At 36.8% G+C, this 139,672-nt stretch overlaps 18 protein-coding genes across 24 annotated transcripts in view; 8 read left to right on the top strand and 10 right to left on the bottom strand.

The window, feature by feature from the left end:
* Positions 1 to 619, bottom strand: part of LOC6647252 (telomerase-binding protein EST1A) — a 3,931-nt gene extending 3,312 nt beyond the window's left edge. For both annotated transcript variants that reach the window (XM_023178532.2, XM_002070412.4), the window contains exons 1-2: positions 346 to 619; positions 1 to 281 (exon numbers count right to left, since the gene is read on the bottom strand). The exon at positions 1 to 281 is cut by the window's left edge and continues 132 nt beyond it. In XM_023178532.2, the coding sequence (XP_023034300.1) occupies positions 1 to 281; positions 346 to 487 (423 nt within the window). In that variant the 5' untranslated portion in view covers positions 488 to 619. The remainder of the gene's footprint in view (positions 282 to 345) is intronic.
* Positions 620 to 899: 280 nt separating this feature from the next.
* On the top strand, positions 900 to 2,373 carry LOC6647253 (WD repeat-containing protein 91). Its single transcript, XM_002070413.4, has 3 exons — positions 900 to 1,231; positions 1,296 to 1,436; positions 1,498 to 2,373. The coding sequence occupies exons 1-3, from the start codon at positions 988 to 990 to the stop codon at positions 2,085 to 2,087; spliced, it is 975 nt and encodes a 324-aa protein (XP_002070449.1). The 5' UTR covers positions 900 to 987; the 3' UTR covers positions 2,088 to 2,373.
* A 210-nt stretch (positions 2,374 to 2,583) lies between these two features.
* On the bottom strand, positions 2,584 to 46,506 carry LOC6646912 (pneumococcal serine-rich repeat protein). Of its 2 annotated transcripts, XM_023178530.2 has the most exons (6): positions 45,073 to 46,492; positions 16,387 to 16,751; positions 13,383 to 13,714; positions 12,424 to 12,708; positions 7,014 to 9,829; positions 2,584 to 4,075 (listed from the first exon to the last, which is right to left on the bottom strand). In XM_023178530.2, the coding sequence occupies exons 1-6, from the start codon at positions 45,746 to 45,748 to the stop codon at positions 2,970 to 2,972; spliced, it is 5,580 nt and encodes a 1,859-aa protein (XP_023034298.1). In that variant the 5' UTR covers positions 45,749 to 46,492; the 3' UTR covers positions 2,584 to 2,969. The 2 variants fall into 2 exon arrangements, with proteins under 2 accessions (XP_023034298.1, XP_023034299.1); XM_023178531.2 differs by lacking the exon at positions 7,014 to 9,829 and having other exon boundaries at positions 3,991 to 4,075; positions 45,073 to 46,506.
* Positions 46,507 to 47,265: 759 nt separating this feature from the next.
* LOC6646913 (G-protein coupled receptor Mth) lies at positions 47,266 to 49,146 on the top strand. The gene is made up of 6 exons (XM_023178240.2): positions 47,266 to 47,912; positions 47,972 to 48,157; positions 48,229 to 48,486; positions 48,553 to 48,724; positions 48,799 to 48,993; positions 49,050 to 49,146. Exons 1-6 carry the CDS (start codon positions 47,303 to 47,305, stop codon positions 49,144 to 49,146), a joined length of 1,518 nt encoding a protein of 505 aa, XP_023034008.2. The 5' UTR covers positions 47,266 to 47,302.
* Positions 49,147 to 49,607: 461 nt separating this feature from the next.
* LOC6646914 lies at positions 49,608 to 51,684 on the bottom strand. 3 transcript variants are annotated; one of them, XR_006955385.1, is made up of 3 exons: positions 50,841 to 51,684; positions 50,670 to 50,781; positions 49,608 to 50,620 (listed from the first exon to the last, which is right to left on the bottom strand). XR_006955385.1 is itself a non-coding variant. In XM_023178622.2 (3 exons), exon 3 carries the CDS (start codon positions 50,512 to 50,514, stop codon positions 49,798 to 49,800), a length of 717 nt encoding a protein of 238 aa, XP_023034390.2. In that variant the 5' UTR covers positions 50,515 to 50,620; positions 50,670 to 50,781; positions 50,841 to 51,681; the 3' UTR covers positions 49,608 to 49,797. The 3 variants fall into 3 exon arrangements, 2 of the variants coding, with proteins under 2 accessions (XP_023034390.2, XP_046869486.1); XM_023178622.2 differs by having other exon boundaries at positions 50,841 to 51,681; XM_047013530.1 differs by lacking the exon at positions 49,608 to 50,620 and having other exon boundaries at positions 50,667 to 50,781.
* Positions 51,685 to 52,968: 1,284 nt separating this feature from the next.
* On the top strand, positions 52,969 to 65,141 carry LOC6646915 (protein pygopus). Its single transcript, XM_002070417.4, has 3 exons — positions 52,969 to 54,667; positions 63,688 to 64,574; positions 64,642 to 65,141. Exons 1-3 carry the CDS (start codon positions 53,872 to 53,874, stop codon positions 64,960 to 64,962), a joined length of 2,004 nt encoding a protein of 667 aa, XP_002070453.1. The 5' UTR covers positions 52,969 to 53,871; the 3' UTR covers positions 64,963 to 65,141.
* A 4,320-nt stretch (positions 65,142 to 69,461) lies between these two features.
* On the bottom strand, positions 69,462 to 69,998 carry LOC6646916 (drosulfakinins). The gene has a single exon (XM_002070418.4). It carries the CDS (start codon positions 69,987 to 69,989, stop codon positions 69,564 to 69,566), a length of 426 nt encoding a protein of 141 aa, XP_002070454.3. The 5' UTR covers positions 69,990 to 69,998; the 3' UTR covers positions 69,462 to 69,563.
* Positions 69,999 to 72,397: 2,399 nt separating this feature from the next.
* LOC6646917 (beta-mannosidase) lies at positions 72,398 to 75,650 on the top strand. Its single transcript, XM_023178241.2, has 10 exons — positions 72,398 to 72,419; positions 72,486 to 72,629; positions 72,692 to 73,199; positions 73,256 to 73,343; positions 73,404 to 73,578; positions 73,637 to 73,747; positions 73,810 to 74,295; positions 74,362 to 74,999; positions 75,062 to 75,244; positions 75,308 to 75,650. Exons 1-10 carry the CDS (start codon positions 72,398 to 72,400, stop codon positions 75,578 to 75,580), a joined length of 2,628 nt encoding a protein of 875 aa, XP_023034009.1. The 3' UTR covers positions 75,581 to 75,650.
* Positions 75,651 to 76,361: 711 nt separating this feature from the next.
* LOC6646918 (beta-mannosidase) lies at positions 76,362 to 82,526 on the top strand. The gene is made up of 9 exons (XM_002070420.4): positions 76,362 to 76,714; positions 77,009 to 77,143; positions 77,206 to 77,722; positions 77,795 to 77,891; positions 77,975 to 78,260; positions 80,780 to 81,259; positions 81,323 to 81,744; positions 81,805 to 82,185; positions 82,251 to 82,526. Exons 1-9 carry the CDS (start codon positions 76,546 to 76,548, stop codon positions 82,509 to 82,511), a joined length of 2,748 nt encoding a protein of 915 aa, XP_002070456.1. The 5' UTR covers positions 76,362 to 76,545; the 3' UTR covers positions 82,512 to 82,526.
* Positions 79,014 to 80,466, bottom strand: LOC111519160 (ficolin-2-like). Its single transcript, XM_023178347.2, has 3 exons — positions 80,330 to 80,466; positions 79,378 to 80,267; positions 79,014 to 79,302 (listed from the first exon to the last, which is right to left on the bottom strand). Exons 1-3 carry the CDS (start codon positions 80,426 to 80,428, stop codon positions 79,182 to 79,184), a joined length of 1,110 nt encoding a protein of 369 aa, XP_023034115.2. The 5' UTR covers positions 80,429 to 80,466; the 3' UTR covers positions 79,014 to 79,181.
* LOC6646919 lies at positions 82,518 to 89,585 on the bottom strand. Its single transcript, XM_002070421.3, has 2 exons — positions 89,395 to 89,585; positions 82,518 to 83,906 (listed from the first exon to the last, which is right to left on the bottom strand). Exon 2 carries the CDS (start codon positions 83,889 to 83,891, stop codon positions 82,707 to 82,709), a length of 1,185 nt encoding a protein of 394 aa, XP_002070457.1. The 5' UTR covers positions 83,892 to 83,906; positions 89,395 to 89,585; the 3' UTR covers positions 82,518 to 82,706.
* Positions 89,586 to 92,356: 2,771 nt separating this feature from the next.
* On the bottom strand, positions 92,357 to 93,417 carry LOC6647154. The gene has a single exon (XM_002070422.3). It carries the CDS (start codon positions 93,253 to 93,255, stop codon positions 92,425 to 92,427), a length of 831 nt encoding a protein of 276 aa, XP_002070458.1. The 5' UTR covers positions 93,256 to 93,417; the 3' UTR covers positions 92,357 to 92,424.
* A 1,947-nt stretch (positions 93,418 to 95,364) lies between these two features.
* Positions 95,365 to 101,016, top strand: LOC6647155 (cyclin-G-associated kinase). Its single transcript, XM_023178840.2, has 9 exons — positions 95,365 to 95,714; positions 96,244 to 96,474; positions 96,534 to 96,673; positions 96,731 to 97,717; positions 97,777 to 98,186; positions 98,252 to 98,634; positions 98,700 to 99,667; positions 99,727 to 99,888; positions 99,953 to 101,016. The coding sequence occupies exons 1-9, from the start codon at positions 95,531 to 95,533 to the stop codon at positions 100,061 to 100,063; spliced, it is 3,576 nt and encodes a 1,191-aa protein (XP_023034608.1). The 5' UTR covers positions 95,365 to 95,530; the 3' UTR covers positions 100,064 to 101,016.
* Positions 100,834 to 102,870, bottom strand: LOC6647156 (guanine deaminase). The gene is made up of 5 exons (XM_002070424.4): positions 102,644 to 102,870; positions 102,321 to 102,581; positions 101,964 to 102,118; positions 101,639 to 101,912; positions 100,834 to 101,584 (listed from the first exon to the last, which is right to left on the bottom strand). Exons 1-5 carry the CDS (start codon positions 102,737 to 102,739, stop codon positions 101,033 to 101,035), a joined length of 1,338 nt encoding a protein of 445 aa, XP_002070460.1. The 5' UTR covers positions 102,740 to 102,870; the 3' UTR covers positions 100,834 to 101,032.
* A 1,095-nt stretch (positions 102,871 to 103,965) lies between these two features.
* LOC6647157 (pre-mRNA-splicing factor RBM22) lies at positions 103,966 to 105,560 on the bottom strand. Its single transcript, XM_002070425.3, has one exon. The coding sequence runs from the start codon at positions 105,472 to 105,474 to the stop codon at positions 104,215 to 104,217; it is 1,260 nt and encodes a 419-aa protein (XP_002070461.1). The 5' UTR covers positions 105,475 to 105,560; the 3' UTR covers positions 103,966 to 104,214.
* A 583-nt stretch (positions 105,561 to 106,143) lies between these two features.
* On the top strand, positions 106,144 to 117,357 carry LOC6647158 (anoctamin-1). Of its 2 annotated transcripts, XM_023178841.2 has the most exons (15): positions 106,144 to 106,930; positions 111,406 to 111,838; positions 111,906 to 111,974; positions 112,078 to 112,149; positions 112,356 to 112,516; positions 112,584 to 112,752; positions 112,822 to 112,942; positions 113,004 to 113,115; positions 113,178 to 113,736; positions 113,794 to 113,997; positions 114,059 to 114,520; positions 114,578 to 114,753; positions 114,824 to 114,929; positions 116,358 to 116,496; positions 116,556 to 117,357. In XM_023178841.2, exons 1-15 carry the CDS (start codon positions 106,611 to 106,613, stop codon positions 116,750 to 116,752), a joined length of 3,300 nt encoding a protein of 1,099 aa, XP_023034609.1. In that variant the 5' UTR covers positions 106,144 to 106,610; the 3' UTR covers positions 116,753 to 117,357. The 2 variants fall into 2 exon arrangements, with proteins under 2 accessions (XP_023034609.1, XP_023034610.1); XM_023178842.2 differs by lacking the exon at positions 112,078 to 112,149 and having other exon boundaries at positions 106,145 to 106,930.
* LOC26529424 lies at positions 114,947 to 116,088 on the bottom strand. The gene is made up of 4 exons (XM_015177486.3): positions 115,664 to 116,088; positions 115,488 to 115,609; positions 115,280 to 115,436; positions 114,947 to 115,219 (listed from the first exon to the last, which is right to left on the bottom strand). Exons 1-4 carry the CDS (start codon positions 115,851 to 115,853, stop codon positions 115,089 to 115,091), a joined length of 600 nt encoding a protein of 199 aa, XP_015032972.1. The 5' UTR covers positions 115,854 to 116,088; the 3' UTR covers positions 114,947 to 115,088.
* Positions 117,358 to 117,794: 437 nt separating the features above from the next.
* On the top strand, positions 117,795 to 138,535 carry LOC6647159 (organic cation transporter protein). 2 transcript variants are annotated; one of them, XM_002070427.4, is made up of 6 exons: positions 117,795 to 117,959; positions 135,788 to 136,163; positions 136,227 to 136,454; positions 136,518 to 136,776; positions 136,840 to 137,257; positions 137,318 to 138,535. In XM_002070427.4, the coding sequence occupies exons 2-6, from the start codon at positions 136,065 to 136,067 to the stop codon at positions 138,063 to 138,065; spliced, it is 1,752 nt and encodes a 583-aa protein (XP_002070463.1). In that variant the 5' UTR covers positions 117,795 to 117,959; positions 135,788 to 136,064; the 3' UTR covers positions 138,066 to 138,535. The 2 variants fall into 2 exon arrangements, with proteins under 2 accessions (XP_002070463.1, XP_023034612.1); XM_023178844.2 differs by lacking the exon at positions 117,795 to 117,959 and adding an exon at positions 133,456 to 133,478.
* The last annotated feature ends 1,137 nt before the right edge of the window (positions 138,536 to 139,672 follow it).

Raw genomic sequence — 139,672 nt, 5'->3', positions numbered from 1 at the left:
TGGTGACATTGGTTTCTGCTCTTTGTCCTTGCCCACATGATGCTGGCGACGACGTCGACGTCCGGAATGAGCAACTGCAGCGGAGGCCGCAGAGGGAGCGGTAACACGAAGAATTCCTGGTATGCAATTGGATGAGCCAACACATCGAATGGCTACATCCTTGTCCCTAGGCTTATTTCCTTGCTCGCTCACCTGTAGGATGGGTACTTTGACCAAAGGTTTTGCCTGATCACCAACAGATGATGTCGATGTTAATAACGATGACTTAGTCAATATGGTTACTGCGGAAATAGGAAATTGTTATTATTACGCATTCGCATTAAATTTGTAGTTCCCACAACTTACTTGGCCTTGAAGTCGTCGTCATCGATGGTGTTGTGGCTGTGGTTCCCTCAGCATTTTCAGCGATTTTTCTCTGCAGCCGTTTCGGTAGAGTTCCAATGATTCGCGAAATATCATTTTGATCTTGTGTTGCCCTTCGACTCATATTTTAAACGATGCTTTTGCACTTGCATTTATCTAAGTTGATTAGCCTTTGTTTAATAAAACTGTCGAATTTATAAAAAAAGTAATGTGTTGCGGAAGCTAAATCGACCTGGCAGCGCTTGATGCTCAATGTAAAATGTTCTCAGGTGGCAACGCTAAACTTATGCCGTTATGAGGTGGAGGAAAATAAATAATTTAAATCGAATATTAGTTATTCTATAACCTTTTGGATCACCATTAACGCTTTTTAATACCTTCAATTTAATCTGCTTTACTGTATAATACTTGTACTTTTTTTATATTAAAAATCACACTTAAATACCAAAAACAATGCAGTGTTGCAACTAGTGTAGTGTCATGCGATGCGAAGCCATAGACTGGCGCCACTGAGCACCACTTAAAGTGTTATCAATAATCGAAACTGGCAAAAAAAAACAACATATTTTGTGTTTTTGCTAAACTACAAAGAAATCTAGATATTTTAAATCTAAAAAGGTTAAAATGGCACAAGTTGCCTTTTTGGATACTTTGCTACGGGAATACCTGGTCTTCCGAGGCTTTTCCAGTACACTGAAAGCCTTAGACTTGGAGCAGCGCACAGAAAAAGATCAGCACTTCCGCGCTGAGAGAATTTTGGAACAATTCACGTTAGCAATACAGAGTTATGATTTGCAGGCACTTCGAAGCTTATGGATTCACTTGGACAACAATCTCTTTAGCAAACTGGAGCACACATATGCTCAAGGTTGAATATTACTTACCCAGTCTCTTTACCGACTTTCATTATTTACTTTGTGTGTTCGTTTCAGCTGTCAAGAAGCTAGAAAATAGCCTGCTTAAATACTACCTGGTGACGGCATACAGTAACAATAAATTGGATAAGATATCGGAATTCTTTACAAAGCTAGCGGGTGAATTGCAACAGCAGAGCGAGTGGAAGGATTGGTTTTGTATGTAGCACAAATTTTAACTCCATTTCAAATGAGTTGTTAACTAACTATTACTTTACAGATTTTCCGTTTTGCAAGAATGCGGAAGAATCGCCAACATTTGCCTTGTTTTTTACGAGGCATTGGCAAGACACATTACTGCTGTCATTGCGCAACTTCCTCACCACTGTGTATCAGTGCCTGCCGCAGCCGACATTTGTCCGGGCAGAGCAAGAGGCCACTCATATGCATCGGCTGAACGAGGACAATGTGGGATTAAGAAGCCGTCTACTGCATATGCAGCAGGAATTGCATCAACAACAACAGCAACCACAGCAGCAGTCAGTTAGTGGAAGTGCACAGAATCTAAGCGGTGGAGAGGCCAGCACTCGGCGGCGTAGCGCATATCGTCATCAACAAAGCCTAAACGATATCTTGCCCTTTGACATAAGTCCTCCAGGTCATATAGTCGATGACTTTTGTATTATTGCTTCCGAAGCCAACAGTATTAGTCAAGCCAGTGATGCCCAGGCTCGTGGCCTGAAATTACTCATACGCAACATTGGTTCCGGCAACTCACCGGTGTTGGGTCGCAAGGACAATCAAGGTGGCGGCAATGGCGGTGGATCTTCCAAACGGCGTTCGGGCAGCGTGGGACGCAGTTGGATATAATTCAATTTTTACACATTCCACATATAAAATATCCTAGAAAAGCAATATCTAATGCTGCCTAACTTACAATCGTCTAAACATCAACTATATAATCAAGAGATTTCCAAATCTAAATTGGATTAGACAGGAAATTGATTTAAACCAAAAGATTACGAATTTCGTATCCCAAAACTATAAATTATAAATAGATTGCAAATCTTGCCGCTATTGTTTAAGTCGTGAATATGATTTAAGACAAATGTTTCCATCGAATTATACCAAAATATAATTATAGTTTTTAACCAGATATTGTTTACTTGAAATTAATACACATTTTAGTACGTTAGATGTTTATTATTATTTTTTCTTTATGTTTTATTTATTTTGCGCTTCTCCTTAAATTCAAAAATAGACGTACAAAACAAAGACAATGATGATGCATGTAAGGTAATATATGTATATATATATATATATATATAATTGCAATAAATAACGTAAAATTACAAAATAAATATAATTGTATAGACGATTCTCATATTTATGTGTATAAAATATCTCCGATTTATACAAGCAGCACAATTTAAAAAATACAAAATACATTTTAGGTTTTATTGTATATAATTGATGCGTACATACATATATATATGTATATATTATGTATGAAATATTTTTGTATATATCTCGTGTAGAGCTTTAGCTTCGATTTTGACTCGATCGTTCGATAAATGCAGGTTCAGCGTCGCTAGGTAGTGAGTGGATTAATGGATTCAGTGAAGCCAAAAATGGTTTGAAATTGCTTATGTCGATTATGCGATTGTTACTTATGGAATATGTTTACATATGTATGTATGTCGGTCGGGTTAGACCCGCTAACAACGCCTCGCGCCTCATGAAGTTTGGTATCTACAGCGCCGTTTCAAACGATGGCAGTGCTTGGGCGGCAGATGATGCCACAGGGGGAGTAGGAGCAGCATTGACAACCTTATTGCTCTCCGTGTTGGCGGCACCGCCATTAGAAGAAGAATGGTTATTGCCTCTGGCAAAATTGGCTTTAAGCTCGCCCCTCATGAAATTATTCTCCTCAGTTTGCAGGAAGAAATTGCGTTTCAAATCAAAGCTGGATTGACGTGCCGCTGCTTCGCTTATCTCGGAGCTGGCTCTAGATCCCCCACTGGTCGAGTGATCCTCTTCGCTATTGGCCTCTGGTATGGTGGTTGACATAATATCAGTTCGCGGTGCTGCAGCCACAGCGGCCACAACACTGCCCGGAGCTCGCATCTTTGGGACAAAAGTCTTAGAGGGCGAACCGAATTGGCCCTGGCGCAGCATTCTGCGATTGGCAAACGTTTTTGGCGATCCGCTTAAATCAAGTAATTTCATGCTGGAGTTGAGCGTTGGCTTTGATGCAGTTACTCCGCCAGTTGATGATGTGGTACTTGTTGCTGGGATTGCCATTGGCGCTGATGTCTTTTTCAGCATCTCAACGGCAGAGACTTTACGTTGCACGGGACTCGTCTTGGCCGATTTGGCCAGTAGAAGTTTCTTAAAGTCCAGGAGAGTTGTTTTACTTTGGCCAATGCGATCGGCACAGGTATTAAGACGCTCTGGCGAATTATCAGTCCAATTGCGGGATGGTTGCTTCATGGGCGCTGTCACATCTCTGTCGGTCTCCCCTCGTGTGGGTGTTGAGGTGAGAAAAACTCCATCACGATTCCTTGGCACTATTGGCGATATGTTGCTCTTGCCATCTGATGGTCCAGCTGATCCGTTGGCAGCGGTTGCCCGTGCCAAGCGATCTGCACGTCGTATGGGCGTGGCATATAGATCATCCCGGCATATTACATTGCCACTGGCCTGCGGTTTTGGCTGGCTACGACGACTCTGCAGTGTCCAATAAATGGGTGCGTTCCGCTGAAATGCAGACGTGGCAATATCATCTGTGTTGGCCTGTATGTCGGATGTTGGTCCTACTTGCACCTGCTCATAGATGTTAGAGAAACGTTGATACCCTGAGAAAGAAAAGGCGAGAAAATAAAATTTCAATTAGTTTGTTCAAGCAATACTTTTGCCACAAGTCAATTTTAATTTCGATTCAGTGTTCAATTCGACATGCAAAGTATAAGCTAACTCAATTCGTGAGGCATTCAAAAAGCAAGCAATTCCATACGTACCTGGATATACGTCTAATAATGGGAATAATGGGGATCCATCGGAATGATATTGTGATCAATATTTGTGGGTGGATGGAATTTATGTACAAATGGTGCAGATGCATATTTTGGGGTGCAGTTGGAATGGATTATTTATGGAGGGGGATTTACCATGACCTCAGAGCACCATCAGCCGATTTTCCATATATGCATATGAATACTTATGGTATGATAATGCCAATATGATGTGAAATAGTGAATTTCTTTTGGTTTTCTTTTATACATTTTTATTTTGCATAGCCTTACTTACGATCGGTGGAGATTTATGATTTAATGGAATGTGATTGAACTTAGATATTTAGTTACTTAATTTGTTCATCGAATACCAAATTGCTAATTTTTCAAACTATTCAAAATTCTGTTCAATTAGATTTTAGTAGAAAGAAACATTAAGGTGCAAAAAACTACTACTACTACAGCGGAATTATATTCAATTTAAGAAACAAAACAAACACAAAAACACACACTTAAATGTATATCAAATAAATTATGCAATAGAAGTTTTTTGCACGCTTCATAATTTTAAAACAAATGAAATTTGAAAATCTGAAAAATTAGCAACTTGGTTCAACTTGTGTTAAAACATAAAACTTAATTACAAATTGTGATAAGAGTTTTAAATTTTTTGTTGTGTTGTACAATTAAAAACAGTTAGCGAAAAAAAAAGGATTAAATAAAATAAACATTAAACGGTGCAATAAACTTTACATAATTTACAAATACACATGTGGTCTTTGTTTTTTTTTTTTTGTTAAATTTAAAATTATTATAATTTTAGTTACAGTTAAATATTTATTAGCATATAAGGTAGTTGGGTGGGTTTTTGTTGGGGTGGGTGAAGAAAAAACATTCACTTAATATTTGCTAAGGTTAAAAACAATTAAACAAACACATACACACATTTTAAAATATAGTTAAATGTTTAGTCTAAAAAAACGAGCAACGACAAGCGGATGGGCAGCATTGACTGTCGTTTAACGGTAGAGTAGAAGAAAGCAACCGTTAAATTTAATTTCCATCAGCAGCATATCAAGTGTAAACAGGGGCGGACTTACTTAGAACCATCTGAGTTAATATGTGTAAAAATTAGGAAAGGTTTTTAATTTATTCTACTAATTTCTAACTTCTATTCATCTTCTGCTATCCCCTTTCTTTTGAAAATCCAAGAGTATACAAAGAAAGGGTTAAACAAGACCTGAGACTGGACATTGAACCCAAGCAAAGTCTGTAAATCTTCTACAAAAGGTTTCCTCTAGCCAATTTAGCACGTACGACTTGGCCAAGTGCAGAGCTGGCAACTTAAAGATGCTGTGCTTACAACATAGTCAATTACTTTAGTCGGTCCATTGTCCTCTCCCTCCTCTCATGTGTTGTTTACTCAAGAGAACCGCCTACCCGCCCACTTGAAGTAAAAGGGTTACGACTACTACTACTACTACTACTTTCTTGTGTGCTTTGTGTGGGTACAAAAGGTCAGACCTATTGCTTGAAGAGACAAGTTAATGAGCTGTCCGATTTGTGAGTGTTTACCAGATTTCCGTCACCTCAAACTTTTGCAAAATGCGTTGACGTCGTCCCCCGTTATCTTCGTTGGGCAATATGATTTTAAAGGGTCGCAGTAAAATATTCTCCACAAATGATTTTTGATATTTTATGGCCATGGGTGGTTTTCTCGTAGTCATTTCAGAGTCATCGTCCGAGTCAGAGTCGGTGTCGGAACCGGACTTTGTTTCCTGTTCGTCCGCTACGGTGGCTAGGGCAGGTGAATCATCAAAGTTCTCTAATGATTTGTTCTTTAAATACGAAGAATCATTGCCAGTTGTCAGGGACAGGGAAAACTCATCGACTAGACGTTCAAAGGATTTGGCTATGCGACGTTCCCCGCCACTCCCACTCCCACATACACTCGCATTACCGTTCCCACTTCCATTAGGTGTTGCCACATTATGGCGATGGCTTAGCTTGAGAGAACCTGTTGCATATTGCATGATGGGGGGCAATGCACTTTGATTCGGATCTAACGTATACGAAGTATTGTTGTTGTTGTTGTTATTCTCTTTATTCATTTCCAGCTTCAAGTCATCATTGGCCAAGCGGTAGCTGTTATTGCGCTTAAGAGCAGAGCGCGACTTGCTGGGAAACTGCAATGCAATTGGGTCAATCGATAAACTAACAACTGGCAAAGAGGGTGCTGCTGCTGCTGCTGGGGGCGGTGTTGGGGTTGGGATTGGGAATGTTGGTATGGGGGATGATATTGCCATTGCATGGCCATTTACTACTTTCCCCCTCGGTGGCAGCGGTGGCGGCTGAGTTGGCGGCCCCAACTCTCCACCAACCCCCTCCCCTAACTCAAGCTCTGGGGGGTAAGTTTCCATTTCAACAACCCTCACTTTCGACTCGTTATTTTTGGGTTTCGGCTCCTTCTCTACACTTGATATGCTGCTCATTGATGCGAATTTTGTGTTGCTATTCTTATTGTTGTTGTTGTTAATAGTACACATAGTAGATGATGTTGTTGCTTCTGTTGTTGTTTTTGTTGTTGTATTGTGTGTAGTGGCAGTGTTGCAAAGTAGCGTGTTATTTACATTAGCAGGGATACAAGGGGGACAATTGGGAGATTTGGAGGATTTGGGCAAGGAACAAGCAAAATTGCAATTGGCATTAAAATTATCTTTTTGCATCTTCTCTTTCTCCTCCTCCTCCTCTTCTTCATTTTCATCTTGCTGCTGCTGCTTACCTTCTTCCCCAGAATTTCCAGATGATGATGAATTGGTGGCCGTCGAGCCAGTCGATGAATTCGATTTACCCGATGGCGATGGCATCATATTTGATGGTGTTGCTATTGTCTCATAGAATGGATTCGTATGATTTGCCAGCATTTGTTTCTGCTCCTGATAATTGCCACTGTAGACAGACATTCCGCTTGTATTCGGACTTTTACTTAACGGTGACTTCGAGACAATGGGACGAACATTGGCCACCTTACGTGTACCAGGAACAGCACCGCCGCCGTTTAATAGCAATAATTTGGCACTCTTTGTGGCAGATGCGGTAGTAGATGACAGTCCTGTTGATGGCGGTGATGATGATGCACTTTCTCCGGTCACTTCTCGCGTTGCACTGAGCAGAGCACTTTCAGTTTCCTTCACATAGGGCCCAGGTGCGAATGTCGTATGTGCACCCTTACGTCGTTTCAGGCTATCGGAATCGTAAATGATTTTACCCTCGGCATTCGTGCGTACACGTCGCTGTTGTGTACCTCCGTTGCCGCCGCTCGTTGCCGACGAGATGAGCGATTTCTCTTCGCGTAGTTCGCTAATTTCTGCATACATGGGTACACCACAACTCTCACTGCCCGACCGATGGGCTGAGGGTGGTGATGTGGCGACAGCTGCTTTCTCTCCCAATCCAGATGGCAGCTGTGCGCAATCTCCGCTCTCTTTCGGGGGGTGGTTTGGGTTACTAACAACTGCATGCCGACGCAAATGCTGTGGCAACTCATTGAGTGACACATACTCGGCAATGGAGGTGGAGTTAGCAGTGGCGGAGGCTGAGCCGGAGCCGGATGACTGTTCGGCTTTCACCTGGCGAACTATGTCATTGGAATAATAGATGCCTAGACTGGAGCTAGCTGCCGAAGATGCATGCATTTTGCCACGATTGTGAAGGGGGTGGTTCTTGTTGTTATTGTTGCTGATGTCGGCAATGGTCACATACTCGCCAGCCATGTCGTAAAGCTCATCATCGTTAACGGCACTCGATGAGGCCGGCTTTGGTGGTGAAATTTTGTTACCCGACACAAGCTTTACCTTTAGCTTTTCAAACATTCCGCTCAGAGCTTTTGTTGGTGTCTGCTTAAGCTCATTAAGGTTGTAATCCTTACTGGACGCATTTGTTGGTGTCAGTTGCTCTGCTTCCTCTACTTCCTGCTCATCGTGTTCAACTTCCACCGAGAGATTGGTTAAGGTGCGATCATGATGCTCATCATCATCACTGGTAGTTGGCGTAATAATGCACATCGAGGGAATTCTCTTTGAGGTGATGGCCGTCTTCTGTTTAATGCGCTCAATACGCTCCACGCCCTCCAGATCAGAACTCTCCGAATACTCCAGTTCGCCGGCACAGACACTTGGCAGTGGCATGGCCGAACGTTCGCCATGTTGCTGCTGATGGTCCAGCTGTGAGGATGAATCCTCCGACTGGGCGGTAAGTTTTACATTCCTCTTAATGGTTCCTGTACGCTCTAGAGTGCTTCCTATGGTACTGCTACTGTAACTACGCTCAAGTGTGCTATTACTGGCACTATTACTCTGACTCCGACTGCTGCTATGTTTGCCCAACGAACTGGTTCTCTCCGGCACATCTGGGCCCGTAATGGCAGCCGCATTCAACAGAGTCGTACACACTGTGCCCGCCGAGCTAGTGGTGGTCGAGGTCGAACCCCGACCATACAATTCATATTCATTCTCTGCATTCAGCACTGTCTGATTGGATTGGCTGCCAAAGGAATAGCTACTTGTATGCAGACTCTGCTGCAATGGGGTCATGGGCGGCTCCTCTTCCTTGAGTGTACGCAATCCACTGTCCATGTGGAAAGAAGTATAGTAGCCTTCGGTATCGCAGCTGTAAGCGGAACTTGTCTCATCGTCCAGGTGATTGGGATAGGTACCAGCACAGCCATCCGACTGGAGTTCCGGGGTGGCTGTACCCTCGCTGGTCACACTACTGGAGGCGGAAGTGTTAAGGAAACGACGTCGACTCAACATGGATGAGGGTGGACCACTGCTGCCACATGGCTGGAAACTGGACACATTCAACGAGGTGTTCGATGCACTTGACTTTGGATGCGTCATGGTTATCTCGCTGCCAATGGAGGCTCTGCCCGATTCCGAACTGGCGCTCCAATTGCCACTCGAGGAGTGTGGCTGCTCATCTTTACCGGCCAGGCCGTGCAGTCCATTGCGTCGTTGTCTATTCAAAGTGGCTGTCTCTCGCATCTTAACGTGTGCCGCTGCCAGCTGAAGTTTACCTCTCAATTGGCCACTGCTCGAGACGGTCATGCTCTTCTCGGAGGAGGAATACGAGGGTTTTCGTTCGTGCGAAAACCGAGATTCACTCTTCTGGGTAATCAGATCATGGACCACACATTCATCATCAATGTTCCGGGATTGTTTGCTGCCTGGCTGCAATGGAGCGATCATTCCTGATCCGCCACCTGTATTGATACTGCTCTCTGGCTTCTCGGCGGAACTGTTCTGAGAACTGCAGCCGCTGGTGTCCAATTGGCTGCTCTCCCCAAAGCCATTCATCTCGCCGTTCCTCTGCATGAACTTGAAACGATTCCGGCCCCATTGTTTCAGCGAATTGAGACGGGTCAGTGTGCTCTTGCCCTTGTCGTATGGCAAGGCAACAGATTCCTTTTTTAAGATATCGCTAGACTTGCTGCGTCCGAATTTCTTGGACTTTTTGGAGCCATCGGTGGCGGAAACGGATGCCGAAGTTGCTGGCGCTGGTGAGGTGGCACTCGACGATGCATTCTTCGACTCTCTATGGCTGTGTTTTCATGTTTAAAATTTAAGAATTTTCATGGTATTGATAAAAATTCATTTATTTTTTTGGTTTGGGGGAAAGAGAAAATATGTTTGGTATTTGGTTAGCATATTTGTAAGGATGATGAAGATGTGTTTTGGAATGTATTTCTGGAGTTTTCCTTTGGAGGGGAAATGATAGAGTGAGTGTGAGTAAGTGAGTGAGTGAGTGAGTGAGTCAGTGTGAGTGACAGAGGATAAAGAGATAGCAAGGAAAGGAAAAGGTAATTGTTTTATATCATTTTATTTGCCTTCCTATGACAATTATTGTGAGAGTCAAGTATTTCAATCATAAATTTTTGGTGTTTCTGGTTAATTTCACTCATATTAAGGCGCGTACAACACACACAGACAGCTGAGGGAGTAGTAGAGGGTGAGGCAGGAGGCAAATACAAAATCTCAATTTAATTAATGGCACAGTTCAAAGTTTAATTTCCGGGAATACATTTATATTTTCTATTTTCTGTTTTCAATTTTCTCATCAGCCTCTCTATCTCTCTCTCTGTTCTTGATTATAAAAGGCGATTACAACATCTAAACAGAATGTTTTCGAGTGCTTTAGGAAAATCTTGTGTATCTCCTCATAGGAAGAAACGCCAGCTGTTTGACATGCACTTGGTTAAACAGACACAGAAAGACAGAGAACGAGCTAATGATTAGACAGAGAGAATGAGAGAGAAGTACTACACACACAAATACATACAAGACACTAATAAGTATTCGTTAAAATACAAAAAAAAAATTGAAAATCTCCTAAAGCGATCAATCAATATGAGAAGACGAGATGACTAGAGCGCATCTGAAATAAATCAAACTACCCTATATTATATATAACAAAATATTGTGTATGAACTTTAAAATAATGAAATCTTGAATAACAACATTTTATTTTTACTCCTCCACAACACCTTCTAAAAATTTATCACTTCTCCACAAAGGTTTAAGTAGAAAAATACTCAACAAAAAATTTACTCGATCTATCTAAAAGGAAATTCAGTGAATTGATGATCCTATTAAAAAGATTATTGAGACAAATCTATGAACATGTTTTCTAATGATTAATTGTAGCGTCTCATAGATATTGATTACAGAGAGTCACAGAATTGAGCATCACTAATAGAAAATTGCACTTACAGTTTGACAAGCACTTCAATATTGGCTTAGCTAGACACTTTTTTTTGGAGTGCTGATCTAGTTCAGATATGGCGAGACATAACGAACAACAACAACAACAAAACAAATGCATATATAGATGTGTGTATAGAGATTGTATGTTGTATGTAGTAACTGAAGTTCTGTAGGTTTCATGTTTCATATGTGAAAGAGAGGCAGTCAAATGGAATGACGTTGTCTCCTTTTTGGATTCCTGACTCTTTTTGTTGTAGTTGTTGCTGTTGTTGTTGTTGCTGTTTGTGGGCAGACGCCAACAGAGAAACAAAAATAAGATTTATGAAACTTTTAGCGTAAAGCCAAAAGCCGTCGTGTGTGCCATTTAAAAAAGTCCCAGACTCCAGGAGCGCTACGGGTGAAAAGGGGTAAACCAAGTAAAATAATTTCTATATGGTTTGTTTTGCCTTTTGCCTTATTCTGAATCTCTCTTCGCAAATCCCACAGAGGAGAATGCTCCTAGCCTGATTTATACTGATGATGATGATGATGACGTTGCCTGGGCAAAGATTTACAGTGGGTGGAAGGCTGCGGTCGCTAACTATCTCTGTGTAGGAGGTTCTTTGGGCATGATGATGATAGGTATGTATGTATGGTAGGTATGCTTGTGTGTGTGTGTGTATGTGGGTATATTCGTGTGTATATATGTGTTCGTGCATTTGTGTATAAATCATTTATAATTTTCCGATTAATTTGCTAAGCTGTTTCTTTATTCAATTTGAGATTTTCATCAATAAAATAGAATTTTCTTCTCTCTAACTGCCAAATTGCTGAAATAATGAATTCTTGTTTGTTTTTGCTTGCATTTTGTTTCTAATTAATTACATACAATATTTAGTTTTAGACTAATTAAGATAATTTGAATATAATTTAAACATTTTATATACACATTTCGCATTTGTACAACATTCAAATTGGTTTTTGTTTTAGAATAAATTTAGAGACATTTAGAGCCATGCATTTTGTGCTGCTAATTTTGGCAAAAATTAAAAAAAAAACATTAAAAGTTAATAACAAAATTAAGAAATTTGTATGTAAATCAATAATAAAAACAATGCGAATTGAAACTAAACAGCATAACATATATTCAGCTAATTGTTGCTGATCGCACAATAATTTCATAAGATGCAAATATGATCCACAATGGGATACACAGTATATACACAATATATGTACATATATAGGATATGTATATAAGTTGGTTTTAGTAGGGGGGAAGATTGATTCTTTTATTATTTTATGTACAGATTTGGAATAGGAAAGAATAGGATATGGGGAGAGAGAGAGAGATAGGTGAAAAGGAAAAGTTTTGTGTTAAATAAAGAGTTTTTCTAGTTCTAAATAGATAGATACATATAGATAGATAGATATATATATTCATTGTCTACATACCCATTGGCTGCATCTTGTATCTCCTTTTGATCAATGCCAGCTATGGTATTCCTCCGCTTGCCACGCACCTTGCGTGATCGTGATCGTCGACTCACGGTCTGCAGATTGTCATCCAGATTATTGGCATCTGTTTGATTATTCTCCGGACTGGCACTGCTCGATGAGCTAGGGGCATTGGTGCCATTCTGGCCGCCAGCATAGCAACCCGTTGTTGATTTTCGAGCCGCACACATTCGCTGGAAATGCTTGCCAGAGGTGTTGACCGAAATCACTTCGGCGGGATATCTATCAGATAGACAGGGAGAGAGAGAGAGAGAGGGATTTGAAGGGGTATTTGATCACAGAGGGCTCTCTCTTACAGTTTAAAGTGCATTTTGTGGTTTTCAACCCGAGCAATTTGTTTATACTTTAAATCAACAGAGCGTAAACAATGCCGCTGCCGTCTCCGCCGCCGCCGATGCCGCCGCTCCAATTTTGGGGCCAGTTGTGGCGCATCAAACAAATGAGCCATGGCCGCCACAAATTGGGCGTGGCTGGTCTGCGGCAAAGGGCTGGGCGACACTTGCATAATAATTGTGCGGTCGCATTGTAAATACTCCAAATGTAATTGAATTAATTTATTTAATCTCACAATATTGCGTAACAAAAAAAGACAACAAAAACAAACATCAAACAATTGAATGTTTGCTTTGTGTTATTGTTATTTGCCGCTCGAGCAAATGGAACAAAACAACAAAACAACAATTTTTGTATAGCAATTTGCATAAAAAAGTCATAAAAATTGAGTTTTCATAGGAAATTAGCATATGGACAAATGTTTAAAAAGTTAAAGGTGGGTATAACAGTATCCTTAAAACTGTACACAGTGAACATAAAACTGTCAATAATAAAACGCTTTTGAATCTCAATACAGAGTTTAAACAAGGTAGTTTGGAATTTTTAACTTGGTTTATACTCACTTTAAGGCAATCAGTTTAGTTTGTTCCTCGGGTGAAGGCAATCGATGATTCAAAGGCACATCTTTATTGATATCGTTCGGCAGTAGAGGCTGATGATTTGGCTGATGATGGCCACTGTCCACCGGTTGGCTAAGATTTTGCCCATAGAGGGCATCGACAGCATCGGCAGACAGTACGGACGGTGAAAGGGCGGGCGTTAGGACGCCATTATCCCCGATTACCATCGATGTGCTAATCGAGGTGTCCACATGATGCATGCAATCGGGCGTAACGGTGACATCACCCAGAGCCTCGCTGGATGTCCATTTGCGTAGATCCTCAATGGCAGCGGGCTGCAAAAACGAGACGAAAGAAGGAAGCACAAATTTAATTACCATTTGGTCAAAATGTGGCATGCAAAATATATTTTTGCGCTGCCTTTATATATACGTAAATGTCCTTTATGAGGCACAAAGGAACCGCAAAGAACTCGTCACGAATCCCATGTATCCCTTTGCCGCATATTATATGTATATGTTGAAAAATGAGTTTTAGCTTTTAACTTTTCTTTTTTTTGTGTTTGGGCAAACATTTGCTCTGGTTACTGCCAACAAATTTCACCTAGTCACGCGATTTTTCTTTTTCGAAATCAACCCAAAACAAGGAAAACACGAGTTTTTCAATGTGTTCATATTTTTCTCAAACAAAAAACCAGAAAAAAAACTGTATTCCTCCATCGAAATTCAATCAATCTAATTAAAAACAATAAAAACAAATGGTTTAATGGAAAGAGAGCATACCGAATTGTAGTTGCCCTTGCTAGAAAAAAAAGTTTTTGCTCTGGAGTTGAATTTCGTTTAATGGCTAAACTTATTTTGATGCTCCACGCTTTGATCTCTTCCCTTAGTAGCTATTATACCTCACTCTAGGAAAGTGTAATTGTATAACTTTTTTTTTAGAAATTGTTTTTCTGTCTTTAAGTGAATTAATCGTAATAAAGCAAAAAGCGCAATGGTTTCATTTGATTGTCGGACGGTTGTTAAAATCAATTGTAACAATTGAAAATCAACTTTTAGTGGTTTCTTTTTTTTTTTTGTGGGGGGATATGTGGAAGGGGCAATGGTTTCCCTCCCTTCTTCAGAGCGCGTCAATCAGCACCCACACAAACAAGAAAATCTACATAAAAACACACTTGAGCTAGATTTCTACTATGAAACTAAGGCAAATCTTTGCCCATAAAGAAAGCCAATTGAAGAAATAACCATGCCCAGGGCCTTTTGTCTGCGTTCTGGCTCTGGAAATGTGTCTGAGAGTCTGTGTTTGTGTCTGTGTCTGGGGCCTGACAATTTGGTTTCTTCTTCTTTAATTTTGGAGCTTATATTTACGGTTCGGCAAGTAAGTTTTAACGATAAAATATTTGCACATAAATATTGTAGCGCATATATAATGCTATAATGTAATTTAAGTGCCGCCAAACAACACAACGAACAACGAACAACAACAACAAAAAGAACATGCAGTATCCATCCTTCTTTCATTGAATGGTCGCTGCCGTAACCAATAAACCGCATTCAGACCATGCTAATGGTGCTGGACCTCTCCGATGTGGGTCTTTGGCTCTTTGGGTGTAGCCAAGTGGAACTTTGTGGCCAACTAACGTCAAACGCAATGCGAAAAGGATTAAAAGTCGTTTTATTAAGAAGCAGACAACTGCAAAAAGCCAAGAGGAGGCAGAAGAGAACATTTGTAAGAGGAGAGGAGAGATGTCTTCCATGGCGACATGACGACGACAATGACTGGGATTGACAACTGGCTTTGGTTGTTTTTGCCAAACAAGTTTGGCAAGCTATTGAACAAGGAGACGCCGACAATTCAAGACGTAGTCGTTGTCGTCGTCGTCGTAGTCGTTGCCATTGGCATCGTCGTCTATTGGCCCGTTGTGTTGGCTGTTTGTCTTGCGGAGCTTATCTAATGGCGTGGCTAAAAGATAAACAAGAGACGGGCCAAGAGACACAAAGACGAGACGAGACTAGCGAATGCTGTAAACGAAAATTGAACTAGCTGCAAAAGCGCGTTAGCTCAAATTAACTGCAATTTTCTGATATCCTCGCGCAATGCAATGTGACGGGATGTCAGACCAAGAATTGATGAAAATTGCTAAGAAAATGATATCAGCCACAAAGAAAATTGAGATTATTTAAAAGGGTTAAGACTTTTTGGCTTTAACTATTAAGTTAAATAGAAGAACTAAAACAAAGAACAAAGAACTATAGAAACTCTGTTATTCTGGAATTTAATTTCTTCTTATCTTACCAAAAATCGTACATAAGTTGAAATAGATGCCAACTTTTAAGACCTTGTCCTCTATGATTATGAATTAATGTTAAGAATCTGTTGGTGTTATCTTGAGACTAGCCTTTATAGTCATATATAAAGTTACATAACTATCGATAACAATGTGATATTTCAACATCTCTAAAAATTTGTTGTGCCAATTGAAATAATTTTTGCCAACTCAGCTGGCAATTTGAGCATGATGTGAGATGGACAACGTCATGTCACATCAGCAATTAAGACAAGTCAACGGAGATGATTTGCTCTACCCTCTTCTCATCTCTGTCTGGCTACATTTTCATATTCATCTCTGCTCTATATACATACATAGTACGTGTGTGTGTGGTCTTTGTTTCTTTTATGCATTAACTTTTTGGCCATACTTTGCTTCTGCAGTGTGAGTAGACACAGCTGGCCATAGAGCAGGAAGCAGCAGCTTTAACATTAGACGCAAGACCACACACATGAGGTCTCTGTTTTGGTCTAGTGTCCATAGCCTTTAGCCATTGCCGTGTCTTCGGGGGGGTCTGTAATGTTGCGTGTTGTGGCCACTAAACATATTATTTATGCATGTGGCAAGTCAACTTTAGTCTGGTCCAGTCTGTACAAAGTACAATTTACTACATGCCACATAACTGCACTAACGATTGACCGTTATTGCAGTTGCTCTACCACTTCTTTAACCACTTACCAAACGTATCTCGATCTCGGCATCGATACGCGTGCGCAATCTTCGATTGGCATTGCCAAAATCGGATATGCATAACAGATGCTCTTCATCTGCAGCTCCATTTGCGGCGGAACCATTTAGTAGGACATCATGATCATTAAGCAATAGATCACCATTCAATGAAATGGAACGTGGTGGCGTTATGGCCGTCGAGTGTGCCGCCGATGAGCCGCTGACCGTTATTGGCAGTAATTCCTTGCCAGCCTCCGTGTAGAGTTGCTTAACACTATGCGGTCTTGTGTCGCTGGTGAAGAGCTCCTTTTGGAATGACTTGTCCGTTTCATAATGTTGCTTGCGTTGTGCAAAGGTGAGCAGGTCGCTTTCAGCTAAAAGAGAAAGAGTTAAATAAATTATTTAATTAAAAAACAAAGATATAATCTATGTAAGTCACTCAAGATCTTTCTGATCAATTAATCATTCGTATCGAAATCTAATTGATACATCATATTCACATACAATGGACAATTTGCATTGCTATACACTGAGAAACACAAGATATGTATGTGTGGGTTTTTCCTTTGATTGCGGCTTTGCTGTATTTGTTTATAGCAAAGATGATTTATGCATAAACAAAGAGCAGCTGCTTGCCCCAACAACAAATAAATCAACGCTCAAATTAATAGAGTGGAAAAATTGCGAAAAAGACCAAGGACACAATCATAATAATATTCATCCGAGTTTTTTTTTTTTTTCTCTGCTGTGCCACGCATGCAATGAAAAATGTAATTAACTTTAATAACCCGGCCACATGCCATTGCCATAAGCGAGTGAGTCCGGTCCAGTACGGACTATTACTACCACTACTACTACAACTAGTGGGCCTAGTAGTCCAATGGAAAACTCCTTGGGGCAGCGCGGCACTTCCATATTTAATTCACATGCCACACAGAGAAAAAGAGAGAGATGGAGATCGAGAGAAAGGGGCATAACAGTTTGTCTTTCTGGCTGTCTGCACATTTTGCATTTAATAGGCCGCCATGTGGACACGATGGTAATGAAAACAAAGCCCGAGGAGTATCAGCAAGTACCAGGAAAATGCCAACAACAACGAGAACAACAAGGAAAACAACAAGAACTCAGTAGCAGAGATGTAGAACTAGAAGCAGAAGCAGCCACTCGTAGATTAACAAGGCAAAAGCAAAGACACTCAATGCTATCCAAAAGCTGGACCGCTGCCAGGCACCAGACAGACACAGTAGCAGAAGAGACAGTCATCCCATTCCACCTTCATTTTTGCCATTTCGATTGCCATCCATCCTCCAATGGTGAAAACCTAGCGCTAAATTCAGGCAATTTTATGGCAGCCAAGTAACGTTTTGACGTTGGATGCTCCGCCACTGGAAGATACATGAGTCTGAGCACTGTTTTTCTGTTTTTTATTTTGGGGTCGGGGACATCATCATCTACAACTAAAGATACTCCAAGGCTTTTTCTCCCCATTTAAGCCATTTCAAGTGCACAGACACCAGATAAGAGGAATGACGTACACAACGATCTCCTTCTGATCTCCCAACCAAATAAAAAAAAAAAAAAAAAAACAAAATGCAAATTTAAATTCGACGAAATTCAATTAAGGCGCCTTCCCTTCCTCGTTCAGGTGCTTTTTGCCACGTTGCTTCTGCAAGCGGAAGTCGGAAATGGTAAATTAACTTTTTGGCAAATATGATTTTTAACACAGAGACGAGAAGGGCTCCATCAAGTCTGGGCAATGGCCATGAATCGGATGTTCCATCAGCAAGTGCTATTGCGCTTAGCTTTGCAGTTAATAATTTCTTATATAAATCATGAGTCAGAACTTGCTTGCTGTTGTCGTAGCAAATTGCAGTCAGTCCAATGGGCAATGGAATGGAAGGCAACTTATGTATGAATATATTTTTCCTCATCTTTTGTCTGGCTATTGCATTAATTTATGCAATTCAACATTGCAATATATATACAAAGCGGCACAACAAGACACAACCATATCAGTATCTCTCTATAAAGAACACTTCACTCAATAAGACAAATTTGAAAAGAGAGTGAAGTAGAAGCAGCAGCAGCAGCATAAAAGTTACTTTATACTACTTGAGCCAATAAATTAAATATTCCATTATCGTAAAGTCTTACTCATGGACAGAAAACGAATTACTTATTTATCCATAGATACAAATATGTATGAATTATTTTTTAAGTGAAAAATAACATGTTAACATTCAATAAAGTGTCTACAAATTATGACCATGGATGTCAATGAAATATCAAATTAAGCTATAAACAATTTAATTTTGGTAATAAGGAAATGGTAGTTGTAATTTTCATAATCAGAAATGGAAGTTAACACAATACATAAAGGGCAACAATAGTTAATGTTGATAACTCTTCAATATGTTAAATTTCAATGAATAAATTTTTAGAAACTTAATTTGGAACTATTTAAATGCACTCATGTAATCGGGGGGTTTTTCTCTCTCTTGAGTAATGGAAATTTTTAAATGGAAAACTCAGTATTTTCATCTAGTCTTTGTGGTAATAGGCAAGTTTAATGAAAAGTGAAACATACCCTGAGCGAATTCGAGAACACAGTAAAACACCAATAAGTATAATTTAAACATTGATACCAACCAGAGAGAACTGCGATTTGTTTACTAAGTTCTTTTTTATCGTTATTTTACTGTATTAGCATATCATATTACAAATCTTTGATTTGTAAGTTTGCGCCTTCTGTTGACATCTCTCAATTGTCATGTCAAATGACAATGAAATTTATAGTAGTACCGCAAATCAAATAACCTCAGACATGACGATGATGATGCCAGTCAGTCAGCCAGACCGAGCGACCGACAGTCAGTATGAAACCAATAACCCCAGAGCCAATATATTGAAAATGCAGTTGCCACGTCTCCTTCTATATATGTATGTCTATCTGTATCTGTGTGAGTGGTTTCATATGATATAAATGAGATTTGCACAAGATGTTGGCCGAAACCAAATTCGTACGAGATCTAAAGCCAAAGCCGAAGTACTTTTTTTTAAGAGAATTTGTTCTGGCCATAAATTGACACCGAATGACTGCAAGTAGGCGATGCGATAAGGGGTAGAAAGTGGCAAGGAGGGTGTATTTGGTTGGTCTGTAGTACGTGATATGGTCACAAATGCAGCATGAAAGCTAGACAAGCACGTAGTCGACATTCACATCGGCTCTGGCGTATCAAACAGATACAATCTGTCATAGGCTGCCTAGACTAGCCTCGTTTGGAAGCATATTTTCTACACAAAAGGAACTAAAAGAACTGGTAAGGGGCAAGGAAATGGATTCTGCAAAGAAGTGAATGATTTATAAGAAAATCAAAGAGCGATTGCAACTGCTGCTGTTTTGCCTTAATTATGCTCGATTGCAGAGGTTCAATGGCCCTCTGTGGTCCTCCAAAGACAAAGTCTTTTTTTTTTTTGTTTTATGAAAAAAATCACTCTCTAGCCAAAAACTTAATTGCATCGAGTGCCAGACAACGAGCGGGCTACAGCTTGTTGGCTGTTGGCTGGCTGGCTGAATGGCTGGCTCCTCCAATCAGTTGACTGTCCATTTTTAATTTAATTATTTAAAGCGAAAACAATTGCAGGCAAAGTACAGGGATCCAAGGCAGTCAAATACAATCTGTCAGTGGCCCTGCTCTTGTCGCTTGGCTGGCGGCCAGATCGTCAACCTTCTGCCTCCCCATACCCATCGCCATTCCAGGCTGTGCCCCATCTATGTATATTCCCGCTGTGCGTAAGTGTCATAATAGCATTTAAAGCAATTACGGGTCACATTTCGGTCTGGACAAATCCCCATCCCCAAGCATTAAGGGAAATGAAAGTCCTGTGGACATCCGTTGCGATAAAAATGAAAGCCAAGTGATAAATTAATAACACCAAGAGCCAACAAAAAGGCAACACAAAAAAAAAAATATATAAATGAAGCATAAAGTTGTAAACTTCAAGACAAAATGATTTATATTCCCATAGAATAAAGCCGCATACACAGATACTCTATGCTATTTATATCTTCACATGCAAAATGAATGATAATAATGTTACCGAGTCTCTGTTAATTTATCAAACAAAATCCAAACACTTGTTATAAATGATGGGAGAAGAACGTTGCAGGTATGTATAGATAGTGATATGTGGACAACCTGAACAACCTGGCGCTTATCAACCAGACAATGTCTGCTTTTCACACGGCCAACTGATGATTTATGAGTCCAAAGATTTTTTTTAAAGCGAAAAAAGAACTGCTGAATACCCAATTGCCATAGGCGTTGGTATTCAAAAGAGTATTAAATGGGATTCACCCAATAAAAAAAATTGATCAATCGAAAATCGAAGTCTTTAAGCTTTTTTCAAATTAATCATTTAATTTTAATTAGAAGATAGAGCATTGACAAAATTTTAAATTGAAAATCTCATACTTTGCTTGATTTTATGCTGCTTTTTTAATTAGTTTATAAAGTTTGGATCAACTGTATTTTCTATATTTTTATTTGAGAGAAAACTTTGAGTTTTGCCACATAGTTAATCATTTCTTAGCGAAAGTTTTAGTCTAATCATTAATTATGTTAAGGTCAGCAGTCGGAAAAGTTTTATATTTGAACTCAGATGGAATTTTACACATTAATGAGAGAGGGAAAATATAAAACTACACAAAGTTTTCCAACAGAATGTATTCCAAGAGAAATAGAAATAGCCTGAGATTAATTAAGGATTTCTAAACAAAGTTTTTTCAACTTTAGTTTATTTAAAGTTTTCAAAGAAAATTTCTTCGGAGAGTATTTTAAGAGAAATACGAATAGCATGAAATTAATTGGGGAATTCTCTAACTTTAATTTATTTACAGTTTTTCAATTAAATAATTATAATCTGCAATAAATATTTAGTATTAATAGATAGATCACATTACTTGAAATCAAAAAGTAAATTTAGCAATAATTCCAACTAAAAACTTTGACTGATTCTCTTGAGGAAATATGATTCAGAAACTAAAAGTTTAGATTTCTCACTATAAACTTTTTTAATAATGTTTACTTGAAGTTGTAAACTTGTTTTTTTTTGTTAAGAACTTTTGGGGCTACGCCCATGACGGGTGTGTGTCAGGCTTAAACTTTAAGCGGCAAATTTGTAACGCCAAAATGAATACATATACCTATATATAGAGATATATGTATGTAGTTATATATATTCGCACATTCATGCCCATGGGAAACATTACACAGACAATGAGAGTGTGTTTGTGTATGTACTGGTAGTCACATGTGCTTTATGGCCAAGTTTTTCATTTTGCTGCTGCTGCTGGTTTGGGGTGACTGGTTGGCTGCTATTTTAACAAATTTTCACCAAACACCCATTTTAAATGAGCAGAGGTGAAGGAGGGATGGGAATAGCGCAGTAGCAGCAGCAGTGACACAAACAACAACATTTTGGGGCGCCAGTCGCATAAATTGTAAAACCAAACAACAACAACTAGACAAATTTATGCAATGCCACAGAGAGACCAGGGGAGAGACTGAGAGACCAAAAGAGAATCCGCAAATGTTGCACATAATGCGACAGTAAAAACGCAAAAAAAAATATATATATGTACCATAAGAAGGAACTTGACAACGAACTCAAAAAACCGCAGAGAAATTGTCATTTTGCTGTTTCACAAAAATCTCATTAAATGCTTTAGCTTATCCTGCCACTTATTGTTAGTTTGCCTGCAATCTGCAGTTTGGGGCATTAAAAGCAATTTTGACTTTGCCAGCTGCGCTATTAAAACTGATTTATGTCAGTCATATATACACCCGCACACACACACACACACGCACACCCAAACACACACAACACCCACGCAAAACGCATTGCCAAAAAAGGAGAAGGAAAAAGAAATGGGCAAGTCACGTGATTCCGATTTACCAAGCCCAAGCCCATAAAAGGTCAATGCGATGACATTTTACAAGGGTAAAAGTAATCCCCTCGACATCCTGTCATGGCTCTAATCATGTGACTTATGGAATATCTTTTGTGCACGCCTTTATATACGATAACCACAACAGAAGCACATCCAAGGTTAAGCTAAACTGCCAAAATTTGTGGAGTCAATCTCTTAACATAAGTAAATTTTCTAAATACCTCAAAATCCACTACATTCATAGGGTTTTATTAACTTGCTGAAGGGTATCTATAAGTCAACGTTTTTTTGGACTTGTGGGACTCGTGTTTTTTTTACTGTCCTTTTTGGAAATATCTTATGATGGCAGATAACGCACGAAAGTCTATTGTGTGTGACCTGAATTGATTCCATTAACCCTAAAACTTTTAGGCTGTATGGTTTTGATTTTCTTTTTAGGGATTATAAACTTATGGGATAGGAGTGAAATCAGGAAAAAAAAGATACGTTTCGAATTATGAGTCATGACATGTATTAACGAATCAAAAAATATCTCAAATAGGTGAACGAAACAGTGACTTAATGGCTAAGATTGGCAATAGTAGGGAAGGACACTTAAAGAGGACGCAACTAAGGATTTGTTTACATCTTAAAAACGATATTAAGTCTTTTATTGAATTTTTTTTTACTAAGATACTTTATAAGCTATTTGAACTTTGAACTTCCTATTCATCATAATAAATTTCGCCCTCTACGATGTTTCGCAACTGATCAAAATGATAGTTTTCTGTTGGCTTTTGAAAGTATTCTTCTTACAAATTGCCAATTCTTTTTCTCAAAAAAGTTCTTTAGTCTTAATTAGTTTTTCTTTTCAGTTTTTTGTAGGTCATTTTATGGCCTGACAATTTGCCTTTTATTTAAATTAATTAACCTCAGGCACTTGTCGTGATAGCAATTAGTGGTATTTTTCTTCTCATAATTTGCTCTTCACTGTTTGGTCCAATTAATATACATTGAGTTGAGGCTTTATGTTGATTAAGTAAGACAACATCCGACAAGGTTTAATAATAGTTTATGTTATGGAAGAAGGGGAGAAAGAAGAGGAGTTGGCGTTTTTCATGACTTAACGGTCATGTAAACTAATTAAAAGCCAACGTAAAATTTACTGCTAAACATTTGAGTATTGCCGACGCCTTTGTTGCCCCCTTTTTGTTATCCCCTGCTGCAATGTAGTGTCAGCGCCCCCGCAGCTCAGCTTCTGTTCAATTTCAATCATGAACTATGTCTATCAATCGATTTTACAGTCTTCTCTGTTTCCCCGATGAACATAAAAATGCAACAAACTGAAAATTGAATGAAAAATGCATTTCAAACAGAAAATGCCAAAGGCAGCCACAGAGTAAAGTTTTTATTGGCTGTTGTCTGTTTTGTGCCTGTTGGTCGTGGTTGTTGCTGCTTGGTGCCTAGTGCCTGGTGCTGTTGCGGCCAATAAATTTAAGTGACATGCATTTTTCAGCGAGTACCCGCGGGATAAGTTTACTTAACATTCCAATAGCTACGGGCACGATCAGCGCGACTGATATCATTAAAAGCAACACAACATCCTCTGCCTGAGTCTCTTCTCTGTTTCTCCAAGGGTTCGTTACCGTCCCATTCCATCGTTGCACCCTCTGCGGAAGTGTTTTTCTGCGGGGTGTATATAGCTGTTTGAGGAACAACAATGACGACAACCATACCATTTTATTGAGTTTTTGTTTCTAAAATTAACCAAAAAATGCCCAAAAACAAGAAGAGACGAGCCTCGAGGCTCGACAATTTTTCACGTCTCCTCTCTCTCTTTCCTTTTTTCCTATGTGCCATATGTGCCGCCTAGTGGTCGTGTGAAGATTTTCCGGCAACCACTTTTGACTCCCTCGCGAGTCAATTTCCCTAATGTCTCCCTTCTATTTTACTGCAGCCAATGAAGCGACATTTCCCGGCTTTCCTTTGTCAATAGACGCACGCCCGCGATTTCTCTTTGAACAAAAATTTTAACAGCTCATTTGCTTTGCACCTATTTTTTTTTTTTTGTTTTGGGTTTCTGTGTGTTATATTTAGAAATATTTGAAATTGCCTTTTGTGTGGTTTTATTTAAATATTAAGAAGAGCATAAAAAATGATGCAGCTGACAGAAAAAAAGATTATGGCAAATGTTTGATTTGAACTTGAAAATGCATCGAGCAAGAAGAGCAGGGGAAATGAAGTCAATGGAGGGTGACCTAGGAGAGGAAGTGAAAGTAAAGCGATATCCGGCTTAGATCCTGCTTTTTTTTTCTTTATATCTCTAAAATTCCCATGGACAGCCTAATGGCCCAAATGGTTATTAAGTCGTTTTTTGCTGTTTGTGTGTGTGTGCATGTGTATCTTCTCTTTTGTTTTCTATCTTCTATGGGGCAGCAGCAGCCGTAGCATCAGCAGCTCACTTAAAGCTGCCTCAAAATGACAGGCAGATCTACAAATCGAGTTCAACAAATTGCCCTCGCCTTCTTCTATCTCCCACTCTAAATAAAAGTGCTTCAATTGAGTAAGAGTAAGTGTCTGTGGCTGAGACGTGCCTGGCATGGTTTTTGTCGTGGTATGGAAATGGGCAGCAGCAGCAGCAGTTAGCCCTAGGCCAAAACAATTGAGTTAGCATTGAATACAATTGAGAAATACTCGACATGGGACGACGACGACTTGGACTTTTGGTTTGCTGAGACCTAAAACTTGTTTTTCTTTTTGGGCAGTTCGTGGAAATAACTTGAGTGGCTCGTAAGTACCGCCCGCTGTGGCATATGTTACGAGTTTGTAACTTTATACATCTACATTCATCTATCAATAGATTGAATTGGGAATACATGCCAACTACTATTGATGATGCTTAGCCAAAAATGTGTACATACTTAATGTATAGTTTGGGTAAATTCACTTGGAAACACTTCAAAGACAACCTTGAACTGTGACTACCCATAAATTGGTCTCTTCTTGAGAAGTAAGCAGTTAATGGAGAATAGAATTACATATTATTCTTTGTAATAAGAGAGAACTTTCAGAGAATTTTAGCCTATTTCAGCATAACTTACGCATCTCCACTTACAAGATTACGTAAGTTGTTAACCATAGTTAATGGATATTAAAACTCATACCTTGAAATTCGTTCAGCTTAACGCTTTAAGCTTTTGTGGTTAGCCAGTAGCAAAATGATTAACAACAACTCGGCCTAATGGCTAAATGAATATGACCTTAAGTATTACAGCAAACAAAACAAATGCTCAAACTAATTGGCATAAAAACTAAAGTGAGACAGACAGAGACTGCCAATTGAACTCTGAGTCGTCATTCACTTAGACAGCTAATAATATTAGGTTTTTGTCTAGAATTAAGCCTCACTTTGCATTTAGATTTATGCAAGCTGCACCTCTCTCTATAAGTACATACTAATTAAATGCTTAGTCAGCGTGCTCATATCATGTGGCAAATCCTGGGAAAGCCTGCTGCCAAGGCACTCCCCTCTAGTAGCCAGTGTCTGGGCCTAGGTCGGGTCGCAATATAAAACATGGCCAGAGTTCAAGCAGCCGCGTCGTAATGCATTTTACATTAACGTTTCTTTCTCTCTTTTTTTCTACATCGGCGCTAAGAACAATGGTGAAGGGGCCTACAGGGACACTTTAGGCTTTGCCAGTCCAGAAAGTCTGAAGAGGGCTAAAAGAGAGTACAGGGTGACGGCAACTGCAACTGGGTATTAAATTCACTCAGGGCTTCTTTTATTCGGTTTATTTATTTTTTTTTTTTTTGACACGTGCTAAAAGTTAAAAGAAGAAACTTTTAGACAACAGGAAATGCTGCAAAAACATTTGGCAACACTTTGCCTGATGAATAACCCGGATCCCTCCTGGTCCTTTGGTTCTATCTCGTGATACTGGGCGAGGGGAAGTATATAATAGACTCTCTGGGATGGTGAGAGTATAAAAATATATAAAAACTCAGGCAACCAAAAACACAACAACAACAACAAACAACAGAATACAAAAATTCCCCTCAAAACACAAAACAAAAGAGAATACAAAGTGCCAGCGAAATATTTCCCAGGCAGGTACACGACAGGACGAAGGAACAGCAAGCATGCAAGGAAGCAAGTCCTAGGAGGGTAAATATACACACACATATACAACCCTTAGTTCCTTTTTGTCTCTGCTTGGCTCCAGTGGCTGTTCCTGCGCCTGGGAATAACAGCGACTACAACTCGCATTCCTGTGAATGAAATTCAAGGCATTTCACTTATCATTTCGCATTTCTCATATGGTTCCTCACTCTCATCGCCGACTAGGATTTTGTATGGTTTCCTGTAGCCCCTTAAAGACGTCGTGTCGAAGAGGTTCGCTAAAAGATGAAGAAGAAGCCCTTGCCAGGGCGATTGAATTACAAGACGACATCCTTACATATCCTTACATCACAACAGCTCAACGTCAATGTCAACCCTTGAGGTGTGCATTGAACAAATATTTGCATAATGCAATTTTCCTGCTCATGACAAAAAGGCAATGAGCACCACCTGGATATGGCATGATAATTGCTAAATATTTAAACAAACAATGAACAGGAGATGGCAAAAATTCCATTACGACATTAATTCTACCCTGTATTAAATTGTTAACCATTATATATTTAGATGGATTGCCTATATTTAATATCCCCTTTTTGCTTCTGTTAAAGTAGAACGCCTGGAAGCCATAGACAAATCTTGCATATAATGCAAACAAATTGCTCTTTGCCTGTCACTTCAACCAGTAGCCAAGCTGCTAGTGGGCGTAGTTTTATATTTATAGAGAATCAGAAAACGGATAGCTCTGTAAACGAATTTCTCCCCAGGGCCACATTGCAATTGTCAACGCAAAATGTTTCGATATTTATGTTCAATGTAAGAAACTTTTTTCTTTTTTAGAAAGTTTACATGTTGTCGTTTATTTTTTTTTTTGGTTTGTGGGTTTCTTGTTGAACTTTCGAACTCTTTGCTGTTGCCTTTGAGACAACCTACATACACATACATATATATGGATATACATATATACCTGAATGACTTGCGGCTGGATTTGCATTTGATATTTTTGCGGTTTACTTAAGTGACAATTGGCAAGCGCTAAGACAAAGCAAATGAAGTTAGTCAAGGCAACTTATATATGTAGATAACCACAAGAGAAGATTTTGTTACCCACTTCTTTGCCTGGAGCAGCTGCTTGCCACTCTCTGTGGTTGGGTTAATTGCAACCCAAGACAATCAAATGACAAACAACAATTTCTTCACTAGAAAGACAAGTTTAAAATAGGGTAGACTATGTAAAGTAATCATCCTCTGAACCAGTTTCTATTAAGGTCTTTCTATCTCTATCTTACCAAGATCTCTAAAGGCCAATATAATTAGAATAAGACTATTAATTGACAACAAGAAACATTTAAGCATTTCTAGCATTAGGTACAAAAGAAAATATATATAAAAACCGTTTTGAAATAGTCGAGTCATAAACATAATCCTATTATTATGCAAAAGAGTTTTAATTGAAAAGAAATTCAAAAAGATAACTTTGCATATGCATAGGCTATAAAGTTCTTCAATACCAGATTCTTTGAGATCTTTCAGACTTCCCAACGATTGTTTAAGAAAACCAGTTTCTCGATCCCTATTGGTATCGGTGGTCTAATTTGATGTGGTGCTGAAAAAAAGAGGCCTACTATTCGTTGCGAAAGTTGCTCTACCAGAATATCGAGACTCTGACTCTGGCATTTAGAACATGGCATTCGAGGATGGGGCAAAACTTGCTACCTTAACTCTGATGACCAGGCGACGATTAACTGTGAACTTGGCTGCCGGTTTGTGGCAAGTGGCAGCATGCAGCATGCGGCAAGGTAGGAGGTGCACATTGAGTTGTAGGTGGTAAAAAGAAAAAATTTCGGCACGACCGCTGGCCAAAGTGAAAGGCGAAACTTGCTCTTGCTCATAGTTAGTTTCAGGCTTTTTAGTCACATTGAGGGTACAAATTGTGTCAACTTTCTCAACGTTTAAAGGAATGTGGCATAAAATATACATAGTTAGAAGTACCCGAGAAGTACTAGAAAGAGAGAGAGACAGACATTGGCAATACTGTGAACATTTATCGTTTGCCATTAAATGCAGATGCAATCCAAGGAGGAGATAATCAACAGACCAAGAAGACAAGGATGCAAATGTCTTGACGACGATGATGATGATAGTCGTAGTGACGACGCTGACAGTTCCCTAGACGCCTATCAAGTGTTAAAAATCTGCAATTTAAGGTGTCTATTTGGATGCGTTGACAGACAGAGAGACAGTCGAGATGGCCAAAAGAAGATGGCCCAGGCCTGTGTCTGAGGGTATGAGTTAAGATGCCCGTTTAACGCTAATCCCAAGCAGCAGCAGCAGCATCTTGCTGTAGTCAAGACTCCTCTTCTGTTTGTCTGCTGCCTTGTTGCATGGAGTGCTGGTCCTTGAGACAGCATAAACTTGCTGGAATTTTTGTAGAAAGAAGAAGAAATATAAAACTCCTAAAGCTTTGGCTCTATATGAAGACAAGTGTCGTCACAAGACAAGCCCAACTCTTTGTCTTTGACAGAGCGCGCTATCTTAAACATAATTATTGCCTCATTATGCCACGACGATGTGTACGACGAGTACAAGACGATGGCGACGATGGCGTTGTTAATGACTTTAACAAACAGAGAATGGGAAATGGTAAAGTAAATACACACCAAACACACACACAATCACACTAACACACACACACGCAATGGCAATAATGAAATTGTAAATAAATTGTAAACATTTAAACTGTGAGCCAAGTACAAATATTTGTCTCTTTCCTCTATATATATTTTGTAAGCATAATCTTTGTCTTTTCATTTTTTTGTGTTCAAAATTTTCCAAATAGTTTTTCTCCTCAATGGAGCGCAATCGGCTGTCAACACATTGACAACAATTTTGTATTTTTTTTTTTTTTTTGGTTCCCATAAACAAAATGCCTGATAAACACACAAAAATTAATTAAAGACAAAAAACCAAAGAAACTAAAACTATAATGACTTTTCAAATATATTTCGTTTTATATATATAATTAGGGAATCAATTTTTTTTTTTGGTTTGGAGCTGGACATAAAATATAGGGTTTTAAATTTTAATGACAAGTCACACTGATGATGACTGCATTAGGCATGCTCTTTGGGTTTCAAGTTGGAAATTGATCTGTTGAAAGCAAAAACCAGTTTTAGTTTATAATCAAATAAAACCAAGCCAAACCCATTTCGAGTTAGTGGCTTTTTGTGCGTATAAGTTTATCACCTTTAATATAATCAAATAGCTAATGATAAGACCTCACACAAACAAAATATAAATAAATGGGGTTTGCTTATCTATACTTAAGCTTTATCACAAAGGTCACATGTGAGTGTCAACACTTGGCGAAGCATAAATCCACTTACATACATACATAACAGATTGCCGATTTATAAGGCAAACATTAAATAAAAAACAATTCAAGTTAAAGAAAACATTTTGGTTAGAAAACTTTCCCCAAAAATCAATAAGTTTCTCAATAAGTTTCTAAAAAAAAAGAACAATTTACAATACAATCAATAAAGAAATTAATTTTGATTTATTGTCATAAATCAGCTGCTGCATTCGTCGACCAGCATGAATTTTTCCCTTTCATTTACCATGGAAAATTGTCTAGAAAACAGTTGCATTTTCATTCTGTTTCTTTCTTGAAATACGCTTCTATAGGGTCTTATTATTTTCTCACATATTTGAAACTGAAATTAAGAAATTTTCATTTTTCCACTAAACGTTTCATAACACGCAATGGTAATTTTAAGTAGTCAAATGGCTTTCATTAGATGTTTTAATTAGAGAAACATTTTGGCCAGACATTTTCTCTTATGGAAACATTTGAATCTATTTATATTTTTATACATACTTAGTTATACTTACTAATTATCAGTTGGAAATAATGCTAGAGAAGCTAATAGATCATTATTTTGTCTTTAGATTATAAATATAGCCGATTCTAATCAATCTGAAAACTATTTTAGTTTCATATTTGATGTATTGTTCCATTGCCATTATCCCAAACTGGTAATAAAGAAGAAACTCTAGTCTGTGGGATAAGAATGCATACACAGGGCCGCATTTACCGAAAGTAGCGCCCCAGGCACTAAAGACAATGTTGATGTTTTTGTGTACACATTGAAGAGTATACAAAATACGTACTGATTTCATACATACGTATATATTTTATATATTTTTTCATCTCTTAATTAATAATTTGGTTACAATGCACTTTCATTGGATATTATGACATTTTTATGATGTCAAAGACAGATGACGGAACAGAGGATGAGAAAGAGAGTAGACTACAGAGGAGGGCTAGAGAGAGATTATTAATCTGAGAATTGAAACATAAATTACACTAGGCAACACATGTCCATAAAACATTTGTAGCCACTTGTCATATCAGCGAAATATTTTTTTTCAAAATTTACGACTCCATTTCGACACTCTCAAAATGCCAAGAGAGAAGGGAGGAAAGGGCGAGCTGGAGCATGGAATTGGAGTATGCGCTGGACCATACGAGATGATAAGGATACACTTCAAACTGTCCCTTAATGTGTTTCTCGCATTCGTAATGCTAAATCAATTTTCGGTCATATAAATCAGCCGGAAAACCAATAAAAACTAAAATTAATGGGCAAATGGTAACAAAACGAGAAGACACAGAATACAAGCGAGAGCTAAAGAGATAAATTTAACAATCTATTTTCAATACAATAAACATTAGCCGAATGGACTATAAATTTGTCTCTCCTATGATAATTGATAACAGCAAAAAACCAAAAGAGAGAAGAGAGACAGAGGAAAAGACAAAACCAACGTGTAATTTTTCCATGATAGTAATTTGCAGCCAATTTCACACGTTCGGTTCAGTCCGCTGCTGCGTGTCCCCAAACTAAATCTAGCAAATTCATCATTTACCATTGTGTCGGACAAGCATCAAAGAAAACCATTTTCCCAGGGCTAAAAACAAATTTCTTGCCATGTCGGACTAACTAAAAAAAAAAATGAAAGAAACCAAAAAAAAATGAAGTAAGTAAGTCGTCTCGCCGACTTGGGTATACCATACACCAGGTGAAACAAATATTTAAAATTTCGAAAACCAAATGTATGTCTACTAAATTGTTTTAACATGCCTCATACCATTTGCTATCTCGCTCACTCTACAAACACACAAGCACTCTAGCGCCGCCACTAGCCAACGGCCAATTCTGCCCTTATGGATCGCGTAGCAAAATATGTTCATACGTATATTTTGTATGTTTCTAGTCCGATTTCAATCAAATTTGGTAGTTTGATAGAAATAGATAAGATTTATTAGTCTGCCAAATTTGATCGCGATGGTCAAAAAATTGCAAAAGCTAATCGGTTTTTTCTAAATTATGGAGGCGGAAGTGGGCGTGGCAACATATTAAAATATATGTGTTCTGCGCGCATACTAAGCCAATATACATACTAAATTTGGTAAGTTTAGCTTTGTTAGTTTTCGAGAAAATCAGTTTTGTTTAATTTTCGGGGGCGGAAATGGGCGTGGCATAATTTTTAAATAGTCAATATCTGCGCGTCTATTAAGCTAACTTACATACCAAATTTAATGTCGGTAGCTGTCATAGTTTTTAAGAAAATCAGAGTTATGTAAATTCCGGGGGCGGAAGGGGGCGTGGCAAAAAGTTGGAACAATTATTTTCTGCGCGCTAACTAAACGAGTATATAAACCAAATTTGATGTTTCTATCTGCTATACTTTTTAAGAAAAACAGTTTTATGTAAATTCTGGGGGCGGAAGGGGGCGTGGCAAAAATTTGAAACAAACTCGATAAGCGTACATACTACACGAGACTGCATACCAAATTTGGTGGCTCTAGCTCTTATAGTCTCCGAGATCTAGGTGTTCATACGGACGGACGGACGGACGGACGGACGGACGGACGGACGGACGGACGGACGGACGGACGGACAGACGGACATGGCTAGATCGACTCAGTTTTTGATCCTGATCAAGAATATATATACTTTGTGGGGTCGGAGATGCTTCCTTCTGCCTGTTACATACATTTTGGCGACTTCAATTTACCATTTCACCCTATGGGTGTATGGTATAAAAAGAAAAAAACTGATTTTTGCCGCCACATAAAAACCACTTCATGCATTTCTTTGAGCTTGAGAAAGTCGACAGGGAGAGGGTAAAGAGGGTATCCGCCGCTCTAGTCAACCCATTTCTTTCCCCATTGTAAATCAATCTCAACAAAATCTTTGGGGCATCTGCTTACCAAATTGCCAAATGCCAACAGCATCAAGAAAAAAAGACAAAAGCATCTCATAATAATTAAGAACAAATTCATTTACACTTTTCTCTAAATGTTGGGATTTTTTTCTTTCTTTCTTTTTTGTTTGTGGGGATTTGGATTTGTTGTAGGAGGATAGCGAATAGAGGGCGTGAGGGCATGAAGGCGTGTGTCTTTGGCTTTTATTTTCATTGGATTTGACATGTTTTGAGTGTAGGGAATTTATGTATTTACGATGAATGTGAAATGCATTTTATATATGTACGTATGTATAAAAAAAGGCGACAAAACAATCGGGAGAATCAGGCGTAAATGGGGGGTGGAACGGCCAACGACACTCGAACTCTGATTGCCGCTGAAGCACAACAACAGCTGTTCTCTATATATGAATGTTTCCCCCCATTGGAGATCTTTTTTTTTTGTTTTTTGTTTTTTTGGAGCATTTGCTGATGCGGGAAGTTTATTGAACTCTTCTCTTTATCTGTCTATCTGTCTGTCTCGGCGGGTTTCGCAATTGTAAAACAATGCAAAATGTTCGAATATATGTATATCGCAATGCAGCAACGACGATCCCACTCCAATATCAAGAGAATTGGGTTAAAGAGCTCATTAATATTGATGCCGTGAACTCTTTTCATTTTCATTTTGCTGATCTTTAGCTTCCATTTATTGCCGCAATTTATGGCGTTTTGACTGCTTAAACAGTTTCACATGTGCCCCCGCCTCCCCCCTAATTTTCGCTTTGATGGTTTCATTATAATGCAAGGCACGCACTTTATCGCCCCGTACTCGCCCCCAGAGTCACCCTGAAACACCCTAGACTAAACTGCTCATTAAGTTGGCATTGTGTTTCGATTTACAATTTCTATTTTCCAAACGCCAGGTTGCATTTCCGGTTGTGACAATTCTTTAAGCGCCATACGCACCACCGGATGTAAAGGCATAAAGAAATCAGGAACTCTAAACAATTTTCAATGCTAAACAAAAATTTGATTACATTATATGTATATATAGGGCAGCAAAAGCAGCACTTGAATAAAACTATGGGGATGCCCATCTAAGCAGGATTGTTCATAGTTCTTTTTATTTTTTGTTCAACAATTATGCGGATCCCCGATTGTATTTGATGGCATTTTAATGATATGTGCAACCCTTGTGGTCTCAAATGTGGCAAAAACCATTCCAGTAGCGGCAGCTGTTGCCGGTTCGCCCTTTCTATTTGACTGACTACTAACAGACTGACCTAATCCAGTGCAAATCAAATGGAAAGCAATCCATTTCCCTTCCGCATCCGCAAACTGTATCCGTACTTCACTTCACGGCTCATTGATGTGCGGTATTAAACAAAAGGCAATCAGCCAGCCATCCATTCAAACACACATTCAGTCAGTCAGCCAGTGAGTTGAGTTTGAGTTAGAGTTGACCCAATTGATGGAATGCATTGTAAACAAAAAGTAATGTGCAACAGCTTCTAATTTAAGCCTCTTAATTTTAAAAGGGCAGAATAATTAGATATGTACATGGGCTGTAGGGTTAATTATGCTTTCAATATTAGATAAATTGAAGCTTAGATATAATCATTATGAATTTCCCTTTACATATTATCATAGATTTTTGCTATCCATCATTAAATTGCATCAATAAATCATAAAATGTTGACTCAAAGTGATGTAAAATATGTTTATCCTATAATTGCGTTTAATATCTTTTGGTTAAACTATTTTGCCTCTGGACTAGCTCTCTTTCTCTGTTTCTTTAGCTCCCTCTCTATCTCTTTGAGGCTTATGTCTGTCATCATCATGGTAATATCCGTCATGCAATCTAACATAATTTATGTCTCTTCCGCTTGGTAGCATTGTAATCATGGGTATGCCAGACGTCCACAATTCACTTTATTTCTTGGCCTGGTCGAAACTTTACAAAAATGCAGGCTAGCCGACTATTTCTCACTATTTCTCTTACTCACTCTCTTTCTCTGTCCTTCATTCTTTCATCTCATCCTCTTCCGTTTGCCAGTTTTTCGATTTGCCCTAATGTCAGGCCATTGTAATTGCATTTCGTGCTGAACTTCTGGTGCTACACTGCAGACAAGTCAAGCTCTCTAGTCAGCAAAACAGAAGAAGAGTAAAAAACCTTTAAAAAAAAAAGAAGGGAAACAAGCGGAACCATCTACTACGAATTATTTTTTCTCTTATATGAGTAAGGCTATAGTCAGACTTAATCTTAAATTGAATTCCTGTCTTTCAACTGAATAATTGAGATTGTAGATGGTAAGCTTCCTTTATAAACTTTTGGCAAAATCCGTATACCCCTTCAACTAGGGTACAAAAACACGATTTTAACTTGAGAGATCTTTTCTTTTTGTTTTGGTTTCCATTTTTTGTTATTTTTTTCTCGACTTTTGGGTGCTCCATCTTTGCGTGTTGGATTTTGTATCTGTGTGCGATACAATGGGCACACAATGTAGCCAATATCTAGAGTCGGCATCTTTGGTGGCCCACCGTCATCATCATCGGCATTGGCATCATTGGAATTGGAGTTCGAGTAAGTTTACTTCGTTCTTTTGCAATTTGTCTTTAGATTTCAATCTTTTTTCCTTAATCACTTTGAATTGTGGTATGGCTTCAATTTTTTCCTGAACTTTAGGTGAAACCTTGAATTTATGTGAAGGAACCGAGAGGAATGTGAAGTAACCGCAAGAACAACATATGCCTATGCTGCCTATGCGGATCTTTTTATGGCACATCTGGCACGTCTACCACGTGTCGCTTGTATGAGTATCTCTCTGTATCTATATCTGGTTTTTAGCTTAAGCGTATTAACACACAATTACCAAAAACGAGGGCTAGATCCAAGACAGAAGCAACCCTTAATTAAACAAAAGCGACCCTAAAGTAGAGCCTAAAGGCATTGCAGCTGCTGCTACTTTTGCTACTGCTGCAGTGCTCAAGTGTTTTTGGGCAGGATTTTCGGAGGGCATAGACAATCTAATTACAGTTTTCAGTGTGCATTTAGCGTAAATGATAGCCCAGAGCTATGCTGATACACATGTGCGTAATGTGTTATGGCTGAGCAAATATCACCAGCACCCACACCCTTGGCATCCCCCTTCTCATTACACACCCACACGCCCATTTTAATCCAGCAGAGACATTCACCTGACTGACTGGCCAACCAGCAGCTTTAACTATATACATTCATACATATTCATTTTGTTTTTTTTATTTTGGAAGGGTGGAGAAATTGTTCGCCCCATTACCAAAGTTTGGAGCTCTTGGCAGCTTTTTATTTTTTTTGGGCCACATTTAAGCTAGTTGCGTAGCCTCCCACCACGTCACAACTCCAGAGCCCGCGCATGACTTGGCAGTTACATTGAAAATGTGTGGAACTCCATGAGACTCCATGAGAGTTGGATGAAGCAAGTCCCACGCACTGGCTGCGTCTCAATTTTTCATATGCTTCCTGCTTAAGCGTCAGCTCAAATGCAATCTGTGGGTTGACTGACTGAATGACTGACTGACTGCCTGACTGACTACATGATGCGGCTTAATTGGCCATTACGAGGCAGCTGGCTGCATAAGAGGCTCTCTTGACTTGCGCAAGAAAGAGAGACCGATTCTCGGTTTTCAGCAGTTTCAGGTTTTTCACTATGGAAAATGATTTTATTTTATTTTATTTTTTTTAACATTTTTCCGTTAACTTTATGCAAATCAAGTGAAAGCTATACTCAACAGAAGCAACAAGTTTTCCACAGAGTTCTCAATGATGAATTCGCTCTGGTCACTTGAGTTGAACTTAACCCAAATAGAAAAAAAAAAAAACAAAATAATACAAAAAGGAAATGAGATATTTACTTACTAGTAAACCAAAATAAATGACTCTAAACACTCTTGTCTGAGACTTAGGTTAGCTTAGCATGGAAAATGTGAAAATAAATAGAAAAAAATAAAAGAAAAACTCTTGACTCGACAGTTTCATTGTTTCTATAGTTTCTGCTCTTGTTGCAAAGGATTTGTTTGTATTTGTCTCCTCCCTTCCCCTTCCTAAAACTCCTCTGTCTGTCAACCATAGTCTCGGATTCATGTTGTATGTATGACGATAACGATGATGATGATGATGATGCTCTCTTCTTGCTACAGTTGTTAAAGATAAACATCGGAAATGATGTCAGTCAAGCTGCCTGACTGCCGGCTTTTACTCTCTACCCTACCCAGCCCTACGCTGCACGTCTCGGCCTTCTTCCATCTAACATGAGCACAAATCATGTAAAAATGTTTCAACAAAACTGGTAAAAAAAATAACAAAAAAGAGCAAGAGTATAACTTTCAACGGAGTCGAATATTGCATAGAGTTTTAGTAGTCTATATCGTTTATTTTTATCTCCATGCTGTGTAACTTATATACTCTCTAAACAAAGGGTATCAAAACGTAAATATAGAAGAGCTGCTGCAGTCAGAGAGTCTGTGAGATGTGTACCTATATATTACCTTACTTTTTTAATCCACATTCTGTAATCTGAGCAACGTGTTATGGCCGTTCTGTATCTAATGAATACGAAATAAAATTCATTTACACAATTGTTTTGTAAGTTGTACACTTCTGCTACTGTTGTTTATGGTCATTTTAATTGCCAAGTGTTTGTCTTCATTACAATTAAAAGCAAAAGTTCTCTACAACAATAAACCGATGAACTAGCAAAACAAATTCGAAAGTGAGGTAATTAATTGGTAAAACAAAAATAACAACGTTTTCATTAAAACGAAATGTTATAGGTTTTATATGTTACTTTTTATAACATATTTTATAATTAATAATCCATAAATTGAAACTACTTTTTGGTGAAATTAAGTAAGTTTATGTTTAGAAAGTTGATTATCATTAGTTAGTCTTTGCAATCACTATTTATTATTGCTAAATATTAATATTACAATAATTTGTAGTCGTTATTACCAAGATTTTGAACCTTAGTAAATTATTAAAGGTTTATTTTTAAACCTTTATAATAAACTACATATAGTATTCATACTGGGCCTTAGTAACCCTGTGCTAAATTACAAGTTGAGTGTGTAGACCGAGCCATGTGACGGCAGATAAGATAAGATCTAGAAACAAGCAACTTAACATTCTGACAACCCTTGGTTGATATCTATGAAATAACAATTTTTTAGAATAACTAAACAACTGACAAGGTTATTTCTCTATAGAATCGCTGCTGCTGCAGCTGCTGATTGCATTTGCCACATCAAATCACATTAATTCCCCAAGCAATTTGTGTCTCTTAACAGTGACAAAAACAAAAACCCAACCCAGTTTTGACACACCCAAAAAGAAGGAGACGTTAGTCTGATTAATTTGCATATGGCATGCGCTTCGATATGATCAACTTATCAGCTGGTCTTATCCCTCCATTCTATATCAGGGTTAAAAAACATGTTTCCACCTTTCTTTCTTCCGCTCTTCCTTCCTTCCGCTCGTTTATGTGCCACAAACAAAGCAATTTTCGCACTGTCGCGTCCTTGTGCCTCACTAATGTCTAAAGGGTTATCCCATAAGGGGGTTGATTGGTGCATGCAACAACATTTGGCAGCACCTTTTTACCTTCTCACAGTTCGCAGCTCGCAGCTCGTTTGCGGTTTATTGTATATACCTTTCTGAATATATATATATATATATATATGTATATATATTTTGTCTGATGTTGCAATGAAATGTTTTTCTACCTGGTCTTACCTCATTTAGCTCTGGCGTGTTGCGTGTTGTTTGCTTGATGAATGAGAGACGAGTAAAGTGAAAAATGAAAATACCAGTTGGCGGTGTTGTTGTTGTCGTCGTTGTTGTTATTGGTGTTGTTCCTGCAATCATTCGTCCGGAAATCTACACTCACACATTGAGTGAGACACAGGAGATTGCCAGAGCCCCAGACAGCAGCAGACGACAGACATTAAGGCAACATCATAAAATTTTGCTGCAACTCACGAAATGTGCGACAAAGTGTTTTCTTTTTGTTTTTGTTTTTGCAGGGTCATATTTATGCAACCTGCAATTTGTTTGACAGTCACACACACACACACACACACACACACACTCGTAATTCAATTCAAGGTCTGGGTCTGGGTTCTGGGGATTCAGCAAAACCCTTAAAGCTTCCAACAAGACATGAGAAGAGGAGAAGAGTAGAATGAAGAAGAAGCAGATGGAAAAAGCACTTGAAATTCTCTCGTTTCTTGTTGGCCAGAAATGAAATTCCACGAAAACAAGTTAAACTTTGAAGCAAAGGGAGCAAACGAGTGAGATAGAGAGAGAGAGAAAAAGAGAAGAGTCTCTGTGTGAGAAATTCCAATGGTAATGCAAGGTAATGGTCCATAGTTGGTCTTCCCAGGGTCTGTGCCCCGAAGTTGCTTATGCCTTTTGCTTGATTAGTGCCGCTGCGTTTACCTGTGGGATGCTGTTGCCTCTAGCTCTGCCCCTGCCCCTACCCATGCTGCTGTTGCTGCTACGTGTACAGGTTTCTGGAACGAATCTATAAACTGAAATCGCATGCTGACTTTTGCCAGACATGGAACATAGTGCGTTTTTTTTATGTTGGTGGAAATTCCAATGCACAAATATTGTTTGCTTTTGTTCTAACGCCTACAATATCCTCTTACACTTCTTTCTGTGGATATATCTAATATAGCTGCCCACCAGACAACAGTCGCCAGACACAAGAAACACGTTCTTGAAAATTGAATTTAAATGCCATTAAATTTTTCAGTGATATGCGTGGCAAAGAGGCCAACGAAGAGATTGAGATGGTTTGGTTTAATGTTGACTTGAGATGCAGGGAAAGGTAGACCAAAGATACGTTTCTCCAATCACAATTCCCATTCCCCTCCCCGCCACTTCAATCTACTGCTCTGCTCTGATCTGGTCTCTCCGTTAGCCCGTCATTTTCATGTAAAACAGTTTAGAAAGTCGTGCCACACTACTTGAGGGACAAAAAGAAGAACATAAAACTGTTAAATGAAATGCGGGTGCAACATATTCACAAGGTGTTTACGATCATTTCTTGAACTTGAAACCGACTTGAAACTCTTTAAATTTTCTCGGCTATTAATCAAAAGCCAACACAAATCGCATCCGTTGCATTTTCTATCCAATTTTTGTTTTAAGGAGTTCCCAAAAGCCCATAAATATTGCTTAACCACAAAGACAACTAACTGAAGGTTAGAATAGAAAGAAGAGAGGAATTTGGGGGGACGGGGAGGAGACACATTCATTTAAAGTTTTCAAGTTTTTTTTGTTGTTTGGTTATTTGTTGTTTGAAGTTATCAAAAAAACGAACGACGAATCAACTTTTCAATCTTAACGACGCGACGTCTGTGAATGAAGCGGAGGAATCAATGGGGGCCTGGAGGGGCTCTAATAGGGTCTTGGGTTGGGGGGCCCTCAGTATGAGGGTCTAGAACACATAGCTAAAAGTTCAATGACTGTAAAAAAAAAGAAGAGGTGCGTTCTCTTGTTGTTGTTGTTGTTCTTGCTCAGGCTGCGATTGCATAGAGAAAAATATTCATCAAGTTGTTGCAACCCATTTATCTTTGGCCATTTGGTAGTTCTCGTTTCGTTTCTCTGGTCGTGCAAAAATGCTGGCAAAATCCAAAACCGCCAACAAACATACACACACATACAGCAAGAACAACGATCGACAATCAATCTGCAGATTCCAGTCGTCCAACCATAGGCCCAGGCCCATAGCCATAGCCATAGCCAGACCCAGACCAAACTGCATCTTACCACTTCCACTTTGGGGCACGCAACAAGTATGGCATATATGTATGCATGTAAGTCTGGGTGTGTGTGTGTGTTTGTGTGTCTATGTTTGTATGTATAAGATTTCTTTCCATTGCCGTTGAACTTGTGGCCCTAAGTGGCTAACTGGCTGCCTGCCTGCCTGCTACACTTGCCGCATTGTCGCGGCCAACTTAAGCAAACAAAAAGAAAAAAAATACTTAAACACACACACACACACACAAATATAAGCTTAAAGTGTTATCTAAACGAGACAGAAACATTCTTAAGGCATATATGTAAGATTTATTAATGCTTGTTTGACACAGAACGACAAAATTTCTTAAATGGCAAGTTCTTAGATTGAAAATTAGCTAAAATCAAATCCAGTATAGCTATGAAACGCTGGAGAAGTTTTATAACATCTCTAAAATGGCATTTAAGAGGCAAATTCTTTAAACTTTGCAGAGGAAAAGACATGTATATCTATATATGGCCTTAAAGAAGATATCCCAAATAACCTTTAAGAACGGAAATCTTTATACATCGCAGAAAACTGTGAAGAATTCATCTTTGATTCGAATTCAAAAAAGAAATTTCAATTTAATTGATTTCGTGATATTCCTTATTTTCTTACGCTATATACTCTGCCTTTTTCTGGAAAATCCACAAGAAACTAGTTTAAAGTTCTCTAAGGTATTTTGTACGAAAATGTTTGAATGTTTACCCAATTAGAGGGACTTGTCAAGAAATTTCTGGCTTAATTCTTTAACGTTTTTACTAAAATTTAGTCTTGTTAGTGTAATGTAAAGTGTGTCAAGTGTAAAGTGTGTCATTATATACATGTCAAAAATACATAGAGAGAGGACTTGAGCTTCCCATTCCGAAGCAAATAATACAGACAATTCAAAAAGAGATTACCAAATTGGGCAACAAAACAGAAGAACCAATTATTATGCACAAAAACAGCTTAAAAATATTCAATTAGAATCAGTTAAGTCCATGAATATTTAAATTTCCCATTAGGAATATTGTAAATGTGCCAAATATTAAAAGTATCTTTTGTTAAACGTTTCCACAGTTCTTAATCCCAAAGGCTTTTTAAAAAAGTGTCAAGTGGCAACACAGTCCCGTTATATCATGCCAGATACACTATATCCGTTTGTATGTTTTATATCTTTGTATATATATAAAAGTACCTATTTATCTGTATCTTGTCTGTCTGGCCTATCTAGCCGGTTGATTGTTTGGTTAATGTTCATTTTGGTTTTGCTCAGTGAGAGAAAAATGCTGGAAAATAAACAAAACTGAAAATTGTTGCCAAGAGAGACAAAGAGGCAGCCGCCCCACACTCCTCGTCGCCCCCTTTTCGTACAGCCTTTTGGGGGCTACAACAATCAAATGCCCATCAGAGCGCACTTGAAAAACAGAAAAATAATGCGTCAGATACCAAAAAGCTATGCAACAAGGCGTTGTTGTATCTCTCGTGTATCTGTATCTTTTGTATGTATTTGCTGTGTATCTTCTACATCAACTTCTTTTTGTAGCATTATTCCTTGCGGGTTTATTTTCGTTTTGGCTTGTTATTTGTTTAGTTTTGTGGCGGTGGCGGCGGCAGCACACACACACACACACACACACACATACCGAGTGAGGTTGCAGGTGGGAACAGGTTTTTCGGGGCTAGTCTCTGATGCGGGCCATATCTTTGGCCTCACCAAGCGTAATTTATGCCCCACTGTGTCTGTGTCTGCGTCTGCGGTGTTTTTTTTTGTTTTGTTTTTGGCTGTTGTAATTACAAAATGAAAAATGTATAAAAATAATAAAACAGAAAAAAAAACTTTTCTCTTTTTCATTATTTTTTTCCATTTCCTGCAAAGCTTCTGGACCAGCGTCCAGCCATGTGTTTGTTGGCCCACGCACATGTGTTTTTCCTTCTAAATATTTCAATTGTTTGGTGCGTCCTCGGACTAAAAGTGCGTCACTCGTACTTACTTACGGCGGAGCTGATCAAAGTGCATGAAGCGTTGCAGAAGCGCCTGCTGTGCTGTTGTTGTTGTCAACATTGTTGCATAGTCCAGTCACGTTTGCAACATGTTGAGGGCCTCACGAGCAATATGGCTGATTGATAGGGCCAAAGAGGGAGAATAAGGAATAGTTTTGCTGCTCATGCGCAGCCAACGGTAACAATTTTTATTTGTATTTTGTGTCTGCCACAACTACTCTATGCCTGGCTGAGCATACCTCCACTCCTCCTCCTCCTCCTGCCGATCCCAGACCCCTCCATGTGAATAGGTAGTTAACATTTGCCACAAATGGCAATTGCTGATGGCGATGGCGATGGCAATGACGCTGGCATTTTCACCATTATAGATAGGAAGGGGACAAAGGGGTGTCAAGAAGGGGGCCAATTGCAAAATTAACAATCTATAAAAGAACATACAATACATACATATATGTATGAATGTATGACTCTTTATGGGTGTATGTGTGTGTAATTATTTACCTCTCTTGTTCTTGTTTTGGCTTCCATACCTGAGCAATTAGTGTGTGTACGAGTTCTTTTGGTATTTTTATGCAGAAGCAGCTGCCATTTCTTAAGCAGCTGACAACAGTTGAGGACCCGGTTCGAAGAGCAAGCAATGTGTAAATGTTGCAAAATGACAGCTGACAATATGTTTGTCGTTCGCTTGACAACTTTTTCTTTCCCAGCCCTCAAAAGCAAGACCAATTTGCTACAATTTCTCAACAAATAAACTTACATAATTAAAGCATACATAACTTTTTGAAAGCTGTTTTTCTTATGTCTGTCTTCTTTTAATTCTAATTACAGAGATACTTCGTTAGTTTGCCCCTTTTCAAAAGCATTGAAGAAAGTTCAGCTACTAAAATAAATTGTATTTTCAATATTTTAAAATACTCCGGTTCACTAGGTTGGCACCTTTTCGTATATAATCTAATCTTTAAGGTTTATTCTTTATAAAATTGTGATTTGAGTCATACAAATGCTTATTTTGACAAAAACTTTAATGCATTGCAAAGGTACTTTTTTTTTTTGAGTGCACCAAAATTTGTTTATGACCAATTTCTGTCTGAGAACAACAACAACAACAACAACAACTGAGACTTAAACCAAGACAATCCGCCCAAAAAAAAAAAAAAATACGCTGCAGTCAGCGTCGCCAGTCTGGCGTCATGAATTTTATGAACTTATTGAACCATTTTCAAGAGAAAAACAAAATTTTGATTGCAAAAAAACAGAACAGAACACGAAAAACAACAAATTAAAGCGAAAATGTGCTGTGCCAAGGCAGTTTTATTTAGTGATTCTTTTGGTTTTCTTTTTTGTTTTTAGAGGCAAACAGCATTTTGCAACGTATTTGTATTTTGGCACACACACACACACACACACACAGGCACTGACTGCAGCAGCAACTTGTTGCAAGCTAGCTAATCTGTAAGCTAAATGGCTATTCGTGTTTGCCACAATTTAGCAGAAGGTCGTGAAAAAAGGCAAAGCTATGACTTATCTATGTATGTATGTAATAGTAGACGCCCCAAAGCAAAGACAAGGAGTTGGCTATGGAGCCACCTACAATAAGAGAGAGGAGCCGCAGGGGAAGGGGGGTTATGAGGAGGCGACTAAGTAAACAACGTGTTAATTTCCACATTTTGCTCAGTTTGCTTTGACTTGTTGCTTATTCCTTTGGCCTTTTGTGTATTTCGCTTTATTATTTACGTTGAGGCAAATTAATTTCTGCTGCTGCTCCCCGCCGCCCCTTGAGATAAGATTTCAGCACGTTCGCCGACATCGACGCCTCCCACCCACACAAAACAAATACAGAAGCATGGACACGATAGGAATACAGAAGGCATTCGCAATCGCATTCGCCGATGATGATGATGATGATGATGATGATAATGATGATGACAAATGATGATTATCAGCACCGACTTTGATAATGCACTTGACTTTCCGCATTCTAAAAGCCAAACTTATGAATGGGGAAAAGCCTAAAGTATCAGACAGACAACTCTTAAGAGTTGTTTACATTCTCGATTAAATTTGTTTTAAAATTGTGAAACGTTCTGCTTTTTAATATATGGAATTTTAAGGTTAATTCATATTTTTTCACTAGTTAATTCTTGGAAATGCTTCTTTAGTAATTAAATTACAAATCTAACATTTAATGAATAAATTAGGCACACCAATTAATTTATGAGAATTTTTTTTTTGAACACTATGAATTTTTAAAGCAAATTATTTTCCTTTCTTAACGTTTTCATTTAAAATGTTCATCAAAGAGTTGAGTTATGAATTCGTATTAAATTTGACATACTTTAAATTATTTGAATTTCAATACTAAACCGTTTTTAATAAATTTTAAACAATCAAGTTAAAGACATAAAAGCATCAATACAAAAGATACTTTTAAATAAAGTCGATTCATGCCAACAAATCTGAATTTCACCTCTCCAATTATAATCTAGAATCGCACGGCCATTTGTGTCAAATCGGATGTCAAATATAATGTCAAAAAATGTAATGGAAATGTCAAAAATATGAATTGTACTTACGAACTGTGACCGTTTTCGGATCATAGGCACAAACACGCTTTTCCACCGCAGCGATTTTCCGTTGCACCCGGGTGGCACGTTCACCCACCGACTGCAAATCCCGCTGCAGTTCATCAAAAATATCACTGGCGATCAGCACCAGGCTGGCCAGTTGACGTAAGGCATTGCTTAGGGTTATGTTGCTTATGGAATCGAATTCATGGCCAGATATGACCTTGGAGACGCTATTGTTATAATGCCCGCCAGCGGTGGGTGATTGTGGAGCACTGAGACTGGCGTTCTTGCCCATCTGGGAACGCTGTTGGCTGGGGTGTCGGGAATTTGGCAGAGATTGGGAAACATGACGACTTGGGCCATGATTGGGGGTCGGCGATGTTGATAGGAATTCCACATGTTGTTTTAGTTTCTTCATGGGTAATGCAGCCGGTGGACGAGGCTCATCGTCGCCGTTCTCGCAGACATGATGGACAAGTGCCCGTGCCAGATGAGTGGGTGATGATGTACTGGGTAGAGCATCACCTACATTCTCCTCCTCCGGCAATTGCTGTTTGTTGATGCAATTGTTGTTCTTGCATTTGCCCGGCACACAATGGAAACGATTGGAGGCATGACCAATGCTGGCCGCTGTCGCCTGGGCCACATTCACGGGCTGGACAATGCGCTGGACGAATGGCATGTCTTCGATGTCCTGCTGATCCTCCTCATTGACGACGACTTTGGTATGGAATCAGATTATATTGGGCACTATCTAGAGGATTCATACCACTCACACACACGCGGACACACACAAACACACAGAGATAGATTGAGCGAAAGAGAGATAGAGAGAGAGAGACTTAAAAAAAAGTGGTCAAACAACTTCTGGAGTTGAATCCTCTGCAGCTTCCTTCTCCACCCGGCTATTGTTGTCTGTTTTTGACTCTCGGCAACATAAATTCCTTTGCTCTTAGCCGTTTTTTACTTTTTATCTCTCTACACACACACACACACACACACTCACAGAAAACTAGTTGGCCTGCTGGGCACTGCTTTTAATTGAATGTGGTAACCAAGACGCCGACAAAACCGGCGTTCAAAAAATTGAAAACGAAACTGGTTTTTATGGATAATATTGGATGCACTTTACACCGACCACTACCTTTTGAATTCGACCCGCCGACCCGGCTAAATTCATTTACACGCCAAACACGATTTTCGTAATAATTACGCTTTTATTGCCATTCTTTTTCTATCTGGCTGCCACTATTTTTATTGCCGTTACGCGTGTTAGCCGCTCATTTCTCCTCAATCGCACTCATTCAAAAGGTAACCGCGCACACACAGGTAACAAAAACTACGCTACGCAGCCCGTCGCAATTTTCACTCGCATCCGCAACACATCCGCTCACCTCGAAAATAACAGCAACAATGCCGCTGCTAAAAAAGCCAGAATTCCCGCTGCCCGCTGTTTTTAAATAACAATAACAACAGAATTCGCCGCCAATTCGCTCCACTCACAAATGAAACAACAACCATAATGACGCAGACGCCGCTGCTGCAGTGCTGCCAATTTAGCTATTTTCCCACTAGATCTAGCGGGTTGCAACAAGGAAATGCGGGATAAATTGTGAAATAGCGGCCAGCGGAAATTATAGCTGAAAAATGACATCACTGACTCGATTGGTTTTCTATCGATTGATACTTATCGAACAATGTTGCCAGACCATTGGGCCAAACATATCTTAAATAGACTTGCCAGATCCAGAAAAAAAGCATATTTTAATGTTTTCCAGCATTGATTTTCAAATTTACCGCCAAAAACAGCCTTCTCTTATTTATGAAATACAAATAAAACAAATTTAAAAGCTCCCAAAACTGAAAACTGTCTTAAAGTTAGCAATTTCTTTGCTGAAATCTATCTATTTACAATAACTTTTTGTTCCAAAGAAATGCATGCTCTTGATAGTGCAGTTAACATATAAAACCACGAACGCGATAAAGAGATGAATCAGTGCAGTTACTATTCATATATGGAACAAAATAAGTTAAAGGTTGGTATGTTTTACTCAGTTTATGGCAAACCTTCGAAGTAAACGCACTTAAAACCAAACATTGAAATTTGAATAATGCAAAAGTAATTAAAATCCGGATTTTAAGCTAATCGGGATAGCGAAAACTTCAATATATTTGTTATAATAGTCTGTGTAAGAAAATGCTAATTACCAGTAAAGCGGTTTCAATAGCATTTTTAATGCTGGCCACCATTAATGCCGCCTGGGCTGAATTAGATTGTGATTACTTTGATACAGTTGACTTAAGTGGCATTCAGCCTGATTCAAATGGATCCTATTTATATGAAAACCTACTTATACCCGGCGAGTTCACCGGTAAATATGATTATGAATTAACGGGAGACGGTGATGAACGGATTCAAGTGGCCGAACATATACGAGGATGTGCCTGCAAACTAAAGTCCTGTGTGCGATTCTGTTGCCACCATAATCTATTGTTAATAAATAGCGAGTGTCAAGGCAATGTGAATGAGATATTGGAGTATGACCCCAAATTAAATATAACTATGGAGGATGGTAGTGTTGCCGAGAAACATGTCCTCAGCGAGTTTGTTGTACAACGGCATCTACCTTTGCCTTGCCAGGAAACGGGAACTTATTATCTTGATGATCACGATGAAGACTACAAATGGTCGCTGTTTGAAAATGGAACATTTTTGCGTAAATACGATGGAGTCCTTTTTAAAAAGAGCCAATATTGCCTGCAGCCATCTGAATTGAATAAAGAAATTCGTCTTGTTCCCCACAATTGTCAAATAGCTTCGTCTTTAAATCTCCAGGCAAAAATAGGTAAGAAAAGTTTTCCGAAAATAAAATCATATATTAAAAAATATTGGTTTTCGTCTTAGCGATTCCCATATCTTTGTTGTCCTTCTTAATAACAATCGGAGTGTACTTATATTTACCGAAGCTGCGTAATCTTCATGGAAAATGCTTTGCTTGCTATCTGGGTAGCCTTTTTGTTGGTTATTTAATGCTTTTACTGGATACATATAAAGCACTTGTCTCTTACTTTTATTTGTGTCTTATAGCTGGTGAGAACTTGATGAAACTATCCAATTATTCGATATATTAAGCATATACTAAAATTTGGAAATCATTTCAGGTTATGTGGGATACTTTAGTATCTTGGCTGCCTTCTTTTGGTTAAATGTCATGAGTCTTGATCTGTGGAATTCGTTTCGTGGTACCAATGACAATCGTTATAGGGCAGGAAATCGCTTTCTCGTTTATAATTTATATGCTTGGGGCGGTCCACTTTTATTTACCATATTGATAAGTATTCTTGATCAAGTCTTATCATCTGATAATACTGATCTTAATTGGATTCCCGGAGTCTTCTATAGTGGATGCTGGATTAAAAGTATATCTAAATAATAATTATTTATACATATTAGAAATTTCTAAACTACACTTTTCCGTTTTTAAGCTTTTGATTGGTCCGCCATGGTGTATTTCTATGGACCCATGTTGATATTGATCATATTCAATACAACATTATTTATATTGACTGCTTTTGAAATAATAAAGGTCAAGAAAGAGCTAAGGAACATAGTGAAGCATCACGAACGTAAACAAAAACTGAATTCAGATAAACAAAGGTAAAGAAAATTTCACTGAATAATTGTCAAAGACTTTTTGAATATTTTTTCTTTCTATTTTTATTTATTTTTAGATACAGCTTCTTTTTACGTTTATTCTTGTTAATGGGAGTGTCTTGGAGTTTCGAAATTGTTTCGTATTTAGTGCAACACTATGATGTATGGAGTTACATCTTCCTAATTGCCGATATATTTCATTACTCTCAGGGAGGGATTATTTTATTATTGTTTGTTTTGAAACGAAATGTTTATGAATCATGCCGCAATCGGTATGTATTCGTATGTCATCACAGTATTTCCTTAATAGCCAATCCTATCATTTTAGAATCCAAGGAAAAGAAAAATCAAGTTCAGTACTTTCTCAGTCTAATCGGGCTCTGCTGAAAAATAAATCATCTACACATAAGGAAACATCTGTGTGAATTGGAAACAGCCAATTGGCTGCGGTTTCATACAGAATAAATAATCTTTCAATTTACTTACTAAGAAATCGAGCCAAATGAAATCGGCTGATTATTTCCTTAATTTATTTTATTTAGCTTTAATATTTTTCTAAGATATCATGACTATAATATTGTGAGTAACAATAATTGAAAAATCTTGTAGATTCTTTAAGCATTAGTATTGAAAACTGTGAAATTATTGAAATATTAAAAATGTGTTGATAACAAATTGTTACTGACATTAAATTCTTTTATCAGAAATTTATATACATATATATATTGGTGACAAACGAAACGGCAATAGTTAGAAAAAAAGTTACTAATTCATCTCATCGATTGAGAGAGCAGAGTCTGATCAATAAATTCAAATGCTTCCAAAGATTTTACTTTGGATTGATCTGTTGCCTACTTTGTGGGATAAAACAAAAAACAAATTTTAATCCAGTTGAATATTACATTTTAATTTTTTTGTTACTCTAACATTGCAGCTAAGAAATCATAAATATAATCAAAATTTGGTAGAATTACAGCGTAGTCAATGAGGTAAGAAGTTTCTCTTTTGAATTGTTAAAGAATTGTCAAATTCAGTTCGTTTTAAGCATAGAAATCTAAATTGACTACGATTAAATGCTATGAATTCTTCCTTTGCGGGATCATAGTAGTCTTTGAGCGGCTTAACTTCTTTTCGTTAGTTCCTTCATTCTTGTAATTTGGAGTGCAAGCACAGACCTTTCGCGATTCCAACTTGCAGAATCTATCATCTTTTGTAACTACTGGAAATTGGCAAACATTTTTCTTTGCTTGCCTTACATCGATTGTTTTCTGCTCGGATGCCTTGTTATCGCCCTCATCAAATTGCCGCTTGCTGTTTAAATCTTTTGTATGATCTGTAACTCCTAGTTCCGTCATCTGTTTGGGACACTCTGGAAATTCCTTCATTATTTTTCGCACGACCCGTTCAATGTGCCTCTGGTGCCTTATATGTGCAAGTTGTTCCACCTCCTCCATGCGATCCTCAAGTGATTCTATTTTCGCCTCGACCACTATTACGCGTTCCTGCAGATCCAAAATCGACTCGGCAAATAAATTAGCATTACGTTCTAGGGCACTTTCAATAGTATTTTTTGAGAAAATTTCGTCTACAGCCTTGTTGAGGTCCTTTATTGTCACATTGGCGCAGTCACACACTTCATGTTCATTCTTAAAATCGTTGGAGATCAATTTATCAGACAAAACAGATTTGTCTAAAGAACCATTTTTATGCTTCGTATGGGATTTCTTTGGTGTGGTAGTTCCTGTGTTGTTTGCTTTGGATGTTTCGTTGGACCTTTTCCTACTTGTAGACATATCTCCAATATTATGTATAATATCGAATCTCCCTATCGTAATGTGACATTAGTCTGTTATATTTTGACTTAAGGCTCAAGGCACACTTTATACAACTTTTTTATACCTGAATAAAAATTCGTTAATAATGAATTTATTTACGCATTTTCACTTACTTCTAAATTCTGGATAATCTTTGTCAATCTGTACAATGTCCCGTGGATCTGTGGCTTCCGTCTTACTTCTCTCGGCTGCTCGTATATCTTATACTAGCCCCCCTTCAGAAATCTAGAACGAATCATCATCAGAAAAAAAGGTTAAGCTAATATTAAATCCAGTTTTCTTACACTCTTACGAAGCATATGTTTGTTGAATTTATTCATAGCCCTGTAACAATCGCTCAGTGTCATATCTGTTTCAATTAATGTTGCCTCTTCAAATGATAAAGTGCTGCTAGAGCTGGAAGAAGTTCCATCGCTAATGATGAAGGTATCTCCAATTGGTGGCTCCAAAATAACTATGGTGTCGTATTCACGACTTGGGAAATTCACTTGAGTGGAAACATCTTTAGTATCTTTTTTATCGATTTTCTTTACTGCAGTTTTCACTATCTGTTGAATAAGAGCCTTCTTACGGTCATAGCTGCGTTGCTCTAAATTGAACAAGTGATCCTCCATGGCCTCCAATCTTGTTTCGACTTTCACCAATTGTTTCTTCAGATTAGTAAATGATTCGGCAATTATTGTAGCATTACTTTGGATAGCTGACTGCTGAGGATTTCCAGTTTTTATATGCATTAAGGCCTTTTGAAGGTCGTCAATTTTTACGTATCCATCGTCAGAGGATTCCTTCCGCAAGTGTATTTTTTCAGCTACGTTTGACTTGAATTCCTCAGTCATTATTGCATTTGCCATTTCGTGACGAATTATTTTTCCCAAGGATTTCAAAACCTCGGATACGTCTGACAAATCAGTTGCATTGCTAAAATCCTTTGTTTGATTCGGTGTGTGCTTGTTGGACGCCATGCTAAATTGGATTGTAGACAAGTGTATTTCGATAGATTTTGACGTTACAAAAATAATGCACTTGTTACAATTTTGGGATACTCAAAATAACTAAAATTATAAAATAAGAAAATAACTTTTAGTTATGACTAACTTGTACAATAAACGAACACAGAATGAATTTGGAGTCTTGTTAAACTTAACAAGTAACAAAAAAATGTTAGCCTATTTGAAGTCTTTCGAAATGTGAACTGTGATTTGACTTAAATCAACACATTTTCATTTGAAGTGAATAATAATAATCCAATCAAGCAACTATTAAGATTCTTCATTGAAGACTTGACTTAAAACGTGAGTGATTACATTTTTCAGATGACTTAATGGTTAATATAGAAATGCACAATTTTTTTCAACAGAGACCTTATTTAATTATATTTTGCAGAATGTGGATAATATAGTTATGTGTATTGCTCTGCACAAATTAAGTTAAATTCGTTGCCTTTACATGTTTTCGGTTAAAAGCTTTTGAAAGTCAAGTGGTTCAGAAATAAATAAAAGGCTTAAAGCTTTTCCAATTCACTTCAAATGCTTTCCTACATGAAGATCTAAAATATATTGGGGTAGGATATTCAAAGTGTACCTGAGATGATAATACATATCAGTATTTCATTTATGTACTTTGACTTGAAATGTCCAAAAATAAAGAAAGTAGAGAACTGATTATTACAAATATGATAACCGAACAGACTTTTATAGTTTATAAATACATAAATAAATAATACGAATTATATATTTTATAACAAATTCTGACACTTGAGTACCAAAAGATGGTAGAATAGAATTCTTAAGTATTCCTAAGCAGAGAGAATTCAATCCTCAAAAATATACCTACAATGTCGGTCCCGAATTTAATATTTCTAGTGTGCTGCGACTTTAGTTTCGATATTCTTGACTCTCAGATAATGTTAAGAAACATTTATTTCAAGTTTTTTCTTGGCTATTATAGTAAGATGATAAACCTGTAATGTGGTGTTTATAGATATATGCACTAAACATCAATTACATAGTCTACAAAAGACTGGCCAAGGTGGTAAGAATGTTTGGAATTTGTCTCGTGTCTACTAAATGTAGTATTCAAATTTTTTTAGCATAAATCAATTTTGTAAATTATGGTTAGTAGACCAAACCCAACTCAATAACTCAACCACAATATGGTTTTAACTGTTTCGCGTGCTGTTGTGTATTACTGTTGCTATAAAAAAAAAAAACAGAGTCTCAAGAGAATCTCTCTGAGATACAATCCACACACACAGACACAACCCATGCTCTTAAGCTAAGCCCTTACCTGCTTTGCAAGTGTGTACGACTTTGACAGGTAAAATGAAAGAGTAGAAACAGGTATCTTAACTTGTCGGGAGAGTAACTCCAAGAAAGAGCCGCCCCGCCACTAAGATCATCAGAGACGCCGCTCATCGATTTTCATTCCACAGTGAGACATCGTCGCGTTTACAACTCTCGAGCGGACGCTTGTCAGAAGTTATTCGAATAAATTATTAATCGTGTGTCGGAAAACGATCTGAAATCACATCTCTCTCTCTCTATATAGATATATATAACTCTTCAACGCGTTTGCTGATCAAATCTTGAAAACAACTTGCAACATTTACGCAGTGAATTATGTAAAACGGAAACTGGAAATTTAGAATTCCATGACGCCATATTTGTTTTTCAACCTGATTGAACGACCGTGTTTTTGGTGCCTCTGAAGTCATTTGGTGTCTCTCAGTGTGCGTCTGTGTGTGTGTGAGAGTGTTTGAGAATCAGAGAATCCAAAATTAAAGGCGGAAGTGAGTGTTGCACTTGAATATCTTGTGAAGTGTGAAAACAACAAAAAAATATTATTAAATGTTGTTCAAAAATAAGCAGAAAAAATAATAGCAAACCGATGATATAGTATCTAAACTACATAGATATATATGGACGATATGGACGAGTGTGTGTGTGCCCTTGTTGGTGTTGTAGAACTGTATGTGAATGTGAATGTGAATGCGATTGCCTTTGTGTGCGCGGGCAAGAAATATCCGCTTACCTAAGCGAAAAAAAATTCTCTCCGCAACGGCTTAAGAACCACACACAGATACAGACACAGACACACACACAGACACATTGATACGGATACACACTCTCGCAGAGACTGAGAGGAGGCTAACACAGAAAGCCAAACCAGAAAATCCACATTGTTCGGTGTCTCGTTCCGCGCGCGCCTACGTTGTTGTCGTCGTCGTCGTCACCACAGAGAGCTACTACTACGTAACGTAAGCCGCCTGTCTAGTGTTGTTGTTGTTTTCATTGTTGTTGTTGTTGTTCCACAAGAATGGGTGACTCCACACCCATTTGCCGCTGTCGGGTACTCTATCTGGGCAGCGCTGTGCCCCGTCAGAGTAAGGATGGCTTACAGGGCATACAGGAACCATTGCGTAGCCTTTATCCATCGGAAGGAGCTGTCGGCGCCAAGGGTATCGACAGTTGGCTTAGCGTCTGGTCCAATGGCATTCTTTTGGAGAATGTGGACGAGAATCTGAAGCAGATTACACGTTTCTTTCCTATCGAATCGCTGCATTATTGCGCCGCCGTGCGGCAAGTCCTCATACCCGAACGTGGCAATGCTCATCCGGAGCCAAAGTTCTTACCCTTGGATTCACCATTCGCCCGCATGCCGCGTGCCCAGCATCCGCCCATATTTGCAGCGATCCTGCGCAGAACCACCGGCATCAAGGTACTTGAGTGCCACGTCTTCATTTGCAAGCGGGAGGCGGCAGCTAATGCCCTAGTCAGATGCTGTTTCCATGCCTATGCGGACAATTCGTATGCCCGCCAGTTGGAGACCAGCAGCACGGCCGGAGGTGGCAGCAGTGTGTATGGCACATTGAAAAGCGGCGCCGGTAGCAAATCGAATGGCGATCTAACCACAGTTGGCCTAACCAATGGCAATGGCAGTCATCATTTGCCACTGTCCGCTCAAGGAGGCTGGAGATCGAGAGCCGGCAGCACCACAACATTGAATAGCTTGGGTCGCACATCGAATGGACATGTCCACAATGGTTCTGGCTTGGGCATTAATGGCGGCAGTACGGGCAGTGCTGCCGAGGGCTATACGTCCGTCAAGAACTGTAAGTACACACACAATCACATAAGCATATGTATCTGTATGTGTAGTTGTTTAGTAGCTCTCTTCCGTTCAAGTTCGTTGCCTAAGTTTTTTGTTTTTCCATACACAACGCTTACGTCATTTTGTCCCCAGCAACTACAGTTAGTTTGTATCTCTAAAGTCTAAAGAGAACTCTCTTGGCTAGTCGTTGGTACAGTTAGCTAGAAGCTTGTGACAAATAACAAAAACACAACTCAAAGATCGACTGAAAGAACTAACTAATATGCAATGCGAATCTTTCGAAATGGCCACTAAAGGTTTTCTTAATAAACAACAGGCCTCACCTTGAACACACACACACACACACTCAGACATTACAAAACAAATAGAAAACTCAAGTTGAACATTTGTTTAAAGTAGGTATTTTGGGTTCAGGCAGGTATTTCATTTAGTATTGACAACTTTATGGGAGGGCCGTCGACATCTGGCAAGTGCCAAGTACAAAACGATGGCCGGAACAGCAAAACTTAAACGAAGACCTTCGAATCACACAGAAAATGGTCAAACAGCATAGAAAGAAAAAAAGAGAAACATGGCGTTTCAAACACTTTCCACTCATTTAAATTTCAACGATCGGGACAGAAGCATAGAAGTACAAAAATTCACTGTTTTTATGACTTTCTTGTCTTTCTCCATAGTCAGCGGATGGCAAACGTGGTTTTTTGTCGGTGGTTTAGTGTGGTGTGGTGTGGTATGGTGTGGTTCGTCTATGGCAAAGTTATGATAATTGCCATGTAAATTGCTTGAAAGAAGGAAAGCAGCTGCGTTTTGTGTTTTCTATCATCTCGCTCTCGACTCTCTGTCGACTGTTAATAAACTCAATCTTTAGTTTGGCATTTAAATTAAATGAATTTCGCTTTCGCGCTTGGTCCACTCCCTTATTTTTTTTTCCATCAATCTACATATACATAGTACATAAATATATATACATTTTCTACACATATGCATAAATCAATCATCATTGAAAGGTGTTATATGTAGAAAGCAAAGAGCCACAAAATCTATAAAATCAAACACTTAAGTTAATCAGTAGCAAAGTTTTTATCAGCTTTTTATGCAAAAATTTGGCAATTTAAAGAGTTCTTTTTTCGATTTTCTTTTTATAGTTTATTTAATTGTTAAAATATTTTGGAATTTTTGTTTTTTTTAATAACGAAATTTTGAAATTTAAACAGAAGATTGTCTAAATATATGTGCTTATATGTAAATTTCTAGCAATTTGTATTCCATATACCTATGTATGTATATTTATATATTCTTTATCAATGAAGCCAATCAACTGATATCTACAGTTTTTTCTCTACATCTTATAAACATTTATTGCGGCAAAATTGAATTTTATTTATAGTCTCTAATATCTAACATTTTGATTGAGGTTCTCTTATTAGCTTATGGCTTATATAATTAAACAGTTAACAAAGTGCTGGCTACTTCTCCCTATCTCTTTGTGCCATTATATGAATGAACTCATCAATTATTTACTTTAATATTTTTTGAATATTTTTCGTCCAAAACAAAATTTGAACTGGGACAAGAAATTCTTCGGACTTTTATAAACTTTGAGTTAAAAGAGTTCCTAACAATAGTTAAAACTATTTGGGATAAACTTTTATGTAATATATTCCATTTATAGTTAATTACAGCTTTTCATTTGTGGAAAACTTATTTATCAGATCTAATCTAATCTAAAAGTCATAGGGTAGAATTAGCATTTGTGGGTGGTTAGATACTTATAATGACATTTTCGAATAGACATTTTCTGTAACTTGTCATGGCTAACAGATTAATGAATTTTTCTTGTCAGTTTTGCATTTTCATCAAAACGACATCAAGTGACTTGCAATAAATGGTCTACTACTAACTAATTAATGAAATCTATGCTACTGGCAGTAATTTATTATGTTAATATTTGCTTTAGCTTGGTAAATTCTCACACAGCCTCTTCAGTTGGTCATTCTCCAGTTGGAGTTGGGTGTATCTTGTGTTTGCTTGTAATTTTTCAGGTTTTTTTTTTGTTTTTTGTAATGCCGTGGCCACTTTGAACACCTTCGGCCTTTCTCCAAGTCCACATGCATCCACAGGTATCCACTAGGCACTTGTCTATGATGATTCAACATGGCCCAACATGATGGGCCTTGTTGTTATATTGAGTTGAATAAAACTTGATGAACGCGACGCAAAGTGGCTGGATGGCTTGGGAATTGTGGTCGCGTGCAGATTAGCGGTCGCGGACTTTGGGTGCCGCCAACGCAAAGATTCGAGAAGATGTCTTTGGATAAGAGTCAGAAATAGGGGGCATGGGCCAGAGACAGAGGGGGCATGCATTTGCGCTCAGCGAGTACGTAAATCGAGATGAACGCGTGAGAAAATTTTCGGCTAGGGTTTATTTTCTTATGACTGGTTTCCATTTGGGTCTGGTCTTGCCACTTTCATGTTTCATTCCATCTTGTAGCAATGGTGGGAAGTTACCTACCTACCTACCTACTCATATATCGAGAAGTGTGAAATCTGTGGGGCTGAGAAGGGCAAAAGAAAATGAGACAAAAGAGAAAGAAACAAACAGAAAGAGTGTGAGAGATAGAGAGAGAGAGAGACAGTGAACTGTATGTGAGTGAGTGAAATTTTATTTCAGATATGATAAAAATCTTTTATGGAACACACGACCATGTGTGTGTATCTGTATCTCTTAGTGTGAGATTTTCTATTCATTAACATTTTTAATTTGCCTTCTGCCAGTCGGCAGTCGAGTCAAGATTAAGGTTGCTCTTGCCACAATTTCAACTGACGCTGTTTGTCACTCTAAACTCTTAGAATGAATGTCAGTTAATTGTACTTTTTCTACCATTAAAGCGCTAGTTAGTGTCTGTGTGTATTCATTTTAATTAAAGAAACTAATTTCAATTGCCACTTAAATCACATGAAAGCGTGCCACATTTAAAACATTTACTAAAGTCCTAGATACAATAGTTTAGTCCACTAATATTGCAATAGATACTTTCGCATACCAATAACGACTGCTTGAATATTCAAAAAAAAAAGTCTTTCATTGTGATTGTGACCTCGCTTGTATTCAATTAACATACGAGATCTGGCACTATACAAACCAATTTTGGTGTTAATCAACTGAGTAAATAATTTCGAATCGGCTTAAATTTGTCTCACACTTATCCGTTAGCCTGTTGACTTGAGCAATTTGCAGGTGGCTTTGCGGTCATACAAGACTTGCAACTTGTTTTTCAAGACCTAGAAAATCAGAGCACTCAAACATGCATACAAACACCCATACCTACATATATACATGGTAAAAAGAAAAAAAACAGTAAAAATTCCAACATTTGCTAATCAAAATCAAAGTCGTTAAATAAATTGCCTTACTAGATTCTAGCTACATTTGTCTCATATCTCAAGGCCAAGAAGCTAAAAGACACTTGATCTTTAACCACGAGTGACAATTTAGAACAATTAATTGATTATACAGTTTTATTGAGTGTAGATAATAATACGTTAAGACGGTTTGAAGTTAATTTTCTATGGGAAATTATTTCAAATGCAGCGATAAAAGGTCTGTGTTGATTTTTTCAAGAACCACCAAGTTCCATCATCACTTTGCAAAGAAACTTTAGATCTTTATCTCTAATACTAGTTAAGACTTACAACTAAATAAAACCAACATCAAATTGGCTAATTATCTTTCATTATCTTTTTATATGTGAGGAAAAGTTATAGAGTTTAAGTAAAAAGAAATTTCAGTGACTTAAGGAAATGTATATTGCCAAACTATCCACAAAGAGGATTAAATATTTATGAAATTTTGTAATTTATTCTTCTTGATTACAAATCTGGAATTAGCGAATTCCAAATAAAAATAAAGACATAAAAAAAAAAGTTTGTCAGGGAATTTTGGCAGGCATTTGGATGTTTGGCTTCTCTCATAACAAGCTCAACTTTTTCCCCTTGTTGATGTGGTCAATGATTTCTTTTTATCAACATTTATAAATTAAAGAGTTAAAAATTATTTTTAATTACAAGAAAATCACAATAAACATTCGTTTCCTATAATCATTTGATAATATATCAACCATTATTATATGTGACTTGATATTTTTCCAAAACGTTTTATGATATTTAAAAGTAAATTATTGAAAATTACAAAATATTATGAAAACTTGATTGAATTGTATCTCACATTCCGATGCTATCAAAGGTCAGTTTGAAATAATAACATGCTGATTATATTTTTCGATAGAGCTTTGATTTTTCTTTTCTTTTCTATCGTTAAGACAAGTGGCCACTTGACCATGACAAAATATATATATGTAAATTGTATGTATCGAACAATAGTTTGGTTGGCTTACTTGCTGGTCAACATAGGCCGGTTTGGCTTCAGTTTCCGTTGTGGACGTGTTGACGGTTAGGCCATGAAAAGCGAGATAAAGAGAGAGACAGAGAGGATGCAGTGCTGCAACATAATTTTTTGCTGCTGCCGCTGCTATTACGATCATCGTTTTCCATCCATCTGACAAACGATCTCTGCATTGCATTATTATTATGCAAAGAAGCTGAAAAGAGATCGAGCATAAAATGGTGTGTGTTAGAGAGAGATAGAGAGAAAGCAATGAGAGGGGGACCATTAACCGAAATCCAGTTGCAGTTGAATGACTTGGTTGCATGCAAAAAACTCTTGGCAGGGGTAAAGAAGGAGGACGAAAAAAATTTCTTGTTGACTTGCAACACGTTGCTGTGGTTGTTGTAGTTTTTTGATGGTGCTTTTTGGTGGTGCTGGTGATCGGCCAACATTTTGTTAACTCCCCACACAAACTGAATCTGATCGTAACTCGATTACAAGTTACTCAAGTTGATGGCACTTGAAATGCATTCATCCATTCATCAGATGAATGGCGATCAACATAAACTTGTAGACATGTTTGACCCACTTGCTATTAACCTATCTCTTTCTCTCTCACTCTCTCTCTCTCTGTCTCGCTGTCTTTCTCTCTCTCCATTTTGCATAGTTATTGATTGTTCAGTTCATTTGTTTTAATTTGCCTGCTGGTTAAATGATTTTTAACCATGATCTTCCGCTGCTGTTGTTGTTTTTATTTCCAGGAAATTATCTGAAACTTATAATTAACTGCATTCCAATTAAGACTTTTCCCCTATTTAAATTGAATTTTACTTTTTTAACACTTAGTCCCCCCTCCCCCTTTTCAAAAACCATCCGCTTCCCCACATATCTTGGTCTTGTCTTGACTTGGCCATTACTCATTCGTCTGGCATTCCATTTTGGCGCGGCCTAGATAATGTTTGGCAGCTGCGCTTGTGTTGCATCGTCGTAAACCAATGCCGGTTCGAGCGAAGGCAACAATGAAAATTTGCAAGCAAAAATTCCAAGCCACATTGTTCGATTGGCTGCTGTTGCTTTTGGTTGTTGAAGGCGCAGTTTTTTTTGTTTTTGTTGGTTGGCTAACACTCCCCTTCCGCCGGGTCTGAGGAATTTAGCTTGGCTTGAAAATTGATTCGGGTTCGGCAAGAAGTGAACAGCCAACTAAGTAAATGCCAACGGTATGCCTTTGCCCCAGCTTCAGATACGTGATATTTCAAAGAGAGTCAACTTGTTGTTGTTGTTGTCGATGTTGCTATTTCTTAAAGCCTGACTGGCCCCAAATAGTAGTCACCCCCCCACCTCCCGCCAAAAACCCACTTCCCTTTGGTTAGTTGTACCTGGAAATACTATTTTCATGCACGCATGCCCAGAGGCTACTTGGGCGCATCTGCCAAAATGCAACTAACACTCTTTTGTTTGCCTTTCCTTCTTTTGCTTAGAGTAGTGAGAGTAACAATTTTACTTTTACGTTTCTCATCTATGACATAAGTGGGGAGCAATAGCTCCTATCCCCACCCGTCCCCTGCCTCTTATTGCTCTATAATACTCATTTTCGTGTAATTATCGACAACGCAAAGCTTGGTAAGAGAAACAATTAAAAATCAACTTCATGCTCAGGCAAAATTAGCTTAAACTAAAACTGGAAGTGTAATTAATTTTTGCAATTTTGTTTTGGCATTTAATATCGAAAGCCAAATGAACGGTTAATCGACAGGAATTTGTTGAACTTCCGCTAAAATGTTTACGCCAAACTGAGTCAGAGACCATAGGAAACCACAGTGCGTATACTTAATGCGAAATCATTTCTCTAGATGATAAAAGTTTTAGAGTATTAAATTTTAAAGATTTCTATTTCAAGTTTTATTTGGCATTTTATCGTTTTCATTGTTTCGTTTTCGTTACACATTTATAAACGTTTTATCTTGGTAGTCGTAGATAGCAAAAATATCTGCTATATACCTACATTTCGTTCACCATTAAAAATTCACTTTCGAAAACGATGTTAAATTTTGTCTGAGATACCATAAGTGGAAAAAATGAAAGTACGAAGATATTTTGGAAGATTAACGTTAAGAAAGAGAGAGAGGGAGATGGAGACAGACCTACACACACACACACACACACACACACTGGACAGTGGTTGCCAAAATGATGAAAATCTGTTTAAAAGAACTTCAACAATGACATTTGCTCGTGTGTGAAAAGCGACAGGTTTTTCTTGCTAATTAGTTGGAGAAGGGGCAAGGCGTCTGTAAGCCGTCGACATTCCCACAAGAAAACCAAAAAGAAAAAAAAGACCAAGTTAATTGCCACCGCCTCTCATAAATTAACATTTTTAAGTTGTTGGGCACAAAAAAAAAACCCTTTTTTCCCCCTCTCTCCCACTAAAATGTTCGCTCTCATTTTCAACTTAAGTCAGCCAATTGCTCTGTGGTCTCGCGACTAGAGGTCAATAGACCCCAAAGCGAAACGTATTTCTCATAGCACAATAGCCACTGAGGGCAGAATGGCGCAAAAATAAAATACAACAAAAAAAAAAAAAAAACAGAATAACAAAATTATGGCATGGCAAAAGAAGCTAAAGTACAAAAGTGGCCAACAGAAGAGATGAAGAAGAGAAAAAAGACAAACCGAAGAAAAAAAAAAAAGGCCAAGTGACTCGTCGTTTTGTCGTCGTCTGCCAAACTGAGCTGGACTGCGTTTGGATATGGTTTGGAGACGACCAGACGATCAGGTTCGAGACTGGCTGGGTCTGGCTTTTGGTCTGTGGGTAGCGGGTTCGAGGGTATGGCAACAGTTGCAGGTGTAGCCACGCTCAAGTTATTAAATTACCGTTATTTATTACAAAACCGTTGCCGCCATGGCCCAAATGCGCTATAGAATCGCGACACAGCGACAACGACAACGACAACGACAAACGACAACATTTGCCTGCCTTAGTGAGTATCTGTTTGGAATATCTGTTGCCCAACTGACCACCATCACCCGAAAACGGTTAAGAAATGCCAAAGCCAAAGTCAAATCGATCCAAATTGTTGACTACCACTTTTATTCATTTGAATGCGTCTGTTGTCGTCATGCCACAACAACGGTCTTGGCCCGTTTTGAATTAGACGCGCTTCATTTATATCGAGTATATAATACATATATATTTTTTTGGTTAATTTGAATGCGATTGCCTTGTTTCTTGCCGCAATTCGCGCGTGAATCGGCAATCGAAAGGTGAGACAAGTGCGTCCAAGGTCTTTCCCTCTCGGCCCTGTTCCACCACCAGCACCACCCCTTCACAATGGATATTCAATAGCTGACAACGAATTAACCATTTGGCCATGAAGGTCAGTGAAAAGCCCGCATAATGCTAAACAACTACATAAATAATAAGCCAATTTGCGCACAATGCTCCCTTAAATGCTATCAATTCACACTTTACTTACTCAATTTCATAGACATCATTCATATGAAATGTAAACTTTACAAATTCAATCCCATAACCTCGATCATTATAATGAAAGATGATTAACTTGATCATGGCAGATCAGGGCTCTTCATTATCTTTGTAAAATTACAAACTTCCCCTGGCTAATTGGCAAGAAATCGTAACTAGTAAATTAATTGCAGGTATTAGCTGTTACTAGATAGCCAGCTTCATCTTATGCTATTCATTCTATGAATATCGTGTAACTTTACATATACAGAAAGATTTTTTTTAATATTACCATATTTGTTTTCATATTTGGCCTACTATGCGTCTTGATTTTAATTCATGAGATATGGCCACAAAGTCAGAAAATAACATTTAAATAATATCATGTTCAGTTGATTGATACATACATTTGACACTGGGCTTTAAAATAACCGGTCCCTAAATTGGATAATAAGCAAACTGATACATTGCCATAACGAGTCCAAAAACCAGTATGTAAAATTATTGCAACTGAACTTTGAAGTGAAAGAATGAATAACTGGGAATAAAATTATTAGCTAATAAAGGGTAGAATAGGCAGTGCTCCTGATCAAGAACTGGTAGACAATAATAATACAGACTCTGTACTTGCTTTCTTCCCCCTTAAATTATAGGGACAGCTCGCTGAACAGTTTGGTTGTCGCCCGACAGAATATCGACCTAATGGTTTTGAAACTAAGATAGAAATGTCAGCTTGATGGCCTGCAAGATTTGCTTCCCAAAAAATAAGAACTTCATGATAGGAGTTTAGGGCTTAAATAGATAAATATATTGAACAAAATAGGCCATATTATGCTTTTAAATGATCGACAAAACTAATGCAGACAAATTGGTATAATTCATGGTTAGTTTCTATAAGTTGTTCGAAATTAGCTCAAGCGTAATGCATCAAAAGTCCTAATACTTAAAATGGTCAAAAAAATCCCCCTAACTTTATAACGATGAACCAAACAACCTTCCATAAAAATAGAAACAGGAACTATTAAAATTGAATGCCGTTTAAATTTTACGATAATTTTATGATAATTTTACAAGGTTTTAGTATTTTGTTTTTCTTTTTTGTCAAAAGTGTCTTTTTATTTGGTTGTATAACTAGAAATATAATATTAAATATTATTTGTTTATTATTTTGCAGTTTATGGGAGTAGCGCAGATCTAAATGTGACAGTGGATGATGGCGAGGTTTCGCTTTATAATGGCGATGAGAATCATAAGGTGTGGAGCGGTTCACAGGATCAATTGGATAGCATTGGAGCTGTCGAGAGTCCCTATGAGGTGTTCTCTGGCAACAACTCTACGCTGGGTAGGCCACTGCGTGCCCGTCAAATAAGCACACCCATTGAAGTGCCACCGCCACCCGTTAAAGAGGAACGTAAGAATAAACGGGACAAAAAGTCATCCAAGTCGAGCGGCAGCCAATCGCTGTCTGGAACTCTAATTAGACCAAAGCCCATGCATCCGGCAGCAATGCATCGCTCTGGAATGCAACAAGGACATCCAGGACCAGGTAGCGTTATATATGGCCCTGTAGCTGGACACGGTCCGCATCCGTCACGGTATCACACCATCAGTCATCGTGGTTTCCCTGCTGGTCCGCCCACACCCAATGGACATATGGGGCATCACCTGCCACCGCATCCACATCAGCATCATATGATGCATCATGGCCCACCACCACATATGGGTGGCATGCCGCCATTGCAGATTCCAGTGATGTTGCCGCAGCAGTATGCCACGCTGCAGCCGTCGCGTTCGACCAGCAAAAAGAAGAAGAAGGACAAAAAGAATGGAGGAGGTGGCGTACCAGTTGGCATGCCCATAGTACCACCAATCTACGCCTATCACCAGCAGCAAGCCATGGGCGGAATACCTCCACCACCGATGGCCCAATCGGTTATCGGAGAGCCGCGTCCCCTGAGCATGTCCAGTCGCAAAATGGCCGCATCCATGGGCAATGGCCTGGATGATTCGGGCAATTCGGGTGCCGAATCCCCATCCCCAGGTGGCACAGGCATCTATAAGGTAAGCAACATTATCCAAGTGGAGTCTCTTTAGAGTGCTAATCGCTAGTTTTTCACCTTCGTAACAGCGCAAAGGACACTTGAACGAGCGAGCATTCAGCTATTCTATACGCCAGGAGCATCGTAGCCGTAGTCATGGTTCACTGGCCAGTTTACAGTTCAACCCGCCGGACATAAAGAAGGAACGTGAAATTGCCCAAATGGTGGCAGGTCTCGATCTAAACGATGGCGAACGGCCAATGGGACCGAATACTCTGCAACGCAAGCACATGGCAATGGCGAATGGTCCGGGACCTGTACAGCATCCACATGCCCATCCAATTCCTCATCCGCATGCCATCTATGGACCAATTGGCCCTTCCAGCAGCTTTGGCAAGCCACGCAGATAAAAACAAAAAGGACAAAATACTCCCATTCACCATTAATCTATCTATCTATATACATATATATATATATACACAAACTTTTAGCGATGCTGGTCAAATTAGAAGAAAAGGATTCAAGCAATTAGAACTTGCAACAGAATGAAGAATGCAGCAGGACCAGCAAAAAAAAGGTCTGAAGGGAATATAGGATATCCGATAATGAAACAAACAACTTATAACAATGAATATGTGTGCCTTACTAGGTTTATACTTTAAGTATATATATATATATATATATATATATACAAATTACAATCAAAACAAAATGAAATCCAATGCGTTCACGTATGATTATATGAAATACCTAATATATTTTATATATATTAACCGATTATAATACATAATGTAGAATAATATAATATACCTAGACACTGACAAAAAAAATGGCAAAATGAAGATTAAAGAATTTGAATTTTCAAAAGTGTTTTTTTTTTGTTTCTATTTTTGCCACAACACAATCACAAATGTAAAAAATAAAACAAAAATATATTCTTACTTTCTAAAGTGAAAAATGTTTAGAAGAAAAGAAAATCGATTGACTCTATACATGATATATACATACATATATATATATATATTCCAATCTGTCCATATTAGTTCTTTAAATGAGCTAAATTAATTGTTAGTAGAATTAATATTGTAAGCATGAATAATCGTATAAAATGGAATGATTATGTACCATAAACAAGAATAAAATGTTAACAGAAATTATCTATATAATTCGAAAATGTAATTCTTTCTATAGATTGGTAAGTCACCTTTTGGTTCTTAGATACTTATGCAGGCCACATTCAAGAATGTGCCTCGAGTGGGATTGAGTGACACTGCGGGTGGAGTTGTTGAAGCTTGATGATGACTTAGATGGAAAACAACAAACAGCCTTTGGCTAAGACCAGGTCTGCAAGGCATTTGAAAACCGTTGACATGCACTTTGCATGCAACTTTCCATAGTGGGTTCGGTTTTGTACGCATGCAAGTGTCTGATTTGCATACGAAATGCTCTCTGTGTGACTTGAAGACTATTTTCATTGGAATGTCTTACAAATATGTATGTATGTATATTTATATATACCTTTTGTATGTATCTGTAAACAAAAACCTTGGGTTCGGCACAAATCAACCGAAGCAAGCAACCAAACAACAACAACAACAACAACTACACACAAAAACAAAAAAACTAAGATACCTGACGAGGAGAGATTTGAGATTTTTGACAACAATGCGAACAGATGAAATACATACTTACCTACCTATATAGGTATTTATGTATATGTATACGCGAATATGAGATGAGGTTGGCAAGAATTTCGCCGAGTCGAATGCGGGAGAGGCTGACGATTTCACTTCCAGTTTCACTTGCCGCTCAAAAAATAAAGGCAAATAAAGATAATCACAAATTTAAAGGCAATCTCAGTGTCTGAACTTCACCTTTAGCTTGAAGTGAAGATTTATGTGAAATTCAGGTTAGCAGGTTAATTTATAATTGGCCTGATACCTGTGTCTTTTAGTCAAAAAGTTCATGATAAAATAAATACATGCACCCATACATATGTACATTTGTATGTGTGTATATTCATATGTATTAAGTTACCCAATTGTCAATAGATGAGAAATTTATGTTCTCCAAAATTGCGTTAAATCACAAAAATTGGCAGTTCCAGTTTTCAAGCTGAGAAGTTGGTTCATTGCGTAATGAATATACATGCATATATGTATATATCTACTTACATACATGCCTACATACATACGTACGTATAGTGACATACAGATAGATGTACATATTTTCAATTAAAAACGCGTTCCACCATCATTTTGCCAGCGGTTTGTCTGCTGGATGCTGGCGAACGCCTGTGGCGCACAAGACCAAGTTCGACTGATTGCCTTTTGAATGGCTCTCTCTCTGGCTATCTCTGTCCCACACTCTCCGAATGTGTCTCTGTCTCTCCATCTCTGTGTGTCAGCGGCACACACAGGCTCTATGGAAATTCCACATTTTATAAAACAGGAAAATGCAATAAGAAATCGTTTTCCATTTCCAGTTTGGAAACCATGTTGGGCAGCTGGTCAAGCCGTCAGTCGAATTGCCAAACACATTTTGCATTTTTTGACTGCAAAAGAGCTGCTAACGTGGCCTAATCGTTTCGAAAAAGGGCTATTAATTTAAAAAACGAAAACCCTGAGTTTAATCTAATAATTAAGACAGTAATCCTGCAAGTAATTATTAGACACAATATAGATCCTTTAGGCAGATTACTTTAATAGCTACTTACTGAAAATATTATACCAAAAATTATAATACTTACATATATTCAGTTTATCGTGGACTTTAAAAACGTATTTTTGAAAATTTATATAACAAAGCGGTCCTGTTTCTTAGTATAAAAACAACAATAGAACAAAAACTTGACAATAAAACATTGTTTTCTTTTTTTATTTATCATTTATTTAATAACATACCGACTCAACACTTTGGTCATTGCTTCGTTCGTTTCTGCTTTGCAAAACAAATGTTAAGTCAAAAAAAGAAAATATAGTCCCTATTCAATTGCATTTAATGGCAATCTAGAAGTGTATAATTTAATACCATATTGCCACTATTTATATAAATCGGTAATGTATATAGATTTTAACTAACAATGGACTGATACATTCCTCATTAATTATTAAGTTTTTAAAAGACTTTGCGTTGATAATTTCAATTCCAGATGAAGTCAATTCAAGTCCCATATACGTAGAATCTACATTAAAGATTAATGGTATTTTCTTCCATTCTCCGGATATCCGGATATGTATTTACAAAATCTCAAAATAAAGAAAAAACGCTAACCAAATAATGAGCACTTCCAAATTTACCTCAAGAGACCCTTTGTGGTTAAAAAAAAAAACCATTGTAAACAGAAACCAACAATGAAATCTTCAAAAGTGTTTATACAAATTAGTCATTGAAAATAATTATCACTTACAAAAATATTACGTAAATGATAGAGAAGCCACAAGCAGAGCAGAATTTTTACGAATTTTCAAAAAGAAAAACGTAGAAAGTTACAACAAAAATAAAACCATTCAAATATTGATTAGGGTTGCGGTTTAAGTGCAAAATAAATGATTAAACATTTTCCAATTTGAACAAATCTCACGTTTATGGCTTGTCAGTTGTTATGCAGAACAAAAACTGACAAAAAAAAAGAAGTATAACAAAAGCAGGTAATTCAAAAAAATAAGTAAGCTTATGAAACCCTCGATTAAAAGCACCTGTAAGAGGTCGCTGCGACGTCATCGCCGATAATGCCCAAAACGTTGGCTCAATTGAGCCGGCCAACAGTGGGCATTAGGCTTAAAGCACCATACGATTTATATATGAATGTATATGTAGGTATGTATGTATTGGTAGATTGGTGTGGCTTTTGTGGATTTTGTGTTACTTCCAATGCTCTCTTTTGGCTTTTGATTAACTTTTGGCTCTCTTGAGACTGGTTGTGGAATCAAAGACTTGGCAACTGCAGCCCGAACTATGGGCTGCGGCTTTGGATTGCCCGTTTGTTTATTGATAAACTCATAGATACTTTTCTCTATAGCTGTTAATTTGGACTTTTATGTGCCTTTCTGTAGACTATCTTTCACAGTATGAGTGTATGTCTGCGTGTCTGCATGTGTGTGTGTGTGGTTACTGTTCGATTGAATCTTTGGAATGCGGACAATCCGGTCAACAAATGGAATTCTTTACACACAGACACATAGCAAAACTGCTACTCTATGCGATCGGTCAATGGATGGTAAGAGGAGGGAGGCTGACCAGCACTTGACACACTAGTCTCGTCAATAGTCGACTGGCTCTTGCTCAAGTTGGGCCTGACGTTGCAACTTAACTGAAGCTAGTCTAAAGTTGTTCAAGTACTTACTTAAATAATAAAAAAGACATTTCCAAATATAACTATTAACTAGTCTAAACTATACTCTCTCAATCACATAAGAATCTAACTACTTGCCTTGTTACTCTTTAAGAACTATATAGTTTATAGTTTAAATACTTCTATAAATATTTGGAGATAATAGTTTTAAATATTTTGCTTGAAGGATAAAAATATTTCTTATTATTATCTAACGCACGTTTTCAAATGAAACTAAGACGAAATAATCTCTTACCACCTAAGAGAAGGCCACATTAACAATGCAACAAAAATATAGCCTACTTTTGTGCTGCACGTGCTAAACTGCTTATGGGGTTAACTAAAACTTTTATTCAGCTTCCGTTTTAAGTCTCTGATGATAAGGCAATGAAATCTGAATTATATTTAATTAAATACTTAGAAATCTCATATAGTTGTTTCTAGGAGACTTCGCGAACGATAAAACTGGGCTTTAATTTGTATAATTAATAAACAATAAATAGAGAATTTTTTGTAATTTTCCATTTCTTGGAATGTGCATATTTTTATTTTAACAATAATTAAATGTAAAAAGCATTTCAAGCTTGCACATATATATAGTATAATTATACTGGAATGTTGATGTGCTATTTACAAAATCAAATTACTCAAGGACCCCTAAGTTTTTCACCAAAATGTTTACCGACCGAAACGCATATGGCCATAATCATCGAACTGATCCTCGCCACCGCCCCGTTTACCAAATCTCATGTGTCCATAGTCATCGAAACGTTTGGACTTCAGCCGTTCGTCGTCATTGTCCAAAAGAAAATCCAATTCAATTGGTATCCGAGAGCGTGAGATCTTCATTGATTTGGGACCAAATCCAATTGACCTTTGATTGCGTCTATTCTCAAAGCGTCCCGTTGATATACCAAACGTATCACCATCTGAGGGTCCAGCTCCTGTATCCATCTTGGTTTCCAAATCTTGCAGCTGCTGCTCCTGTTTGCCAACTTCCAAGCTGGCGGATTTGCAGGGCGTCGGCACCACCATTAAAAAGTAAAATATGAATACGAATAGTGGTAGCGCCAAAGCGCAAATATTGCATCTTCTGTGGCTCATGCTGCTCGGACCGCTATTGACTGCCTTTGTAGACCAGCAAAATGTTCCTTTTATAGGCCAATGAGGACCACCGCAAAAGGCAGGGTTGAAACAGGCGCATCCCTTCCATCTTCTTAATATTCTGCAGGTAAATATATGTATATAATTCACTTAGCCTACCACCATTGGGAAGCTGACACATGATTGACATGATTGATTGTATTAACAAGCAAAGTCGTGGTTAGTCTTGGCTGCTGCCAAAGAAAATATAATGCAAAATGATTGAAAAAAGTTTACGTTAAAAAACTTAATAATAAAAACATAAAGCCCCTTTGTTTGTTAAGCATTTGCTTTCTGCTGTTGGTAATCAAATTTGGAATAAAAATAGATTTTGCTAGTTCTTTTAATTGTCGGTTTCTTGCTTTTTAAGTGCTAAAAATATAACAACTTTTCTTCAATTCAAACATACTATAATATGCCGAACTCTTAAAACAGCAATTTTGCATGACATTTACTATGAAAAGTTCTGATGACTTACTTTAAATTATCCTGGAGACTTTTTCTATAAAGTTTAACAAAGATTTTTAGTACTTTGTGGGATATGTTGGCATCTTGTCATCTAGCTCAATTAAAATTTTAAGTTCGATGAAGTAACATAGCTCCATATTTCTATGCGTTTTTCTATATAAATACAAAAACATTTGGGTACTTATATTTTATCTGAAATCTGGTATACTTTAAATGACGCATTCTATATATGGTTGAACGATAAGAATACAAAATGTTAACAAAGGCAGATTTTTAACAGCCAAAATAGATCTATAATTGTCTACAATTGCTTGAACTGGGAATTGAAAAGCGTTCATTATAAATTCAACCTTCACTATGAGAACTTCGCGAAAAGTATTTAACAACTTTGTTTTAGTCTTTCTTCTAATAGAAAATGTTTACTTCTGTCGATGTTTTCTCAACAACTTTACAAAGTTTAGTCACTTCAACTGTCAACTGGGAGAGATGTCTTTGAATGGTGAGGACAAAAAATTACTTTATTTTTAAACTGTGATTTTTAATATAGATTGTTTAAATTACAGCACAAATATTTTGTAAAGAGTCCAACAACTATGATTATAATGTAGAGACAGATCTGAACCTAAAACTTCATTGCCCTGGATCAAATAAGGAAATCAGTGCAATAAATAATCCATCTGTGGTTTATGTACAAGTGGATGTTTGGCAGGATTCGGAGAGCTTTCAGTGCAACTTCCTTGACGGAGGCATAGGCTATGATCATCTTGATGTGCAGCTATTTGTGCGAGAAGTCCAGCGATTTCGTTATATTCTCAATGTTTACGCCGTTAGCCGTTTATAACTCCGTATCCAAACCGTATACCATAACGATTTCACCACAATATCACCACAAAATCAGACCGTAGAGAGATAAGTTTATCAGTGAAACGGTTCTATGAATTGCTTCAAGCATTCAGTACTCAATGGGATTCCGGTGCGTTAACGTGTGCTTTTAACTATAGAAAATTATTGAACGGCAGAAAAACTGTGATAAGATTTTAATTAAAACCAAAGAGTGTATGAGTTTCTATAAGCAATATGTTAATCGATCGTGCGATCAATTGTCGAAAAACCAATTAAATATGTTCACATTACTTTGTCAATGTTTTCTTCTCTTCTTGAGCCTTCGGGAAATCAATGGAAAAACTGTGCTTGTCGAAGAGTTGACCAAGTGGACACTGAGAAATACCAGCTCCTGTAAGTGGACAAAATTCGTTATATGTGTGTCATTGGATTTATTTTTTCAGTTATAATTGCTTGGATTACTTCGATTGAATCATTGGCAAATCGACCAGACCAAGACTCGCCATCAAAAATAAAAACAAAAACAAATTTTAGCATTGCTTGTTGTCTATGATAAGATTAGAAACTCAATATTGACGTTTGCTTGTTGATATACCATACAATGAAACTAATTAATTGGTTGTAAATGCAACTGACTATGATTTCTGTGATTTAAGATCGATTGCTTTCAGTTTTCTTCGTATGTATATAATGAGGTAAAATGAATTTGTAGCATTGCAGATTGACGTATCGAAGATCCCTTCAGGTGTTTACACAGAATTAAAGGGTCTTTATGGCGATGTGCTGATTGTTTCTAAATACTTAGAAATCTCATATAGTTGTTTCTAGGAGACTTCGCGAAAGATAAAACTGGGCTTTAATTTGTATAATTAATAAACAATAAATAGAGAATTTTTTGTAATTTTCCATTTCTTGGAATGTGCATATTTTTATTTTAACAATAATTAAATGTAAGAAGCATTTCAAGCTTGCACATATATATAGTATAATTATACTGGAGTGTTGATGTGCTATTTACAAAATCAAATTACTCAAGGACCCCTAAGTTTTTCACCCAAATGTTTACTGACTATGATTTCTGTGATTTAAGATCGATTGCTTTCAGTTTTCTTCGTATGTATATAATGAGGTAAAATGAATTTGTAGCATTGCAGATTGACGTATCGAAGATCCCTTCAGGTGTTTACACAGAATTAAAGGGTCTTTATGGCGATGTGCTGATTGGTCGCAATGATGTTAACCTACGTTGGATAGCGAATGAAACATGGATATATAAAACGACCTTTGATAGTGAGTAGATAATACTTTTATTTTCGCATTTTCCCGCTTCAATTAATTGCACAATTTTCAAGGCTATGAACTGGGTGACGATAGTCTGGTCAATTTGACACTTCATGGAATTGATACCTTGTCCAAGGTGTATCTAAATGATGAACTATTGGGTGAAACGAATAACATGTTTGTGCGTTATTCCTTCGCTGTGGGTCATCTACTACGGCCTAGTCCAGGTCAGAATACCTTGGAAATCGTGATACTTTCTCCTTTGAAAGAAGCGAAGGCTCGTGCCGAAGAGTTAGATGGAGTGTTACCAATCAGTTGCCCACGTTCCCGAGGAGATGTTGAATGCCATCGAAACATGTTGCGTAAAATGCAAATGAGTTTTGGTGGCGAATGGAATCCAACGGCCCTATCATCAGGGATTTGGAAGCCTGTGGCCATTGAGTACTATACGGTGGCTATTCTTCGTGATGTGGACGTGGCCATCAATCGAAATGAAACTCATTGGATAATGGATTGCCGTGCCTTTCTAAGCACTCCGTCAACAGAAAACTTTTATGTGAATTTATTAGTTTTTGTTAGGTAAGTGAAATATACTAAAGCTAAGTCAATAAATCTCTTTAATTTCATTTCTACAGTGAACTATTGGATGAACCATTCAAACTGATTCAGCAAAAAGTTCATTATGCTTCGCCTATCATAGAATTCAAAATACCAATTCCTCAAGTAAGCTATATACATATAACTCAATAATCTTGCAAGCAATGGCAAATTATTTTCGTTTAGGATCGTGTAACTCTCTGGTGGCCCAATGGCTATGGCCAGCAGAAGCTTTATCCAGTTCTTTTTCGCCTAAATAGTTTCAGCAGCGAAGATGGACCCGTCTTAAGTTCCCGCACTGAATCTCAGAAACTACTGAAGATCGGTTTTCGTACAATTGAGTTGGTCGAGGACGAGGACAGTGAGTAAATCTATTCCGCTCGGCGATTTCATATTAATCCTTGGTATTTTTTTTTTAGCCATTGGGCGAACATTCTTCTTTCGAGTAAATGACCATCCCATTTTCATAAAAGGAGCTAATTATGTTCCAGCAAACACTTTGCCGGAACTTTCAACCACCGAAGATACGGGTAAATATTGAAATGGTTAAAGTTAAGGGAATTGGTAGAATAATGATTTCAATTTTCTTTAGTAAAACATTTGCTAAAGTCGGCACGTGAGGTGAACATGAATATGATTCGAGTCTGGGCCGGAGGCTTATATGAATCGGATATATTCTATAATTTAGCTGACGAATATGGATTATTGGTATGGCAGGATATGGCGTTTAATGCGGCAGCATATCCTGTTACGGATGAATTTGTAGCATCTGCCTCTATGGAGGCAGCACAAAATGCTCAGAGACTTGCTCATCATCCCAGTTTGTCATTGATTGTCCTCAATAATGAGATTGAATTGTTTTTGGTTAAGAATCGCTCTGAATTCGGAGCAAATGCAACTCGCCTGGAAAATGAATACAAGATTTTATTCATGGGCACCCTCAAACATGAGCTGAGCATTATTTCTCGCAATGACTTTAATCCTCGGCCAGGACCTATGATCTCTACCCCCTCGTTGGGTATTACAGAATCAGCCAAAGAACTGGCCAAGGATCCTCAGAGTACTAACTATGGTGATGGTAAGATTGAAACGTTTTAATAATGTCAATATTTAGCAAAAATTATAATTATTTTCTATTATTTAGTTCACTTCTGGGATGATGAAAAAGATGGTTATGGAGCAGATATCTATCCTCGAGCTCGTTTCATTTCCGAGGTCGGTTACGCTAGTTTGCCCATGCTCCATACATGGCAGCGGGCTTTGGGTACCAATGTCAGTTGGTCAAATGAGAATATAGCATCTCTTATTCGAAGTCGTCAACATGATCCCAAAGGATTTATACCTCTGTTGCGTTTAATTGCCTATCAATTGCCATTCTATCTCCAAACTTGGGACGAGAATATCGATGAGTTTATCTACTTCAGTCAATTAGCCCAGGCCATGACATCCAAAACGGCTGTGGAACTATTCCGAAGTCTTCGCACAGGTAATCAGACAATGGGAGCACTGATCTGGCAACTAAATGATGTTTGGGTTGGCCCCACCTGGTCCTGCATTGATTTCTATGGCAACTACAAGATGGTCTATTACTGGGCCAAGGATTTCTTAGCACCCACATCAGTCATAACACTGTACGACGAGGCCAATGACCAGCTGAATGTAACCCTTACTCGAGAAGATTATGCAGAGCACTTGGACATCCAGCTCTTTAATGTTACCTTCAAGACTTATACGTGGACAGATATTTTCTTTAAAAAGGAGATTGGCCGAGCTAGTGGATTGGTAAGACGCTATTAGAATTCATTTACATTTACAGACGATAATAGTGTATATCTTCATGGTAGGGTTCAAACGGTATCGATCATCTAAACATTCCAATGGAGTCGGTGTTGGATAAGAGCTATACAAAGGCAGAGGTTTTCTTCGAAATTGTTGTGGAAGATAGCGACAATGAGTTGATCGCTCGCAATTATTTCTATCCAGTTGCTATAAAAAATATTAAGGGCATGATGGATCCTGAATTGGCGGTAATTAACATCTGTTGCTGATTATATCATTATCCTCAACCTACTTTTCCATCTTTCAAACAGATTGAAGTAGTCGGAATCGATTGCAGCACTGCTAGATCCCCGTATCGGAATAATTTTACACTGCGCATCACTGTCAAGTATCCGGCACTATTTGTATATTTGGAATTTTCGCATCCGGATTATGTGGATGAAAGGCACAAGTTCTCAACTAATGGCTTTACCCAGACGGTGCCTAGACAAAGTGTACACCTGGAGTTTGAAAATGATAAAGTTTGTTTAACCATTACCGAGGCGAATATCCGAGTATACACTATGAATCAATATATGATTTAATCAATGGATGAAAATTAATAAAAGCATTCATTGCAACATAAATATATCAAAGATTTCAAATTATTTTAAACATTTGACACAAGCAATTATTTTAGTTAGTTTTTTCTTACAGTTAGTGTTTGTTTTTAAAATTACACAACCGATCCTCCATGTGATGGAAAATTTCTAAGACAGCTTCATATTGTTTTCGCAAAGTTTATTATAAAATCTGGTCTAAAATGTTTATTTACTACACTTTGGCTGGTATTTTGGCGTCTGATAACAAACATTTTAGTTGTTATTTAGAGGGGCTAGCTCTTTTATGGATGTTGGATATCTTCACCCTTTTCCTGTACATATATGAATGGAATTGATATGATTTGATATACACATAGTTTTTGTTAGTTTTGTTTCATTGACTGTTATAAATATTTTAGGAGTTTCTAAATATATAATGAAAACATTGCTTAATTCACTATGCACGCCACTGCGCTTAGATAGCCTAATCTCTCTCTCTTTCTTTCTCTCTCTCTATCACACACACACACCCACACATATAACTCTCTCAATTTTTTCCCACTTCTCTCTCACTCTATCGCTCTGCGGCTTTCTTTTGGTTGTTGGCCTGCCTTCTCATTGAACAGCTGATGTCTTTCATAGAGTCGATTTCATTATCAGCACTTCTCACTCTCCCACTATCCTACTCTACCTCTCTCGCTCTCTCTCTCTCTGTGTCTCTCTCACCTATACACATTTTATATAGAATCGTGATCGCAATCGTGGAGCGCCCCAGTCGAATTTGCACTGCCCAACGGAGGAGGACTCAACTTCACATCATTTTTATCGTTGATCGGTACTGTGTGGAGGGGTAGCGTGATTACCGCTAATATAATTGATATAATAATTCATTAAAAATACCAAACGCTACTTAAATTTATAAATGTTTATATAAATCAAAAGTGAAAAAGTACCAAAACGTGCGTGAAATGGGCGTAGGGTGTGGGCCATGTTGCAAATTCTTTGTGGGAAGCGCCAGCTGCTGCATCTTGGTGGCATTAGTGCTATATATATGCCTTGGGGGATCGACCGTTCAAGGGGATTATGTTGAAGTTATTGAGCTGAATAACAATTGGAGTATAGCTAATCAGAATGGCAGTAAGTATACGAATTAAAGTCCTGCATAGAGACGCTTTTGTGTATTTATTTCTATGGTATACGTATGTAGGTGCTTACCCACACAAAGCTACTTACTACTTGGAAATATGACCATAAAAGAGTAAATAAACTCACTCACGATTAGAAAAGAAAATAATCAGCATTTTGTTGAGAAAAGTGGGCGCATTCGTTATTTTGTGTTTTTGTTACCAATCTTGAGAAATTATTATCGCGGTTCCTTTCAAGTGTGAAAAGGAAGGTACTTCAGATCATTTAGCTGCTTATTTTTTACAGCTTTAAAAGAGTCAGGAGTATCTTTGCCCTCGGGTATCTACAGTGTGTTTGGCAATGACATTCTCGAGTCCTATAACGATATAAATCTTCGATGGCTCAGCTACGATAATTTCACCTATACAAAGAGTTTTCCGTGTAAGTAAAAGATACATAAAATATCAGAAGTAATTGATATATACTTTTAAACTTATTTCTAGTCGATGTGCAACATTATAAGGATGCTCACATCAATCTAACATTCCATGGCATCGATACCATAGCCGAAATACGTTTAAATCATCGTCTACTTGGACGTACGGATAATATGTTTGTACGCTATACCTACGATGTCACTTCAATACTGGAGGAAGAAAATGAATTGGAGGTTGAGATAACATCACCTGTACTAGCAGCATTGGCCAAGGCGAAAATCCTGGATGCAGCTGGACGCAGTGTTCCACCAGACTGTCCTCATGCTAATTATAAGGGCGAGTGCCATATGAATATGCTGCGTAAAATGCAGGCCAGCTTCTCTTGGGATTGGGGTTTAGCTGCTCCCTCAATGGGCATTTGGAAGAATGTGGAATTGGAGATATACGATGTGGCTCTCATACGAGACGTTGACATTGATATCGCTCGCAATGACCAAGATGGGGTGTGGAACATGCATGTCACCTGCTATTTGAATGTGCTGGGCCGCAAGAATTTCTATGCCCGTCTTGTCTTCTATGCCGTGTAAGTAGACCTTGATATAAGTACATAAGATTGAAACGAAACAGTCTCACATGACTGAGTAATTGCTTGCAGCGAACTACTGGATAAACCGATTGTCATTGACAATTACACCGTGGATCCCATTAGTTACTTGTCGCCATCAATTGAATTCGATGTGGCAGTTCCAATTGTGAGTACCACACCGGTAATTGGCCGGCAATTTATCGGGCTTCTAACTGTGTCATGGGCAATTATTTTACCGCCAATTTGTAGGAGAAAGTTGTTACCTGGTGGCCCAATGGCTATGGCGAGCAAAAGCTATATCCATTGCACTTAACACTTACCACCTGGTTAAAGGATGGGGCCAACTTGCGTTCCAAATCCAAATCACAAAAGACTCTTCGCGTGGGCTTTCGTACACTTGAACTGGTCGAAGATCCCACTCCAGATGGCACTGGGAATACATTTTTCTTTCGTGTCAATGGCATCGATATGTTCATGAAGGGTACCAATTATATACCTTCCCACATACTACCCGAAAATCAAACGAATGAGGAGAGTAAGTACAAAATCAGTTATTAATCGGCAAAAAGTAATACATTTCACTATTAGAAGTAGGAAATCAGTTGGTAAAATTATCAAAGTCTGAATGGGAAATTGGATTAAACGTTCCACGGGCTCTTGTAATCGCATATATAAAATCGTTGTAACGCTTTACTTAAATCGTCTAGATAAGATTTGTCGTTCTAGAAACGATTATGGTACTTGAAAAGTGTTTTTTTGTTTTAACACACCTCTTAAATGAATTCTTTATCCTCATTTGTTATTTGTCACACAGGTTCCTATAAATTTTCAAGTATTTTTAGCTATATAAGCGCGATTATTTAAAGTCGTATCTATGTATATATATATATTGTTTCTTTCGTAGTTTTTGTATTACAAAATTAAATGTTAAAGTATATTTTCTATTAACTGGAAAACAGGATATTATATAGCTTAGATTGGAGAACTTATGTACAACCAAAGAACAAATGCCTTTTGTACATAGATATTTCAAGAAAATGCTTATTAAATTTAGTGGCTTTATCTTCAATAGTCTGATAGTTTTTTAATTTAAGTACTTAAGAGTCGAGATTTGTAAGAACACCTAGTTAATTGATTCTTAAACATTTTTGCTTCAGTTCCTTTGCGAAAATTGTTATCAATTGAAAAGAAAATTATTAGTTCTACTTCAAAAATTAAGCTCCATTTTTCAGATTTTTTCGGCCAAAAGCAAACGCCAAATCCCAAAGCGTAAAAAATCAGGTTTTCCTAAAGTTCCAATCTTTTCAATATATTTTTATTAGATCATAATTTGGGCTAACTTTAGTACAAATTAATTAAAGGTGTCACTTAAGAAAAATGTTGAGTGTTGAGTGTACCGATGTTAAATTTTACATATGTAAACATTTTTTCAGACTTTCCGTTGATTTTTGTACGATCAAACATTCGATATTGGTCGGATAAGCATTTGGGCAGATTTCAGAGTAATTGCACCTTGTTCCCAGCTCATACTGCTCCAATCATCGGTGTCCTCTTTAGAATATATTCCATTGAGTTGGCTGAAAATTATACACAAAAAATATCACATCGGTTAATTTTTAGAAGTAGTAGAAAATATTCAATTGTGTACTTACACATAACTACAATGCCTATGCCACCAGGCACCATTATCTTCTGCACAATTATAGATGGCGTCTTCATCGTTGTTCTGATCAAATGTAGAGTATTTCTGATTTAAATTATAATTCATTCTATTATTAGCTGTTCCTATAAATTTGCCCACCGACTCTAATACATATTTTGTGCTTTCATTGCCAATTTTAAAATAATCATAATTAGCAAATTTAAAACTTCCATTGAAATATTCCATTTGGACATACAGTTCGTGGGTTTCAGAATTGGTTATTCGATGCAGTTTCTCGAGACCAATGAAGAACTCTCCCGTTTGGTTACCGAAACCATTTCGATACTCAGTCCAAGTTCTTTTAAAATTTTCACTACCATCAAATCGTTTATGAATTACTATCCAATCACCACCTTCTATATCTCTGTTGCAAAGAGCAGGAAATGGATCAATTCCATCCAGTTTAATTGTATGAATTCGCGATGAGAGTCCATTGCAACCTTTTGGTAACCTTTTCTCTGTTTGATTCAGTTGAAGAGAATATCTTTCAAGTAAATGATTTTGATCAGACAACTGAGCTTGAAATTCTTTTAATTGTTTTTTAATAGACGAAAATTCAGAATTTAATTCTTTAATTTCACGGCTATATGTTTCTTTCAAGTTTTCTATTTGTCTTTCCAAATTCTCTTCTATTTTTGATTGTATTCTAGTTTTCTGTCCCGTTGGATCTACATAATTTATCACAATTTTCTGTAACTCCTCAATTTGATTTTTTAAATCATTTTCATTATTCAATGCGATAAATTTAACTTCGTCTATTTCATCTCTTTGCTTTGTCATTATATACGTGATGAGATCATCAATTCTTGTCATGTGATGTGTGAGCTGTAATCCGCAATTCTATCAACGGATCAAAGTTAATCAAAGTTATTTCACTTTACTATAATCACTTATCTACTCACTCCAAGATCATTAATTAATAAAGGGGATGAAGACGTCACTTGCTGAGATACAAAAAGGAGACAAAGGACCCAAAACGAAACAACACTTTGAGGATTCATTTTGGCAAGAATTCCAAAACAGTTTAGGTTTAATATATTTTTCAAAAAGTCTCAACTTATACGTCTAAACGAGGGAATGTCTCAGAAAGCAATGATTAAAGTTCTCAAATATTCATTAAAATCTTACATGTGTTGCAATTTTGAGATAAGATTTGGAACGAAAAACTGAACAAAATTACTTATTTTTAATAGGAAATTCAAATACGTTTGAATGGATTTCTATAAATTTTGCTTGCAATAGCAAAATTTTGTTCTCATAAGGTTTCTTGTGAAAATTTGTTTCTTATCTCTGTTATTTATTTGTTTATAATATTTATTTTAATCGATTATATATATTATTTAATTGTACAGTTAGCTACCTGTTGCATTCCGCCAAAGAAGCTCACATGAATATGCTGCGAGTTTGGGGCGGCGGTGTCTATGAGTCTGATTACTTTTACGATCTCGCCGATAGTCTAGGCCTCCTTATATGGCAGGATATGATGTTTGCCTGTGCCATGTACCCGGTGGAAGCTGACTTTCTGGCTTCGGTGCGGGAGGAGGTGCTTCAGAATGCCAAACGCATTGCTCATCATCCCAGCGTTGCTATCTTTGTCACCAATAATGAGAACGAGGCGGCACTGGTCCAAGATTGGTATGATACATTTTACGATCTAGATCGTTTTAAGGAGGAATATCGTAAACTTTATTTGGCTAATGTGATACACGAACTGAAACAAGTGTCGCATAAATCACGTCCGGAACCGCTAGTTTCTTCGCCATCAAATGGCAAGAAAAGTGCTGAAGATAATTATATTTCGCCATTCCCGCAAAACAACAACTATGGAGACGGTAAAGGATATGAACACTCAAAAATTGTAAAATATTAATTTTCTTTAATTTTTTTCTTATTAGTACACTTTTATGATACCTCACAAGATGCTTGGAATCCGGCAATATACCCACGCTCCCGTTTCGTCAGCGAATACGGATTCCAGAGTCTACCAGGCCAAAACTCATGGGATCGTAGTAAGAAAGACGATGAAGATCTTCTTACTTTAATCAACCATCGTGAGCACCATATCGAGGGCATATTGCCTATTCTTACTGTAGTGGAAAAGCATTTCCCATTGCCACTGCCCGAGGATGACAATTATGTTGAGGCCTTGATATACTTTAGTCAAATTTCCCAAGCCATGTCCACCAAGGTGGAAACGGAACTATATCGTAGCTTACGAGACACAAATCACAATACCATGGGTGCTCTATATTGGCAATTAAATGACATTTGGGTGGCACCCTCATGGTCTGGCATTGATTCCTATGGCAATTGGAAGGCAAGTTGCTTACCGCCAATCATTTTCCCATTGAAATAACCTTTTGCTTTTGCATTGTAGCTTTTGCATTATTGGGCACGTGAATTTCTGGCTCCCACTGCCATTGTGGCTCTATATGAAAATACCACAAATTCCCTGAATATTTCACTGATTTGTGATGAGCTGGAAGTCGATACAAATGGTTTAAAGGTTGTTGCCAACATTCACAAATGGACACAGTTACTGCCACGTTATTCAACCGAGTGGGATGTTACTCTACGTCCGAATGGTGTGCAATATGATAAAGTGATACAGCTGGCGGATTGGCTGCAAGGTGAATTCACCAAACAAAATGCCTTTTTCGAGTTTCAATTGTGTCGCCATGACGAGGTTCTGTCACGCACCTATTTCTTCCCTGCCCATTTAGGCACAGCTGTGGGACTCACCGATCCTGATCTTGAGGTAACTATTCAAAAAATCTATATACTGTCTAACCGATTTAAAATTCATTTTATTCTACTGTTTAGTTTGAAATCAGCTCACGCAGCTGCATCACAACTGGCAATGTTGTACGCAATAGCATTAGCCTTACCATTCAGGTGAAACGTCCTGCTGCCTTTGTCTATATAGAACTTTTGAAACCTGATCGCTATCGGCTCTCCGAGAATGGATATATGCAAACGACACCAATTCATTCCATTTATGTAGTCTTCGATAGCAGCACTTGTTATCGCCTACTCCGCAAGTCGGACTTTAGAGTGCTGACAGTCAATCAGTTTATGCCATAGATGATATTCCTTTTTACAAGTTTAATGAAACATTTATAAATAACTTAGAAATTAGACAATAAATCAATAAATATATATATATATATATAAATTTGTATATTATATAAAGTGTGAGGTCTGGCATCCCAACACGTTTTGTAGTTAACCATGAAGCACCCGAAATCCAATTGTTGCCCATTGCCAACAACTCTGTCTCTATCTATCGAAACTGGGCATCTGGACACGCGGCGGCGTATATCCTTCTGGATATGGCACTAACTGATTGTTAAGGACTCGCGCATTGCGCCAGGTCTTAACTCTATCCTCAGGTGTGTCGGGCATACGAACTCCCTCGATGAGGGTCACGGCTGGGCCATCGACCACGCTGTGTGTGCTTTGGCCAATTGGATTGCGATGTGGACTTCCATTTCCCTTCACATACGCCGATCGGCGGGTTGGTGTAGCTGAGGGCGTAGCCACACCTGCACTTGCAGTGACGACCACCGAATGTGGCATATATGTGACATATTTGGATTTCTGTGGCAAAGCGTTATAGTTATGCTTGGTAATGATATTCTGAGGACGGATTCTCTGTCCTGAACCCGATCCACTGCTGCTGCTGCTGGCATAGGCGCGAGTATCCCGACTTCTGTCCACATATTGAACCGGCTCGGAAGCGGCGTACTGCATGTCCTGTAGGGGAAAACTTATGGCTGAAGGTTGAGCATGTCGTAAAACTCTTGGCTGGGTATCCTGAACTGAACCGGCATAGGCAAATGGTTGCCACTGACGTTCAACTGGGGCAAAGGAGAAGTTGTTGCGTGTGGGTTGAGCTTGCAGGTAAACAGGTTGCCAAGCGGCAGCATCCGAACCAGCCAATTGTCGACCTCGCCGGGAGTTATTGTCCCATGCAGATTGCTCCAGCACCTTGCTCTGAGCCTTGGCCAATTGCAGCTGTATAAGCTTGGCCTGTCGCTGCTCAGCTTCCGCCTTCCTCTGACGGTATGAGTTCATCTCCTGGGCCAGTTCACTCTGCTTCAGCAGGGCAGGACTATGCTCGAAACTGAGTTGTCGTCCACTGGCATTGCTTTTAGGTTGAATCACTGGCCGTTTCACATCTGAACTGCGCACAAAAAAGGATTCGGCTGCCTCCTCGGCCCTTGCCTTGCGACTATTCTTGCCAACAAGAATTTCCACATTGTCTCCCTTACTGGACTTGACATTCACCACTCGAACCTTGGAGGGATCGAGATTGCGGCCAAAACGTAGCTCTGTTCGCAGCAAGGACGGCTTGCCGGTTACACTAAACTGGCCATTCGCCTTGTCGTTGCTGGCAAGGGCCAAGCCCAATGTGACTATCAGGACTAGAGCACTAAGCCCTCGAGTGTTTGTTGCTGTCATCTTCTGGCGAATGAGCTAGAAAACAAAAATTATTATTATTAGGTATATTTATTCAGTAGGAAAGTTGCCTATAATAAGCTATTATAAACTATAGTGTTTATCAGTAAGAAAAACAATTAAAATATATTGACATCCTTTAAACATTTGTTCATTGCAAAATCTAAAATTCTTGACAATCTTTTGTATACTTTAATCTCATTTTTATAAGTAAGCTTTCGTTGTTGTTGTTGATTGTTGTTCACAATCAAATAAATAAATTAATTAGATTGCTTATTTAATGCACTTCAACCTAATTAATTGTCAGCTATCTCAAAAATAAATGTATTTATATAGAAACAAATGTATATATAAAGAAATTAGTTAAAAGAATACAACTTGCAATTAAAAACTTAGTTCTTGTTTTATCACTTGGAAAATCCAATATTCAAAAATACTTTTTTTATGTCAATACAGTCCTACTAATTTGGGAAATTCAATTTACTTGCTGTTGCTGTTAAAGAAATCTAACACCCTACAGTTAATTAGAAAGACCCAAAACATTTGGGCAAAATCATAATTTTAATTGGCTCCACTATGATAATGAGTAATGAATTAAATATTTTTGGTAAACAGCTTTTCTTAACTTGACTAGGCTTACAATTTTTTAAAGGGTTTATAGGAGTATTGGGGCAACATCAAAGCCTTATATTTGTATTGCCCAGGTATGGGCATAGAATTTTATGGTTTTTTTTTTAAGAACTCATAGTTTTATACATTTTCTGAATTGTTGTTTTAATAATTCATTTAAAGATAAAATTGTATTTAACATTTTTTAGGACTTGAAATAAAAATTTATTTAAAAAATTAAGTTTAAAATTGAGTGAACCCTTTAAATTGAAAGCTGGCTAATCCCTTGGACAATATGTTGGTACGAATCTCAAATTTTATACGTTCTACATTAAGTTTTTCAATTGATTTGCTTGATTCTAATTGTTCCACTTGAAAGTTATTTTAGTCATAGTTTTCCTCAGACGTGATTGAATCAAAAAAAGATATAGCAAGCTCAAAGAAATATTTATATATGGACTAAAATAAGTAGAAAATTCAATTGAAATGCGTTTTCTACCTTTGTTTCTTTTTTATTTGTTTATGTGTTTACAATTTCTATTATTACGAGTGGTTTGCACCCAAGCCCTTGGCACTTGAATGTCGTGGAAATGACATCTCCTCGTTGAGATTGATTGTTGGGCTCTCAATGGTTGTGTTTTGTTTGCTTCTGTCGGCATGCGTGCTTCACGTTGTTAGGAAATCAACAATTTTGCCGGTGACTTGTCTGTGATTTCATTCAACACCTTTTCGGATTTCCCTCATTGCTGCCGGCCGGTTGCAAGTACGTACATACACATGTATGTATGTAGGTATGAAGATAGTCTTAATTTAATTATTGACAGGCAACCAAGCAGGCCGAGTTAAGCTGCTTGAGTGCATCGGCAACTTCGAAGTTTTTATTGCATTCGCGTGTCTGCGCTGGGTGCGTTGAGTTCAGAAAGCGAAACATCAATTAAAAATTGCAAGGCGCAACTTTCGTTTGCCGCACTGGCATGAGGAAATTGTTTGATTGTAGCTAATGTTGCCGGCATCACACTATTTGGCCAACGACACGAGGGAGCGGTGACAAACAGTGTCGGCCACGCCCGCTCAACCATGGCAAAAATGTCAAAACTCTTAACTGCATTAGACGAATTATTGGCATTGCGCTTCCTAACACCTAAGAAACAACAACAACATTTGCCAGCATTTCGTGTTCAACATGTTTGAAAACTTTTCATCTCCGAGGGCAATAAATTGTCATATGAAATGCGCAAAGATACAAAGACATAAATAGGGAAGGGTCATCAGATGATTAGTTGACGTTTTATGGTTTTTATATAACTTATCAAAATTGTAGCATTTTTCATCTTCTTTTTTTGTTTATTTGCATAAAAAAAAACAAAAGCCTGTAGTTGCAATTGCATTAAAACTCATAAGGCTTAGAGGGTCAATTTCCGATTGGCATGTAAATATCTTCAAGCTATCGCAAATCAAACAGTTCTATAAAACTAGGTATAATTAAAGACCATAAAAGTTGGTAACATATATTAAAAGCTCTTTAGAAAGATAAAAGATTCTTCATTTTGATTCAGATGGATCAGATTCTCAAGATCCAGTTTGTTGGCCGATATTAAGCGGAAATTCGACTGCTTAGGTAGGTTTTGGTAAGGAATGAGTAACAGAAATACTTGATATGTTGTATAAACTTCGGCACGACCAAAGATAGACCTGGCTTAAAATTGTTTGGAAATCTTTTGTTAGCCGATTTGAGGCCAATGAGTGAAAAAAAAACCCAAAGGTCTTTTTGAGTTTGGGTTTCCCATTATTTTTCGATCTTTCCTTGGAGCTATTCTTCAATAAAGTCTTGTTCAATTTAAATAATGATTGATTGCGGATTATTTTAAAAGTCTTCTTACCAAATCAAGGAAGAGTAGACTAATTTACCAGCATCTAAAACCAAAAACTCAAAAATAATGCACGCAGACCAGTGTCTAAATTGGTTTAAAGTTGTTCTTTATACTTATGGATCACTTGCAATCGTTTTTTGTTTAAACAAGTTTTGTAAACAAACAAACAATAAATAAATAATACTGAAATTGTACACCCTTTAATCACTTTTCACTTTTTAACTAGAATAATTGCCCGAAGCTTGCTACAACTTACATTGGATTGGTAAGCGATTATTTGATCTATTTGGAGAGTTTTGCGGGAGTTTATTGTTCGATATTTGATTGGTTTTGCCCATCAATATGTATTACGCTGGCATCAAATCAATGAGCCACTAATGAGTGAAAATATTTCCACCAACAAAACTGCGCAGAAAATGGAAAAAATAAAAGAAAGAAACAATCAACTAAATTGTGAATTGCAATTTCAATAAATGTTGCACGGCAAAGTTCACGGCACGACTGCCACAAGGGGGGACCGTTGGACGGGGGGGGGGGGGGGGGGGGGGGGGGCGGCAAGCTTCTCTGAGTGCTGAGTCTAAAAGCTGAGGTTGAGCCTGACTCGTGAGCCTACATGATGAAGAAAAAAAAAATTATAACTAAAAACGCCCCGCGCTGTGAGACTTTCACTTTCAACTCGTTGCGGCCGACTGCCTGACGGTGGTGCGGCGGTGCGGTGGTTTGGCTGTGCTCCCCATTGAACTTGGTCGCCAGAGACAGAAACAGAGAGAAAGAGAGAGAGATGCCGAGCTGTTTGTGTTTTTGTTATGAAATCGTTGCGATCGTTGGGCACAGAAAACAAGTTTTGCTTTTTGCACAGACAAGAGTCAATGGTTGCTATTGAGCGCTTGGTCTCTTTTTCGTTTGTTTTTTTTTGGCTCTTTAGCAGCGTTTTTAGGCCGCTGGCCGGCAAAACTGCAGCTGGCGATGTTACCAATGCGATGAAGACAACGACGACGACGACGACGACGACGCGTTGCTTCAATGTCACTACGCAGCAGCAGCAGCTGATCGTCTTTGTTGAATTAGGTGTAGAGGGGGGGAGGAGGGAGGATGAAGGGGGGAAAATTACATCATTTTGAGGTTTTTGGAGTTCGGGTGAAGAGCAGGAAATGCGACCAAGTCATTTATCGTACAGTCATAAGTCATAACAATGGTCAACGGTGATTTTTTTTGTTTATGTTGAAATGCCAACTGCAATTATATATTTTTGTGCAATTTGTTTCATTTTCTACAGATTATGCCCCCCTCCTTCTTTCGACCACTCTCCCTCTCTTACATGTAACTCTGATCTAACTAAGTTGAACTATCAATGAACGGCTTGCCTTTTGCATACTAAAGAAAACGAAACGAGCAACGACCAACGGCGCACATTTAATGCAAATAATAGGATGGGGAGGCGTGGTGATAGGCGTGGCAGTGCATGGCATTTGCCACTTAATTGGATATTACATACACTAGGCAATTGTGTGAAATTGTTTCAACTTTAACTTGAATTCAAATCACTTTTGCCCCATGTTCATTGACTCTTTAACTCGAATGCCGAGAAGAAGAAGAAGAGTTAACAATTATCTAAAGTCATGGACATACAAAACGAAAACGTCAAGGTAAGTCTTTAAAGGGGGCTGTTTGGTAAGGAGGAGTAGGAGAGGAAGTGCTCACCATTAACTTTATTGCGATCCCTTGTCAGATTGTCAATCAAAAATCAGTCTCGTATGCCTTCGAGCATTTCCAAGAGATTTTTGACAAGACAAAAGCCCAAAATTGGAAAATAGTAACGCCTACAAATTAAAGCCCAAACCGTAGCCTTCGACTTGGTTTCCGATTGAGCCACCTCCCACTCCTCTTCCTCTTGCTCCACATGGCCCTGAATGCAGTTCAGTTGGGGAAGGGGGAATTGGATAAAAGACAAAATGGAGAGGGAATTTCATTGGTAGTCAAAGTGAAGTCAAGCGGCTATTGAACGGTCGCTGGCATTGTTATCAACGATTGCCGTAATTTTTTTTTTTTTTTGTGGTACATAGATCTCTTGTTGTTATTATTGTTGTCATGTGCAAAATGCAAATGTGACTGCGGTTAATGTAATTTGTTGTTGTTGTTGCTACTGCTGATGTGTTGTATTAATTTCACTTTTACTTTTTGTTGTGCTTAACATTTCCCACCCAAAAACTGAGAAACTTTACATGATATTTTTTTTTTGTTTTTTGTTTTTCGTTGCCTTTTTTTATCTTCATTCATATATCCATACTTTCTGCTGTACGCTGTATGAATTGTGAAATTTTTGGAAAGATCGTAAAGTTTAAAAGATGCTGTACTGAGAGTACATTAAATTAACAATTTTTTTTTCTTCTTTCATTTGTTGCTGGGTTTGTTTTGTTGTTTTTTTTTTTTTTTTTGCTAGCACCTTTTTAATTACACACATGTTGGTTACTCATTGCCGGCCAAAGACTAGGCACTTGGGCACTTTCCGGCTTAGGATAGGTCCATCTCACACATTCACTTAAAGGTGTCGCAATTGAAAGTGAAACTCTTCTCAACTACAACATACATCATATATATGTATGTAGATATGGCAAGTCAAAGGTTCAGAGGTTCGTGGGCTTGATATCTTAGCTCCTAAATGTCACTTGAACGCATGCATAAGGTTTACTTCCTCTTGATTTACTATAGCTAACCGTATGTAGGCGCTGCGAGTGTGAAATGTGAAATCTGTCGGCACTTTATATTTCCAAAGCAGCAGCGAACGATGATGAGTCGCTAAAATCACAATTGAAATTGAAGTTAGCTTTGAAATTGGGGATTTACCCTCGGCCCCAACATAGATATTCCCCACCTGGTTTTCGATTTCATCTTATCTCTGTCTAGCTTAGCGAAATTCTTATCAAACCAAAACACACAAGACCCCAAAATGTAAACAACTAAACCTAATAAACTATTTATGCAGATATTACGTATACGCCGCATATCACGTTCCACAGCAAACTTACATTTCAATGTCCACCCAGTTGGCTGCTTGATTCAATCTTATTAGCTCCTTGAATTTAGTTTCAGTTTGTTTAGTTGATGTTTTATTTTATGTGATGTGTTTTTTTTTTCTTTTGGTTTTTTTGCTTTTTGTTTAACGACTACGTCTGAAATGTGCGACAGATCGCAACGCGAACCGAAATCCAACTGACGGCAAATGAAAATCTTTTGCTTGCAAGTAAAAAATAAAAAAAAGCATCGAGCTGGAAAAAACGACAGCAAAATGTAAAAAAACAAAAAAAAATTATTATGTATACATATGTTTGGAGGCCGACAACGGCGCTGACGAAGCCAAAGCGAACGCCAACAGCCGCAGAGACGGTAACGCATACCAATACAAAAAACAATAACAAAAACTAATGCACACTCACACACACACACACAATGAGACTAAAGCTCTGACTGGGACTGGGACTGAGACCCAGACCTAACACAAAAGCCAATCCAAAATTGCGCTCGAGCTCTGGAAAATAAGAGACTTTACTCACTCAGACGAAAGTAAAACCATGCCAAAAAAAAAAGAGTTTACCATTGCGCAATTGCCAAAAACACAAAGCAATCCAGCAACGAGCTGAGATTTTTGGATGATCAGTCCAATTTCATCGTTTTGGCAATCCATTTCGGGTACATCAATCTCATCAACAAGAGCATGGGGCCATAGGGGCGATGTTTGAATTTTAATATATTCAAACATCGCAGATATGGGTGAAATGGCATTTCAAAATTATTACATGGTCTTACGGCAAAGTATAATTGATCAATCTTCTTGTAAATATGCCTAACTTTCTTTAGATCAGAGCTATAACCGAGGGAGACATATAATTAATTCTAGTAAGCAGTTACTGAATATTATTTGCCATAGAAGTTAACCAAATATTTAACCAATTGTTTAGGTCTAAGCTGGAATGGATTTAAAGACTACTTGAAATTTATAAAACGACGGTAAGTGAGTGGGAGGGAAGCTTTTGTTATCATGTTTTTTATTACCCGTGTAATTATTAGTAAATTAATATAATAAAAATACTTATTTACCTTAAAAACAAATTGTTTATAGAGTCAGGGAATTATATTTAAAATAAACCCGGGGGCTGGGTCTAAGTTAAACTGCGCCGAAGTTTGAATGCCCTTGACTATACGAACTCGTCTCGTCGTGCTGGCTAAGAATATATATACTTTATATATATATACATACTTTATGCCTGAGATGCTTCGTTCTAAGCGTTGCCCACTTCTGACCAAAATTAATATATCCTTTTTTAAGGGTATACAAAATGGATATTCGAAACTTTCCTATAATAAAATAATAATAGAAAATTATAAAATTCATTACATTTCGATTTAATTTTATATATATTACTTAAAGCTGCATGAACTTATAAGAAGCGATTTCTGATAAGTCATTCTGTTAAAAAGTAGAAAATTATATTTCCAAAACTGTTTTTAATTTAATTTTATGTGGGAAACACCATCTTGTTGTTTACTGATTTCTCACTATTTATAACTTTTTAGTTAAACTAAATATTCTAGAACGCAATAATATTTTCTAATTATCAATAACTAACCTAAACTAAATATTAAAAACATTTGAAATATTTTTCTTACCTACGATTGAAACTTTCTTATACATGATAAAAAATTTGATAAATAATATGCATTTTATTTAATGTAATTAAATACGATTGTAAAGTTCATTACTCTTTCCGATAACTACACTACCTGAGTGTCCATCAAAATATTAAAAGCAGAGGACATTTTAATGAAATTAAGGACTACCATATCTTTAAAATCTCTCTCTCTCTATCTCTCTGTCTCTCTCTCTTTCTCTCTGTCTCTCTTTCTGTACCTATCTCTCCCTGAAAAAGACTTTTCGATCAAAAGTTTTGTATGGCATATGGTAAGGTTTATAAGAGTCCGATCAAGTCAGTTGTCAATCTTGATCTCAGGCAATAAAAACCCCAACCTTATTGCAGCAGCTTTTAAATTAAGGAAGCGAAGTTTATTCGCAAAGTCAGACAGACATATATGGGTATATCGACTCGGCTCCTCATGCTGATCAATAATATATTTATATATGTACTTTATGGGATGACCTTCTCAACGTTACTAACATTTGAATGATTTAATCAAACCCTCTACTAACTTATAAAAAAGATTTATTCGCTTCCTTACTTTGTTAAAGTTTACCTTTTGCCATAAAAAATCGTTTTCTCTCTAAGCATCACCAATTTGGCCATATCCTCAAGAAAACCCGTTAACACCCACCTTTTTAAATGGGTGTGTGGTTTTTCATGGTAACTAAGACAAATGGTTTGTCGTTGGCCCTGCGTAATTTGTACGATCGTCCATCATAGCTACTATGATGGTTCGCATTTAATTAAATAATATCGAACAACTTTTTTTTCTTTGTTGATACAAATTAATTTTCCTCTCTGCGTTAAATGAAAACGTTTGGGCTAAAGACAAAAAATGGCGCTAAGTAGCTAACTATTTGGGGCCTGTGGATGAGCCTGTATCCATATACTATGCTTGGGCCCACCCTCCTCCATTTCATTTGGGCCATAATCTTAACCAAGCTGCTTCAGATGAATGCCGCCGATAGTGGCCAGAAAAATAATTGCCATGTGTGGCGGTCGTTAACGAAAGTGGCCAGAAGTAGGTGTGTTTAGGTGTGCTATATGTGGATCTACAAATGACTATGTCTGTGTGTGTGTGTGTCTGTGTTAGTCTACGATGCCTTGTTTGAGATACAAAATCTGAGGCAGTCGCATCATTGCCCACACAGACTAAGAAAGCTTGCCCCAACATTTTTTTATTGGTAATTTTCGCTATTTTCATAGCACTTTGTTCGTCATCGTGGTTTCAGTTGTTGTTGTTGTTGTTGCTGTTGCTACTTTAAATAAAAAGCTTTTTTTAATTAACAAAAAAATTTCACTTTTTTTTTAAAATTTAATATGTAATAGAATGAGCAATGGATCATGATGCTACTTGGGTGATCAGTACCAGTTGCCAGCTCCCAGTTTATCATTTGGTAAATGAATTCGTTTTGTTGTCTGCTCTGAAATTTGCGGCAGTCTATTTCGCTTATCCAATACCAATTCTTGCTCTGACTCTTGGTGAACAGCATCCTGCCCATCCGGCTGGCCTTCCTCCTGATCCTTTTGCGTTGTGTCGCGTACAAAAAAAACGCCACTGCTGCCAAAGCGTAGACAATTGAAACGATATTCAAAGAATTGACTAACAATCACCTTGAATACCACTGAAATGCACACCTGGACATTGCCCTCACCGTAGGCACGAATGTCGTAGAGCCGAAGGCAACTGAAGAGGGGCAGGGGCAGCAGCACTGGAATGCAATAGTCCGGCGGATTGCGAATAGAGAAACCAAAATTTGCCACACCTCGCTGATTGAGATCAATGCTAAGCTGTAGGCCAACATCCGCTCGATTGTACTGAATGGTGGCACAAATGCGCTGATTGAAGGCTTCCCCAAAGCCAAAGACTAGACCCAAACAGCATCTGCAGGTGTATTCAGCACAGGAGCAAGGCTGCCAAAGTTGCGGCAACTCCACAATATTTCCACTGACCTGATTGGTCGGTTGTCCACGCTTGTTGCCCCTTCTCACAGCTATATAACGCAGAGGTTCCATCTCTTGACCATTGAAGGGATTGTAGAGCACGAATCGAGGACGTCGGGCCTCCTGCATGGCGAAGGATGGCGGAGGTGGAGGTGGCGGAGGTGTTGGAGGAGCAAAAGCAGGATTGTAATAATATTGAGCCTGTATGACGGCCAATATGGCCAGTAAACAAATAATTTCAAGGTGCATCTTGGCCCAAGGCTGTGCTCCACTTGGCCTAATGAGTGACTTTTGTTTTTTGTTGTCCACTTGCTGGAACTGGATCTGATGGATATTTTCTGTGGGTTTTTTCTCGCCGCGTGTTGTTTTCCCGCACAATTGTCTAAATAGAATGATCAATTTGTTTGCCCTCGATGTGTTAGGGTTTTTTTTTTCCCTCTCGTATCTGTTATTTATTAATATGAATTTTAATTATGGTTGGTAGTATTCTAGCCGTTTTCACTTGCCGGCTAAATGGCTTGGAAAATGTTTATTGACTTGCATTAGTTGGAATTTGTTGAAAAAAAAAAAACAGGCATAAAAGTGTGTCAATGTTAGATCGTGGGGAGTGATACTATAAACTGTCCCATCTCCATCTCCAATTGCACTCATTTTTCTACTTAATTAACGAGCTTTTGCGTCCCATCGACTCTCTGATAAGACGAAACTATTTTACATATTGCTTGTAATTTGCATTTTAACGATTTTCGGTACATTACGGAGACGACTGTCCGCCAGTCCATCCGTCGGTTTGACACACGCAAGACAGAGACATGAAAGATTGTAACAGAAAATTGCACACTTGACACTTTAAAGTGTGTCAAAAATTACATATGAAGCGCAATTTACGCAAACTGCGGCAACAAAAGTGAAGTTATCATTCGTAACGAAACTCCCCTGCCCCCCATTTCCCCCTCTTCTTCTTTTTCAATGCCCCACCTGGCAAATGCTTTCATTCAAACAAAGAAAGAGACTATTATGGTGCGCACTAGTCCATTATTTTTTTGGGGGGGGGCCCTAAAACTATCTTTAACTTCTCCAATTTGTCACAACAATTTTTATGTATTATGTTCAGTATTTTTCCCCTCAATAAGTTTTTGAATTTATGTTTTTCAGATTTCGTTAGATCTATCCAAACCAAAACAATAATCGCTTACCTTGTATCGGTTCAAAGACACATGTGTTTGCATACAATGACTGTAAATAGAGTAAAACCCCATAAAAATTTCCATTATCATAATTATTATAATTACAGAAATAACATATGCAAGAATATCTTCCGGTTAAGATGCGGGCAAGTCAAATTTCTGTCTCACGGTCAGCAGAAGGGGCAATGCTGAAAAAGATGCCTAGAATTTTTTCAAAACATTAAAAATTTATTTGTCAATTTGAATAATATTTAGTTTTTTGCATTAAAAACATGTTCAAGAATGCTGATTTTGAGGTGCAAGACTAAGAGTCGCAGCAAATTTGAAGGATACTATCTTGAAAAAAGAAATGGTACTTAAAAGTATTGAAACTATAAACTTGAAATTTTTATAGGATATTCTTAAAGGTATCGAAAAAATAATGTTTTAAAATTGTCACATCTTTTGGAAAAACTGGTAAGCTCAAGTCCTTTGATGGATCAAAATGAAATTGTTTCCAAGCAACTTCTATAATGAAGGCATAACGTCATTATAAATAACATCCCGATAGTATTGACTATGAACAGGCGGCTTTTGCAATATCTGTTTAGGATGAAGAAATTTGACAAGTATTTTGGATTTAAAATAGACTAAAAGGATAAGAAAAGAAAGGTACAGAGGTAGTAGATTCTATACATATATACTTGCCTTAGAAATATGAGAAAAACATAGGAAATCAATACAATTTGGAGATTAAACAACCCTTAAAAACTAAAAATTCTTTTTAATTTTCAAAGAATGCAATTTTTGGATTTTAAATTTTTGAATTTTTTAAGTCTAATAAAACTCTGTTTAACTGTTTAATTTAATTTAAGCTTCACCCCGAAAGAACGCTCTCTAGTTAATATTGATCTAATTAATCAATTTGTTGTAAAACTTAATCTAAAAAATGAAATGTAATTACCCTATATAATTAAGACCAAAAGTCCTGGCAACTACTGATCTGCTATTAATACTATGTAATGAATTTATTTCTTAACATTCTACATTATAAAAAAAAAATAAAAATAATCAAAAGTCAAACTTTGCCGACCAGTATATTTGCGCAGCCCTGGCAATAGCGTTGCCATCTCTTGCTTAAGAAAAATTGTTAAAAAGTTACGGCGAGAGGGCAAGAAATTGTGGCGAATGGGCGAATTTTTTATGGCTCGGGCGAATTAGTTAGATCGAAAAGTAATGAAAATTAAAAAATGTTTAAATGTTTAAAACAAACAAAAACTCGTAGCTAAAACTGTTTGCGTTATTCGAAGTGCTGCATCTTCTTTCGTTCCACACACACAAAAACACATCCACCCAGAATGGGGGAATTCTTCAAATCGCTCAACTTTAACTATTTCAATCCGACAAACAGCAGCAATGCTAGCGATGCAAGTGCCAGCGTCACTGAGGCAGCTGGAGGAGTCAACTTGGACAATGAATATGTTGGCCAGGTGGTTGATGTTGCTGGCCACAGGTTGCGCATCAAGAGTGTGATAGCTGAAGGTACGCTCCCCTATAAGCAAAATTGACTAAATCTGGATGCTGGCTACGTGGGCAGTCCAAGATTAAAGAGGAAGAAAAATAAATCAATAGGATGTGCACCCACTCAAAATAGAAGCGAGCAGTTCCTTGCTTCACGCTTTCTGATTTTGTGGCATTCAATATTAGAAAACGAAACGAGAAAAAAAAAACTTGTTGCTTTGTTAAACGACAAGACGACACAGTTGCAAGTGTATTGGTTAGCATGGGGGGCAGAGAGTTCATTTACATTTGCCTCAGCCACCCGTTCCAGTTCTCTGAACTATGAGTCATGCCACACATTAAGACACTCTTGGGGACTGGAGACTCGTATGCAAAAAAAAGCAAGAAGCAAGAAAAAAACAACTTTTTTCTTTTGTTTCAAATGGCCGTTGCCCATTAAAAACTTCCATAGTATTTTCCTTATCAGAGACTTTGTTATCAACTAATGAATTTCCTCCTCTTGTTTCTTCTTCTATCTATCGCTCGTGCTCGTTTTTACCCCTTTTTTCAGGCGGTTATGCTTTTGTATATGTCGCCCAAGATCTGCAAAATGGAACGGAATACGCCCTCAAGCGACTGATTGGAGCCGATCAACAGGCCTGTCAAGCCATCTCCAATGAGATTAATATACATAAACAGCTATCGGGTCATGGCAACATTGTTGGCTTTGTTGGTTCCAGTTGCATAGCGCAAGGACACCATCAGGGATCTCAGTTTTTGCTACTAACCGAACTGTGCAAAGGTAAACCAATTTATTACTTGATATTCTATGAAACTATTACAAACAAATGTGTATTACAGGTGGTTCCCTGGTGGACTGCTTTAGGAATTCAACTGCACCGCTTGATCCACCTGTTGTCTTGAGGATTTTCTATCAAATGGCAAGAGCTGTAGCCTATATGCATAGTCAGGTGCCAGCCATATCCCATCGGGATATTAAGGTAGGAGATTGACTTTGGTTTCGGTTAACTCACTTCTAATGGTTTTTATTCTGGCAGATTGAGAATTTCCTCATTGGCAATGATAAACAAATCAAACTCTGCGACTTTGGTTCGGCCACAAAAGATGTGCTGGCTCCCACCTTTGAGTGGAATGCCCAGCAGCGTAATATGCTGGAGGATAAGTTGAATACTGTGACTACTCCCATGTATCGTGCACCTGAAATGCTGGACACCTGGTCAAATAATGCCATCGGTCCGAAGGCGGATATATGGGCTTTGGGTTGCATTTTATATTTTCTGTGCTACCAGAGGCATCCATACGAAGATGGTGGCAAGCTGCGTATTATCAATGCCAACTATGTGTTGCCCCCAGAGCCGCGGGGAGCTGCCTGCTTTCGCGATATAATAAAAGGTTGCTTCAAGGTGAATCCCGTTGAGCGCTTGGATATTGCAATGCTACTGGAGCGTCTGGCTTCCATTGCTGAGACACAGAATTGGTCACTTAAAGGTCCAGTGGATCTGCGCGGAGTTCCAATTGAGACATCACCGGCAGAAAGTCCATCTAGGAGGAGCCCACCTAGACAATCGGAGTTTTACGTCAATAATGCCAATTCTCAGGCTATGCCGCATCCACCACAACAGCAGCCACAGCCAGCTCCAAGCCATGGCAATGGCAACGGACAAGGAGGTAGCTTATTGTCCTCGCTACGCGGAGGTGCTGGAACTCTCTTCAAAAACCTCAAGGATACATCTTCAAAGGTTATGCAGACTATGCAACAGACGATTGCGCGCAATGATCTGGATATTAGCCACATCACCTCACGTATTTTGGTTATGCCGTGTCCTTCGGATGGCTTTGAGTCAACCTACAAGACCAACAACATTGAAGATGTTCGACTGTCCTTGGAGAGTCGGTTTGCCCCGCAGAAGATAAGCATTTACAATTTTGGAGCTCGCACTGTACCTCGCCTGCCGCCGCCTGTGCGCACTGTAGAAGCGGGATCCGTGTACGGTTGTCCACAGGCGCATGCACCCAATCTCCAGGTGAGATTTTATTGTTTTCTTATAAAATTAGAAACTATCTAATCTTCTAAATATTTCAGGGTCTCTTCACTGTATCGGCCGATATGTATAACTTCCTCAATGCTGATCCAAAAACGATTGTAATCGTACAAACGGGCGATTCGGGTGGATGCACTGCAGCCACTGTTATCTGTGCCCTGCTTATGTATGCCGATCTGCTGCAAGAGCCAGAGGATGCGGTTCAGGTATTTGCCGTCAAAAGGCACACAATTAATCTGCGACCATCCGAGTTTCGTTACCTCTATTACTTTGGTGACATTTTGCGGCCAACTCCATTGCTGCCTCACTATAAGAACACCAATCTGGTGTCGCTCAGCTGCCAGCCTGTGCCACGCATGACCAAAGCGCGCGATGGCTGCCGCATTTATATGGAAGTCTATTGCAATGAGAAGCTGATGCTAAGCACGTTGCAAGATTACGAAAAGATGCGGTACATACACTATTATCTTAGACTACTTTCAATATTTCTAACCCTCCCTCCAATCTCTCTTACAGGTTGCATCTGGCTGGCCCTGGAAAAATTGTGCTTCCTATTAATCTAACAGTTTGCGGTGATCTGACTATAGTATTATACCATGCACGGAATGCTCTTAAAGGCATGGTGCGGCCACAGGGTCTTAAGATTTGTCAATTCCAAATTAATACCGGCTTTATACCTGAACCTGAAACGCTCATCACTTTTAATAGCCACGATCTAGACGATTTGCCCGATCCAGAGCAAGTGCCCCCCAATTTCTGTGTATCTTTGTCGCTAAGTGTAACAGATACGGAAAGCCCACCAAGTCATAAGCCGCCATGGATTCCGGCCAAGGGCAAACGAGACGCCAACAATTTATTCAGCTCCGACTTGGAGTATGCCGAAATGTTGGATAACTTTGGTAGGGATTAGTCTCAAGAAGCTATGTGGGATTAGTAAATTAATTTGCTGTCCATTCTATTTTAGTTACCAAACCCAGTTCTCGTTCGTCGCCGTCACCGCCGCCATCGATAACAAAGCAACCACAGCGATCTGGCTCACCGCTGGTCCTTCCCGATGTCACTGAAATTGCTCACGAGACTCCGGCTGCTATGCCGGAGCCGTCGCCACCCATTGATTTGCTTAATCTAAATCAACAGCCAAGTGATGCTCCAGTTTCTAACCCCTTGGCAAGTGCACTACCGAGCACAGATGCCAGTTTCGATCTATTGGGCGCGTTCGGAGATGATGACTCTTCTGGCATTGCTTCGGCACCAATTCCGGATATACTGCCGCCACCGCCACAACCGAAAATCAATTCGGATCTCTTCGATATTTTCAGTGGATCGACTATGGATCAGGGCAATGCGCCCAGTCTTAAGCCATCAACCGCAACGGGAGTTCCGCCTTTTGTGGGCTCGGTTCCGACTTTTGTTACCCAACCAGCTGCACCTCCCAGCAAAGAGCCTTCGCCAACACAAACCAAAAAGCCTTCTTCAGACCCGTTTGCTGACATTGCCAATCTGGCTTCGGGTCTGAACATAAACTTTAATCGGAGTACGCTAAGCGGAAAATCACCAGTGGGCAACAGCCCACAGCCAACGCAGCACTCCAGCCCCACACACAGGCCTACACCAACTCAACCTCAACCACAAGTTCAGACACAGCCGCAGCCCACGCCCACATTTGCAAGGACGCCACCACAGCAGCCGCATCAGCCACAAACCGCTCAGTCTCGTCCGGATTATAGTCGCACCCATTTCGATACACCGAAGTCCAACCAACAGACACCTGGTGGAGGACCTAAAGGTTCGGACATCTTTGGAGATATTCTGGGTCAGCAAGGCTATTCATTTGGCAGTAAAATGAGTCAAGGTCCTCGCTCCATTAACGAAATGCGCAAAGAGGAGTTAGTTAAAGACATGGATCCCAAGAAAGTGCGCATTATGGAATGGGTAAGTCAGAAACCAAATTATTTAAAAACTTTATTTTTATAATCTGTGTCTCCTCACAGACCGATGGCAAGAAGAACAATATACGGGCTCTTCTCTGCTCCATGCACATGGTTTTGTGGGAGAATGCCAAATGGCAACGATGTGAAATGTCCACGATGGTGACGCCCGCCGAGGTGAAGAAGGCCTATCGTCGTGCCTGCTTAGCCGTGCATCCGGACAAGGTGTGTATCTAACTATTAACCAAACTGACATTGTGATTTATAAATATTGTAATCCCTATTACAGCATAATGGCACCGAACATGAGGAAATCGCCAAGCTAATCTTTATGGAACTAAATAATGCTTGGACGGACTTTGAAAATGATGCAACGCAACAAAACATGTTCAATGCGTAAAACGCGTCCTATAGCTATATTTATATACATTAATCAATTATTATATGTAGTCGTAAAGCATATATATAGATATATATATATATCCTTCATATAGCCGAGTTTAGTATAATGCTAGCAATTCATAAGTGTCTAAGCTTTATAAGTATAAAGTACGACAAGTACGAAGAGTATTTCTGCATATGATGAGAGATTATGCACTCAAATTAGCCACAAAATGTTGTAATCCAAATTTTCAAATTCTAAAATAATTATGGACAGTTTACTTAATTATATTCTATTATAAAAAAACAAAAAATCAAAACCCTACAACAACAACAACAACAACGAAGTTCACACATTCCCCCCCTTAAAGCGGTTGAGGCAAAAACATAAGCTATACAAAATTCGGTACAGTGATTATTAAATAGCTTTCAATTATGACTTTTGCATAATTGCCCAGTTTAAAATAAATAATATTGGTGTCTCGAACTACTCTAAGTAATTGAAATGTTTTTAGACTACAATAGTTAATTTACAAGTATAAAAGCAATCAAAGAAATGACCAAGATTAATATGCAATTAATTACAATCGGAATTCAACCAATATCTAGAGTACAAACCTATAAAGTAGAAGCCTATGTTTTTCCTTAACACAATTCGTTTCTCAATTTATAAGCATTTCGTTTCTACCCCGCTCCCCTCTACACGTATATGTATAGCCAATATGTGATTATGTCCAATGCCTAAAAAGAAACATATATATATATATATAAATGAAATATCGTGGAATATAAAATTACATAGAAAATGTATATTAATGTTTGCATAATGAAAAGAGATAAACTATGTTGGGCCGATGGCAAAAGTAAATATATATATATGTATATATAAGTATGAAAAGTGTGTTTTAGGCATTTGTCCTCTTTATATGATATAAATTCTTTAAACATTTCAAAATGAAATGAAACTGTTAACCAATTGTATTTTTCATTATTCTTTCTTGATACTTTTGCCAGCCACAAAAACTTTTAATATATTGCGATCATCGCCGGTGTAAATGAATTTCTCCAGCAGCTCATTGACATTCAATGAGCGTGTCGGTTGCTCCAAGGCACTAACATCCACTAGAAGTGCATCGAATTGCTTGCCCACTGCGAAATTGCCAGTTATATGGTCCAAAGCGAGTGCTTTGGCTCCACCTAAAGTGGCCAAGTAGAAGGCCTGTTTGTATTTCAATTGCTGATACTTTGGATCGGGAATCTTGGCTGTTCCGGTGCCCCAAATATTTTGCTTCTTAAAGAAATCCAAATGTTTGGACACATCTAGGGAACGCAGCAAGGCATCCTTTATGGAAACTGAATTGCCACCAGATACATCAGTGCCAAGGCCTACCGTAACGCCAGATTTGACCAGACGCTGGACATCGCACAGCCCGGACGACAACATGGTATTGGAGGCAGGACAATGAGCTATAGATGTTCCACGATCTCTCAATAAAGCTATCTCACTGTCCTCCAAATGCACACCATGAGCCATGACAGTCTATGGGGAATTTAGTTATCAATTATTGATAGTAAGTAAGTCATTTAGACTTACCTTCTTAGTTAGTAATCCGGCATTGTCATAAGCCTGGGCATAACTCGTTTTAAAGATGCCTTTAACTACTTCTATTTCCGAAACATTCTCACTGATATGACTCTGGATATGAAGATCATCAGACTTGGCAATGCTACCCAGTTGCTTGAGTAAATCCTCCGAACAACTAAGAGCAAAACGCGGTGTTATGGTGGGCATGACCAAAGGACTCTTTAGATTTTGTATTTCCTGTACAAAGAGTTTCGTATGCTTCACGGAATCTTCCGTCTTCTCTCTAGAGAACTCGAATTAGTTTTTGATATTTTTCAAATTTCATTTAACTTACACATAGAAATCGGGACTGTTGCAATTGGAGCACACTTTGCCAACCAGTGCCCGTTGGCCTTGACGCACTGCTTCACGGGCCAAGACAAGTGTGGATTCCAAATGATTAGTGGCAAAATAGGAGGCTAAAGTGGTACCACACCGTATCGTTGCTTCCTAGTGGTGAAATGTAGAGGGTATAACAGGTTTATCAGTAACTGATCCACCCAATAGAAGATCGTGAATCGACTAGCGTCAAGTGTGTGTGTGTGTGTGTGTGTGTGTATGTGTCTGTTTGTGCATCATGTGTTTGTAATAGTGTGATAAGAATGTGTGTTTATTTTTATGGTTCGTTAGAGCAATCAATTGACTTTCTTACGACAACGTTCTTGTACACTTGCTGAGCATATTTCGGATCGGCAAACTTAGCCTCCAATGGAAATGTATATGTGTTGAGCCAATCTAGTAGAGGCATATCCAGGCCCAGACCATACTGATCATATTGGGGGGCATGAATATGGCAGTCCACAAAGCCGGGCATTAAAAATTGATACTCTGTCAGCTGCACCTCGGTCACGTCTTCGGACTTTAGTTTCTGTTCGCTTAGCCATTTCTCCAAGTCGCTGCCAACGCCAATGATCTAAAAAGACACAAAAAATCGTTGATCATTATTAAGACTCACTTCCGAATCATTTTACTAACCTTTTCTCCCTCCACAGCAACAAAACCAGGCCCAAAAGATTCAAACTCATCGAACGATTTCGTATGTACTACAGTTCCACGGTAAACGGTTGGCATGGTGATGAAAGTCGTCGATGTGTCCGTGTAATCAGAACCGATGTGTCAGCTACAACTTGAGTTAGTCCAATGAAGAAATAAAACAAGCTGCGCGGGTATTTAAATTGCTATTGATGAGGCACAGTGGGCAGAAATCGCAGAAATTTCAACCAAAAATTATATTCTATATTAAATAAAGAATAATAAAAAATAAATTATATTTCTCTATTATAATTAGTTTGAATTTGGGAATCTGTTCAAGTGTTTCTTCTGTTATTATTAGATAGGTTATGTTTTCTTTTTTAAAACACACTTTTCTCTATTATAATTAGTTTGAATTTGGGAATCTGTTCAAGTGTTTCTTCTGTTATTATTAGATAGGTTATGTTTTCTTTTTTAAAACACACTTTGTACATTTTGTTAAAGAAACTTTCATGATAGATAATGTATAAAGCCGATTTTTCAAGATATTTCCAACAACCACAATGAATAATATACAAACTTATTGTTAGTTTAATTTATTTTAAATTGTTTTTCATTAACAATTTATTGTTAAAACTCGTTCAAAACAAAATTCCAAGGAAAATCATCGATAACGAACCGGTTTCAACCAACGATAGCAAGTTTATCGAGTCTCTAAGTGCAGGGTATCAACGCGCATCTCAATTTTTATAACGGAAACTTTTTTAAATGATAATTATTGAATATAACATATATAAATCATTTCACAACAATTGTAAGTATAATATAAGAATTATTAAATGACAGAAACTCAACTGTTACAACAAACACATAATAATCGCAACAAAATAACAAAAATTGCATCTTTCCTTGTTTTGATGAAGGATTCTCTGAATTTTTTAGATCGGATCAACCCATTTTTTTAGGTCGTATAAGCATCTGAGCAGATTTAGGACAAAGACAATGTGATATAATTCGTTGATAGCTAATAACGAAATACACAAAAATAAATATCACATTTGTCAATTTTGGTTTGTAATAATAAAAATATGTAACAATTTTTTGATTCATACTATTTTCAGTTTTACCCCTAAACTCACCCACTGATTCCAATTTATATTATATTGTGAAATAATCAATTAAAACAAACAATTCATAGGCTTCTGAATTGTTTATATTCGATAAAATTTCTCGAGCTCAGCACCAAAAGATATATATAATATTGCAAGCAATGATCCATACAACCCAGAAAAAATCTTAAAATTTTTCTAGTGCTTCAGTTTTTTGTCTTTTCCAAACAATTTATTTTTAATTATACAATTCTTTAGATTTTTTGTTTTATAAAATTTGTAAATTTTTGTCATCTAACCGGGTTGCCGATTTAATTATGTATTGAATGTTGTCTGTTTAAGAAAATACCTATTAATTACACAATTTGTAAAAGATTGACTTGCTATAGCGAGCTTAAAACAAAATCGTTCTGGACACTACTGACATTATTCAGATTTTTACATTTTGTCAAATAAGCTGACATATTATTTCTTGAGCGATCCCATACGACTGGCATCCTGACTTGGATATGGATAGGCCACTTGACCCGGAGGTGGTGGAATGGTGATGGAATCGAGATTCACACCAGAGGTAGACGTCGACGTTGGCCCAGAGCTATACGGTGCCGCATATGTGGGCTGAGCGTACATTTGATAGGCGGAGGCTGGCACCAGATTCGATGGCAACTGATGCAGCTTCATTCCAGCAGGCATTACATTGATCTGCTCCTGGCGTAGATTAAAGTAGTCATTTGGCTTGGCACTCGGTGGAGGAATGCCATTAATATCGAAGCGTCTGTCCGTCTTGGCAGCAGTGTTCTGTTTGGCCTGCGAATGAGCCCACTTGATGCTGACTTTTCGGCTATGAATCACCAGCTTATTAAAGGTACGTTCAGCAGCCAGTTCGGCAGCAGATCGTTTGGTGTACTGCACAAAAGCGCACTGTTGGCGCGGCACCAAAGCTATTGACCGGATCTCTCCAAATTGATAGAATTGATCTCGTATCTCCGGCTCGGTGATTTCTTCCGGCAGATTGCCCACATAGAGTGTTGTGATATTGCGATCTTCTGGCGGTTCCAGTGTGGGTAGTGAGGCAGCCCGCTTCATAATTTTCTCGGCTACCGGATCGTTGCGTCCATAATAACGATCCTTGATATTCTGTTCGCACAGCGGATCATCTGGTTCGTTGGGCTTGTCGTGGCGATAGGGACACTCCTCGCCACGCTTGCACTCGCCTTTCACCCAGAATGAGCAGATATGAGGTCTGTTTCGTTTGTAGTACGGCGCTGTTCTTGCCAGCTTGGACAACATTTCGTTGGCCGCCAAAGATCGGCCAACAGCACCAGCAGCTTCAGTGCCGTCACCATCCTGAAGTTGTGCATCAATGTTCTGTATGTAGTACTCCTTGTTGACATCGCTCTGTGGCAAGTTGTCCGCCACCTTGAGTGCAGCGTCTCGCACTTGAATGGGTAATCCGTATTCCAGATCCAGCAAGCATGTTTGGCACACATTCTTTAGCCGGGCACATGTCTGACATATCTCTGTCTTTTTGAAGCGCATCCGAGCGCCAGGACACCAGCGGAATATAGTGAATGGACGCGTGCAGATTTTGCATTCTTTGCCAAATCTCTCTTTAATCATCCGCACGTACGGATTGTCTCCCAGGCAGGTCTGGCAAAGAATCGGAAACTCGGCATCCTCCCAATTCTGCCGATTGTAAGTATTCGTCGTCTTTGACATAGACATGGTGGCGACAGGAAAATATTTATATTTTTTTTACAATATTTTTAATGAAAAGGCTTTATGAGTGAAGAGAACTGTGAAGCAGTGATGCTGAAATTTTTTGAGCTAAAGTAGCTAAAAGTAGATAACTTGGTTCTAGCTGAAAAAGCTAAAATGGAAACAAGTTGTTTTAATAAAAAGTCAATTATTCAATATATAATTTAATCTTACTTCGAAGAAAAGACAAAAAATAATTAACCTCAAATATCATATTATTATTGATTCGGTTGTAAATTTATAATCTCTTTGTTTATTTCGTTATATGGGAGTTTACGAAATTCGATATAAATATCGATATCGATATATTTTAGCTAAAATGACGCCAAAAAATGCCACATTTCAGATACAGCTGATAATAAAATAGGATTTTTGAAACATTTCTTCCACTCCACAGACGAATATACTTATAATATTTCTGCAGCCAAGGCATGGGATCTAGTTGTCGCCTCAGTTGTACAGAATATTAGCTTTGATAGTTTTACATTTATATCCTATACAAAATAATAATAGATGCTAAAATGCTTCAAAAAGTCAGGCCTCTCTACGAATACCCTACCCTAAACGAAATTCGGAATCCCGCAGCGAATTCGACCGGGCTAGGCGAATTGAATTTAATGGCAAGTGAATAAAATTCGCCGCTGTTGTTGTTGTTTTTCGGTGTTGTGCGGGTGGTCGAAGCGCCGATTTTGTTGTAAATTAATAGAAAATATTGCTTATCGTGTTTGGAAATAATAAATAAAAGAACGAGCTTGGATTAAAGTCAATAATTTACCTCGAGATCTTAAAATCAGCCATTATTAATAGATAGGAACCCAGTTAATTATATAAAAAGAACAAAATTGTAAGTTGTAGCAAGGGACCGTTATTCGTTGGCACAAAAAGTAGCTTAAAAGGAGTAAGGATTTCAGGACCAAAACAAAAAAAGGAAATTGCAATCAAAACAAAAAGGATGAAGCTTGAAATGGAATAATTTGTGGGGTCATTATGCGTGGCAAGGAGAAAGTGCGCGCAGATTTCGGTGCTTTTTTTTGGCAGTTCTCTTAATACACACACAAGCAATATCTGCGTGAAAGTAAACAAGTTAGTCAATATAAAAGAAAATGCTAAATTTAGACAAATCAGACGACGACGATGAACACAAACTGGAAGCAAAGCTGACATCCGCTCCATCATCATCGGCACAGCGCCCAGCACAATCAGAAGAAGATCTGGAGCCGCTGGAACCGCCATATACCGCTCCATTGGCTCCATATGACATGGAAATGATAAAACGCGCCGGATTAACCGATAAGCTAATTAATAACGAAAGCATCTTTGAGAGCGCTGGAGATGCTATGACTCGATTTATTCACCAAGAGCGGGCAACATCATCCAATGAGTCACTTAGTTTAAATGATAAAAGAGCACATTTCGCGGAAAGGTAAGTGGAATTGATCAAATACATATTGTAGTTGTAATTGTACTGGGGAGCTGAGGAAATACCCATTAAAGTTAATTACATTTTTGTTTAGTTGTCTGTTTGGTTTTCTGTTTGGACTACAGGGTGTTTTTTTAAAGTGAGTTTATGTTATCTATCGTTTTATGTTGATCATTAACACCTTTGGAGCAAGAAAAGTTATCTAAGAACTGATACAATATTTGAGTAAAACGCAGGTCGAAGCTATAAACAATAAAAGAAAAATTTAGTTAAGAAATATAAGAGTCAACAAAATAATACTATTTATATAATTAAGCGTCTGTAATCTTTAAACCTTTATAAATACATCAGAAGCTATAAAACGAGTAATGGAAATCTGATCTTGGTGTCACAAACAGTCCCATATTACATTTAATTTCAATTTAATCACCCATTATTGATAAAATCCTCACAGACAAACACTAACCTTTAGCTATAAATATTGTGAAAGCCGGGTCAACAACAAGCATTAGGATTTAAGATAACTACTCTAATTATAATTAATGAAATTATATGTGTATGTACCTTTTTCATTATATACAACAATTGTTATTGGAAATATTATAGAGAACTAACAACAGAATTATCTTTGTGCCTAGTCAGAAAAAATTGACGTTCATAATGATCAGTCAGAGTCTGTTTATATAGTACTTTATGATGGTGTATAATTCATGTACCTGCCATGTGCTACCCAAAGAGCAATTCAACAAGTGCGCTCTCTCTCTGTCTCTTATTGTGCCGTGCTCTTCCGACAATGAGACGCCAAAAACAGCTGACTGAGGTAGCCCGGCAAATGGAAATATGATTTTTGCTCTTTTGTGTGGATTCAGTTTGTTGTCGTGGCTAATCAGAGTTGGAGGCCTTTAACGCTTGGACCAAGATCTCATCTAAAATAGATAGGAAATTGCAACCATTTATATTTATTATAAAGTTTATCAGTGAAATGTGAAATATATTATAATATTCTTGGTATGTTGCACCAGTGAAAGCTAAAATACAATAAAGTCTCTTTATATTGGCCTTAAAACAAGTTTCATTATTACTTGGACGGGTAAATACCCAACCAATTTGTGCTCTGAATCATCGAAAACAATCCATTGGATCTTCTCTTTGTGTGCTTAAAGTATTAAGATCATTGTTTTCCTCTTAAAATTATATAAGGCAACACAAAAAAAAAAAAATCTTTGCAAAATTTTGGTTGACAAGTTTTTCGTTTTTGGGTGAAAAGCTTTCAATGCTAAAGAAAATGTTTAATAAACTTAATTTCTCTATCTCTTTCTAATGTATTATTCATGCACACATGTGTCTCCCGCAAGGTCGAAATATTTGTGTGTGCGAGTGTGTGTGTGTGGGCTCTTTAACGAATTGTGGGTAAATGTTTCTTCATAATTTTTTGTTTATTAGGTTTTAAGTTAATTATGTTTGAGAGAAACCGGAAGGTTATTGTTTGTGTGTGAGGCCTATGAAGAAAAAGGCCTGAAAAAAAGAGAACCGTAGATTGACTATTAATATTAAACATGTTTGTTCTTTATTCAAACTTAAGCATACTATTCAGTAGCTATAGAATAGCTATATTAATATGGAATCAAGTTAGAATTGTGATATCCCAAGTATTATGTGATGAAAACAGAAACAAATGATAATAGAACACTACGATGTAGTAACACGATCCATTTGCTTCTTCGGAGTTCCAACAAATGTTTTATAAATATAAATAAGGTTTCAGTTTTGTATTATCACCAGAAAATTGAATGTTTACAGACTCTTGTGTTCGTTCTGAATACTTTTAATGGTTTCAGAGTTGCATTATCAAGTGATTAATGTGAAAATGTGATAAGCAAATTTAATTTTGCCACTTGGTTTGCTTTTCATCTTTCCTTTATAATGGTTTTGGGCTTATCAGGGCCTGACCTTCCAGTATTATTATTTTGTAAAAATATAATCTGAAATGTCATTTAACCAGTTTCCACTAGTTCCATAGTTTATTCTAAAAATTACTCATTTATTTTATATTCAAAAGCTGATGCATACTACGCTTGCATAATAATGATTCATTTCAAATTCCTTACTTTTTGTAGATGCATTTTAAGAGATTGAAATCTCAGGAATCGAATATTACTTTCAAATTGCTCGAGAAATTATTTAGCTAAAATGTTTTTCACAAGTAAATAATATATTTTTTTTCTTCATTGATGTGTTTACATATTTAGCATGTGTTTAAGGAACTGCTGATTGTGAAGTTCTTGAAAGATTAACAAAGTGCAAAATACTGTGTAAGCCTTCATTTCGAATGGGTAGAGAAAATGGAGGCAGAACTTATTATTTGCCACAATCATGCCCCAAAGACCTGACCTATTTGTATGTGTATATACAGTTGTGTTCAAAAATATAGTAGCGCATCACCTTGCAACATTTAAATTAATTTTTCGACATGTTAAGCATTAAAAATTAAATGTTTTTTTCATATTCTTCAAAGAATGGGATATAAAGATGAGAATAGGATAAGATTCCGTTTGTTTTATATTGTTTTTTATAATTTTTTTATGACTTTTGCCAAATACACCAAAAAGTGCCTGTTCATAATTATAGTAGTGGTTACAAAGGAGGCAAAAAAAAAACAGTTTAATTTAATTCAAAAGTGATTTTTTGAGTTCTTCTCACTTAATAATGTCTAATACTTTGTTGTATAGCCTTTTTTTTAAATACCGACATCGCATCGGCGGATCATCGAACCGATAAGGTCCTGCCAAGGGTTCAAGGGCATTTGCGACCATGCTTTTGAACTATTTGCCAAAGCCCAGTTTTTTTTGATGGATTTGATGTTGCCACAACCCGCCTAACATCTCCCCATAAGGTCTTGATCGGATTAAGATCTGGGGACTGAGGTGGCCTTAACATAACATCGATATTTTGGATGCAAACCAATCTTTCTGGTATGTTTCGGATCGTTATCCTGTTGAAATGTCCATTTTATAGTCATTTCCCAACTGGAACATGGTAGCATTGTATTTCCTAATATATCTACATAAACATATCTATCCATAATTCCGTTTCCCACATGGGTAGGGCCAGCGAAGTTGTAAGAAAAGCATGCAATTATCATTATGCATATGCCACGATGCCTAATTGTTGTTTTGGGTGTACCTAGGATTATATTAGGTGTTTGGTGAACGTCGTACATACTTCCTAGAGCCTTTCTCGTCAAATAAAACTATTTTGCAATCCGAAAATAATCCTAGGTACACCCAAAACAACAATTAGGCATCGTGGCATATGCATAATGATAATTGCATGCTTTTCTTACAACTTCGCTGGCCCTACCCATGTGGGAAACGGAATTATGGATAGATATGTTTATGTAGATATATTAGGAAATACAATGCTACCATGTTCCAGTTGGGAAATGACTATAAAATGGACATTTCAACAGGATAACGATCCGAAACATACCAGAAAGATTGGTTTGCATCCAAAATATCGATGTTATGTTAAGGCCACCTCAGTCCCCAGATCTTAATCCGATCAAGACCTTATGGGGAGATGTTAGGCGGGTTGTGGCAACATCAAATCCATCAAAAAAAACTGGGCTTTGGCAAATAGTTCAAAAGCATGGTCGCAAATGCCCTTGAACCCTTGGCAGGACCTTATCGGTTCGATGATCCGCCGATGCGATGTCGGTATTTAAAAAAAAGGCTATACAACAAAGTATTAGACATTATTAAGTGAGAAGAACTCAAAAAATCACTTTTGAATTAAATTAAACTGTTTTTTTTTTGCCTCCTTTGTAACCACTACTATAATTATGAACAGGCACTTTTTGGTGTATTTGGCAAAAGTCATAAAAAAATTATAAAAAACAATATAAAACAAACGGAATCTTATCCTATTCTCATCTTTATATCCCATTCTTTGAAGAATATGAAAAAAACATTTAATTTTTAATGCTTAACATGTCGAAAAATTAATTTAAATGTTGCAAGGTGATGCGCTACTATATTTTTGAACACAGCTGTATATATTTATGAAGTAAGCATGAGCGTAGTTGGTTATTTTACTTTTGCAAACAGGAATTAGTCAACATTTTTATCAATTGTAAATGTTACTTGAACAGTTTTACTCTCCAATGTAATTAAAAAATGTTCTATTATTAAACATGAAAAACCATTTTATATTGTTTCATTTACGTTTCACTTACGATTAGACATATAGAATTAAAGCTCATTAAAGCTTTAATTTAATAGACCCCCTTTTAAATACAATCTAAGTAAAAGTGCCAAAGTGAATTATCGTGTTTATGTTTCCCATTACGAGCTTCTAACATGACAGGATGACTGGCGTCGGTATCCAGCTGTAGGTGATATAAAACCTTTTCCGCTCTCCGGGGATTCATGTAATGAGTTTTGCTCCTTCTAATAAACATTCCTTTTTCTCTTTCACAGTCATAATTACAACGATAGCAGCGCCTCAACTTTACAGCTGCCAGAGGGCGGGTCCTTACCCAACGGCAAGGTAGATAATCATCATACGAATTCTACCATTTCCACGCCATTATTACCAATGGCAAGTGAGAAATCTGCAGGAACTTTGGCGGAGGATCAAAATGGCGAAGGCGATGGTGATGGCGATGCTCCCGTCTACGATGAACGTGAATGCAGTTGTCCTAGGGAATTCTATCAAAGATCCGAGTTGAATACATCGCTCTTTTTTGCGGATTGTGTACGCTCTATTGACTTTGTGCTAGCCTATACAGTCAATGCCCATGAACCGACTGAACAGGAGAATATTGAAAAGAGACGCGTCTTCGAAACAAATCTTCTAAATCAGGGCCTAGAAGTGGAGTACAGCCAAAAAGAGCAAATCTATTTTGTTAAGGTAAAGTTATTGAATGTAAAAAGCAAAGATTTAGTTTAATTAATTACTATTTTTTACATTATTATAGATCCATGCCCCATTGGAGGTATTACGTCGCTATGCGGAGATACTTAAGCTACGCATGCCAATGAAAGAGGTAAGATAACTATGATTAAGTTACATTTCAAGTGGTTCTTGAGGTACTGAAGTCAGACTTTCGAATTTTTCGTTAATGTTATTCTTAATTTATATTCTTTTAGTCATTTTGTAGTGTGCGTATACACGAAAGATCAAATCGTCTACACAATGCGGCACATTATTTGTCCAAGAAGGTCTGCACAAAAGTCATTTTCAATTAATTAATTAATAAATCTGCTGTAAAAATCCGCTTGCAAAAGTTGTTAAATTTGGACAAATGTGCGAAATTAAAATAATTAATGCCTTTAAATTATTTATAGTTACTCATAATTAGAAAATTACAAGCTTTATTTATCTACTCTATTTATATTATATTAATGGAAATATCCTTATTTTCTAGATTCCTGGCATCTCTGTGGTAAATCGTTCAACAAAAAGTGTATTTTCTAGTCTGAAATCCGTTTGCCAATTTTTCCTACGTAATATTTATGTAGATGAACGTTATTTTCCAAAACGAGCACATCGTTTCACTGCCATCTATAGTCGAGATAAAGAATATCTGTAAGTTGCTTTATATTTTCAAATTATACAATACAAATGCTAATGGCAAAACTTTACCCTTTTCCAGTTTCGATATCCGTCAAGATTGTTTCTTCACCACAGCAGTTCGATCTCGTATAGTGGAATTTATATTGGATCGTCAACGTTTTCCTTCAAAGGGTCACAATGACATGGCTTTTGGTATTGAGCGCCTGATTGCCGAGGGTGTTTATGTTTCAGCATATCCCTTGCATGATGTGAGTGACCTTTGACAAACATTATGGTGAAAAATTGCCAAATTTATATATATTATTTCATTTAAAAAGGGAGAGATTAGCGAACCAGGAACCACAAGAGAAATACTCTATAAACACTGGGCATCGGTTTCCAAATGGTATCGTTATCAACCATTGGATGATATTAAGGAATATTTTGGAGTTAAAATAGGTAACGTACAAATAAATTCCCATCGTGATTTTCTATTAATTATGATGAATTTGTTGTTTAGGTCTTTACTTTGCCTGGTTGGGCTATTATACGTACATGTTGCTTCTGGCTTCAGTCGTCGGAGTAATATGCTTTATGTATTCTTGGCTCTCCCTTAAGAATTATGTACCAGTGTAAGTTGAGTATACTAAATATTTACCAAATTGATAAAATAATTATCTTATTTTATTTGCAGTAAAGATATTTGCCTACGGACGAATACAAATATTACAATGTGTCCTCTATGTGATTGGTGTAAATTTTGGGATTTAAAAGAGACGTGCAATTATGCAAAAATAACTTATTTAATTGATAATCCAAGTACCATATTCTTTGCCGTGTTCATGTCCTTTTGGGCAGCACTATTCTTGGAACTGTGGAAACGCTATTCGGCCGAAATAACCCATCGCTGGGATTTAACTGGATTCGATGTACATGAAGAGCATCCAAGACCACAGTATTTGGCACGATTAGAGCATATACCACCGACTCGAACTGATTATGTGACAAATATGAAGGAACCGACTGTACCATTTTGGCGTATGAAATTACCGGCTACGGTTTTTAGTTTTTCCGTAGTTTTACTTTTAATTGCACTAGCATTTGTTGCTTTACTCGCTGTTGTAGTCTATCGTATGTCTATGATGGCTGCTCTTAAAGTGGGCTCTGTCCCAATGACCACCTCTAATGCCATTGTTGTGGCCACTGCATCGGCTGCCTTTGTTAATTTATGTTTGCTCTATGTACTCAATTATGTAAGTACACGAATCTGAATCTGTTATTGGTCTTATCCTCGTTATTTTTACTTCTAGATGTACAATATTTTGGCCGAATATCTAACAGAGCTGGAAATGTGGCGAACTCAAACCCAATTTGATGACTCACTCACACTCAAAATATATTTATTGCAATTTGTTAACTATTATGCTTCCATATTTTATATAGCCTTCTTTAAAGGCAAATTCGTTGGTCATCCAGGGCAATATAATAAGCTCTTTGATTATCGTCAAGAAGAGGTAAGGGGAAAGCGAATGTTTGATTATTTTTTAATAAACCAAAACTCTTTATTTATTGCAGTGTTCTTCCGGTGGATGTTTGACTGAGCTTTGCATACAATTGGCCATTATTATGATAGGAAAGCAAGCATTCAATACAATTTTAGAAGTTTATTTACCAATGTTCTGGCGCAAAGTTTTGGCCATTCAGGTTGGCCTCTCGCGTCTCTTTAACAATACTCCCAATCCGGATAAAGCAAAAGGTGAACGCTGGATGCGTGATTTTAAACTCTTAGATTGGGGACCGCGAAGTCTATTTCCCGAATACTTGGAAATGGTCTTGCAATACGGTTTTGTAACAATATTTGTGTCTGCATTTCCCTTGGCCCCATTCTTTGCACTATTGAATAATATATTGGAAATGCGTCTGGATGCCAAGAAGCTGCTGACACATCACAAACGTCCCGTGTCACAGCGTGTTAGAGACATTGGTGTCTGGTATCGAATTTTGGATTGCATTGGCAAACTAAGTGTTATCACAAATGTAAGTTTCATTCAATAGCGAACAGTAATCAAGTATTTATATATATGTTTACTCTAGGGTTTTATCATAGCCTTTACCTCGGATATGATTCCACGATTAGTCTATCGAAATTATGTCTCAAAAGATGGTACACTGAATGGTTATTTGGATTTTACCTTATCGGAATTTAAAATCTCAGACTCACCAACTTTAAGAAGTTTGGCCGGCGATGGCGCCAACATAACGACGTGCAGGTATGAAAGGATAATATATTATTATGCAAGAATTGTTTAAATTTATAATTGTCGTTTTTTTTTTATTCAGCTACACCGACTTTCGGTTGCCGCCCTCATCACCTGATAAATACACTTTAAGCAACATGTTCTATATAATTTTGGCTTGCCGTTTGGGTTTCGTTGTTGTTTTCGAAGTAAGTTTTAAAGATTATTTCGGAAAATTGCCTTTATTTGCTGGTTGAATATAAATGCTTGTACAATTCAATTTGAAGAATACCTTTTCATCCACACTTATATAAGTTTGCTTTCTGTTCATTTATCAAATTTTATATAGTTTGAGTCATAGATTGTTCTCAGACCTTGACATGCTGAAACATACCCGAAGTTTCCACAATGCTCTCCTGTAGGGCACGATTCTCATTTGTTGAAGATTTCATTAGACGATATAAGGCATAAATGCCATAGGCAAAAAGAGCATTGAGCACTATTTAAAGAACAAATATTCGATAATAACTGTTAAAATAAATGGAAATTAGTTGCTTACCCAAAAATACTCCAAATATCACACTTCTCGCTATTCGTCGATCCACAGAGGCATCTAAATCATCGATTTTAATTTCCAAACTCACAAATATAGCTATCTCGATCAGCATGGATATGCAGGAATTTATCAACCAGGGGGCAATGCATATAAGACGTTGCTATAAAATTTGGATTTAATACACAATATTACATATGAATCTGACAATTACCTTCTTAATGCCATCAATCATAATGGAGGCCACCACCAGATTTATTAACGCCTTTATCCATATTGTTAATGTCACAATCATATAGAAAGCTTGCGAAAATTCATGTACCAAAACATAATCCACTGCAAAGAGATGTGATTATTTCTTAGTCAAAGTTTATTAACCTTAAGATTTACCCAATGTGGCTATAAATGTGCCAAAAGGACTCATGATCTGAACATCATTCTGTTGCCATTGCGAAAGATCCAAAAAATCCAGGTACAAATGATAGCTGCAAATACCTAAAATACTGAGGGCTATGACAATATCCAGACAGGCTATGCTCAGGCCCATCGAGCGTAGATTTAAGCAGGCAAAGTATTTCATTATGAATAGATTTGTTTTATTATTTAGTCCTTTTGTCTTTTGAAACTGTTCCTAAATGATTCTGCTAGCCGCGTCTGTTCTTTTCGAAGTCTTTGCTGCAACTAACTTAAAATGTTCTACTGTCAAACGAATCTAGTTTCAGTTATTTTCTTATTGCCATTTTCCCTTGTTTCGCCCATTTTCTATGCTATGGGGGAGAAAAGAAAATCCAACATATTTATGTGGAGCATCTGCTATGGGGTTTCTGTTCTCAATTCCCCTCAGCATATTAAGGTTGAGGCTAACGCTTGTCTAAGCTGAATTGAAAATCCAATTGGCTTTACCAATAGAAAAAAAAACATTTAATTAGAAGAAAAATTTTGTTTTGCAGTTGGCTCTCTTTTTAGTAGTTTTTTGAGATTAAAAGAAACATTGCATTTGTGGGGTTTCTCGAGTTAGTTGGGTGACGAAATAAACCAAAATTATTGATAAAGAAATGTATTCCGTTTTTGTTTTTTCTTTCAGAATTTTGTCGCCTTGGTTATGATATTTGTACGCTGGTGTATTCCCGATATGAGTGTGGAACTTCGTGATCAAATACGCCGTGAAGTCTACGTGACCAATGAGATAATTATCGATCAAGAAGCTCATAGAGCGCGCACGGGTAAGAACTTGTTTAGATTGTTTAAATATTTTGGCTAATTTTGTTTTGTATTTTTTCAGAACGTTTTAAGCGCAGCAGTTCGGTTTTGCCCAGCCATCGTGATCAGGATACCATGGATGCTGCATCTGTCCATGAACCAAATGCCAAGTTTATAAATATTGAAAAATTACTTAGTGCTGACTTAACACAAATCGAAATGGACACTATTATACATGGAGAGAATACCAATACGGGTATTTCCGGTGCAGACTGTTGAAATTAGCTTCAAATTTGATTTTATTCATATTTTTTGGCAGGCACAAAATGCTCATTTAAGTGAATCTTTTTTTTAGTTATTAGCTACAACGTTTATTTTTCAAATTGTGTTATACTAAAGTTCCTCTTAAGAAACTTAACTATATTAGATTATTATATATGGTTTAAAGCTTTGTTATTAAGCATCAAATGTGAATTGGAAAATGCTTTATAATTTCTAAGATTAAGTGCAAAATATGTTAGCTGCACATAAAATTTGATGTTAGGCAAAAATTTTATACGTATATATTGCACAATTTCTCATATGCATCTCGGAATCTTTTTCATGAAAAATCTCACCAATTTTATAAACATTAACTCAGGCTCTGTCTCTCTGTTTCCTTAATGCAATACGAAGAGTCCTTAAATAATATGATCTGTACCTATATTTACCAAGTGTTCAAACTTTTGGTATAAACTTGATAGAAATCAATACCATGAATAATATATTAGACAAATTGTATTCTTATATAGTCTATATATATATACAGTACCTACTCATATTTATTACCTACAAAATGAATGTTATTATAATGAAATCTGTAATAAAACCAAGTTTTATAGAAAGATGCTGTAGAGTAGTTTGATTCGGTGAAGATTTTAAGAATGTATAACAGTTTAATTGAATTTGTGTATAACAGTTCGCTTTATGGAAATCACAAAGTATCCAACCCTGGTGGAAAATCGTTTACAGTTTGAGTTTGGCGCAACAAGCATGCAATTTTCCATGTAAGTGAAAAAGACACTCATTTGACTTTGAGTATTTGGCTTTTGGCCAAGAAGTGTGGCTAAGGCAATGGCCGAGAGCCAATTTTCCTACTTTCTATGTGTATATTTAACTCGCTCACTCCTCTCCCTTTCTCTTTCTCACTCTCACCATTAGTTGTCGCGCATGTGTTGATTTCATGACGTCAGTTGGCATTTGCTCTCAGCTGTTTTTGCCGCCAACAAACTGACGGAACAGTTTTCAGTTGGCTTTACGGATTTCTAGTGTCAACAACAAGTAATAAAAGAAGCACGGGCGTTCTGAGGACCATGCCGGCGCCTTCAAGTGCAATTTCTATTGCAGTTGTACGTCCTGATTGCGGGTACGTTGTCCTGACGACATACAGAAGCTACAATCCAGAGTGGTAACAATTCGTGTATAATAGGAATCGAAAAGTGATTGGGTAAGTTTTCTCCTTGGTTTCTTTATAACTTACTAATTAATTAATATATCTTTTATGATTTCAATAATTAACAACAATTCGCTACTCTGTGCATGATTAAGTAATTGACCTTTTGCGGTTGGGGCTAGCTGCTCCCCTTTCCATGTCCCTTGTCCTCTCCTTGTGCTATTTACTATTGATTTTTGTTGCCGGCGCCGTTGGCTGCATTAAAGGAAGTTGTCGTCGCCTTTTTCTTTATATTTGTCTTGGCTTGTCTTTTTGCCAGTGCAATTGTCTCTTTGTTTGTCTAGAACGTTGAAGCGATTGGAGGGCGATGAGGAGGTCATCATCATCATCATTTGGGGGAACTTTTTTCTTTTTCAGCTAGTTAAATTTTGTTTCTCCTCCTTTTTCTTTGTCATCTATTCTTTGTGCTGAAAGAAGATTTATTTTGGCAGTTCCAAAGAGCTTAACTTGTAAATTTTTCTTCGTTTTACTTGAACATTTTTAAATTAATTTACGTGGAATTTGATTGCCCAACTTTAAGTGTTCGTTGTGTTTTATTTTGTATTCAAATTAAATGGTTTTTAGAGTCAACCAAGTATTGAAATGAAGTCAACTAATTTGGCATGTTTCTAACCACTTGACAAAGATTTTATTTCTTATTTTGTGGCCATTCTCTGTAAGTTAGTTTGCTGATTTATAGTAATTAAAAAAAATATCTTCTTAAATATCAATCAAAATTTGAATTTTATAGTTAGCATTTTGTGTTTAGTTTATACTCTCAGAAATTTGAAGTTTCCCATATCGTACATCAAATATTTTGCCTGTTCTTTGCTATCGATTAAATAAGTTGTAGCTATTTCCGTTTGGACTAATTAATGTTAGTCATTTAAATAGGATTTATTATTAATTTCAATAATCACTTGAGCGAAGCATTCGAATTGTTTGCCTCTTTTGTGTGGAGTTTGTGTTTAATTGCCAAGAACAACCAAAAACCAAAGAGGCAGAACCTTTCAACTGGCTTAAATTACAAACAATATGTATGAACAATTTCGTGTGTTGATATGTAAAAACATGTGTGTGTATATTTATGTAATGTCTCGCTCTGGTTAAACAAAAGCAGGGGAGGGCGAGAAACCCGAGGAATGGGTTCCCACTGTGAGTGTTAAATAAACCAAAAAGTTTGTTGGGTTCTTTTTGGTGTTTTGTTTGTTTGCACATGATTTATATTTACTTTTCAAAAGCTGACATTGACTGATGATAATAGTGTTGAGTTCAATGAATATTTTTGATTTTTTTTCGTTATTCTTTTTGTTTAAGAATTCCTTTTAATTATTAATATAATATCGTCAGGAACAAATACTAGCCAAAACGTTAAACCCCTATAAAGTCTTTGTTTATATTGCCCGCATATTAAATTTAGTATAGATATTAGCTATTGATTGTAAATTGCAAATTATTTATGATGATTGGCCTTCATACATAAAAAGGATAAAGCAGTTTATTGATAAGAAAGTTAAATTGTTTCTTTAATTGTCATTTTGACAAATAAGAAATAAAAATTTGTTAATTCTTATGTTTGCTTCAATAAGAATTTCTTCTTTTATCTACTTGATTAACATCTTAATTAGTTAACTAATGAATCTGTAGGTTTTTTTTGATTAAATTTTCATAAATTAAAAATTTAATTTGTCTTCATTAGCATCAGGATATATCTGGTTTTACGCATTTAGAGGTATTTTCTTAGCTTTACATTTTTGTTAAATTTACTGGAATATTTTTATGATAAATCACAAGATTTAAGAAATTAGAGCACGTGCCTTGCTAATTAAATTAGCATAGATTCATTATGACGGCAAATAAATTAATTACATTGCAAAAAAAGAAAGAAAAAAGAAAGAAAACCAGCGAAACTTGTTTCTTATACATGTAAATGCACAAATTGCGCATACGTCATGTTGTTCCAATTTCCGGTTAAAGAAGAAATTTCTTCTCTACCATTTAGAATTTATTTTTATATACTCTATAGCTAATTATTTGTTGTTGCTCGTAAACAAATTAACCAATCATTGACTATGGCAACAAAACTGGCAAAGCTTAAAAGAAAATTTTCCAAAATAATAGAAAAACGGAAGCCAAACATATTAACAACAAAAACCAAAATCAGACAAAGAATTCTATAAGCATGCTGAGTCAAAGTAAACAAAAGATTTTCTATGCAACTTTTTTTCCTATAACCACTGCCCCCAACCCAAAACATAAGCTAATGTTTCTCGCCTGACTACTGGATACCCTGCAGAGATCAAAATAAGCAACTCAAAAGATTATATGCTTCAATATGCTGGCTGATTGCATTGCTAATGACACAATTATCTGGAGTCTTATTGAGAAAATTACATGTATAGAATGCTCTACATAATATACCCGATGACTACAGGGTATAAAAGCATATATAGGTAAACATAAGTATGGCACACGTTGCTTGCGTGTTTATAATTTAACGCAATGTCTAATATTTTTCCCTCATGGTAGTAGTCCTTGAATAACTAAAAATAGAGCTAACACAAAAACAAGACCAAGAGCGACCGAATAATGTCAATTTCATTTACATTGGCACTGCGACTACTTTGCTGCGGTACCCAAACACACACACAAAAGAGTCTCAGACTTTCCTACTCCTCCTCCTACTTCTAATATGTCTAAGTCTGATTGTAAAATGTAATTTTCACTTGTCCCAAGCCTAACCCACCATTCTGTATCCTTCCATTCATTTGATGATTTATTGCCAGTCATTGCGTTGTCCCAAACAGATTCGGTTTTGATTACCGTGGTGAAAGCATTTTATTTATTATCTGCGGGTATTTGCGTCATTGGACGGGAAGCCCTAATTAATTTTATTATATTTTGCATTCGACTTTATCATTTGGCCTGCGAGCGGAAAATTAGCATAAGCATAAAGTGTTTAACATATTTTTTTGGTGGAAAAACACACAATCAAAACAAAACACAAAAGCCCGATACTCCAATAAATAACAATTTCATTTCATGCACTTGTTGGATAAATTAAATAACGTTTTTATTGGAATTTTCCAAAAGGCCCCAACGGTTTATCGAACTGTGTGATATATGGTTTAATCAGATCCTTAGATCCCTTCGAAAATATATATTCTTTTTATTCTTGATCCAAATGATCAGTCAAGTAGATTGCAATCAATCTCTCAGACATAATCAAGAAATAACATTTATAATCAGAAATCATTTTATCAGTTGATTATAAAACAAAAATATGTATGTAGGTATATAGAAATGTTCATACATTTGTATTTGCTTTGCAAATAAAAACAAAAATCATCAAGGAATTGCAAAAATTTTAATGAACCTATCGAAATTCCAGTCAAGTGGAAAATGACCTACGCCAATTGCAATTATATTGATAAATGTGACACTTTTAAAGGCTTAAGGCTTTATATATGTAGCATTTAATGCTTATCAGTCATATATATATATTCATTATTTGTTTGTGCATTTTGTATGATTTTCAATCAATATCTATTCATAGAAACCATTAAGGCATTAGAAATTATAAATCGCTTTCAATTACTACTTAATTAAACGAATTGTAAATGCTGCAATTGTAATTCAAACTGGCACATTATCCATTCGAGATATCTAATCGAAAGCAATTCGCTAAACTAATTCTATTAATAAAGTAGAGTGCAACAAATGACTAAGCAAAAGCCAAAACAGAATTCATGGTGAAGGTCGTTTGTCTTTTCCCATGCGACGTTTAATCAGTTTTCTCTCATCGCTTGCGGTGAATGCTCTTGATGCCAGATCGAATCATTTATAATGAACAAAATTATAATTGAATTAAATACTTTGTAAGAGAGCAACAAAAATTCACTATACTATATATACGTCATTTAGCGGGACTAAAATCGAAACGCAAATTGAACCGGTTCGATTTGGTTGGCCTAATTGAATGATTATTAAAAAAAATGTTGGATTTGGTTCCTGGCATTGTGTAGGGGCAGATTCATCAGTTTGCATTTTACCTGGGGGAAATGTCTTTAGAAAAGGATTCAGAGGGGTTGTTTGTCTATGGGCTAAAGGTAAAACGCATTTGTGCATCTTGTGCGTCATATTATATATTTCTTAGGGGATGTAAGAGAAATCTAATGGCATAAGAGATTTTCTATTTTCTCATTACAATATTCAGGAAATCATTTGTTGCCCTTCGGTTATTCGTGTGTTTATAATAATGCGTAGATTCTATACCGTAAATTGGCTTGATTTGATAAATTCTAAAAAAAATTGTATGCATTTTTTGTACTTCTGAAATGTAGTAGTAGAAAAGTTTTAAAAGCATTTTTGATATTTTTTAATAACCAAGATAATGAGTTTACCTATTTATATTAAAAAATATAAATATATTCAGTAATTACAAGTAAATTTTTGTAAAATGCTATAAGGTTTATAGTTTTGGCTATTTTATTTTGAATTTAAAGTTTACGTCTCAGTAATGCTTTGAAATCGGTTTATAGTTAGCCTAAATCTTTCACGGTAGAATACTTCGATTCTGATTCAATTTTATTTTTAAATGGATTCTACTTTAATTAGGTTTCCACTTTGCATTTCATAATCCTTACACTTAAAAACAATAGTCTATACTACTCTACACTCATGATAATTTACTTATTGGTAAAGGATTCGAAGATCATATATCTAAACGATATATAACAAGAATTTGAGACAAATACAGCAATTAATTCAAAATCACATAAACTTTCATTACTCTAAGTATATATCTATTTATATGTGTGGATGAGTGCAACAAATTATGTCAGTTTACCTCCTCGTATTTTTTTTGCTGAGCCCTTACAATTTGTTGGCATAATGCCAGTTCCATACCCCCCTCAGGATTATGAAGATAATGCAATTGCCCACATTTTCCGTCTCTCTATCTCTGGAACCGGTGTGAACTGGTTAAAGAAGAAAAAACCAAGCCACTTTACGGTATGCAAATGGGCAAACAGCAAACAGCTGACAGTTTGCTGCGATGCATTCAAACACCTTTGTGAGCGAAAAAAGAGAATCGAAAATCTCTCTGCATACGTATTTTTGTACGTTTTTCAAAGTCATGGCCGATATTTTTCCTATACTCAAAGACAGTCTATCGCAAGACGGCGCTGGCGAAACAAAATAGAGAGAAACAAAAATTTTAATAGAACTGAATTCGAAACGATTTCGTTAAGACATTGTAATGCTAAAATTGTGAAACGGAAAATCAAATAAATACTATAAATACAAATATGTGAAATAAACAAATGAGTTGAGATCCTATAAAAATAGCAAATAGTTTACCACCATTTGCCACAATAAAAGCGCTAAAGTGCAATTTATTATAAATAATAACCATTAATTGATGACAATTGAAGTGCGGCATGCAATCGAATTTTTCCCCTTGCATCAAAGGCAAGTGGAAAGTTTTTTGCTTGATTTTGATTTGATTTCGGTTTTTGTTACTGTCTGTGTTCGTAGTGTCAATTATAAAAATAGCAAATTAACGAGAAAAAAAATTTATGCAATCATTTAAATAAATAAATAGGCGATACATTTAAATGCAGCTCAAGACATTTTTATTGACCTTGTGGTGCAATAAATCTATATATAAATTTTATATTCCATAAAGAAATTGAATTGAAATATAAAACGAAGGAATACCCTCAGAAGAAAAGCCAAAGTAGCTCATCTTAATACGAGGTAGAAAAAGAGAGAGACTTTTCCCTTAGAGAAACCCTTTTATAGTCTACATATATACATACATATATAAAAAGGATATAAAAAGAAGCATTTAAGGTGCAAAATTTTTATTACTGGTGTAGAAAGTATTAGTTATCTGTATACCCTTATGTGAACTCTTGACTAATGTGGGAAAGGCTTCTTCTTTATCTGTTTCTTAGGAGGGGTCGACAAGAGTGGAAATGAAATGGCGTAGTTCAAGGTATTTTGTTTTTCAATATCTACAACTAAATGACATGAAATAATTCAAACATTATCTTGTAAATGTCATTCAAGAAACAAATAACAATAAGTTGTTTTTATGCATAATTCAACATGGATTTTTGTTTAGTTTCAATAAATTTAGCTGGATAATAAGCTTTAACTTTAATAACTATTTATCTTCTTCAAAAAGAGTATTTCCTGATCGATCTCTGGCATTGATATTAACAATATGTGTCTGAATTTCAAGGGGCAAGCTTTGCCCCCATGGGCCAAATAGAGCTGCTCTTAAAGTGTCCAATCTCTTAGCCTGAGGTTAAATGTATTTTCAAAAATCAAAGAGTTACACTGATAAATCAAGTCAAAACTTTCACTTTTAAGCCAATCAGTTCTTGTTAAAACCACATAACAGACTAACAAACAAAAAAAAACAAACATGTAATTTATCAACTAGAAACCTGTTACCCTATTGCCTTTGTGTTGTGAATAGAGACAAAACAAGCTACAACTTTGTCTCTAGGGGGCAAGCAAAGATGAAATTACTTAGTTCCCAGAATAAGATATACAATCAACAATTATCATAGACCAGATGCAACTGGTTATTCGAAGAGATAGCATATTTAGCTTTTCCGCCAGATAAATAATTGGTTATGCTCTTTTAAATAGTATGTTTAAATGATGAAGTCAACATGGGCGCATCAAAGGGATTACTAGAGTATGTGGAACCTCACCATTACTCACATTTTCCAAGTATAGAGTCAATCAACGTTTTTATCTCTTATTGCTATCAATTTGGGGATTAAGTTATATGGACGCCCATGCCAATTGTCAGAGATTAAGTTAGATAAACACCTCTTTTATATAGTCCCAAATATTTCGCAATTTCTTGCCTTTATTAGAACTATTCATAAAGTTCCTTTTGTTTTCTTAGCTAAGACTTTCTGCTACATATATAACCTACATATATTTCTTTATATAAGAGGGACAAATGTTTATTTTTCGCACATGTTCTATAGCTAAAATTTTGAAATTTTTAGTTTACCACGTGTCACCAACTATAAAGAAATTATTAAATAAGAAAAATATTAATTTTTATTCACATTTCATATACATATACAAATTTATTTTTCAGAAATAGATTTATCTCTGGGTGTGTTTTGAGTGTTTCAAGTTCATTGCATAAATTGAGAAACAAACAAAAATAGCAAAGCAAAAGCGAAACAAACAAATAAAGTTTAGTCACGTTTTTGACTCATATTTGTATTTTCAATGACTCTATATAATTTTTTTGTGTGTGTGTGTGTGTTCTGCTTTTTTGTTTCTACAGACGATAAATATTTAATAGATTAAGTGACAAAAGTATTTTTAAAATGCCGGAGACATTGCCTTGCGTTATCAAGCACCAAAGTAGTGTGTGTCAAAAAACTGTAAACTTAATGGTATTTATTTTATGAAACTCGTTGGATTTTAGTTTAAGCCATATAAACAAGATGGGAGTAACTTTGTAGTTAACTGTAAACTATAAAAGTGAGAATGAGGATGAAGGGCAAATGACTAAACATCAAATGTTAGGAAAATTGCATTGTTCCCTTTATATAGATAGATGTGATTCTCTATCATTCTCCCTCTGCCTTTCTCTCTGTTAGTTCGACACTAATCACGATCATGTTCATGATCACGTCGAGGTTTCGTTGTAAATTTAAATTTTTTTGTCTTTTTTTTAGTGGCTATCTGTATTGAGAAGCGATTCGAACCAATTTAAAGCGGTTCATGTCACTCATTTCATTACTTGGCAATTGAGTTTGACTTTTCGACGAGCTTAAAAGGCGACACACCCCTCTTTTGGAGGTCTCCACTTCACGGTGGATCTATGGATCCGTTCAATTTGTTGTTTACGTTACGCATTCTAATTTCTTTTTTTCTTTTTCAATGGAATATTTCCAACATAAAAAAAGCTGGTACAACAGATCACCAAACATTTCAATCAGCATATGAGATCATTTGCATATGGTACAGGGCCAGTCAACAGGAGAGAGAAAGAGAAAGAGAGAACAGAAAAGGAAGGGGCAGCATTTTCACTTTAATTGGTTTATTTTGATATTGGCGACACTTTGGCCATTTCTTCCTTCATCTGTTGGTTTTTTTTTTTTTGCGGTTTATGTAATATTTCATTGCTGTTTGTGTATTTTTTTTCTCTGGGTCAATTGATTGTTGATTTTTTTATTTTTATTTTGCATCTGCCTTTTGGATTCCATTCAAGGTTTTGTTAAGTTTTAAAAAAATATAACATAGAATATTGTGGCTGTGAGTTCAATAAACTTTTGGATAAGTTTTCCATAGGTGTGACAATATATTTATCCAAACTTGCTAACAAAAGCATTTTATCATTAGATGAAATTTCAATATTGGTGACACAAACAAGGTTTAACTATAAATTTATGCATTTCATATTTGTCCTTTTATTTAAAATTTGTTATTTTAAAATTTTTTGTGATTTTTTGAACCAAAGCAATGAACTAAAATAACCTGGCCTATATACCTTTGACCTATTAACTTAATCGTAGGTTTCACTTTACTTAAATTAAATAAAAAGTTCATAAAATATCCCCTTTTTTGAATGGAAATAGTTTGGAAATAAAGATTCAAAGCATTTTATATAGCAATTTGTATATTTATGTAAAGGCAGCGGATTTTATGAATTGTTTACTTATAAATTTTCATGGTCATTCGTAGCCTAAGTACTTAAGAAAACCTCTTCAAACACAATTCGAAGGTCTAGACTCTAGACTTTTTTATGATGGTTCTTCACTTTGTAATGGAACTTCTTTTTTTTTGCTGTGAAAATCATCTAAATCAATTTTAGTTTCTTTAGAAATGAGCAAGTTCAAGGTTGGACCAAGATGGCTCAGATGCTATCTCAGGAACTACTCCATTCCATCTGTTACGACTATTTCAACGATAAAACTAGGGAATTAAAACTAGATAGTGCGAATAGGACGTAAAAAGCTTACAACTCCCAAGTTCAAGTTCAAACTCGCTTAAAATGCTTCATCAGCTGTCTTAGATGAATTGTAAGAAGTTTGGTTTACCTCAATCCATTTAATTATAGCTTTTAAAATATTGTTAATTTAAAATCTATTTGTTCCGTCATCTTTTTCTGTTGCATTTTCGGCTAATGATATGCATTTTTTTATAAAGATTCTGACTAAGACAACTCATAAAGACGTTTTGCGAATGAAGCTTTTACGTTTATCTTTCAGGTAATCTTTGGTCTGTTGTCTCTTCCTTTTTGATATTTTTTTTATCAAGTTTTTTAAATTGCGCTCTATTTTGTTAAGCTCTTTAAAAAAATGCCAAAGTGTAACGCTATATATCACATTTAACTACATGCACATAGTGAGACAATGATTCATCGACATAGACAGAGATGTACTTACATATTTGGAATTAGATACCTTTTAGAATAACCTTTTATATGCTGGAATACATAGTGTAATAATGCCAAAAAGTAATTCAATTAACCAAACATGTGAAATTGGTAACATGGGTTGGATATTGATAAGATATATATGTACATACATACAGATATGATGTAGGTGAGCCCGAAAGCGATAGAAAAACAGCTGGGAGCAGCTTTTGGCATTGAAACTCTTGGTAGATTCATTTGATAAGCATGCTCTCTTATCCGCCCTACGTAGTTGCGTTTTATGTATTGTTTTTCGCTTTTACTTCTCGGCGAGACAAAAAAAAATTGGCTATAAAGCTCATGCCAAGCACATGTAAGAAGCCTCCAACGAGTTGTGTTGGCCAGTCCGCAGTCCGAACCAGACTGGTTAGCGCCAGTTGTAACCAATTAAGAGTGAGTGAGTGAGTTGTTTGTTAAAGACTGAGACCGAGAACGTGCTCAGAAAATGGCGTCATGAAGCGTATAAAGACGAGAATTTTTATAGAGTACAATCGTATATGTACGTTCTTATTTATGCATATAAATACATACGTTCTGAATTTGCTACGGACGCCTCAAGTTCAGCGAGTGTTGCAGACAGTTTTGAAGTTGCGAAAGGGCAACAAGTGTTTGACATACATTCAGAGCCCAGCAGAGGACAGTAGTGGATGTCGGACCGTTTCAATAATGGAAATTTCTCTGTGATGTTTCATACAGACAGATGAGATGACAATGATGTCCAAGTACTTATATATCACCGCCCTTTAATTGGTTTCTGGAAGCCGCAGAGCAAAATAAAAACATGAGACATTCCTAAATACAGAACGTGCCGTTTGTGAATAATGAGTATTTTTTCTTACGAGGAAATCTTAGATTTAAAAACCTTGACGTTCTTTTGTTGTGATTTCTCAGAATAATGCTATAACCTTTAAGTGATAGGTATTTTCATTGGGTCTCTATAACAATTGTTCGGTTTTTACTTCTATATCAAGTTTTTATCTTCAATATTTTTTAATACCCGCATATAGTTTCATTTACTCAATATTACTCATTACTTGTATGCTCCCATTCAAATCCCAACCGTCATCTTGAATAAAAGTTACTTGAAATACTTTAATCATTAATTGTCATATCATTTTAATTGATGACAAATGTTTTGTTTTGTTTATATCTATTTACATATACAAATTTATTATTTGCCCTCATGTTTGCCCACATCAAACCCGTTGGAAAGGGGAATATAATAGCCAAACAAACCAAAAGCAAACATTTACAATTTGAATCAATTAAACAAAAAGTCGAAGAAAGAAGAAAGAAACGAAGTTTTTTATATTTCAAAACTAAAGCTATTTTTACCCTGCAAAATAATATTGTTAACATATTTTGAAAAAAAGATGGATATGTTGGTAATTTTATTTAGATTATATATATTCATTTTATATTTGTTAAGCAGGCAGCTTTTTATATTTTCAAAAGACATTTGTTTTTTAATCAATCTTAAGTAAAAGATCATCCTCAAAGGACATGTCATATAAAAGTCAGTTCTTGGACAAATTTTAACCGTCTAAAACTATTCTGTATTGACACTTGATGTACATTATAATGCCTCCAAGCATACAAACTTAGAGAACTTGAAGCTTCTCTCAGCAACTCTATATAACTCTGATATCTAGCAGGTCCAAAAGGGTTTTCAAAATTAATAATTTTAGTTCTCGGTTAAGTCTTAGTTCTTCAAAATAGTTTTAGGACTGAGCCAATTATAACTCTTTTCTTTTAGAGTTTATAGGGTAATACGAAGTTTGAGTTCGAGCTGAGCTTATGGAATATTTCTTTATGCATATAAACAACAAGAAAACTTTTCCATAGTTAAACACGCGTTGCATTTGCATAAAGGGGGAACTGAGACATAATGACGCCATCAGCAACATATGAAGCATATAAGTATTATGTGTATATGTATATAGAAAACTATTGGTATATAGAAAAGTTCCAGATGTAAGCACTATTTAAGACCAAAGGCATTTGCTGAACTTGAAGTCAAAGCGCTCTCAATTGGCACGCGAGTAGCAACAGATCGTAACACTTGGGACAGCTGATTGGGAGCCAAGAGAGAACGAGAGAGAATTGGAGTGGTTGTGTGACTGTGTGAGTGTGTGTGCTTCCCCATCAACAACAGCAACAGCAGCAGCAGTTGCTTGTTGTTGGTTGTCGTTAATGGTCGTTTGGGGCGCTCTTTGCCAGCAGAAGCAGCTGCAATTTATTCAACTTAAAAAAACCTTTAAACAATTTCAAAATATATCCACAAAAAAATAGAAGATGTAAAACTTATTAACTATTACGCCTTGCTCCGTTTAAACGTGTTAAGTGTGATTTAGTGCCCAAAAGTAAAAACAAAACCGAAAATATTATAAATAAAATACACGCATCTAATAAATGTCTATAATTAGTAAGTTCAATAATGTGTGAATATCGCAAAAGATGAAAAAAAATACATTTATAAATTTTTTGTTTACCAGCATTATAAAAAAAAAATCGCATTTTCGAAACATTTCGCAAGTGTATGTGAAAAAAAAACAAGTACGAAAAGCAACCCAAAATCTAAATCAAACCACAATAGTTAATATTATTGAATGCAGACGGACAACAAAAATTATAAGAAACTATTTTTATTTTTGTCAGATTCGAATTTAAAGACTTGAACTGATCAAGGACTTGAAATTTAACAATATTTTTCATAATTTTGAAGACGAAATAAGAGTTCATAGAAATATCTTTTGAAAAGAATTTTTGTTTTCACAAAGAATCCAAACAACAAAAATTCTAGGAGATGAAGATTTTCAAATAAAAGCATTTGCAGAGTAACAACTAAAAGAAAAATTTTAGAATGTTGAAATTAATTTATATCTATGTGTTTTTATTTCATTTTATCTTAAATTTTTGAGATAAAATTAGTTAAAAAATAATGTTTTAAGTAATTTTAAGCTCAGAAGCCATTTTAGAAGATTCTTACACAGAAAACTTGTTTATTTATACATTTTTTTAGAGATTTATTTTAGCAATGAAAAATATTGATGAAACACACCTTCATGTACTTATCAAAGTGGCTTCCGTTGTATTTTCTAATGAAATTATAACATTATTAATTAACAATTCAATATTTGGCAATATGATTTGTTATCCCTTCGTAAATTCCCCATGGTTGCTTTCAACATTCGTTCAAAGAGAAGAGCATAAATTTATATTTATTCAACATTTTAGTATAGTCTCGAAATCACTCACAACATTTAACTAGGTGTAAAAGTTAGCAGGATTTGAATCAAGTTAGGTGCAAAAATAATGACTATAAGAAAAAAATACATACAATAAAATCACACTTAGTCACAATACGATCGAATGTACAAATTATAAATGATTCACTATATGGAGAATCAAGAGAACTGAGTTGAGTTTGTTTAGGGCAAAGACTTCCGCATGGCATTGTATATATTTATGTAGATCATATGTATATATATAGGACAGCTAAAGTTGGCCCTTTTCTGACTTTTCTTTGTGCTCTTTTGTCCAGATCGGCGAACAAAGAAGTTTTGCGGGTGAACGGGGGGAGGGGAGATGTAATATATAAACATGCAGATCATGCAGCAGTCCAAGGCAAAAAAAACAGACAGCTGTTTGGCATCACAGTCGATCTCAATATTGTGAGATGGAGAAAATGGGTACAGTTGGCAACAAAATGCTCAAGTGCACGTGTTTTTATTTTTTGGAATCGCTAAAAGAAAGTATTTTGTTAGGTTAGATAAGATCGTGTTGGCTTGATATTGGCATTGACTTTTGAACGTAGTAGCTAAAATAGTTTTCGGTAGTTTGTGTTTAACCATATCAACACTGAGAAGCTATTAGCACTTGAGACTTAACCGCCTGTCTGATATATTTTGAGGGCATTATCTAATCGCATTTGTTGTTATTATTATGTGTGGTTGACTTTATTAAGTTTTAATTGCATAATTAGAGTATTAGCCATGAGCTTTGATTTTTTTTGGGCGGCAACAATAAATTTTTGACCATGAGCCACGGGTGGATGGATTATTATTATTTATGATAAGCAATAGCTACTCAATCATTATGAAAGGTGTGTAAATTAAATGAACATAAGGGAAAGTGAAGTGTATTAAAAATTAAAATAAATAGTATAATTACAGCGATATCTGAAACAAATCCAATTTGATCAAATAAATTTTTTTGATGATATTGAAGATTATTTTAAAGGCTAGAAAACTTGTTAAAAATAAAAGAAGCTAAAATCAATTGTAGAGAAACTGAAATCTAATGTTTAATGTTTATACTTGGAAGTCTTGACTCAACATAAAAACGACTAAAGTATGTGCATTAACAATTAATTAAGTACATAGAATAGAAATGTGCGAAATTTGGCACTTTGATTCCAATCGAAAATACTCTTGCCTTTTAGCCACAATGTTGTTCAGAGAACTTTAAGGCGAACAACTAAAACTTAGTCAGCCAAATATATAAAAAAAACTGTGTAAATGATAAGAAATAGAAAATAAACAAACCAAAAACATGGAAAGTCATGAGAATCTCTTACAGTTTTATAACCACTGCTCAGGCCCTTAAAAGTATGCTTTATTTTTTGGCATAAGGATATATTATGACTCATTTAAAATATAAACTTAATTCTTATTTTTTTAACCTTTAAAGTCTAATTAATACATCTAAATTGTTTAATTTGTAAGTCCATTCCTTTTTTTCATAGTTTTTATTAGTTGTTCTAGGAATGATTTGTGATTTCCCTAATAGAAAACTTAAACCTTTATTGATAAGACACGCTTCAGTCATAAATGGCAATACATATTTTTGTTGTATTAAAGTGATAAAATGAAAGCGTATGAAATTGCATACCCATATGACTCAGTTGTTGTTTCGATTATCGCTTTTCACATATTACAAAATCCCCCGAAGCACAATATATGATAATTGAAGAAATTAATATATTACTATACTATATCACAGCAAAGCCATCAAAAATCGAACTATAGGTCAATCGAATAGATATGTATATCTTCTATAAAACTTTGCAAAACTTATAGCCAAACTGAATATATTTTGTTTTGACTTTTGCGGGGGCTATAAGACAACAGCAACTTGACTATAACAATTAGCATAGCAATTTTCGTGGCAATATTGAAAGGCGTCACACGGTGCGTATGAGTATCATGCAAATCGAAATAAGATCGTAACGAATTCTCCGCAACTTGATTTTTTTTCATTTTGTTGTTGCTTTTCACAGCTTTTGGTTTTAATTATGACCTGTCGTTATTGTTGTTTTTGCTCTCTATCCTAACAGCTGTTTGTGGATTTTATTGTTGTTATTTTTTTTTTTTTTTTTTGTTTATTAAACAATCTACTTTGCCCGGTGGAAGCTCAGTCTGTGAAAAACATTTCGCGGATAAGCACACACAAAAAAAAAGGTCTCCAGGCCAACAAAACAAAAGAGATTCATTCGGTTGGCGGTTTAGTGGAATAAAAAAAAAGAACATTATAAACAATATAGTATATTTATCTATCTACGCATTTACGTTTGTGTGCGTTTGTCTTACTCGTAATCATGTTGGCCAGTGAATTTGTTTGTTAAACAAATAAAAACAGACATGGCGTGTGCGGCGTGATTCTCGAGCCAATGAACTTGGAAATATCAAATCAAATGGAATAATATATACTACATATACATACAAATATGATAGATGTGGAAAAATAGACGACATTGTTTTGAACAAAATATATATTTAGATACGCGCATATATATATATATATCTAGACTAATTGAAGCTGTCGTCTTTGTGGCTAAAAAAGAGAAAAGTGTATATTTTTGTTTATTTTTCTGTCTTGTTACTACGCTGCAGAAGAATATTGCTAAATCTTTTTTTGGTTGGTTTGTTTTTTGATCAACAAAAACAAGACAAAAGACGGAAAACAAAAAAACAAAACAACAAATATTAATCAACTTTGTGTGTGTGTGTTTTTGTTTCAAATCAGTTTTGAAATCATCATCGTTGTAAATTGAATTACTTGTGCAGGTAAATTAAATATTGAGGGCTTGTGTATTCTTGTTTCTTTTCTGTATTTGATTACCTTCAACATATTTAAGCAAACAACTCGTCTGTGTAATCGATGGATACCCTCTCCTACTTGGGCTTAAAAGGGTATATTGTAAATTGTCTTTTTGCTTTTATTAGTTTGTTTAGCAGCTAATGAGATATCAATAGTCTTGGTATATATAATAACGTTTGCCAAATAGTGATTGACTAAAAAGAGAGAGAAAGAGAGAGTCAATAAACTTGTAGAGTTCTATCTAGTTTAGAAAGAATAAGATATGATGAGTATATAGTTTATTAGAGATAAATTTTTGACTAACTTGAAAGAGTTTTCAATTAGTTCCCCACTAACTTAAGAGAGTGACTTCTATATACCTTTTAGTTAATAAAATTAGTGTGATTTAATAACTGTGTCTCCTCTAGAAACTTAATAGCTTGCAACTTTCTGATTATTACACGGTAATTGATGAGATACCTTCTCCTAATCTATTATGTTTTTTTTTCACATCAAAACAAACCTTGAAATTTGGATTGGGGATTTTTTTTTGACTATTAGTTTACTTGAATTTCAATTTTTTTTCTTGGCTTAAATAAAACCAGTTGCCCAAAAAAAAAACAAAAAATAAATTGGTGTATGCAAAAAAAAAAAAGCGAAAACTTGATTTTACAAAATTTATATATTTTGCTTAGATTTTTAGCCTGTGTGTGTGTGTAATTGTAGGTCTAGCCACTAAGCAAACACTCGACTCACTCAAATGCGCGTATCTAATGAATTGCAAAATAATTGTAGATTTTCTTAAGAAAAACGAGGCAAGCCAGACAACAACGACAAATTTTAAACGTCAAGTCACACGTGTTTGGACTCAATTAGAAGTCAACCGGCCGACTTTGTCTTGATTTGACTTGGCAACAGAGGAGTGAAATGCGAACTTGAATCGTATTCGTGGAGTAGTTAATGTTAGTTTTGTTTGGTTTATCTAAATGAATGTCCATATAATTATTACGCCACTGATAAGCTGCTGGCCTTAATAGGCTATGCTAAGTTATTAGTTAAACGAATAATATTCTACTTAACTATTTTTATTGCTTTGAAGAAATTCAATAGTTTTTATTGCGATTTTAACCAGAAAAAAATGTGTTAAGTGAAAGTTGTTATTTATTTATTGTATTATTTAGTTTTAAGTTGGGTTTTTTTCTTTTGCGTATTTAAACGTATTCAATTAGCATTTGTAAAATAAAATAGATCAATTGCCAATTCGTGTTATTGTGAAAATGAGGCAATAAGCACACAATAGAAACTGAAATGAAAAAAAAAAAACAGTAGTCAATTATTAAATGGCCGAAGGTCCCAATATAGTATAAATACTATTTATGATATGCTAGAAATAAGTGAAATTAGGCAATATGTCTTAATAATGAAGTCAAATAATAGTCTCAATGTCTTTTAAGGCTGTTTTTGCTTGAAATGGTGGCACTAGGCCCCCTAAAATATGCAATATTAGTAAGGAAAATTGCTTTTCGAAACGTATAAAGATAATTTTAAAAAGTCCTGTGTATAATAAAAAGAAATCTTCTTTATATGGACATTTTTAAAGTTACAAGAAGTAACTTCTTAGAAGTTATAAGTTTGTTGAAAACAATTAACATTTTTCCAGGCTATTGCTTACATTATGGAGCAAAAGAGCGAATTCAGATCATATCGAAAACCTTTTTTAATTTTGAGATCTACATCAAATGACAATTTTTTTGTGTAAAAAATATCAATAAATATTGACAATTATTATACATAATTATGCTAATTTATTTAAGCATTTATTTTTGGGTTTTCGCTTGGTTAGCACTTTTTGTTATATAGTTATTGTATACACACATGCGTTCAATATATATAGGCCGATTTTGTGATACAAAAAACTTTCACCGTGTATACGAAATATTTGCATATTGATTAGTCACAAACTCCAAATTTAAATATACATTAAATATAGCTACACTTTTATCGTTTTTTTTTCTTTAATTAATTAAAATTAATAGATGTTATGTGTATATATTTTAGTTGTTTTTTGTTTTGATTTCGTTGTTTTTTATTTGATTTTTGTCTGCGACGTATTTAATATATATTTTTTATGCAGAGACCGCTCAACCGGTTTCAGATGAATAATTATTATCTTATCAAAGCAAAAAACGATAAACATATTTATATAGTACATATACATAAATATATGTGTTTGTCTGTGTTTGTTCAATGACCTTAATTAATGAACCAAACAATAATTTGTTTTTCTATGTTACAGGAAGGGCAACCAATGTGAACTAAACGCTGGATAAACAAGAAGTTAAACACACACACTCATCTACACCCGCACACATAAGCACACAGTCACACTGACACACACACAGAAAAATTGTGATATACTTTCATAGGAAAATCCATGTGAAACCCATTGGGAAAATCCCTCTCTCCTAAATAGAAAACATTTACATTTTGTACATACCACGCCGACTTATTCACGTTCTAAGTACAAATCCATCAACTAAAAAAATCTTGAAAAATCATCAACTATAAGCAAAATGGATTTCGATCAAATACTTGCCAAATGTGGCGATTTCAATCGTTATCAATTCATGATACTCGCCCTCTTCGGCTTTATCAATATCATCGTATCGATGGTGAGTACAAAAGTAATTCAAAAAATAAAACTAAATAACAAAGGGAATGTTTTTTTCTTGCAGCATTATTTTACACAAACAGTCATTAGTTTTGTGCCAGATCATTGGTGCTATCACGATAAGCTAGTGAATATGACGTATAAGGAAATAGCTGAAATCTATTCAAGATTTGAGAATCCATCATGCACACGTTTGGCAGACATCAATGGACCAAATGTCACAGTTAGCACTGAGAAATGTGAACGCTGGATCTATAATTATGATTTTGGCTATAGAAGCATGAACACAGAGGTAAGTCAAGACGATATTAATGTTTTTCAACAGAAAGCTGAAATAATTTGTATCTAATTCTAGTTGAATTGGGTCTGTGATTCGGCTTACAAGGCTCGCATAGGACAATCTTTATTCTTTATTGGCTCTGTGGTGGGCACCTTATTCTATGGCCTGTTATCTGATAAAATTGGTCGTGTTCCTGCTTTAATATTATCTAATTTCTGTGGCTTTGCTGGCGATTTCTCAACAATATTCACCAAAAGTGTGGCTACATTTACATTGTGCCGTTTCATATCGGGTCTGGCGGCCGATACCAATTTCTATCTCATGTATATTATAGGTAAGTGCCAGAAAGTAAACCTCATCAGAATACTTGTTACATCTCTTATTATCCTATTTACAGTGCTCGAATATATACGTCCTAGCATGCGTACTTTGGGTCTCAATATGGCTGTGGGTCTATTCTATTGCCTGGGCTTGGTATTCACTCCTTGGTTGGCTGTTCTGGCCGGTCATTGGCAAATCTATTTGGCCTGCACTTCCATACCCATTCTCCTGGTGGTTCTCTTCTATTTTGTGGTGCAAGAAAGTGCCCAATGGTTGGTCACTCGTAATGACATTGATGGCGCCATTAAGCGATTGAAACGTGTGGCCAAGTTCAATGGTTGTCGAGTAACGCAGGCGGATTTCGATGAGTTCCGTCGTCACTGTCAGATGACACGAGAGATGCAAGGTGGCGATGATAAGAAGCATGCCACTCTCTTGGATATGTTCAGGACGCCGCGCATGCGCAAGAATACATTGATTTTGTTCTTCAAGAGGTAAGTCAGAGATTAATTTCATATAATTTTAGATTATTATATGTATTTATGTATTTTCAGCATGGTTATTACTCTGTGCTACGATGCTGTCTCTCGTAATGTAGAAGGCATGGGAATTTCCCCCTTCATTATGTTCTCGCTAAGTGCCTTGGCCGTTTTACCATCCAGCATTCTGTTGGTCCTGCTCCAGGATCGCATTGGACGTAAGGGCATGGCTTCGGGCTCGCTGCTGGTGGGTGGCCTCTTCACAGCCGCTGCTGGCATTGCCATAGCCTATCAACAGGATAATCATAATGCCATATTGTTGGCATGTCTGACCATAGCTGCACGTTTTGGTGTTGCTATATCCTATGAATCGGGCTCACAATATGCCACCGAATTGATACCCACTTGTGTGCGTGGACAGGGTGTAGCAGCTGTGCATGTGGCTGGATTTGCCGCCTCTTTCCTGGCTCCCTACATTCTCTGGTTGGGTACATTCTTTAAGGCAGCTCCTTCCATCATATTGGGCATTCTATTCTTTGCTGGCTCCTTTGTATGCCTCCTGCTGCCCGAGACATTGAATAGGAGCCTGCCGACCACCATTGAGGAAGGTGAAGTCTTTGGCAAGGGTGAACGCATGTTCGATTTCCCTTGTCTCCAACATCATGACGATGATGAAGAGTCCGACTCTGAGTTGGAGAAATATAAGCGCAAACATTCACTCATCGATGCCAAGCAACAGGTGGACTCCAATAGTAGCAAGCGTAAGCAATCCCTCATCGATGCCGATCGTGAAGAACAGGCACTCAAGGATGCCAAGCATTAGTTTTTGTAATTAGCCAGCATTAGTTTAAAACAAATTTTAAGATATCCAGAGTTAATCCAACAAACAACAAAAGAGACAAGAAAACATTATCCCTCACCACACAAGTGTGCTCATAACGATGAAGACGACGCCTTTACCCAATTATCTATATAATATCATATACCTACCTATTATTAACGTTTGCTAGTTTTTTTTATGTAGGTCATAACTCAATAAGGCTAATGTAACAATTTTTCAAAACAAAAAAAAACAATTTTTTTCCAAAAAATGTGTATAAAAATGGAACAGTAAAGTTAACATATAAGCGGCACAACATCACTTAAATGAAATAGATTGGAAAACACACACATATACTTAAATATACATATACTATACTTAAATTTATTCTATTGTATATACATTATAAGTGCTCTAGTAGTAAGGTTTAATTGAATTATTCAATTATTTGTTCAATGCTAAAAGAAAACAAACACAAAAACTGATAATAATTACAAAACTTAGACGAAAAAATAAAATATACAATTCAAATTAAAGAAAATTTCTATAAATTTTTGAGAGTTCAAAAAGTGAGAGTGAAAATTTTATTTTTTAACTTGAATTTTAAATTATTTTTTCATATTTTGCAATATATTTTTCTGAGCGACTTAAAACTAAAATAAATTGTCAGAGTTTGTTGTCCAAATGGTGATAGTTTGAAATTTGCCGCTTTAAAATTAACATCGATAACTATCGGAACTTTGTTGAACGCAAAACTATCGCAGTCGGCGAATTTCATTCGTTAAATCAAAATGTACTGCATACTTTTAGACGTCTTGGTTTAATACAAATGTAGTAAAAGCCGTTAACTTTAAATTGTAGATTATTGAAAATTAAGCAATTAATGATAAAAACATTAAAATTTTGCCCGTAGTTTAGGGAACCTTTATCATCATAAGCCTGATAAGCACCAGCCCGGCTTTGTTTACTGACAGATTTCTAATCTTTGGAATAGTAAGAGCTATGACCACTCCAAATTAGGGATATTGATAATGTATATCTTTAATATTAATTTTTCTGAAAGAATTTTAGTTTTTACTTAAAGCGCTGTTTGCAAAAAAAGGGGATTTTTAAAGCTTACTGTCCTTGATATCGATACATTGTCATTATCGCCTTTATATCGGTTTCTATATCGCGTCAAAATGTAAATAACAAAACACACAAAAAGTAATTAAATAGTGATCTACATATATATTCCAAGACTCGACTCTCCGATATAGGTATGTTCTAATAGATATATTGCAGCTGCAAAAACAACAATTTGGGTTAATCTCAATCTTAAAGTCCCACACATTGTCTCAGTACTTTAGCTTTTCACACTTTTCTTCAAGTCATACACACACACATACACTTTTACATGTATGCATGTATATATGTACTACCTATAGAGCAACTGCCGTTAACAACTTAATCTTAAGAGCAGTGAGAGGGTGTAAGGGGGGTAAGGGGGTCTGGCTGGTTGGCTGTCTGACGCTGTAACTTCAAAGTTCTTGAAGCTATTTTCCTTTGAAAGAAAAAGAAACTAAAGGCAAAATGAATTAACGCTACATTAATTTATTTAATCATATTTC

Source organism: Drosophila willistoni, chromosome 3R, assembly GCF_018902025.1.
Source record: "Drosophila willistoni isolate 14030-0811.24 chromosome 3R, UCI_dwil_1.1, whole genome shotgun sequence".
Lineage (NCBI taxonomy): Eukaryota > Metazoa > Arthropoda > Insecta > Diptera > Drosophilidae > Drosophila > Drosophila willistoni.
Note: the sequence above shows the minus strand (reverse complement) of the source record. Positions and strands in the feature narration are given on the sequence as shown.

What these genes read in the sequence shown, in the direction of transcription:
- LOC6647158 (XM_023178841.2), top strand. Translation starts at nt 106,611, where the DNA reads ATGCTAAATTTAGACAAATCAGACGACGACGATGAACACAAACTGGAA. An exon ending in AGCAAATCTATTTTGTTAAG is followed by an intron (nt 111,839 to 111,905) that starts GTAAAGTTATTG and finishes ACATTATTATAG; the next exon opens with ATCCATGCCCCATTGGAGGT. An exon ending in ATATTTTGGAGTTAAAATAG is followed by an intron (nt 112,943 to 113,003) that starts GTAACGTACAAA and finishes TTTGTTGTTTAG; the next exon opens with GTCTTTACTTTGCCTGGTTG.
- LOC26529424 (XM_015177486.3), bottom strand. Translation starts at nt 115,853, where the DNA reads ATGAAATACTTTGCCTGCTTAAATCTACGCTCGATGGGCCTGAGCATA. An exon ending in TGATTGATGGCATTAAGAAG is followed by an intron (nt 115,437 to 115,487) that starts GTAATTGTCAGA and finishes CAAATTTTATAG; the next exon opens with CAACGTCTTATATGCATTGC. An exon ending in GATATTTGGAGTATTTTTGG is followed by an intron (nt 115,220 to 115,279) that starts GTAAGCAACTAA and finishes TTCTTTAAATAG; the next exon opens with TGCTCAATGCTCTTTTTGCC.
- LOC111519160 (XM_023178347.2), bottom strand. Translation starts at nt 80,428, where the DNA reads ATGAATCCTCAAAGTGTTGTTTCGTTTTGGGTCCTTTGTCTCCTTTTT. An exon ending in TATTAATTAATGATCTTGGA is followed by an intron (nt 80,268 to 80,329) that starts GTGAGTAGATAA and finishes ATCCGTTGATAG; the next exon opens with AATTGCGGATTACAGCTCAC. An exon ending in CATAGGCATTGTAGTTATGT is followed by an intron (nt 79,303 to 79,377) that starts GTAAGTACACAA and finishes TATAATTTTCAG; the next exon opens with CCAACTCAATGGAATATATT.
- LOC6646919 (XM_002070421.3), bottom strand. Translation starts at nt 83,891, where the DNA reads ATGACAGCAACAAACACTCGAGGGCTTAGTGCTCTAGTCCTGATAGTC.
- LOC6646917 (XM_023178241.2), top strand. Translation starts at nt 72,398, where the DNA reads ATGTTTACTGACTATGATTTCT. An exon ending in ATATAAAACGACCTTTGATA is followed by an intron (nt 72,630 to 72,691) that starts GTGAGTAGATAA and finishes ACAATTTTCAAG; the next exon opens with GCTATGAACTGGGTGACGAT. An exon ending in TGATGGATCCTGAATTGGCG is followed by an intron (nt 75,245 to 75,307) that starts GTAATTAACATC and finishes TCTTTCAAACAG; the next exon opens with ATTGAAGTAGTCGGAATCGA.
- LOC6647157 (XM_002070425.3), bottom strand. Translation starts at nt 105,474, where the DNA reads ATGTCTATGTCAAAGACGACGAATACTTACAATCGGCAGAATTGGGAG.
- LOC6647159 (XM_002070427.4), top strand. Translation starts at nt 136,065, where the DNA reads ATGGATTTCGATCAAATACTTGCCAAATGTGGCGATTTCAATCGTTAT. An exon ending in ATAGAAGCATGAACACAGAG is followed by an intron (nt 136,455 to 136,517) that starts GTAAGTCAAGAC and finishes ATCTAATTCTAG; the next exon opens with TTGAATTGGGTCTGTGATTC. An exon ending in CTATCTCATGTATATTATAG is followed by an intron (nt 136,777 to 136,839) that starts GTAAGTGCCAGA and finishes TCCTATTTACAG; the next exon opens with TGCTCGAATATATACGTCCT.
- LOC6646918 (XM_002070420.4), top strand. Translation starts at nt 76,546, where the DNA reads ATGGGCGTAGGGTGTGGGCCATGTTGCAAATTCTTTGTGGGAAGCGCC. An exon ending in TCGATGTGGCAGTTCCAATT is followed by an intron (nt 77,892 to 77,974) that starts GTGAGTACCACA and finishes GCCAATTTGTAG; the next exon opens with GAGAAAGTTGTTACCTGGTG. An exon ending in AAATCAAACGAATGAGGAGA is followed by an intron (nt 78,261 to 80,779) that starts GTAAGTACAAAA and finishes TTAATTGTACAG; the next exon opens with TTAGCTACCTGTTGCATTCC.
- LOC6647154 (XM_002070422.3), bottom strand. Translation starts at nt 93,255, where the DNA reads ATGCACCTTGAAATTATTTGTTTACTGGCCATATTGGCCGTCATACAG.
- LOC6646912 (XM_023178530.2), bottom strand. Translation starts at nt 45,748, where the DNA reads ATGCCATTCGTCCAGCGCATTGTCCAGCCCGTGAATGTGGCCCAGGCG. An exon ending in TCCGAAAACGGTCACAGTTC is followed by an intron (nt 16,752 to 45,072) that starts GTAAGTACAATT and finishes TTTCTCTTTTAG; the next exon opens with CTGAAAGCGACCTGCTCACC. An exon ending in ACTAAACTGATTGCCTTAAA is followed by an intron (nt 12,709 to 13,382) that starts GTGAGTATAAAC and finishes TCTATCTGATAG; the next exon opens with ATATCCCGCCGAAGTGATTT.
- LOC6647155 (XM_023178840.2), top strand. Translation starts at nt 95,531, where the DNA reads ATGGGGGAATTCTTCAAATCGCTCAACTTTAACTATTTCAATCCGACA. An exon ending in TATCCCATCGGGATATTAAG is followed by an intron (nt 96,674 to 96,730) that starts GTAGGAGATTGA and finishes TTATTCTGGCAG; the next exon opens with ATTGAGAATTTCCTCATTGG. An exon ending in CGAAATGTTGGATAACTTTG is followed by an intron (nt 98,635 to 98,699) that starts GTAGGGATTAGT and finishes ATTCTATTTTAG; the next exon opens with TTACCAAACCCAGTTCTCGT.
- LOC6647156 (XM_002070424.4), bottom strand. Translation starts at nt 102,739, where the DNA reads ATGCCAACCGTTTACCGTGGAACTGTAGTACATACGAAATCGTTCGAT. An exon ending in TTGCTGTGGAGGGAGAAAAG is followed by an intron (nt 102,582 to 102,643) that starts GTTAGTAAAATG and finishes GTGTCTTTTTAG; the next exon opens with ATCATTGGCGTTGGCAGCGA. An exon ending in AAGTGTACAAGAACGTTGTC is followed by an intron (nt 102,119 to 102,320) that starts GTAAGAAAGTCA and finishes TTTCACCACTAG; the next exon opens with GAAGCAACGATACGGTGTGG.
- LOC6646916 (XM_002070418.4), bottom strand. Translation starts at nt 69,989, where the DNA reads ATGAGCCACAGAAGATGCAATATTTGCGCTTTGGCGCTACCACTATTC.
- LOC6647253 (XM_002070413.4), top strand. Translation starts at nt 988, where the DNA reads ATGGCACAAGTTGCCTTTTTGGATACTTTGCTACGGGAATACCTGGTC. An exon ending in GGAGCACACATATGCTCAAG is followed by an intron (nt 1,232 to 1,295) that starts GTTGAATATTAC and finishes TGTTCGTTTCAG; the next exon opens with CTGTCAAGAAGCTAGAAAAT. An exon ending in CGAGTGGAAGGATTGGTTTT is followed by an intron (nt 1,437 to 1,497) that starts GTATGTAGCACA and finishes ATTACTTTACAG; the next exon opens with ATTTTCCGTTTTGCAAGAAT.
- LOC6646913 (XM_023178240.2), top strand. Translation starts at nt 47,303, where the DNA reads ATGCTGGCCACCATTAATGCCGCCTGGGCTGAATTAGATTGTGATTAC. An exon ending in AAATCTCCAGGCAAAAATAG is followed by an intron (nt 47,913 to 47,971) that starts GTAAGAAAAGTT and finishes TTTTCGTCTTAG; the next exon opens with CGATTCCCATATCTTTGTTG. An exon ending in CTGAATTCAGATAAACAAAG is followed by an intron (nt 48,725 to 48,798) that starts GTAAAGAAAATT and finishes ATTTATTTTTAG; the next exon opens with ATACAGCTTCTTTTTACGTT.
- LOC6646915 (XM_002070417.4), top strand. Translation starts at nt 53,872, where the DNA reads ATGGGTGACTCCACACCCATTTGCCGCTGTCGGGTACTCTATCTGGGC. An exon ending in CTATACGTCCGTCAAGAACT is followed by an intron (nt 54,668 to 63,687) that starts GTAAGTACACAC and finishes ATTATTTTGCAG; the next exon opens with TTTATGGGAGTAGCGCAGAT. An exon ending in GTGGCACAGGCATCTATAAG is followed by an intron (nt 64,575 to 64,641) that starts GTAAGCAACATT and finishes CCTTCGTAACAG; the next exon opens with CGCAAAGGACACTTGAACGA.
- LOC6646914 (XM_023178622.2), bottom strand. Translation starts at nt 50,514, where the DNA reads ATGTCTACAAGTAGGAAAAGGTCCAACGAAACATCCAAAGCAAACAAC.